This window comes from Hippoglossus stenolepis, chromosome 10 (genome assembly GCF_022539355.2).
Source record: "Hippoglossus stenolepis isolate QCI-W04-F060 chromosome 10, HSTE1.2, whole genome shotgun sequence".
Classification (NCBI taxonomy): Eukaryota; Metazoa; Chordata; class Actinopteri; order Pleuronectiformes; family Pleuronectidae; genus Hippoglossus; species Hippoglossus stenolepis.
This window is the reverse complement of record NC_061492.1, coordinates 16,419,759-16,553,995: the sequence shown is the minus strand read 5'-3', so window position 1 is coordinate 16,553,995 and position 134,237 is coordinate 16,419,759. Positions and strand designations below refer to the sequence as shown.

The 134,237-nt window shown below is 41.5% G+C and overlaps 4 protein-coding genes across 7 annotated transcripts; all 4 read right to left on the bottom strand.

The window, feature by feature from the left end:
- Nucleotides 1–46,795: 46,795 nt before the first annotated feature.
- Nucleotides 46,796–62,679, bottom strand: LOC118116706 (CD109 antigen-like). Its single transcript, XM_047341537.1, has 32 exons — nt 62,600–62,679; nt 62,331–62,482; nt 62,213–62,241; nt 61,848–62,081; nt 61,607–61,729; nt 61,481–61,520; nt 60,222–60,303; nt 60,023–60,128; nt 59,754–59,874; nt 59,555–59,664; nt 59,277–59,471; nt 58,884–58,988; nt 58,725–58,787; nt 58,029–58,199; nt 57,781–57,936; nt 56,385–56,454; nt 55,861–55,942; nt 55,642–55,759; nt 55,211–55,324; nt 54,377–54,595; nt 54,108–54,249; nt 53,006–53,182; nt 52,727–52,808; nt 51,816–52,047; nt 51,556–51,727; nt 50,904–51,094; nt 50,236–50,406; nt 50,094–50,144; nt 49,401–49,540; nt 49,150–49,306; nt 47,878–47,980; nt 46,796–47,330 (listed from the first exon to the last, which is right to left on the bottom strand). Exons 1-32 carry the CDS (start codon nt 62,677–62,679, stop codon nt 47,128–47,130), a joined length of 4,191 nt encoding a protein of 1,396 aa, XP_047197493.1. The 3' UTR covers nt 46,796–47,127.
- Nucleotides 62,680–63,690: 1,011 nt separating this feature from the next.
- On the bottom strand, nt 63,691–81,756 carry si:ch211-195o20.7 (cytospin-A). Of its 3 annotated transcripts, none has more exons than XM_047341675.1 (12): nt 81,380–81,756; nt 80,732–80,856; nt 76,737–77,354; nt 76,452–76,504; nt 68,807–69,351; nt 68,408–68,501; nt 68,243–68,309; nt 66,924–66,984; nt 66,510–66,624; nt 66,051–66,167; nt 65,911–65,970; nt 63,691–65,787 (listed from the first exon to the last, which is right to left on the bottom strand). In XM_047341675.1, the coding sequence occupies exons 2-12, from the start codon at nt 80,769–80,771 to the stop codon at nt 65,698–65,700; spliced, it is 1,860 nt and encodes a 619-aa protein (XP_047197631.1). In that variant the 5' UTR covers nt 80,772–80,856; nt 81,380–81,756; the 3' UTR covers nt 63,691–65,697. The 3 variants fall into 3 exon arrangements, with proteins under 3 accessions (XP_047197631.1, XP_035024849.2, XP_035024848.2); XM_035168958.2 differs by having other exon boundaries at nt 66,510–66,606; nt 81,380–81,755; XM_035168957.2 differs by lacking the exons at nt 80,732–80,856; nt 81,380–81,756 and adding an exon at nt 78,567–78,622.
- A 1,379-nt stretch (nt 81,757–83,135) lies between these two features.
- zgc:193593 (uncharacterized protein LOC564090 homolog) lies at nt 83,136–87,055 on the bottom strand. Its single transcript, XM_035167151.2, has 2 exons — nt 86,821–87,055; nt 83,136–85,652 (listed from the first exon to the last, which is right to left on the bottom strand). The coding sequence occupies exons 1-2, from the start codon at nt 86,869–86,871 to the stop codon at nt 85,374–85,376; spliced, it is 330 nt and encodes a 109-aa protein (XP_035023042.1). The 5' UTR covers nt 86,872–87,055; the 3' UTR covers nt 83,136–85,373.
- A 3,140-nt stretch (nt 87,056–90,195) lies between these two features.
- On the bottom strand, nt 90,196–98,748 carry LOC118116909 (glutamate-rich protein 1). 2 transcript variants are annotated; one of them, XM_035168887.1, is made up of 6 exons: nt 98,425–98,748; nt 97,261–97,401; nt 96,950–97,096; nt 93,106–93,489; nt 91,844–92,041; nt 90,196–90,454 (listed from the first exon to the last, which is right to left on the bottom strand). In XM_035168887.1, exons 1-6 carry the CDS (start codon nt 98,441–98,443, stop codon nt 90,354–90,356), a joined length of 990 nt encoding a protein of 329 aa, XP_035024778.1. In that variant the 5' UTR covers nt 98,444–98,748; the 3' UTR covers nt 90,196–90,353. The 2 variants fall into 2 exon arrangements, with proteins under 2 accessions (XP_035024778.1, XP_035024779.1); XM_035168888.1 differs by lacking the exon at nt 98,425–98,748 and adding an exon at nt 98,037–98,252.
- Nucleotides 98,749–134,237: the final 35,489 nt, after the last annotated feature.

Below are 134,237 nucleotides of genomic sequence, written 5' to 3'. Positions count from 1 at the left end.
GTGAGATCTCACACGTCTTTATTTAAGTTGGACACATTTAAGTAAAAGAAGTATCCTGGCCTGACTGGGCCAATTATAACATGGTTACATAAATGTCACTGAGACAAAATACTGTATTTCATTATACTGAGAATTTCAGTTGAATTTAATTGATGCTTTATTCTATATAGTTTCATTTACATGCTTCATTGTAAAAATATTGCTGCATGTGTATTAATATAGTGTAGGAATAAAAAAAAAAAATCCCCTCGCCATGTGGGCGGTCTGGAGTTTCCTCCTTCGAGCTCTGTTCCTCCTCAGTTGTCTGGCTGTAGTCACCATTTATCTTTTCTCTGTGTGTAAATTAGACAGATTCTGACATGCAGTACTTTAAAAGTGCTGATTCAGTAACAGCAGGTGTCAGGAGGGACTATCATGTTGTGGCAGCTGCAGAGAGCATTTAAAACAATCACATAAGTCACCTACTCATTTGTGCATCTCACAACACGGTCATAAAAGTGCCACTGAAGTTTCAAAGACACATCATCTCACATCACCTCAGTGGCTTGCAGATTATTGGATTGAGTGGAAACACATGCTGCTTTTACAGCAGGCAAAGCTTGTGATGGCTCACAAGTAAATAAAATAACAACTATTAGCATGGATGGGGATCAGAGCTCAGCTGGGGCAGTTTATGTAAACTAAAGTCAAATAAAGACGAGGAGTTGTCAGAGTTGATTTGGAGAGATCTCTTCCCTTCAAACGCTGATGCACCATAACAGCATTAATAATCGCGTGCTGATGTCATGGTGGTATCACTGCTACTGACCTATTTCTCTCTCTAAACACCAGCAGTCAGGTTTGGAACTGGGAGTGTTTTTACACCATAACTGGACACAGACTTTCCACTCAGATCTGTCAGCGGGGAATGAGTGAAAGTCTGCTTGGGCCACGTCCATCGGAGGAAGACTCCAGATTACGTGTGTAGCCAGCAGGATAATTCACAACACATGTGAATAAAAGAGGAGGAGGAAGCCGAGGGGCTGGAGAGACAGAGACCAATGCGGCTACTGTGTTTAATCCTGCTTCACAAAATCAAAATTAAACTTTACAGCAATAAGGCATCTTGGTGGAATGGCACGTGTGACACCAAGTGTCCAAAAGTAGCTGCACATCATGATAGATGTGTTCCAATTCAGGGGCCGCCTCTTTCGGAGGACAAGGTCCACGCCGCCGACGAAGGCCACTTCCTTCACGTAGACTGCAAAGGCTCAACTAAAATGAGATGGTCTTGGATTTCAGCTTGTTCCCCTTCTGTCGCCTTGCAACAAAGCTGCAGTTGGACACGTCAAGAAAGTATCATGCCCCTTGGTTTTTTATCATGTCTAGCGTTAGCTGTTCATTTGAGTTGAGGCCTAATTTGAAAGCTTTGGACATCTCGTTGCTCACCAACCCCCATTATCTCTCTGAAAACTGTTATTCCCCGAAACACAATGTATCCTGGCAAATGTTGGATGGAGAAGGATCCCCCCATTAGAGGCTTTGCTGCTCTGGGATGGAAGGACACATTTGTTTGGCGTATTTGGAAGAGCCTTCGAAATGGGAAAGCCAAGTCTTGCGGCTGTGATGCAATCAACCTTCAAATGCAGCCTCTGAAGGAGGCGGACCCTGAATTGGGACAAAGCTGACATCTTCATCATCCCCTAAGTCTTCATCACTTGTCATTTTTCTTTATTTTGAAACCTATAAAGCAGAAATCTGACACGTGCAAAGTTTCTGAGACTTCAATCCTGTTTAAATTTGCAACTCTTCTCATTATTGAATCCATAACACCTCAGTGGAAGATGCTCCATTTCAACTGTGACATCATCCTGTAGACGTCATGTCAACAACAGCTGTATCTTGTAGTGATAGTCATCGATAATAACGCAACAGTTGCACATGATTTATGGAGCTGCTCTGTGTGTTCATATAATCCTCCAGCATTAGCAGGGCTGAGGCCTGGCCGCGGTTGAAAGTCTAAATAACAGCCTCCTGGGTATCTTCTAATCTGTCAGACAGGGTGGTCACTCTGCATGCAGCTCATCCTCTGCAGAACAACGGAAGCCTCCAAGCAAACGTACAGTGTTGTGAAGGGGATTTTAGAGTAAAGTCAGTGGATCTTTTCTTCTCACTGCTCGACGAACAAAAAACAAATCCCTCACATGTTGCTGAGACTGTCAGAAGTGTTGATTCAGCCATTGCGTCTCAATTATCGTGTTTGCCAAGTTTTGAAACTTGCAACCATGATGTGAGGTAGGAGCTAAGTGATCACATCTCACTCACACAAAGTGAAGTCATTTGAAGTTTTGGGGTTTGCAGTAAACATCAGAAAGGCGCTGCCTGAATTCCTGTGGAACAAACAATATAGAAACGGATAAGTCTCCTGAAAACATATGCGAGACACATGAAAAGCAATGACTCTCAACAGACTGTCCATCAAGAAGCAAACAGACTTGCATTTACTGCATACCTATATATAATTTAACTTAGGGTATATTCTTTTCATGTGTTTCTTTATCCATGAATACAGAAAGTAGACAGTGAATGTTTCTTATATATACTGAAAAGAAGCAGGGAATGTAACCAAAATTCTTTCCATCTGTATCCAAGGTTTATGCACTCAACTGTTCTTGGATTTCAGAGTTCTCACATTTCCTGAACAGACATTATGTAGATCAGAAACACGTTAAGTTACAATACTTTTTTATACTTCAAATATTTCTTGTTCGTTGAAAAATTAAGCGATCCTGGGGGAAGTGTGTATCGGCAGGGCTTCACTACCATGACTCCATCTTCTGATCGCTACTGCACAGACCGTTGCTTCATTTATGGATAATGGGAGGAAGTATGCGTCGTACATCTCTTTATACATTCTATGGTTTTCTTGCCCCAGAAACCAAGTAACTATGATGCAAAAGACTTACTACAGGACAAAAACATAAGAGTCGTGGTAGATCTCATAATATTCTATCACTCCTATAACAAACTTCTATTTCCTTGTCTGTCTTGTCTCATTGTTGTAGAAACAAACAGAAGTGTGATGTTGGGCCCAACATGTACTGTATACTGACCATGAAATTCAGAGACAAACTGAGTTCACCACAAAACCCAATTGGACAAGCCTCTCCCTTCAACTTGAATTATTCTTGAGAAAGATGACTATAAGACACTGGATATTTGTAATGATCTTACTGTGTAACACAATGCTATTCAGAGGGTGTTGGTTCATGGAGCATATGCCACAATCAAAGTATATTAGCTGCTTATCTAGGGTGGTTTTGTGCCAGATATGACATCACGTACAATGCATAAGGTGAATATATAGTCTGGAAACAGAATACACATAAGGAAGAAATCTGGAGAGCAATCACATTAGCTACAAATGAGCTGCAGGTTTTTGGAGAGAACCTTTGCAGGTACTTGATAAAATTGGTCTGCTCTTTAACTACAAAGATGTTTATTGTCTGGGAATGGAAACTGCATGACTGTTCTATTTTTACAAAAGGAAAGGGAGAATACTGGAGGATAGGGTGCCGTAATCACAAAACACATTTTCAAATCGCCTCAACTGTGTTTGGGAATAATTTGTTGTGAATGGACTTTACTAATTCACATCCTAATTACGTTCAGAACTCTTTCCACACATCCTGCAATACTGTAGGTTCCACTATGATTCAATGCTTAGTGTGATCTCAAGCAAAACAGAAACCTCTCCACACCAAGCTATAGTTATATGTGCGGTAAAATGGGACATACAGTGTACGATCTGAGCCCAATTTTGACTTGATGTCCTCAATGCACAACTCATTTTAGAGGTGGACCAAATTGCAGCTTTGTGTTTGTGGGAAAGTGTGCAACTACAGTGTACTACCTCAAGTAGTGACCAGACACTCCAAACTGGCTATTTGACATTTGGATGAAATTCTAGCATGTAAGTAATGTTGGCCGATTGTCTTTAGCTTCTTGCACACTTAAGACATAGACACAATTTGATTCTCCAAACAGCTCCTTTGCGAAATGGCAAAACACAATGAAAGTGACACCAGAACACAGAGACACAACACATCACATGGAGAAAAAACATGTAGGCCTGGCTGGTTGTGCTGTGGTAACAACCTACCTGCCTGTTCAATGTTCCTCGTCCTATCAAGACCGAAATTTCGTCACTTTCGTCACATAGATTGACACATCTGATAAAGGCAGCGCTTGTCTCTCTTGATAGCATTGCGTGAGTAAACATACGTCATCGTTAGACCCTTACCATCACAGACGTTTTACTCTTAGAGTATGAATTGGAATCAAACTACAAACATTCCTAAAATTGCATGGTATTCCCATCTTTTCTGCAACGTAATCCATAGTGTGCACTCTATATATATACTGTACTGGACTTCGGAGCCTCAATTCACAGACATTGGTAAATATGTTTTATATTAAATACCTATTTGACTTTTGTCTTTCACAAATCTCGTCGTCTGACAGCTCTGCCTGAGTGGTCATCACTCAGATCAGACGTGTAGTGTTTATTTTTGTTTCACTGCCAACATTGTGTTCGCCATCACTTTGAAGAGCGATGTTCATCATGCTCTGGACTCTCTCTTGCACAGAAGGGGTAAGGAGCCTGCGGGTTGGAAGTGGTCAGATGTGTGATGCCTGGTGTGTAACACTGGAACATCACAGCTACTATCATATATCCATTTAAGCAGCAGCATAAACTTTTCCTTTTCGGGGGATATACCAGAACACCAAGGCGCACACACACACATGCACACACCAACTCAATGAATGTGGACAGACCGTTGGTGTTTCCTTTAAACTTGCAGAGGGCGCTGGACCAGAATCTATGCTCATGTACTCCCACTCAGTCGTGCATCCAGCCATACTGTTACCCTCCACTCTCCAAATGGATATTAATGATGATAATAGAGGAGAGTAGAATTACCCTACTTCACTTGGATGTGGTGTCCATGAAGATTACATACTCAATTTATATTTAAGAGACCGAATCAGGCGGAAAATGTTTTTCTTCATCCAGCAAGGATCTTTCCCAATGCCCGAGCATCACATCTGGGAATGTACAGTATATGAGCCTTTACCAGATATGTTTGTTTATTAGATTTTAATTTGTTACATTTTAAAGCTGCATAGGGGGAATCAAAGACATTTGGAAGCGTCTTCTGTACCCTCTCAAGGATATATTCATTACCTCATACATATAAAGATGATTACAAATGCTTTGTTTACATGTCTTAAAGGGATAGTTCACCCAAACATTTTACTTCGTTATCTACTCACCACTATGCCGATGGAGGGGAGGGTGAAGGGCTTTAGTGCACAAAACACTTATGGAGTCTCAAAATCTAAACTTTGTAGCAGACGAATCTGATACAATTGAAGTAACTGGTGACCGAGACTTCAGACGGAATAAAACAACAGAAAAAACATGACATGCCTCCATACTGTTAGTGTGGTATCATCCAAGTGTCTGCAAGCTCCTTCGGTAAAGTGGTGAGGAGATGAGTGAAGTTTCATTTTTCAGCGAACTATCCCTTTAAGAGTAGCTAGTGTTAGCATTTTTATTCCTTTACTGTCCAATTATTTTTGCAGTCAAACCACAGACTGTATATAAAGATGGACGACATGATGGCTCCCCAAAAGTAAAGCCAGAGCGTTCAGCTCCCTGGTGGCTGACTGCAGTATAGGTCAATAAAAAAAACTTATAAAGATGGTTTCTTTGATTTTAGGTAGTTCTTATCACGTCGATGTCTGTACACCTGTAGAAAGTACTTTTTTAAGGATAAGGGTTTTTGTGTATTGTTCCATAGCTTGTATTGTCTGTAGCTTCAGTCACATTTAAATGGGTAAGGCTGTTGTATCCTACTCTTACATCACATTATGTTAATCGGTTGGCGGAGGGGGGAAAGCAAGATGTTTACAAGGACAACCGTCCAGCAGCCTTTTACATAATGTAAATTTTTCTTGTTCAGTGGTTTCTGGCAATGTCACCCAAGTATATATTACTGTCTGAGCCTCTCTCCATCTCAAGCCAGCCGTGTGCTGAAACATTTTCCTCAGTTTTCTGTCCTGTGGTTTATGGGAAAGCTTGCATTTCCAGGAGATTTGTTTGAGGCCACGAACAAACATTGGAAACACCTTCGCTGGATTTCAAATTAGGCTGGAGCCTAATCAGAGGCCGGCGGGCGAATGCACACAATCAGCAGAAAGTTCCACCAACCAGGGGTAAAAAAAAAAAGGCTGAGGAGGAAGGAAAAGGATGTTTAGGCACCGCAAAGAATGCCAGATCCTATCCCAATTTTACAGACTGATCCATTAACATTTTTGGTTTTGTGGATTTTATCCGCACTAATAAAAGCACAAGATCACAAATTCTTGGCCTTTTTAAACTATTTTGTTCTTAAATCATCATACAGACCATGTAGCATATTTTGTTATTTTAACAGTTCAGACCCTCTGCCTCTCTGATAATACCAATAGCAAGTTTCCTGGTCCTTTACAGCCACTGGCACTTTTTGTTGTTTATATTCCTCAAAAATGTATTGAACATCACTTAATTTCAACCCAGATGCCACTGTAAACAAACTGGATGAAGAATGGTTTATTCAAAGGATTTGCTGCTATAGCGAGCCCTGTTTATGTGTTCTGCCAGAATGGTAGGAAAGAGTTCCTCTGAGTCGTCCAAGGTAAACAAGACCATTTAATGATCTTCCCAGGTAAGTTTTTTTTCTTTCTCTCAGCTTAAAAGCAAAGAAACGTGGAGGCTTTCCTGGCTTGAAGCCTCATCTTTTAAATGGTCTACCTGGGGGCCCGTGCTTAAAGCCCACTCATATATCTACCTGTGTATTATTCGGATTTAAGCTTGTTATAAATTTCAGGAATGACAAACAGCGTGTGTTTTTGTCATTTTATCACAGCGTTAAAAGTGAGAACACAAGAATATTGCTCACTTCACTTCTCACAGATGATATGTAACTGGTTAAGTCAGTTGATTTCTTTAAAGATTGAGATGGTAAACAATAAAGTAAAACATTTTCTTTAAGTTTTTTTTTTGTATTTGAAATTTTATTTTGGAACTGAGCTGTGTAATGAAAGTCAGACTAGGTTTTTCCCTGTAAGTGTAGAGAATAAGAATAAAACAGATAAAACAACCCTGGCTGTCACATCCGTCAGACCTTTATCAAAAATCGTCACTTTTTCAGCCTACTTGAACCGTCACATGTCTGCATGTTTTTATATATTTCATGCTTGCAGTGCCTGTTTTCGGTTTGGCATACTAGTAGATAGTAATCTTCTCCAGTACAAGAGCATAAACTAAATACGAGCTAATGGCTGCATCTTCAGGCAGCACGTTTGTTCAAACTAGCTTTGTTTAAATCTCAAGATGTAGCCGTATAACTGATTGGAATCATTAGGATATTAGTATCCAAATTTTGATTTATCCTCATCAGTGAATTTTGGTGATCACATCAGACATTATATTCACAGTCAGCTGGAGTACAACACAACTGGATGGCTTCAGCCTCAGTGCTTGGGGGACTACCAGGATTTCCAAAATGCTTGGTGCGTGAGTGTCTTTAAGAGTTTCTGCAGATGTGTGAGATATATAATCCGTCGTAGGCTTTTTGCATCATGTCACCTACCTCCTATCAAAACACCCGCTGCAACTTAGCACACATTCAGCCAGCAGTCAGAGCTGATCCTGACCAGAACGGCGTGCACCAAACTCCCTTGACCGTTTTCACACATTTTCATCCGGGCTGAGATCACTCAGTCTGCGGATGATGAAAAAGCTGTGAGCGAAAATAGCCCCCCTGCTGATTTGTCCTCACTGCTGCGAGGCTGTTGGTGAAAAGGCAGGCTCATTCTTAATCTTGTAAAACACTAGAACAATGACAATCCCTCCAATTCTACTGGGTGAGACACAGCTAGAGCACATGCAAATTCACTTAGTATAAATACAAACCATGTCAACATCTCAACTCTGTCAGTAAATTATCCATGTTTCAAAGACGTGAAGTCATCGCTTGCGATAACAAATAAAGGAGAAGAATGATGTTTTCAACAGATTTTCATGTGGACGGCTGAGAGCTGCAGATGTTCTTAATCTCTCTCCCTTTTTCCCATGTGTAGCTGTCTATTACAATTTATTTGTGTCTAAGCAACACGCGTCTGTGTCGCGGGTGTGAACAGCGAGCAGAGTTAGCCTGATGGGAAACGAAGCACCAATTTGTCAGCTTGATCCTGTTCAACCTGATTCACTGTTTTAGCAGCTAATGCTGGCGGAGAGCTATCTACATTCTTTGAGTTTCCCTGATTTAGATTGGTGAGAAGTTACGATGTTCAGCTCGCATCAGAAATAAGTGCAACAACCAAATGATAAACAGGGAGTTTGACGGCTGTTGCTCATTATCACTGAGGCCTCCGGAGCGCCTGATATCTGCTGCACCGTGGGTCTGTGCTCTATAAGTCAACATTCAGGGATGGAAGACGTTTCTATTTTATACCACAGGCAGCTTGAAGTGTTTCCAGACTTCATAAAATCCAAACTGACTTTTTAACTGAAATAAATTATCACCAAACACTGTCTTTTTTTCTGTGGAATTGAAATAGATCAAACACACATTTTATCCGAGCATTTTGTTGAGGATGAACTGCACCATACAACGTAGCAATGAGTAAGGTCCTGGAGGCTCCAACTGAACCCACACAGCAAACTTCACCTTGAAACCAAACATTTTCATCATAGTACCAGATGCCAACCAGTATTTCTACAATGCAATACAACTGTGAGCCAGGCCCTGTCCCAATTCCTCTCCCTTGGCCCTACCCCTATGAAGTGCCCTTCGCTGGGAGTGTCCCTAGAAAATCTTGCCCTAGGAATTGGGACACCACTCGCTACGTCATCAGCAGCCAACCAATATTATTACAGTGACAGACAATATCAACTAATATTATTATATTAACAACCATTATCAACCAACTGCAGGACACACAGGACAGATTGATCTATTGATAACAGTCAGTCCACGTGTTTGCATTTGTTATGTAACGTTAGTCCTGTCCAGAGAAAGTCATATTTATACAAGTAGAACCCCTACACAAATTAAACAACTGGAATATGTTAGTCAATTACACTATAACTTTAAAGGGATAGTTCACCGAAAAATTAAAATTCACTCATTATCTACTCACCCCTATGCCGATGGAGGTGTGGGTGAAGTGTTTGAGTCAATAAAACTCTTTAGGAGTTTCAGGGGAAAACAACGTTGCAGCCAAATCCAATACAATTGAAGTAACTGGAGATCAATTTCTCAAACGTCAAAAAACAACAGAAAAAAAACATGAAATGCCCCCTTACTGCTCCTGTCATCCAATTGTCCGTAAGCCCAGACATTTAAATTCGACTTGAAACTGCGTGATTTACACCATGTTTTTAGCCTAAATGTCCTCTGATATCCTCTTCTCTCTCTATATATATATATACAGAGGTGCTAAAAACTGAGTAAAAACATGATTCTAACTTGACTCTATAACTGTTATGGCCTCTATTTTCCAAAAAAGGAAAATCCTAAAAGGCTCAAGAGGGACTCAAGATTTTTTGAATGGTTCATATCACCAAACAAATCGAATTACCATAAAACAACTGACATACTATATGGGGCCTTCAGGGGCCTTCAGGGGCCCACGGAGTCCATGGCAGTTGCTCGCTAATTGCTTATATGTTAGTGATTTGAGTCGTCAATGCTTTTTAAACCAAACCAGATAATTACATGGGACTTTAAGGCTTAAAAGAATATATAAACTCTTTTCTCAATCCCTGAAAAAATAATCAAATTACTTAAAACTGTTTTTTGTAGTAAGAGTTTGTTACAGGTAATTGTACCAGCTACCAAATGGGGAAATCTATAATTAAAGTCGTTCAGGTATTTTAGGCACACTTGTAAATAAACCTGTCATAACACAGTAAAAAAGGAAAAGTGAAGTTGTTTTCAGGTCTGCTCTCCTCAGGGGGTTCGCCAGCATTTATTTTCCTTCCCGTTGAAACATGTGCTGTAAAAGAAGCTGCGTTCATCTGCAGCCTCTGCAGGAAATAAAAAGTATTGCAGACAATAGAGAATCAGATAGGGAAGTGCAGCAAAGGTGTATCCACAGAAAGGATTCCCCCCCATCAAAATGCTGACATGTGTTGATGTTTCACAACCTCTGGGAGTCCTGGCACAGACGCCACACAGAGGTCATGGACAGTCAAAACCAAGATGGAGGAATGTTATAGCAGCTGCTTGCTTTTATTGCTCAGTTATATGAATGCCATTGCATTTGCATTTTACTGTCTGGTCTTAAAGGAATGAAGTTGACAAAAATCTGATTCAAAAGTAGATAGAAGTTCACTTTGGAAGGTGCATATCAGGACACATGGAGGGATGTATGTTTGAAGTGAAAGATATAGGCCGGTGGGTGGCTGTGGCTCAGATGGTTGAGATGGTTGCCAACTAACAATAAGGTTGGTAGTTTGTTCACCTGTTCTCGACTCTACACCTTAGAGACACTGAACCCTAAATTGCATCAGTGTGAATGATTTGTGATAGAAAGTGTTGCATAAACCGGTGAATGTGACTTGTAGTCTAAAGGGCATTGATTGGTTGCTAAAACGAGAAAAACGCTCTATGAACATTTACCATTTACTTGGTTGATGCTCGTGAAACTAAACAGAGCCTCAAATTAAAGCCTAAAATGTAATTATTGGTTTCTTTGCTTTTTCTTTTCCGATCGTTATTGTGTGGAGAGCTTCCCTGGAAAACCTTCCTTCAGCTGTGCTGTATTTTTGGCATCAGTTTCAGAACAGGGGCCCCCGCGTTCTCTGCTGATTGCTGGCTGTCAATCATCTCGTAAGGTTAACGTCTTGTCATGGGGATGTGAAGCCCCCCACAATAAAGGCTGCCCTGCCTGTGAAGCTGAGATGCATGAGTACATGAGCTGGGAGTCAACCTGTTTGCTGATTACAGTGTGCAAAGTTCTCAACATGGACCCAAAAAAAGTGCACGTTTGATTACTCTCCCTCTAACATTAACATTTTCTCTTTTTAAACTTCAAATGATGAGTGTAAATTTAGAAAAGTAGTGCCTGTGCATTTTGGGGCAATTTAAAACGTCAAGTGACGGCAACATTCAAATTTAAGTATAACTGTACATTTGTATTAACTAAATGGACTAAAAACGTTGTCATAAAAGGAATAGCTCAAGATATCTGGAATAAATACACAAATTCATGCTAATAGTTAAAAATGAAGATCGCACTTGTCTGTGAGGAAAATGCTAAAGCTAGCAGCTATTTAGCTTAGCTATTTCTGGAAAGGTGCTAGCGCACCACCCAAAGAATCTGTTAAATTCATTTAAAAAGTAACTCACTTTTGTACAGACAACAATTTGTAATAAGCACATTTCCAAATAGTCAAACTATTATGGTGAGATTTAGCCTGTTAACATGCAAATACCACATATGAACAATATTTTTGGAACTGCTATTTAGCATTATACTTAGAGATCAGTCATATAATATTAACTGACATATTGGAGAAGAAAAATCATGGCATCCTATATTATTCTCAGAGGTTTTGGACACTACATTGCAATTATAGTCTCTCTGGCATCAGAACATCACTCTTTTCTGCTGCCAGTGCAGCAGAGAGCATGAAAGAAATGGCCCTTAAAGGAAAACAATTTAAAATGTATTAATTCTATCCACGTGCCATACAGTACATTCACTGCAGGCCTAATTCCATCCTAGAATAAATATGAGCAGTGCCTATATGATCCTAAATGAAATTCTGTGGGTGAGTGAGTTCATGTTGAAACTTCAGTGTATTGTTTTAATTCTAAGAATTAGAAGTCATGTGACAAATGAAGAAATTGTGGGCAATTTCTGGTATAATTTGATGTGCTGTGGCAAGAATATTATGTCATTTTATGTTTCTAGTGTTTGTGTAGCGTGTATTTCTCAGTTGTATCAGTTTTTGTATTACCCACTGTATATTTGACATTCATTAGTTGCTTAAGCAATCATAGCTCTCTCCTTTTAGGGACTTGCTCACTTTCTCTTTTAATATCGGTTCGTTACTTTAGCTGAGTAGAAAGCGATAGCATCTCTCTTTGACTCCTTGCTCTCTCTTGCTCAAGTCTTATGTTCCTCTGCCTTCTGGTTCTCATAATACATGTTTATCTGCCATTTATTAGTTCACAATAATGGACTACAGAGACAAATTCCAGTCTGTGTTTATCAACGGAATGCCAGTCAATATAATGGAGGACAGCTAGCTCAACTTTATTCGCACACAAGATAATGGTCTTGCTGAGGCCTCACTGTGTATAACACTCACAGCTGTAACTCCTCTGAACAAGAAGGCAGTGAATCAGAGGAGACTGTAGTATAATTCACAAGTTTACGTTTTAACGCAAAAATCGCAAAAGTTGGACAGGAAGTGACATTCCACCAGTCCAGAAAAATTTAGCCCAGGCTGGGAAGATAGTCTAACAGCATACAAGGCCCTCTACAAAACCTCCTATTTTCAATCAATAATAGAGAAACAATCTCACTTCCTATTTACCGATGTAGCCAGGCAAGAGCCATAGATCTTTTGAACTATTGCAGAACTATACAGGCGCCTTGGAAAAAAGTGTAATGTCTTATTTACATATAAATATAAAAAGGTTTTGTATTAATATAGCACTTTCTATGCGTCGATGGAAACTCAGAGCTCTTTGCATTACACATTCAGACACATTCACACAGTGCATCAATGTGTGCAGAACATTCTGTAAGCTATATCACTCAAACACTGCTGGCACAGCCATCAGGGGCAATTTGGGGTAAAGTATCTTGCCCAAGGACACTTCGGCATGCAGAATGGGGAATTCAAGGGATTGAACTCTCGAGGGTAGTGGACAACCTGCTCTACCCCCTCAGCCACATTGATTTATTCATTACATTATTGATGAAGATGGCCGGCCTCCCTTAGTCTAGTTCAACTAGAGGTTTCTTCCTGTTAGAAGGGACTTTTTTCTCAGTCACCAAGCGTCTGCTTGTTGTGGAAAGTGTTTGGTTTGGAGAATATTGAACATTCTCCACCTTAACATATCATACACTTAGATGAGGTATCTTGTGATTCGGCACTGCATGAAATTTATTTAATGAAACCATCCTTTATTGTGCAAGATCTGCTGAACCAAGTCCAAATCATCACTTGAAGGAATGTAGAATTACAATTGAGCGTGCAGATGTGCAGATTTCACGTTCCTCTGCAGGCATTACTGGACGACCCGAATATTTTTTCAAATTGGCCACCTATCTACATCTGCACTGCAGAAGTCAACTCTAATGTGTTGTTCCAAAGAGGATCCTGGAAATGGCAGGAACAGGAACAGACAGAAGCAGACAGATCACAATTTGGTCTCTTTACAAGGTTTTGCTCCAGCCATCGAGTGGAAAAATCTTCCAAAATGTGTTGAAACACTCAGACAAATTATGATTGCAGCTTTTAATTTTAAACAGCTTTAAATTCTGAGAAGCTGGTAACTATACTAGTCTCATATATGCATAAGACTATACGGGTTTGGTCACCTGGATCTATCCCCCAGACAGATCTGACATGAGAAGTCATATTTTAAAAAGCCGTTAGGGCCCACATTCTTTCTCTGAAATGCAAATGATTTCCTCTCGTCTGTGACAGGTTCATTACTATCCAAACGACTCTCGCATAATATTTGTCCAACACAAACCATCATAAATAACTTTAGATGGCACTGTTATGTCATCAAAACCTCCCTTATTCTCAGTACGGTCTGGAATTACTCAACTTGTTATGTAATGGCATAAAGAGAAAGGCTCCAAATTTCCAGCTGTATAAAGCTTCCAACAGCACACTTGGTACTATTCCTCCTCTCCAGGCCACACTTAGCTCTGTTTAAAATAATATCTGTTGTTCTTTGTCTTCTTATTGTTTAATACACATAACACGCTGAGTAATCTCAGATTTGAGGAACAATACAGACCTCTCTCTCTGCTTTCTTAGTTGCATTGAGGAAGAAAGCTATAAAAAGAGGCCACAAATATATATTTTTAATGGGAAAACAACTATCAAGAGTAACAAATAATTTCCTAAAATTGGGTGCTTTGTAATTTATAGCATTAACTACTTAGACTGGAATAAATTCTCTACTCTTTAGCTTAGTGCTCCAGTTAATAATTGCTGCAGCTCGACTTTGCACAATTCATTCAAATCTTACTAGATTCTGTGTTCAGCATAATGAGAGTTTCACTGAGTGTGGTAGTTTTTGGGCAACAATTGAGGTCTTTGAATCTGCAGACAATGCTGGTTTTATCTGTTCCTCGGTTCACAATAAGAAAAATGTGGAATATCACCCGCCTGTTCCTTTAGAAGAAACCAACTGTTGAGGATAATTAATAACAATAATAAAATAATAACAAGGAAGCACTTACCTCTTTGGTCAAGGACTTGTATTCAATCTAATGCACATGTAGAGAACACAGCAGTTTGCTTTGTGCATTTGCATTCGGAGAAATTCTCCTGGCATTAATTACTCTATAAATCTACATTGCGCAGTCCGTGTGGCAGCTCTGCCATGAAGATTCATGGCTGGACTCAGCGTTTGTTTTTCTATGGCATAGTTATGGATTGATTAATGGCCTGCCCACAGGCTTTAAAGGAAATGCTGCTGAATCTCAACATTAAAATTAAAACAGGACATTATTACATTACTACAAGACATGGGGTGGTTTTTTTCTCCTGTAGGATTATCACTTATTCACGATGCCATATAAAGATGTAGGCAGTTAGTGGAAATTTGATTTTGGGGTCTGGGACTTCATTTAAATACCAAGTGCTTGCATGACAGTTCTACTTCTCCCTTCTTTCAAGGTATATTAAATTCAAAGGACCTTTGTCTTGTTTACAGAAAAGGACAAAATGAACATTGTTGATATGGTGCCAATTACATCCAGATCAGTTTGGGAATAATAAAATTTGATTGATTGATTGTTATGATATTTGCAAGTGGAAAGTATTTGAAATCTCTAGGGACCGTGTTAAAATACTGATGGCATTTTTTTGCCTTTGAGGAGGTTGGAGAAGCTTAAGTTTACAACCGTTCAGTTTATTTGATAATTTTGTCATAAAAGTGTTCATGAACTCAGTATGTTTGCATGTTTCTGATTAATATTCTGTTAGTAATCAAAAGCTTGTGTCAGTGCACATTGTGTGCTATGAGGCTATTCAAATGAGCTTAACTACAGTTGAGGGATCCTGTAAATGGATGGACAGCATTTATATAGGCTCAGTGCTTTCCTAGTGTTATCGACCACCTGCAGTGAGACACTACAGTCTGTGAACGTCAGATTAGCAGTCAGCTCCTCGCTTGAGAGATTATTTTATGGTCCATAATCCCAGCAGGATTAGTGACAGGCATGTCACCGTCACTCCAACTTGCTAATTATCCTTGTGCTTTACTTAAATTACCCAGCAAACCTCATATATCAAATAATTCCTGAAATTTCATTCTTTCATTCTTAGTCACAAGCGTAGAGGACACCGAACATGTCAAGTTAGTGTTGTTAACAGTTGACGCCGGTGTCTACGTGCTTTAAACACACACATATGATCCTAGCAGTGGAATTTATATGTTACATCCGGCCTCTTCCCGCTGTACCACCCCTCACTTGAATCCTCCGGAGGATTTGTTGCTGTTGTGAAAGCGTCTGAGCAGAGAACCTCCCGCTGTGTTGTTCATGTGTGAAAGGAAACTTCTGGAGAAACTCTGCACCCAATTCTCCAGAGATCCTTGGAACGCATATCTTGAAAACTGTTGTTCTTATTGCCTGCAAACATGGCATGTGTATTTTTAAGGACCCAAAGAACAACAGTGTTAAATTTGTTGCGATTTAGACAAGCAATTTGTACAATATAAAAAAAACTTTGACTGACCAGCACTCTGTAAGTGATGTTTTCGATCACGACAACACCGCATTCAAGAAAATAGCTGTGTTAAAGACAACGTCAATGACTGACTCTCCAGTCCAGATGGTTATTAAACAGCGACAGCTGCACGGCTAAATATACGACAACTGTACAGCTGCAGCAAACAAAGTCAGTGAGACATGCAACATCGATTACTACAGCATTCACACAGTAGATTTATGAAATTAATTACACACGTACAAATACAATATTGTATTGCCAGTTATTTAATTGAGGACAAATGGTGCCACTTCACTTCAATAATGAACTTATTTCTCTTCTACCCTTCAAACCAACATTATCAAAAGTATTCACTGATGCTCAGCTCCAACAAATGTAAAAAGATTAGTTGTTTTTAAATCTGCTCACCATTTTCTCCATGAAACCGCTTTCAATTATTTAAATATAAACATGTCTCTCGCTGGTGTAATGAAGCGCAGATGAAACCGTCAATGCTTCAGATCAGAGTTTGTTTTTCTCTTTCACGATGAACAAACCTGTTTTGAATTCATAACTGAGGCTACATCCACATTTACTAATATATTTTGGTTTAAAAACTCATCACTCTTGCTTTGTTTATGCCTGCTGTCCATCCTGCTCTGGCGTATTTGAGCCCATAAAACAGAGACGTGAAAAAACCCTGCTGGCCACGTTTTATTGTCATATTTCTTTGCAAAAATGAATTCTAGGACCTCGGTTAAAGAACTGTTTAGGGTTATAATGTATGACGTTTACGCTTTTACGCTGTCATTGTAGATATCACAATACATTTTGCAATGATTGAATGCTGTGTAAAAATGCAGTCTGTGTGTTATTACACTGCTATATTTTGAGTTCTGGTATTGTTTTTTTGGCATTTGTTTTGTTGCTGTTGGGCTAGTTTTGATTTAGCCTTGGGCTGGTTTGTCACACAGACCTGGCCCTGAACCTATTTAAGAGTGAAATATAGCTTTTAGTAGCAAGGGTAGGAGTTCTACTGCCATGTACATCTTTACTCTGGGGGTTTAATGTGTATTTTAACAGAGGCTTCTACCCAGGGGTTAGATGACTGGATGTGCATTCAACTCATGTTGCACTGGTGACATCTCCTCCATCCATTGTAGACAAGAAAAGTTAAAAACAGATTAAAAGATGAGGATTCGAGGAGATTTCCAACGAACCACCAACAAGGATGAAGTGGAACCATGTTGTCCTTATTACATTCTCACGTTATCCCATCCAGTGCTGACAGTGGTTATATGCTAGCATACAATTATGGCAGCAGTAATGGAAATCACACGATGGGGTGGAGGTCTGATTGTGGAGATGGTCTTTTTAGTTATATTTCTTGTGACATGGCAACTGCTTGCTGTGTAAATTGTTCCTGTGGGGAACATGATACAAAGAACATAAAGAGTAAGGGAGGTGGTCAAAAATGTACATATTATCATACGTGTCTGCTTCCATTATCATCTCTCTTAGCCATATACTGTATTTCCAATGCAATCTCACCAGGGGCTGAAGCCACTCAATGATAACTACACCACTCTGCAGTTCACCAACCAGTGCAGTTTCAGTCTGTACAGTTTGTTTCCAGACCAGTGAAAGCTAAATCAGTCCAAGTGACAACTGATCAAACTCTGAAGAAATTGTCTGTAGGCAGACTTGAGATATCATGTCCAAGAGGTCTTAAGATGTTTTGTGAGGTCACCATGACCTGAACCACTAAAATCTGATCGGTGAGTCTAAGTGAAGATTTGTATCAAATATGAAACTATTCTCTCAAGGCGTTCTTAAAATAACACATTGATTGGGCAAAAAAGTGTTTTGTGTGGTCACAGTGACTTGATGTTGGACATTTGACCAGCAAATTCTAGTCAGTTTACTCTTGAGTCCTGCTTTTTGTATGATAAACTTAGCTGAGTCAAAATTTTTACTAAAGTGGAGATTTACACATCACTGAGTGAAGGCTAACTAAAACAAACCAAAACAAGCTAACATTAGCTTGCCAATGTGATCTATGACCCTTTTAGATTGAAAAGAAAAAATACAATCTGGTATGTTCGAAATAAATGACCTGAACCTTATTTGGTGTTTAATCATGATCTAGTTAACCAGGTAACGTTTCACAAAAGTAACACAACATATACTAACCTAACATATATACATATACTGTATATAAATTGTTGTGCTGATAATGTTTTGCTAAATGACCAAGTAACGCTAGCAAAGACAGACAGCAGATATTTCCCACTCATTTGAAACTGCACAAATTTTTATCTTTAAAGGCTCCTTCAGAGAGGAATTTTTCCTCTGGTTCTTTTTTTATTTTTAAACAATACATGAATAGAACTTCTTCCTTTGACCGAGCCTTCACTCTCTGCTGTGCTGTCAACAATTGTGAATATCTGAAGGTAAACTGGGGTGAAATAGCCGAGGTATTTGATCCAACAATTACATCGTCTTCCCACGTAGACTCTCCTCAAGTGACTCTTTTCAGTGCTAACCCAAATGACCTATTCCCACAAAAGCTCTTCAAGTGCCTCACATCTGGTCTGCACAATGGCCTGTGACCAGTGGGAGATCTGCAATGTGAGTGCAAGGAATGAAGAGAATACATTTGTGCGCTTCTGATTATGATTTCAAAGTGAATAACTGGCTGAAGGCATGATACAGATCAATAACAGGAGACAGGAAGTTCATAAGTTGCATATTTGGATTTGAGGTTGTTTTTAAAATTGCTGATTCTTTTTTTGTTGATCTGCTATCACGATCTCTTTTTCTTCATGTTGCAATGTCTCGTAGATGAAAGATTATTTAAGGAGTAGCCTATAATGTTAAACTCCCACACTATGATGAAACGCTTTGGCTTTGACTGACAGGTTTGACCACACCAGCTCCAAACATTTGGTGCATTTTATTACCAGAGCTTAGAAATCAAGCTTCACAATATCTCATAATACATTATGACACTTGTAGCTGTATTTGCCAAGTGATCGGGCATAACCCTCTCACTTTGCATTTTAGTCTTACCGCAGACGTTTGCCTGACCGTGTGCCCAGATGAGACCAATTACAATAAATACTGTTTATTGTTCTTAAGAGTGAGCACTCAAATATGTTTGACCCTTCAGCAAACAAGCGTTCATTATGTTTAATTTGCCATAAACAAGGTCTTTCCATGTCACTGTCCTTATGTAACCGCTAGTAAACACTCTATTAGGTTAGTGTGTGATAATATTAATGAAACCCACAACAATATGAAAGTGAAAATACGTTTATAAAAGGATCTGCTAGTTGTACAGACAGTAACTGAATAGTACAAGGCCTTAGAGGCACATGACCTAATTATTTACACAAAGAAAAATGCTTGTTTTCTATAGCAAGTTATAAAATATTTTACTGCACTGCAGAAATAATTCTGGAGGCCTTGAGAAACACTTGCCATTAACGTAGGAATGATCAACATAGTAGTTACTGTGACGTCTGTGGGTATACGGCCCCATGTATTCACTACATTTACTCTCCTCCTCAAGTGCACACAGAAACAAAACGTCCCATCATAGAGAGAAGAAGGAAATGAAACGTCAGTGAATCATAAATCTTAAATATTTACATCGCAGCCCAATGACTAAGTGAACATGAGGAGCACTCTGGATGATTGTTGTTTGATTAAGCCCACTGGAAGAGCTAATGGTGTTGCCAGATTGTGTATAAAAGAGATCAGCAGTTTAAAGCTTCCTGACATCAAAGCACATATATGCTGATACAAAGCAGTGTCACGTTCCCATGCATCTGGCGTGGTACCATCTATAATCTTCTAAGGAGCTGCATTGTACCATATATTCATTTATTCAGCATTCGTGCTTTTCACTAGTTTCCAATTGTAAGGGTCAGCAAAAGATGTAAACATAACTTACATATTATCACCCATGAAGGTTGATATGGCCAATAATTGCAAGATATCCAGAAGACACAGAGCAAACATTTCAATTATTTCGAGTTGTGTCATCCAACATGAATGTGCTCACTAGCTAGTCTGTAATTTTGTATGTCTGCTGTTTGGTTCAAACACAGAGAGGTGTTAAAATGATTTGAAACGCTGAGGAGAACTGCAGTCTGTTGATATGTTATCATTCCAAGTGATGTCTGTCACATTATGTTATCATAAAATCCAGTACCCACTGCAAGAAATAAATTATATTAATTCAAACAATCAAATTTAAAAGTAAAATCTGAATTTAGAGCTTGAATCCCTCATATTGCTTTAGGACATGCCCTGAAGTCTGACATTTTTCCAGACATTTTCTGGAGGGGCTGTATGTGAGAACACATGTCTGAGTCAGTTGCACAGCACATTTTCCCAACTTTTCTTGTTGATTATGTTTCTAACACGCAACAGGCACAAAAAGCCCCAAAAGAATACACAAATCAGATGTTGTTCCTGTGCCCAGTGTTAAAAAATGGCTATCTATCCGATAAAAAAAGTTGATGAATGCACTCAGCAGCTTTAGTCACATTAAACAACCTCATTAAGTTTGATTGAAGCTAATGGCTAAATTTAGACCTTGAGGTTTGCCTTGGAATTACAAAATAACCGAGAATAAAACAACTGATTGTGATTGTTAAACTTCAAGGGTTCACATGATCCTGTGAAAATGAGCTTGGCTTTCATATTGGTACTGGTACTAACCAGGAAAGAGAGCAGCTGGATCTGCCATATCCAGAGGAACGGAAAATCTCTCCTGCCAATCCAGACCTCATGCACGACCTGAATCAATTTACATACATACAAGACACAAACTGATCCGAGGGCAGTCTAAAGGAACATGTTCTTTCAATTCAACAAACAGAACATGAAGAGTTTCATTCTGTATCCGAGGCAATGCCCTCCGAGCATCTGCAACAGTCAAACAAGAAATTGCTGAGAAAGACATACATGGTGCAAACTTCAGGGTTTGTCTGCTCCGAGGATATGGGATCCACTAAAACCTCATCTACTGCCACAGCTGACAGCTGGGTGGCCACAGACCTCTTTTGGTTTGGTTACTATTGTGGATTGATGTCCCCATATAGAAGCCACTAAAGAAGAAATAGGGAGAGTGAGGGTTTCCATTTGGCCGTTATTATAGAGTTTGGTAAATAGAGGGCGTTTAAGTGGGTGCTGTTGAAACTGGCATTTGGTGTCATGAATCAACATTGAGAGGGAGTTGTGGTGACGAAATTGACTTAACAGTGAGATGCTCACATAGGAAATGGTGTGGAGATGACCACTAGAATTAAACAAAGAATATATTTTCATCAGAATTTTTACATTACAATTTACAATTTAGTTTTGGAGAAAAAGGCAAAAATGTCTCATACAAGTTCTGGACATTGTTAAATTACATTTGAACACAAGAGCCTCTTTTCTCCGCCTCATGCTTGACTTACCAAAGATTAATCAACACACACACACAGGTTTGCGCAGCTATCCTAATTAGGACGTCGCATTAACATCCATTCATTAAGGACGGCCGAAGAGATAACTTATCCCTAACCTTAACCAAACACAATCATATCTCACCTCTAACTTCAACCAGGAGCTCAGAAATGGCATATGTTGCTATATAGGCAACAGACTTTGGTTCCCATTAGGTCTCCTGGTCCAGGCAAGATCAGTGTTTATGCTGGAAAAGGTCCTAAGGGGGTACCAAAAACAAGTGCAGACACACAGACATTCTGACTCATCCCGATGAATTGACCATTGTAGCTGTGATCAATCATTAAGTAACCCACTGATTTCCCTTCATGTTCAGGCATGCTATCTTGAAACCCGATGACATGCTGGTGAGCCCTCTGGTGCAGCCCCCTACTCAAAGAGCTGGCCAATTAAGTGCCATTAGAAGGCTTTAAACTTATCACAGGACCATTTTGGAGGCTTTGTCCAAGCTTTAGTCACAATAAGCCCAAAGGTATGTCTGGAATCCGGAGTCAAGGATTCTTCTCTCCTCAGGCAGATTGAGATTGCATCCCTGTTTTGAGTTTGACAATTATATAAGAAATAAAAAAAGAAAATCAGACACGGGATTCTACAAAAGGGACCCAGGTTGCATTATTTGAGACAGAAAGAAGACAAAAAAATGTCCCTAGAAGTTTTACAAGAATGTCATTAAAACAAACTGTCCACATTTACCGAAGCTGCATAAGGAAATGCACATATTGTGTGTGTGTTCACAAGTACATGTGTTTTTGTGCTCAAGCATCTGTATGGCTTTGAAACACTGTTTGTATGCGTGTTTGTGTGAGTGTATCCCACAGCATCCAGATGCCCCAGATGTGTTTTCAGGGACACCGTGCTTCGTGTGGCCTGATATTTTGGTGCCTGCAAGGATGTAGATGAGAGAGAGACACTCATCTGTCCACCCCATCTTTAGAAAGCACAACGAGAAGAGCCCCAGGACTTCACATGCGGAAACCCACAAAGACCAGAGGATTAGGTAAACATTCGATAAAAGGCCTTAAATCCTAGAGAACAAATGATAAAAGAGTTATCCAAGGAGAGTTTTGAGGTGTACCGATGGACCAACAACAAACAAGTGTGTGGCAGCAATATGTGATCAAATGACTTTCGTTGTCGGCATATAAACAGAGCCCAAAATGCTCTGAGTGATGGTGAAAATGACTCATCCAAAAGGTGAACACAAGTCCAATCCAGAACAATAGACTTTCCAAATCTCAGAAATTAACCCGCAATCATCATTTAGGACCATTTAGTTGCTTCACAATGGATAAAAACACAATAGGTGTTTGTGTGAACTTTGTATCAGCAGGTTGCAATAACAAATGTGTCCTGAGTATTTCAAAGAATCCAATCATCTTCACCCTCAAAGCACAGTGGAAGTTTAATTAATAACATTACATCAGCAAATAAAGCTGTAAGTAGAATGATCCTCAGCAGAGATAATACCTCCACCAAGGCCCAACAATCCCCTTGAATTCAATCAAGCCGTGCTAAATTGCACACACTCAGATATCAGTTCCTGTAATTTATCAGATTTTTTTCTTTGAGATCCATGAAACTTTGGGAATGGGAAAATGGTGTAATTGTTGAAAAACGTCCATATCACAATGTTAAAGAAACTGAATAAAAAATTAAGAATCCTGGATCGACCCCCGGATCCACACCAAAATGTAAAGTGTGCTTCCCTGATCCACATCCTTCTGCTGGCTTTCACGGAATTCTGTTCAATTGTTCGTGCTTATAAACAAAAAATTGGGCAGAGATGAAAACATAACCTCCTTGTCAGAGGTAATATCATCTACTGTAGTGAAGTTTAACATTGTCCATGGTTTTCTCCCGTGTGCCGTAATATGTCATGTAAGAGGAATTTACTTGCATTTCATTGTAATTTTTACTAGATGGAATTAAAGTTGTACGAAACAGCAGTTGGTCCAGATGTCGTAAATCCTCATAATTTTATAGTGTGTAGTAAAATGCTGTCAATTTACAATCAAATTAAACCGAATGACATAACTATGTTGGGAAGACTGAATGAGTTTCTGCCGAAGTGTTTATAACCCAAAATACTTTTCTATTAACAGGAACAAATTTCTAGTTTAAAATAGCTGCTCTCATCTGTCATCTGTCTGCAGAGAAATAACTTGTGTCAGCTTTAAAAACAGAAACACAACTGTGGGCGCTCGTGCGTGATAGAGAAACACCCTGAACTACGTGATTAGAGGGGGACGAGACCAAAATGACCTCGCTGCTCAGTCAGGAATGGCTTCACTTCTTTAAATACATGGCTGGTTAGATTAACTGTACATAAATCTGTCTTTGAGAAGAGGTCTCAAGGTTTCTGTAACCATATCTTTGTGTAGAGCACTTTTCAAAACATATGTTACAAAGTGCTTTACAAAGGCAGCAAAAGAACAGACGGGTCGTAAAGCATCGGGTTTAGATGAAACAAGTAAAATATATTACTGTATAAATACAAGTGCCTTGTAAAATGCTCAGTAAAATAATTTAAAAGACAGTCATAAGGAAAGTTTAGACTCAGGTAAAATCAGGAAAGGCTCTCCGATAAAGGTGTGTATTAAGAAGGGACTTAAAAGAATTCACTGAGTCAGCTGACCTGATCTCTTCAGACAAGAGACCTCTTGCCGAGGATCTCAACGTGTGTAGTGGTGTGTATGATTCTTAAAGATCAACGATGTAGCAGGGAGCGAGGCCATGAAGGGCCTTAAAAGTGATCAGTAAAATCTTAAAATCAATTCTAAACATACAGGGAGCCAGTGTAAAGATGCTAAAACAGGAGTGATGTGATCATGTTTCTTAGTTCTGGTTAAAAGCCTGGCAGCTGAGTTCTGGACAGTCTGGAGTCAATCAATAGAATTTTGGCTCAGGCAGGTAAAAAGGCTGTTACATTAATGTAAACGTGATGAGATAAAAGCATGTAAAATGGTCCCTCTCTCTTTAAAAGTTAGCTCGGATCTAATTTTGGAAATATTTCTAAGGTGACACATTTACTAATATTTAGGATTCTAACAAAAACATTATATCATATTTAACTTTAGTTAATTATTTGTTGTCCAGCAATTTAGTACACTGTAAATAATTCCTTCCATTAGAAAGAAATGAAGTTCCCCTGCTGTCTTAAAAACCTGAATGCACTAAACTTAAGTTATTCAATAATGTCACTTAGAAAAACTATTTGAGTAAATGGAACTTCAGAAATCGTTGAGTAAACCTGAGATGAATTTGAATCAACTGTTTCTCCACTGTTTGTAAATGTTTTTTAAATTTCAATTCACTTTGTTGACTTTAACTCACATCTGTAGCTGTTGAAGCCATTTTGTACCAGTGTCAGTATAAAGACAAGAGACCAGGAAGGATGTTCACAATGATTAAACTCAAAGTGCACGGTTGTGAGGACTGAGCTCAATACTTACTTTATGTGGTCAACATTGTTTCTATTATTATGAAAAGAAACAGAAGAAGTCTCCATCCTGTCGGTGTAGCATCCCCGGCTGAATGATCGCTGTGATCAGTGTGAACACACCGTAAGAGCTAGGAGGAGAACAAAACAAATATTACTTCCCTTAATATCCTTATAAAAAGGACCTGTAAAGCCCTTTAAAGTTGTGATAATATTCAACTACAGTATTTTAGATTGTCCCTCATAAGGCTTGACTTGAACATGAATTTATACAAACATAAAATCCCTATCACTTTGATATAGCTGTTTATCTTAACAAAATAACAAACTCTTTATAAACTTAAAACTCTCACGTTATAAACTACACCATATTATCAAAAACATAACGAAAAATGATTAGTCTGAATGATACTCAGTGTCCGTATGAGCATACTTGACCCACATTTTGTAAAATTAAACACACACACACACACACACACACACACACACACACACACACACACACACACACGGTAATGAGCGACCATTTTATACCCAGGTGTAATAAAAAGCCAAGGCTAATTGGCATCTTGTTAGCTTACCCACGCTCACACAGTTGTCCTGAAACTGCCGAAGTACGTTTTAAATTCCCTCTATATTAACCACAACAACAAACGAAATATCCACAAACCTTGTGCCTTTATCCGCCAGTTGCTAAACCACCAAAAAGTATGATTTCTCATTCATTTGCAAGTCACACCTGCCATTTTATCAATGTCTTACGTTTACCGGCAGTACCTTTTCAAAATAAAACTATACTATTTATGCTTCCTTCAATACCATTTCAAGATAAAGGCATTCAATTTCTATACAACATGTTATTTAGGTCATTTACAGTCTGTTTCCTTTTTAATTTGCTAGTTTTGTTCCTTTGAAATGACAAATGAATGAGATGAGTGAACTAGCAGCAGTTTATTTATGCAACTCATTCCACTTAAGTCAAAAGACCAGGAGGAGCTGTATGTGTGAACCTAAAAATCTGAATCAGTTGAACTGGTACAGAGTTTGTGAAATGATCAATTGAGTCGATGTGTGATAAGAGCCAGTCGTTGTAATGTACAACAAATAAGGGATGAAGTTTCTCTCATTTCTCCTTCACGCCCTACAGGCACCACTCCTCTCCCAAACAAACTGAAAACCTCAGGTAAGTGAGAACATATCTAACATCAATCTCCAGTGTGTGTGAGGGCAACTCCAGACTAACATTTAGACCTGATTTCATGGACATTATCGGGAGTTGATCTGTGACACAATGGCTAATATGAGGAAGATATTCTGTCGATTCTAACTTTCTTTCTGAGCGATCATTTTGTATGTAAATGCCGCTAAAGTCACAAAACAGCCAACTTCACGATAGCAACGTAGAGCAGCAGCTTGAAAGTGACTGCGATTTCATGAACTCTTATTGGGCCAGGTTTCTGTCACTATTTCATACTGTTCCACACAGAAAAACATGTAAATGAGGGTTTTGACCATATTAAAATACTGTATATGGCAGCAGAGAGTAGGAGAAAAGCAGACAGAAAATGGGCTGATCCAGCTGTTTTAAAATATTTGACCAATTTCGCAAATAGACCATACATGTTCTAGTACAAACGTGTTTTAACCTATATTCTTGTTTTGAATTTCCCCTCTTATCCCTCCTTCAGCTTGGCTGCTGTGTTTGATTCCACAGATGCTGCAGGTTGTTGTTGTTTAAGATTTGGCTTCAAAACAGTAATTGTCCCTTCATCCATCTTTCACGTCGTCATTTGGCTTCCGATGATGACAAATATCATACGATATTAATCATAGTCCTGGAATCGAGGACTTTGGATGTACACACTGTGTAGTAGTGTTTTATACTCTAAGGTAGCAAATAAATATGAATCCAAGTACACCTCCATAAACGAACCCCCAGGGGGTCACTTATGTTTATGAGAGGTCTTGTATTTTATATTTAAAGACACGCTGATAAACCATAAGTCAAAGAGATGACGGCCACTGTTGAAAGTGCATTCTTACCAACATTGTGACACATTTTACTCCACAGTAACATTATCCCTAAAGCATAAATCATATTCCCACCACTTCTTCAAAGAGACAGCATGTGTGGAGCCTGAGGGAAGTTCCTATAGAGGTCAGAGTTCAGACAGATACTTTTAGTGTGATGAACAGATTTCACAGACTATAGCCAAAATTACAGACAGCGAGTTTCAGCGATCTGACATGTTATCTGGAGCTTTGACTCTTATCTGCTATCAGCACTCAGAATGCGTTTTTTCTTATCTCCGTGTGGGAGGAGGTGCTGTAGACGAACAGTGACACCTGCTGGTGAAAACCCCAACCCCAGTCCATCCACTACAATTAAAGGCCCACCATGTGTGCACTCTTGACCCAAACTTCACACTCATAGGCCGACATGGTAACAAATAACTTCAGGGGTCTAGAGCTCTGAGCGAACTGCAGTTCATTTAAAATGTGGAAAGACTGAGCAGGACGTGTTTTATTTTGGCCGGACGAGAGAAATTTGACCATGCAAAACAAATTTCGCTGAAATTATGACAGATGATGATGATGCTTCTTTAGTTTCAAATCAGAACACAGATTTTAAAAAAGAGTATCCGTGAAAAACCTATTTCGAATAAAAGGTCAAAATCAAAAAAAAATTGCATCTGAAGCACACATCTTTTTCTCCCTTGTGCTTTTGCCCAGTGACAAATTTCCTTCATGGACAAATGAAATTAACCAGACAGATACAAATCTGGTCGAACATAATCACATGTTTTCCAGAATTAGGTGCTACATCTGCGATCTGTCTGCAGTTTTCTTGCTCTATATATCCGTCCACACAGCGGCTGGCCTGGCCGCTCTCCTGTCTTCCCACATGACATCATCCCCTCACCGCTCTGGGTCCTGTTACCAGGTTCCCTGGTGCTCTCCTCCTCCTCCTTCCATGAGGAGCCTGTGATGTCTTTCGGTCTCTGCGCACTCAGCTGATACTGCCACCCAGTCACTTTACTTAATCAAGCGGCTACATCTCTCCCGGGGCAGCCACTTTGACCCTTGACCCCTTTAAAGTTATAAGCAAAGAATAACAAATAAAAGGCCTGCTAAGCAGTGCATTACTCACTGAGGCGCCCTGCCTCACTTCTTGGTATTAGTGTAACCTTTCTTATGGGACTCGGTTGGATGGGGCCACTGCTCTCTTGGCTGGGTTTCGTATACACATAGTGACGCCTGAAGCCCTAAAGAGGGACTGAATGTATTTGCACTTGTCCACCATGAGGTTTTAGGCACAGTTAACATAAAGAGAAAGGCCTCGCCCTGCTGCACTGACCCAAAGTGTAATGTACATACCTCCTCAGATTCCATCTCTAGCTCCTGCGCCCCCCCATCCACCCTGAGACTACACTCAACATCTGTGTGTTGAACTTACGAGATGCTCCATAAAAAGCCTCTGAGCAGTTCCTCTGTCTGGCTTGACCAAAAGCTTTGGTGCTTTTATTGACATCCTGCCTTAAGAGAGAAGAAAGAGCTCAGCAGTCACAGTCTTTGCGTGGAGGCAGGCGGGCTGCAGACAGCGGCTGGTCCCAGCTTGCAAATAATGCTCCGCAGCTGAAATGATGGGGAACACACATTCTGACTCAACGATGCTGATTGCTTTCTCGTTTGCTAAATCAGAACAAACTGCTGTGCCCCTCAGATGTGGCTTTATTGAAGACTTTGTAATGGATGAAAAAGTACAACACATTTTACTTCTGAGATCCAAGTCTCTGGAGGCTGATCGGCTTTGATCGACCATTGATATTGTGATATGTATTGATGCCACATAAAGAGAGACTAAAAACCATCAACCAAGATGTAAATGTAATCCTTCTGTGTCTATAAATAAAACCTGGAAATAACTTTTTATTGTCCAACCTGTGATTATATTTTGTCTTCATACAAATAACATAAAATGATCTGGATAAAAACAATACAACTCAATAACCCTAAAACTTTGTATGGTTACATTTGTAAAATCAGAGCTTTGTTGTCTGCACACAGTTTTATTTCTCCATCTGTTTATCCATCCATCTTCATCTCTGCGTTACTGTGCTCATGTTGTCGAATCATTAACAGATGTCACAAAGAATAAGTTCCTCGTTGTGCGACCACATGAATAAATAAAACCAGTTGATCCACAACAGAGCTCTGAAATTAAGACCTGATCACAGTGCTGTATTGGCCTTCACCACTGTCTGTGCTTCAGAGTTTGATGAGAAGATCGATTCAACTCTCATGTCTGTTAATGTGGCGCTAGTTAGCTTAGCATAGAAAAGAGGCTGGAAAGAAGGGGAAACAGTTACTCCGGCTTTTTCCAATCTATGAGCACCTTGAAAGTTAAGTAATCAAAATGCACAACACATATTTCATGGATTTAGTTTAATCCATGAAATGTCAAGGTGATTTTATGGGTGGTTTTGTATCTTGGAGTCTTGAGGTCAACATGTTGTTGGGACGTCAGGATGTCCCTGCACACAGCCAAGAAACCATCTGGTTTTCCACCCAAAAACCACAAACTAATGTTTTTTATACTTTTTTACGCACACCAGGCCCAACATTCGCCAAGCTGCACCAAATCCCACACACTAGTAGATAAAAAAGATTCCTGGATGTGCGCCCTGATCCGGATCCACACCTTAATTTAATGGCTTCTTCCTTGATACTACATCCTTCCACCAAGTCTCATGGCCTTTGGAGGCCTTATTGTTTTTGTGTTATCTTGCAAACGCAGCTAAATCAAAAAGTCACACTTTTAATGACTTCAATTCCCAGCTGGAGAATATCATTGACGACTGATGGTGGAATCAGGGCGGAGAGCTACAGGGGAGGCAGGAGAGGAAACAGGGACGAAGCAGAACACATACATACATTCTGGTATAATCAAATAAAGAAGATGAGACTGATGGCCCAGGATTTGCTATAAAAACATGAGCATCGCCATGATGTTACTGTAAAGATAAGACTTATAACAGTATTCAAGCATTTGACTTGTGAGAAATAGGGCAGTGGGTGAAACGTCTGTGGAACAAATTTCTTGGGGCATGTTTTTTAACAGTCATCATTTGCGATGACCTGCTGCTTCAGGCTTCACATAACGTACAGAAGCCATTTATGAGCTCATAATGATGGTTTTCAGCTTCATTCCAATGAGCCGGCTCTACCAGGGCTGGCCAGAGCCAAATGAGGTCATGCTTTCAGGCGCAGTAATGATTAGACCCACTTCAGACGACACCATTTCCTGCAGGAGGGTGATTATTACACATGCAATCACTGGTGTCCCACATTTAAAAACATTACTCTCACGCCACCGTTTAGTTTCGTCACCGCCGCAAAGATGGTCTCAACTGAGGGATGAAGCTACCGGAGGGGAACATTGATGAGAGGAACTCCAGGTAACTGTGGTCAAGAGCATAAACTTCCAGACCGCAGTGATGTAATGTTCAGTACATTCGTGTGTACACACCTCTGAACCTTCTCAACCAACAGCCAATAAAACAGCGCGGCCTGAGAAGCAGGCGTACTCCCAAAAATGAACGTGGGAAAACAGAGGAAGTGCTGAGTCGGCAAACTGTATTGTTTCAGAGAGAAATGTGATGACCGGAGAGACTTGCCATGCTACACCGGGGTCTGAGGGTCCGCTTTTAACGAGCGGAAAATGAAGCCTGGGAGCTGAATTTGCATGAAAGCCTTGGAAACTAATCACGGAGCTCAGTGGGCGATGAGGAAAAGACAGGATCCCTGTGTTGCCCATACAGTCGTCTGATCGAGGCTCAAATTCCAGAGATTATTCACTTTCAACACAAGATTCAACACGTGTCTCGAGGAAGAAATGATGACATGACTTCATTAGGTGTAGTTAATTCATCACTTTGGTTTGGAAATCATGCCTCGGGCAATTTTGATCATGTGCATTATTTCCTATCAGCACCTTCCATTTACAGTTAGTTTGTTCACCATGTGTTAAATTAGGTATGAGGTCACTCTTTAGGCAGATGGACTGTGTCAGGAGCCGAGACTGTTAATGGGAAAGGCCACACTGAGCTGAGCCGATGTCGTGACTTCATTTTTTTCCCTTTCAAGTAAAAGAGAATGACAGGCTGTTAAACTCATTATCACATTAGGATCATCAGCCAAGATCTGGAGATAATATGCGCGAAATACTCAAAGGGAATTCAAGCCAATAACAATCTGGATTTAATGGAACAACTTAAAAGGGTAATGGGTATTCATGTAACAATTCATTTTTATCGTTTTAATTTCTGATTGTTTATTTTATAACTGCACATGAATTTTATTGCTGCACATGTGTTAGTTTTCCAGACCAGAGGACTTTCCATTGCCATTGTCTCGCCTGTTTCATGAAGTTCTAATTAAGGAAAAACTCTTTCATAGCATTTGGAGATTGTGGTGAGACAGAGCCAGACTTGATATTTGTGGGGTCGAACGTAAGGTCAATCTAACCTAAGTTGCAGCAGAATCCTCTCCTCTTTACATACCAAGGCACCAGGATGTGAGCATGACAGACATTGAAACAGTGAGCCCCTGCTTGTTTGTGCATGGTGCATTTCTCGATGGTGCCTGGTGTCACTTACCTGTCTACATTCCTGTTGCCCAGAGGTCAGTCTCTCACTATGTCCACTTACATCTCTGGATTGCAGATTCAGGGGCTAGGTGTTCATCTTATTCTTTGTCTGACTCAACACTTTGCCTCATGCATACACTCCTGCTTGGCACGGCCATGTTTTGGCGAAATCAACTATTGCGGTCTGAAAGAAAAAATTAGATGTCACAGCCAGTCATTAATCACAACTGTCCACTAGAATGGAGCATGATGAACTGTTGTCGAAGGACAGATAGAAAAACATGCAATTTCCCAAAGTATTCGTGTGATACCATAGAGAAGTAAAACTTTAGTAGGAGTGAGGCAACTAATGATCAGCCAAGATGTTAATATCCTGCAAACACTAATCTTATCTGCTGATTTATTGTATTTATGCATAATGTGTTCTATCTAAAATGATGAACTAAGTTCTGTCATTGTGGGCAGATGGTAAACTACACACTGAATTCTTTAACTGGTCTGGAAACTAAAATGTGGAAAATAAATGGATCATTTCCAGATTGTGGGGTTTGGAAACAGCACAGCATGTCTGGAAAGTATATTTAAAAGAACACTGTGATCCTCTTCGACATGCAGCCCATGCAACATTTTATGTTGTTTTCTTATACCAGCGGTCATTTGATATATTATAATACTTCCTGTTGAGGAGAAGAGTCTGTTCAGTTGAGCGTGATACTGCCCCACCAGGTACTATTAACATGCTGTACTGTGGGCTGGTCAATGAATGGTAAAGCCAGTGATGACATTATGGTCTGGATTAAGTGAGGAATTTTAATACGGTATATGTGGCAGGAATACAAAACCATCACAATACCAACATCGGTGATGGTTGTCAATTTAATTAGACATCTACTAATGAAGCTCATGTGATCAACAGCTCAAGTTCATTTCATCAATGGATCCTGAGGTGAGGTTCCTTTTCCTGCTGCTTAAGAGCAAACTTTGGTTCTCAGTCTTGATACATAGGTATTATTACATTATTAAGAGAGTTCCTACTTTAACGGTGGTTAGCACTGATTCCCTGGTTCCAATGCTGCTTCGCCGAGTTTGCATCTTCTCCCTCAGTTGGGATTAGGTTGACTTTAAATTGACCATAGTTTAAATGTGAGTGTGAATGGTCGTTTGTCCCTGTACGTTGGCCCTGCCTGTCCAGGGTTCACCTCAAAAGGATAAGCAGTATAGATAATTGATGGATGGATTCTGTTTTAAAACCTATGTATTTGTTTGAATGGTTGATTTTACCCTTCTTTATAAATCACTGTTATGCCTGTGTTGAGTCCTTTCACATTTATTTTTTACAACCAAATAAAATATTGTTTGATCTGATATCGAAGCAGATAAAATGTAAAATGTAAACTATTAGGCAACATTTATTCTTTCAGTGTTATCCCACGATCTGTCGACCCACCTATCATTCCAGGAAGTGACTACGTGAGGACACTTGAGCTGTGTGTAGCGCCCACTCACTCTCTCTCACTCACACACACACAAACACACACACATGCACAAAGCTTGTTTCCCCTAGCTTTCTACTCTGCCGATGATGTATCATGGGGCTCGCTGCTGGTAGGAACGTCCCCGCATGCTCCCAAAGAAAAGATGTTAATTTGTCTGGAGTGAAAATAACCACATAATTTTACTCTGGAAATGTTGGAAATGCTGGAAATGCTTTGAGGCACTTTTATACCAAGACTAATATTGTCTCTGTTTTATTGGGGGAAAAAAGTTGTCAGCTTTACAATTGGCCGCCTGATGACATTGAACGTGTCATTACTGATCTGAAATGCACAGTCTTATTATCAACGTCCTGTTGAGTAGCTTTGAGTGTAATCCCAATTTTATGGTTGGAATGACTATTTCAGGTTGATGCAGCATTTGCAGCATGGCGCTGCTCTTTAAATGAAAAGAGTCAGTAAATGTAATTTGCCAGTGCATGTGGTAAGATCTGTCCTACAAATCTGAACAAAAATATTGACGTAAGATTCCAGTCAATTTATTTGAAATAAAGTAATATATGCTCAGGAAATACTGCAGCTCTTTCAGCAGCAGGTATTTCGATTTCTCCTTTAGTCTTAGCACAATAGTGACATCAGCACGGACGTGTGTCATAACTCTTCTGCAGTAGTGACAGGGAGGAAATCCTTTGACATGGTGTGCATCTGTTCTACACCTCAGACCCTGAGCTAAATGAATAAACAAGTGTGTTGCTGGGGAGCCAGGACATGCTACTGAGTCTCATGGGGCCTGAGAGTAGTTCACAGCAGTCAGATCTCAATACCCAAAAAGGAACTTTATTAGTGGTCAAAATCGTTCTTATGTTTGCAATGCACCACTTTCTGCAGGTACAAATGAAATCCATCATCCTCTAGACATTAAGACATGCAGAGAAAAACTGATCTGAGAAACATTCCTCTCGGAAACCCTTCTTCCTTGAGAACAAGTCATCCCATAGCACGAGAGCTCATAGAACAATAAACTTCCCATTTCTGTTACGCCTTTTTTACTGGACTGCAGTATCGGGGTGGGCCTCGCTCAGGTCCTCCGGGGTCGCAGGGTCTGCTGACTTTCATAGCGCTTCAGTGCTCAAGTGGCGTAACAACTTGGCCCGGAAGGACCCTCACCTGGGTGTTCCACCAAAAAAGCAAGCGTTGATGTTGAGATTGCTGCAAAGGCGGCTACAGAGCGCCCCCCAGAGAGCTCTGAAAAAATATTCTTTAGTGCTAAGTATATACTTTAGTAGGCTCATATTGGGCCGAGGGTCTCTCTGTGGGTGTGTAAACGCTTATGCATGATGTTTGAAGGTAATATGGCCAACGTTAAATGCTGATGCAGGCTTTACACAGTTATATACAGACAGTGGTGGAGAATGATAATTTGACTGGTTTATGAGATGATAAAATAACCTGATGCTCCTGAATAAAATACGAAATATATTACAGATATAACTGTTCTGGCCAGTTCTGACCGGTCTTGGCTCTTTGTTCAGAGAAGAGACCCCATCACACCAGCACACAAACATCCAACCCTGCCTCCAACTGTATCCTCTATGACCAGCACGCCCACATGTGAGCCCTGTGGCTCGCAGAGGAAAAAAAAAAACTCCAAATCAGAGAACCACAAATCACAGACGGGCTATAGTTCAGCTCCGACAATCCCGACTAGTATTCACGTGCAGGCACATGTACGCATACACACCTCTCAGACGGAGCTCTCTGGTTTATGTTCTCATCAATGCGTGGAGCTACATAGGAAAATAAAGACTAGAGAAATAGTTGAGGGGAGCGAGGCCGTCCAATTAAGCAATTACTAGCTTTGGGGGCCCAGATTTTCCATGACTTAATCTCAGCAGCTTCTTGTTGTTCACTGTGGAGGCTCCGCAGCGTCTCCTGGAAAGAGGCCGGAGACAGGGAGATGGTGGTTGCTGATACAGATGGATGTCCACCCCCCACTCCCCCGGAGTTCGGTGGTCCCGACTTCCATCATATATTAGGGGAAGTCTAGAAAATATAAAGGCTCCTACTGCGCTCAGGAGACCCGGCGGCCCCTTCACACCCGGTGCTCAATCAATCTTAAGCCTCTTCTAAATTCTCCTGCCTCACATTTTTCTCCCACACATCCTCAGGTGTACCTTTCTCTTTTTTCTGTTCCCTCCTTCAAGCTCTCTGTCACTGCAGATTGGGCTGGGCTTTTGGATTTGGGTTAGCTGGAATACAGCCTGTCTGGGCAGAGTTATGTAAGACTTGGCATGACTGGCTCCACAAGTCTTACCCGTTCTCCACACGCTGTAGCCTGCATGGCATTGAGCTTAAGCCAACTGTATTTCATCCAAAGAGGAAGATAATGTCTGCTGCCGCTCACCTTGCCGCTTGATGTTTTCTGCATATGTCGGGTCCCCCAGCGGGGGAAGGAGCGGCTGTAAAATCTATTTAGGTCAGAGCTATTACGTTTCAACCCTTGTTCCCTGTCTCAGCAGTTTAGGGGGTTCAGAGCGTCTTGACTCCATTTGTCTCCATCCAGTAGATGTTTCTGCCTTATGTATGCTACGTATTATACAGGAAACAAGGAGGACAGCCCTTCCAATGATACAACACAGTAAAGAAAATGGAAACGATTTTTCTTCGATTTTCCTTTGAATCAGAGCAGGTTTGCTCAGCATGCGTGTTCTCTTTCAGCAACACATTCCTGATATTCGTCTTGCTACACACGTTCACGCTGTCTGCTTGTCACCACTGAGAAGCCTGACTTGAGAAAGTTACTTTTAACTTCATCAAGACCTGAGGAGAAAGGAAAACTTAAAGAAAAAGTTAGACATTCCATGTTAACTTTTTCTAGCACGAAAGTTAGAGACAGTTGGACAAAAAAATGTATTATACTCTGATATCAGTATGTTATGAACCAAGCCAGAAGGTAGTTAGCTTAGCAGTTAATAAAAACAGGGAAAAGGGGGGAAACAGCTAGCCGAGTGGTGTCTAAAAATAGAAAACAAATCTCTCTACCACACTTAAATCTCACTAATGTGATAGCTTGTTTGTCTTAATCTGTATATAAACAAAATAAAAACAGACCAATTGCTCTTCAAAGCTGCAAAGTCAACGTATGTGGTGGTTATATCCCAATAAAACAAAAAAAAATATTACCCCTCCATTGGCGCTCACACGTGTGCATAGGATGCTTTAATGAAAATGTTGCTCATTCCCTTAAAATAGGGTGAACTCATCAGTTGCCGAACTGCATTGTGGTTCGGTTGGTTTGCTCTACTTGCGTTATGTCCAGTAGAATTCGAGCAAAGCTCAACTTTTCAAGAGTCAGTTCCATTAGCATTGCGTGGACAGTTAGTGTGGCATGTCAGCATAGCTTTTGTGTCCTGACCAGGAAACTATGATTGGTTGTTTTACATGTGGGGCTTTTAGTAATGAAGTCAATTTTTAAAACTACCAAAGAAAGAAATGACATCAGAGACATTACTAACATAACAAAACATTTACATGTACAGCCAAGTTTATAATACGCCACCTGACAAATCATCGCTTACGGTAACTTACGCCATGCTCCTAATACCGTCATGGACGCTTTGTGCCTACGCACTGAACTGTAATGATTTCCATTTCATTTATTCCAAGTGAAACATCTTTTATAGGTGTTCTTGTGCATGTGTTTTGTTGTACGTGCGTGTAAGAGCGCTGAATCAGTTGTATGCGCACGGGTGTGCTGGCCTAGACGTGTTTCCAGGTACACAGGCTGCTACACAAAAAAACGGCTGCTGGAGAGGATCCATGGCGGCAGATGACCGTGCGGCCTCATGTGGACCTCAGATGTTTGGAGCGAGCCCGTTGGAAAGGGAAAATTCCACAGAGTACAAACAATAACTCAACGGCGGCAGGCACTGCAGCGGCTTTACAGTGTGTGGTACGATAGGGAGTCAGCTCAGAAGTCAACAGGGGGTCAAAAACAACATGGCTGCTTTAGTTGCGTAAGTGACGAGTTACATACAGGTCACTTCAGATGTGGAAGACGAGGGCAAAGAGAGGTTACAGCCCGACTGTTAACTTGGGCTTGTCTGCGTCCTGGGAGCAGGAAGATAAATGTTCTTAGGAACAAGGCCTGCCTGTCAACACCGGGCTCTGGATGGAAAGTCTGAGAACAGAAGGGATCCGGCTTACGAGCATGCCTGTTGTCCCATTGACCATTAAAATAACATCTAAATCTACGATAAACACTCCAAATAATCATTTCATGCTCTGGAGGTGGAGACAAAGCTCCTTAAAGAAGATTTTACATTTGGAGCAAAAACCTCATGCATACAGGCTATAGTTTGCAGCTCATAACGTTCCATTGGCATCTGCTTGGTTTCCTTCCACTCACACATGTGGCCCTGACAGACATTCCTGTTCTGTCTGTCTGAGCTCAGCTTGTCTCCACACAAACACCACAAGATTGACGAAGGGGGGTTGCAGTTAAGATCAGGAGCAGATTGGGTGTGTTTCCCTGAGGTGTTTGATGTGTCAGCGGCCTCCACATGGGTGGAGTGCTTGTTCACTCATTCATACAGTACATGTACATACAGATGCTGTCTGAGGCTGGAGGAAAGAAATACAGGGGAGGTCACAAAGCAGCAGCAGCAGCACACCTTAGCAAGATGACTGATTCAGATTTGGGCACCTGGGGCTTGATACCCACATGAAACATACAAATACAAAAAATAAGTTATCCTGCAAAAATCCATAGTTATTGGATAATGCATTTTCTCATACTTTGTACATAATCAAATATTACATAGAGAAAGAGTTAATGCTGCAAAAAATAGCTTTCAATGGGAGAGGAAGGAAGATTTGAGTAAGGGGATGACGAGAATCCATGCAAGTTTCATTAATGTTGTAAAGAGGGCTGGAGGCTCACTGAAGTCCACACTGCCAAAGCTTGTCACGTAACCTATTTTCTAGAACAGTTTCCTTTTCAAGGTGTCCACGGGCTAAAAACAGCAGCGGGGCCTGACTGACAAGGTCTGAGGCCAAGGTCTAAGGTTTACGAGCTCTTGAATGTGAACAACTTGAATTGGAGCTTGAAGAGACTGTGTCAGGTAAATTCATTTTAGTCAGTTAGGTTATACACAGATTACATGTGAGGAGTTGTTTCAAGGCTGCATGCCTTTTATGGTCTGGATTTATGGCCCGCCGACAAAATATCACATGACTGAACGCCATTCCCGAGTGTAGACCTAATAACATGTGCACACACAATACCTCCATACTCATTAATGGTAATGGGGTGGTAAGATTCCCCACCTGGAAGAGTGTAGCTTGGATTATTCTAGCCTGTGTCCACCCAGGGAGCACGCCTATAACTCACAATACGTCACTCACCATATTGTAGTGGGCCTAAAGTGGCTCACAGCCCAGTAGCAAAATGGAAATTTTTTGCTTCTGAGTCTTACACCATCTGCCCTCCTGTAAAACTCCTTAAACTGTGACAGGAAATATTTAGACAACAAGATCAGCTCTGCTGAAATCACAGGACAGATGGGATTAGACAGAGTTTAGAGGCCAAGAGAGAAACTGACTAATGTTTTTCTGTGAGGATGTTCAACTAAAAGTTATGGAAACATTTTTACAGACTTTTTTCATGGACGTGATCAGAACTTTGTTCTTTAAATAAGTTCATGACGTGTTTTTTGTCATAAAGAAAATGGATTCAACCAGAAGCAGATGTTTATGATCATAGAGAGTACTCTTGTGATAACATTTTTTTTGCACTTTTATAATTAATTAGCACTTTCAATCACTGTATCACAGTTTTCAATACAAGCTCTCTACTACAAATCTGTAGTGTTTAGGCTCAAGCTGATGATGTCACTAGGGCTTGTGTTTTTTCAGACTTTGCTGTGTTTACAGGATGTCTGACCTGTATGTATGACCTCTAAGAATCATTTCCACCGCTAAAAATAAAATACGTATTAGGAGAAATCCGACTGACGCAAATGGGAATGAAATCCTGTATTAAAAACAATACTTAGCCCATGTACTTATGTATTAGGGAAAAATGTATTTAAGACATAAAAAGTTAAGTGGCCTCTTATCAGTGTTATATTTACCTCCACGAAGGAGGTAATGTTTTTAACCCTGTCCGTTTGTTGATTGTTTTTCTCTATTATCGATTTGTTAGAGCTGATTCTTTAAAATACAAGCTGCATTTGAATGTTGTAGCTGGTTTAGGTAGAACAAATTCTGAGTAGTTATTTGACTATTTTCTGATAAATTATTAACTGTAATATTGTCTTAAGTGATAGCATATGTAAAATCGTGCACCTGCACACCCACAGGCCCTCCACTTCGTGCCTCAGGTCAGTGTGGGCGTGTACACTGTGCTTGAGTGACATCTCTCTAATGATGCAGACGCACTCATCCATGTCTGAGTGAAATGGAGCGAGACGTGTTTTCATTAAAATTGACATTCAGTCTGATTGAACTTAGACCTGCACGTATTTCAACTCAGTGATATACAACAGACTACTCTGAATGCGGGGCTGCACTGTTTGATAAGACATAATTAATGAACGTCTGCCACCCAATGAGAAACAGAAGTACACATGTGATGCAGTTGCTCCATCTCAGCTGCGACCTCCAGTATTCCCAGCAGCATTCGGGTCTGCTCCTGAAGTCTTCATTATCACCGAGCTGTACGTCAGTGGAATAACAGAGTGCGAGCGTTTATTTGCACAGCTCCCTCCATTCATCAATCCCGTGATCGCTGCTACTGCATGACCCGCCTCACGTCACACCAGTTTAGCTCGGCCTCCTGACGAATCGGACGGCGCTCGGGTCCTAATCAGGCTGCAGGAACTCCCTCTGTTTCTGTGGTCTAGACGCATAATAATCCTGTGTCAGTCAGAAACGTCTATACAAACACATCTTCCAGAAGGCCGCCCCTGGCTTTCACACATCTAAACAGTCTCGCTTTGATTTCCTCTCCTCTTTCTTTTGTCCTCTGTGTGCATACAGTACAAACAGTCACGTATACACATACGGGAGCAGTGGCGTAAACCTTTTCCCACCTGCTTCTGATTACTGTAATTGACTGGCGAGGCAGGGGAAATGTGTGTCAGCTGAATCTGGGGTAGCAAAACTGACCCCCGGTGAAAAATGAGCGGAAAACTGTGAGAGCACCGCAGTGAGGAGTCATACGGTTATTAAGAGTCAGAGTTTGCCCCTTCGTGTGTGCGTGAGCATGTGTGACTGATTATGTTTGGTCTGTCTACTACTTTGAATCATTCATTCTTTGGGGGGGGTGCCAAGTGTGAGGCTAAATAAATGGAGCTCAGAGGTGATGAGTCAAGGAACCATCCTGGGCCAGACAGAATATATCAATCACACTCCAAGAGCTGCTATCATCGAGGCCCTTCAAGAATTGATGCCCTCTCACGACAATGTAAACAGCTTCATTGGCTTGTGCTGAAACCTTAGATGGGCTGGTCATTCACTCTCACGTCAGGCAATACACAGGGTGTAAGCTGTGGAAGTACCTGTGAAATCTGGGAAGTGGAGAAATGAAGAGGCGGGGAGAAAGCCACAAAGAGCTGAGTAGTACTCGATCCATGTCGGTTCATGCATGGCTATCACAGTCAATGTCAGACATTAGAGGTGGGAACCATGCATCATTTCTCTGATTGGGATCATTTTATAGTTTTTACACTTTGCATTCCTGTTCAAATACACAATTAGTATAAGGGCCATGTATTGCAGAAAAAGAAATTCAGAGATTTTGTGATTAAAGTTGTAATATTACGCAAAAAAAGTTACAAGAAAAGTCATAATGTTACAAGAAAAGAGGGAAATAAGCAGCAAGGAGAACCCATGCTCGCCGGAGTTCCACTCTATGAAACCTCATTAAATATCACAGATGTAACCAACGATAACCTCACAATCGACCACTACCAAACATTTCCTCCTCCATAAAAGAGTCATTTCTTTTAAGTCTGTGTGGTTCTTTTTACAGATTTAAACTCAGTTTCTTACGCAATCTTTTCAAAGGCTTGATACTCATGGTAATGTGGCCCCTTAAGTGACAAAATATGAAAGAATTTTATTATTTTTGAACATTTCTAAAACATAAATTAACAAGATGCTCCACATTCCTCGTTTTAACAGGGGCGACAAGCTGATCGTCTGATACTCACCCTTTGAAATGAAACTAGCCTAAAATTTGGAATTTATTCTAATAATATTAAGACTTTATCTCAAAATCTCTGAATTTTGTCCCCCTTCAACATGGCCCTGACAAATGCACTGCATTCAAGTGATACAAGTAGAAAAACTTCCCTGGTGGAGTGAATCTGTTTTTTTATGTTCCTTTACACTCACCCGATGCACCTTTTTCACACAGTTTACAGTTCATTGAATCCATTTCCTACAATTCTACAAATTTGCATTTAAAAAAATGAGAATCTTATCACCAGATCATTGACCCTGAATCTCCAAGTTGTGGGAAACATCAAGGGCAGGACTATGATACATACTATGTGATTCTGGTGCTTTGCCGTAGTGTTATGTCTCACTGAGCTTGTAGCAGCTAATACTTGTATAAATATTAGTGATGCAGACATACACACAGACAGTGATTCACACACACACACACACGCACACACACGATAGTCTGGCAGCATCTCCAACTGAGAGGTCCATGCCATAGTGATAAGATCCGGGAATGCCTCGCTCATAGAGGACGACTGATTGGAGCAGCAGCCCTGCTTTTGTTCCTCAGAGGAGTCCCCCTCTGTCTGGGATGGATTCGTTTGTCTGGGCCGGTCTGTGCAGGGTCGCCTGGGGGTTGTGTAAATACAACTGTCATTGTGGGTGGGATGGAAGCTCAAAGGGTTTTTCCATGACTCGCCCCGCTGAATGGAGCATGACTTGCCAAACAAACGCATCATCGTCCTCACCAGTCCCAGGCGCAGGGAATCGTTCAGGTTCTGCATCCCTTGGGAGTTGGAAGGTTGTTTTTTTTTCCCCTGCGACTCATCTTTGTTGTTGCTGCCACTGCTGATTTGTGTGTGGACACCTGCAGCAGTGGATTTCCATATGATCTGGTTTTGCGTTGTGATTGGTGATTCTTTCCTACTGATGTCATCTGGAGCAGGGCCACGGGGAGCAATTCACTATCTCTCTTTCAGGAATAAATGTTTTACCAAAATATAGCATCAGACTTGCCAGAAGCACTTCCTAACACCACATCATCCTACACTGAATCACTGTGGTTACGAAACGCAAACTACATACAGTCTTTACTGTGCAATATATCATTACAGTACTGTCATACATTCTTTTTATTGCTGAATATACAAATCAACAAGGCTGCTACTCTTGTACTATACAGAGCACGGACATCTAACCTTTATGCACTGTATACTGGAGAAATCATTGAGGAGTGATTTTTATTTACAATGATATCAAGTTAAATTACAAAGACAGAAAAAGAGGAGAAAAAAGAGACAACTACAACAATTTAGGGGAATACTAATAAACAATTCACAATTTACCAAAATAAAAGACAAGATTTAAAAAATTCAAAGTAAAAACATGACTTTACAACTTTAAAATGCCAAATAAAATAGAGTTATGTGAGACATTAGGCTTAGTGTAAACAAATAAGTTAGATAAAATAATTGTAACTGGTTTTAGATCAAATTTCTAAAATATCCAAAGCTTAGAAGCTACTTCACTGGAGGATGTGCTGTATTTTGTTCCTCTAAAAGAAAAGGCAGATTTTTTGCAAGTTCTGAAGAAACCAGTTGAGCGGATGTGAAAAGATACATCAGATTGTTAGAATAATGCTGTTAGATAGTCTGGTCTTTTTTAATTCAGAGCTTTATAAATAAATACCATTGAGATTGAGAATCCTGCTTCACTTGGAGAGAAACCCACCCGACATCATTGTATAGATGCAATAAGTTCCATAAGCATCACCAGTGATGAATCTCAGGGAAGAGTGATAACGCTTTTCATTTTGTAGAGGATGCACGGATATAAATCACACCACTGTAGTCCATGACGAACATAATCACTGCCTCAACAAGTTTTCTACAATACATGGGAAATATTCTGTTTCTGAGTCTTTAAATTATCGATGTGACATTGAATGTAGATTTATCGTCAATCAAGATGCTGAGATATTTGTATTCCAAAACTCTCGATCATAAATGTGCTCAAATCATCGTACCTTAAAAGGTGCTTTTTGATGAATGTGTTTGATAAAATCTACTCAGCAAGAGACACATTCCTCTCAGTTATGCAACAGCAGATCCATCTGCAGAACCTGCCGTCAATGAGAATTGCTTATTTGAAACAAAACACAGAGTCCATCTTCTCAACAGCAATACTGCATGTTTCTCCGAAGGCTCGCACCAGGAAATCATAAATAATGACCTCCTCCGCCTTGTTTACCCAATCTGCATCCCCCAGAGAGCGGCGCGTTGCCAACGCTACTGCTCTCACACACACACACACACACACACACACACACACACACACACACACACACACACACACACACACACACACTGATGGGTGTGATTATTAAAATATAAATCTCATCAGACTCAGTGAACCTGATTCATGAGAACAGACCTAATGGTCAATCTGGGCCCAATACGACCCAAAGAGCTCCAGAAACTTCTGTGAATAATCCGTCTCCATTTGGGCATGAGCTTTGTTTTGGGAGATTTTTACATTTTGTTCTTTATAATCTCCTGTTGCTTCACATCTGCATGATAAAGTGGTGAAAGACGGAGCCATTAATCTCTCTTCGCATGTGTTTTATAGAGGTTCCTTCAACTCATCTTAACGTCTTAATACCACGACTGCACTTAACCTAAGCTCTCTCTGAGTTAAGGCCACTACATTAGACAGTTGTCAGCCCTCTGTCAGAGTCGATGCATGACCTCACAACCGATGCATGCCCCTGATTTACCGAATGTTTTTGCAGCCTGACCCATAACAAGGCCCTGGTTTGTGGGGTCGTCCGTCATGACCTTAAAGCCTGTGTCATTATCCGCCGTGTATACACACACAGAGCCACAGCACAGCTAAAGAAAACCCACAAAATGACTTTTAGGCAGTAAATAATGTGACATCATATAGAATACAGATGTTCATTTTCACAAACAGTGCAAAAGTAGATCCTGCAACTCTGCTTGTATCCCCTGAGGGAAGTGTTATTTCATGTCCTACCAACATAAACATTTATTTTATTCATCAATGACAACGTTATTATTAGATCAAAAATATGTTAAGTGAACAGGCAAAAAGTATTTCCTGTTTGTGATACTATCCATTCATGGGGCCTTGAAGTCTCACTTCAGCTTTGAACCCATCACTATTAAAATAGCAAGGCTGCCATCTAGTGTTTCTGAATCTGGCACTGCAGCTTTTTAGTTTATGGTGACATCAAGTATTTAAAAATTACGAGAACAATGAAGAAATTAGCGTACAAATAAACTGCACAGCATGGAAATACTAAAACTATATTCTAGCCATCCCTTATTTTCTGAGTGTCTTTTTGCACTTTTAACTTGTAACCTTGTAAAACATATTAACGCAACTTTCTCCTGTCAGATGTTGTTGTAGTAGGCATCTGTTGCAGAAATTAAAGGCTTTTAGAACTTTTACATTTAAGTCAGATTTTAGGGAAATGTTACAATATTACAACTTTCAAAATTATTCAAATCAGATCTGATCTCAAAATTTAAACGGAGTAAACTAATTAAGAATGTGCGAATAATCAAATATACATATTATATTTCAGGCGTTTTACTTGAATGTTAATATATTCAGTTTTGATTAACAAAGTGATTCACTTTGAGGAGAGTTATGCACGTTGTGTGCGTTCATGGCCTGATAGCAAGACCTACACAAAATACCATTGTGAGGCTAAACAATAGGACCCACTGACTATATAAATGTGGTCTTTAAATAAAGACTGCCTTGTTTTTAGGAGAGCTAAATGTCATTTGGTAATTTTACAACAGGGGGCTTTACAGGGTTAAGGAAACATGCTTATATAAAGTAGAGTCTTATAGCAACGACATATGTGAACACCACGGGGACACAAGCCCGTTTGCTCACATATGGTCCAAATATTCACACCAGCATCAGAGTCTATACTAAAATTGGAAATCCAAACCAACTGTGCTGTGATTCTGCAGCCTTCTCATTGAGCTGCACTGGTGTAAATCTACTTCACTCAAGGATCCGCTTGGGTTTAAAGGAGGGATTAAGGCAATTCTCACAGGTTGTAACCATTTATCACATTCCACCCAAGCCAAACAGTAAAGGGCCGACTGTGTAGAAGTTTGCCTGAAGTATGGATTAGCTTTTTTTGTGTACTATACTTCATTCAATGTCTGTTTTTGCTTACGAACTAAAAGCTTTATTGCCCCTGAAGGAAAATTGCGTTTGCCCAATGAGCCTAGTAAAATGTAACACATAAAAACCAGACATGCCATTAAAACACTAAATATCAGCAGATTAAAAAAAAGGTCATAAGGTAAGAGTGTGTCTTTAAAAGAGGTCAAAGACCAGGTTCAGAGCATAAATCTGTCACTAGAGCCACGATGGGGCAGATGTTTGGTTTCACTATACATCTTTCTCTGGGATTTGGGGGATTCATAGCCAGTAAGATACTAAAATTGTCTCAGTGACTTAATGTGAGGTGTATATAGGGTAGAAGTCAGTAAAAATACATATAGAATCAAGAGAGTGCATATCTCAACCAAGGCCCAACAGTCCCCTTATGTAACCGCAGTTCCTGATTTGTATTTGGATCTCCACCATATTGCACACTCTCATAAAGTAATCAGTCCCCTAAACATGCTTGGTTTTTGTCATCAAGATCCATGAAATATTCTTTGAGAAATCAATGAAAATGCCATTATCTTGTCATGCTGAAGAAAATGAAAAAAAGAAAATCCTGGATCTATCCTTTAATCTAGATCTGGACCAAAATGCAATGGGGTTTTTCCCGGACCCATAACGCATCTTTCCACCAAGTTCAGTGGAAATCCGTCAAGTACTTTTTGCGTAATCTTGTTGCGTAAACTTGTTGCGTAAACTTTGTACAAACAAACTAACCAACAAACGGACAGCGGCATAAACAACCTCCTTGGTGCAGGTAATTAATTTTCATGGTACTCAGTATTTCAATATTGTTATTGTTACCTTCAAAGTAAAATCCCGCCTGTGTGAAATGACTGATTACTACAGTCAGAAAAGCAGTCACATTCAAGCGAACACGCTGTGAAATGTTTGCGTTGTAGAAAATGAAATATGCTGTGGACTGAACACAGTCGGTCAAAATCGTAGAAATCGCATTCAGAATTTATGATACGGCAGCTGGGATGATTTAAACGTGTGCATATGTCTGCAGGTCAGTCCACATTCCTCTGGCGTAGTGTTACGTGATGTGGCACAGGGGTGAGGCTTTATTTCACTCCAAATCACCTTACATTTTCTCTCCCTGTGCCGCATTCACGTCCCGAGTGTCTTACATCATGTGTAGACGTATATTAAACCCAAAAGTCAGACAGTTGCTGGAAACTGCAGGAGAGCTGTAGAATAAACACATGGATTTAATATAGAGTATAAAAATGCTTTAATATGGTTTTTTATGTTTAAAATCAAACAATATATTCACAGTACAAATGAAATATATGGGTAGGTTTCCAAATACAGTATTTCCACATTAAACTCTTTTCAAAAATAACATAAAATAAAACCCACTGTAAATAGTAGAAGGTGAGTGTGCACTAAGCAAAAGAGCAACATGCTAAGCGTCTAAACGTTACAATCATTCGTCAAGAAAACATAAATTTCATATAGAACTTATAAACTGGATCCAGTGCATATCAATGTTTACATACTGTACTAAATTTCCCTCAATTCATTACTTTAATGTTTTTTTGGTTTAAAAAAAATCCACAAACGCAGACTACAATGAAAGGAAAGCAATGACTCCAAGAAATATGCAACTCAAGCTGTAGGTGGCGCTGTTTACCGAGCGAGACAGAAGAAGGGGGGAAGAAACGGTCACTGTGATTCCAGGTCTGCACAGATCACAGTCCGAACCACAGAAGAAGCAGGATTCCATGTTGTGAAGAAAGTCAGAGTTGTACGTTCGTACTGCTTTTCTCTCTAAGACGCAGAGGAAACAATCAAAATTATACTAGAAAATAATCAGAGAGTCACACTGTGTATATCACTGTAAAATCATACTGGTGTGTATATTGAGAGAGCTTGACTTTTGCTACAGTCCAACACAAAGGCTAAGCTGATTGTAGAGTGTGTTTACATATGCTGTAGTATCTTAGTTTTGATTATATTTAAGAAATCACATTTACATGGAACATGAAAAACCTGGATATTCTTATCTCTGTTACGTAATCACAACAGTTTCCTAGTTTTTGACAATGTGACTGTGTCTTGATTTCTCACAACGACCTCCAAAGCAACAGTATCCTGGAGTCTATTGGAGCACTCCAGGTAATATATACATGCATTGTTATAAACAAGTTCTCATCTAGCTCTCTGCAACCAGTATAAGCTGTTTACATGTGCAAAAATAACCAGGATACTTGGAAACCAGATTCTGCATTTCATTTATTTTTCTTTCCAGGTCTGTGGCTTAAAGAACATTTACACATACTATGAAATTACAGCCGGAATGTGAAGTTGTACTCACGAGGTTCATAGTAGTCGTAAACCTGCACCACAGCGTCCTGCACATGGGCCACTTTGTGGTTTCTGATAACTGGAAGTCCGATGCAGACCTCTGACTTGTTGAGCTGAAATGTGCCAGAAAAGTGATGATGACAAACTAATGTCTGTACACACAATATAAACTTTCATCAGAATGTATTAATATTAATTTGGTAAGGTTTGTTTAGATGACAAGCTTTTTATGAAACACACTTCTTTAATAAGTATAATAATACATCGCATTTATATAGCGCTTTTCAAAGCTCTCAAAGACGCTTTACATATTGAAGGGTAAAATAAGGAAACAATCAACATACTCTTTAATACTAAGAAAAAGATTAGAATGAGGTATACTAAGAAATATAAACACATGGGGTCGGGGGGTTAAGCTGGGGAAGGCAAGTCTGAAGAGGTGGGTTTTGAGGGCTTTTTTTAATCATAGCAGTGTGGGGGCATTTTTAATGTGGGGTGGTAATGAGTTCCACAGAGAGAGGGCGGCGACTGGAAACGCCCTGTCACCCCAGGGTCGGTGCTTGGTCCTAGGGACCTGAAGGAGGTTGGCATCAGTAGATCTGAGGCGTCGGGTGGGGGTGTGCTGGTGGAGGAGGTCGGAGAGGTAGGGGGAGCCAGGTTGTTGAGGGTCTTGTAGGTGGTGAGTAGCATTTTATAGATTTTCCTGTATTTTACTGGGAGCCAGTGGAGGTCATGGAGGACTGGGGTGATGTGATCAGTTGAGCGGGCACTGGGAGCGGAAGGCAGAGTTCTGGATATACTGGAGTTTGTAAAGGACTTTGTTTGTGGCACCAAAGTGTAAACTGTTGCAGTAGTCGAGTCTAGATGTTACAAATGCATGAATGAGTGTTTCTGCAGCAGAAGGTGAAAGTGAGGGTCGGAGGCGGCCGATGTTACGGAGGTGGAAGATGTGCTGTTTTGGTGATATGGTTGACATGGGGCAGGAATGAGTCAAATACAGAGAAAACACCAGCCAATAGAAGTATATTCCTCGCAGTAAAGTAGGATCAAACCATGTTGGGAAATTAAAATGAATAAATACAGTTTTTGGTGGCTAGTCAAAAATGTCTTGAGGTTGGACTCACGACTCTGTATCTTTAAAATCCTTTACGGCTGTTGTACCTTTATCAGATTATCGGATTGTTCCAACAGCCGTGCTTTAGAAAAAGTATTTGTACAACTAAACTGAGCTCAAATGTTCCTGAAATTCTTATAGTATGACAAATGCCGATGAGACACTTACTGAATCCATGTACAAGCTGATCTTCTCAGGCAGTATCTCCACCTTCCTGATGAGGTCCGTCAGGGCAGCGGCTCCAGGAGACAGCCTGAACCCACTGAGCATGCCCACCTCCAGTATGACCATACCTGTCTGAGATATCACCTGACTCTCCTTTAACCTGGAGAGCACGAAAACACAAGGTCATTTAAATTCAGGGTCTGGTGTTACTGGTGTAAATTTGCATGTAAACAAATCTGTGTTGGAGTACTGACCTCATGCATATAGACAGCAGCATGTGATTGTGCTCTTTGTCCTCAGCAACGTCAACATCTAATGAGAACGCGTCTTCGTCCCAGGCAGGTCTGACGTCCTGGGACAACGCTGAGCTCCTCACGTTGTAAAAGACGTTCATCTGGAGGGATTCATGCTCATGTTTAATAACATAGTGATGAAAGTGCACAGTTAATATTACTGTACTACAGCAGTTCACACTGGTACTCCCCACAGTCACAAAACTAATATCGCTTATAGTCATGGAAAACAATTGAATCTCTGTATCTATTTACCTCTTTCTACATAAAAGTATTAAATGACAGATGGGTTATGAAGGGGATATGTGGCTGAGGTTATAACACTGAACATAGTGAAAACATTTACCTGTCACCACAGTCATCATCCACTCAGTGATATTATCTGGATTACTACATTATGTGTTCCAGATGGTAATTGCCGAGCGTCTATTATCCCCCAACATTAGTATTTAGCTGCATTGCTGTAGCATTGGGCCGGGGGAAGCTATCTGCACAGCTGCTGCGTTCAATTTATTCTGGTCATGCTCCGCTGGTGGAACTGAACTTCATGTCGAGCTGAGTAAATTGGAAGTATGGAAACAATCCTGTACTGCAGGGGGTAGTTTGGAGTTGTGGTGTGATATTTTCCTTTAACAGCAATGCTGTATACTGTACCTGAAATATGGCAAATCCTCTTCCCTCCATGTATACGTTTATGTTTAGATCCTGGTCCGCGTTAATCTAACAGGAAAGTAGAAAACCCAGGCTGACAATAGCTCGGTAACTACAGCATCATGTGAAATATAAAAAATAACACACACAGGTTTATTACCTCTTGGCTTTGATACATCCGATAAGTCGTAGAGTTGATGCTAAACAGAGAACCGAACGAAGATGCTGGAGCGGATATGTTAAGTCTGAGGTCGATGGCGTTGGCTCCGCTGAATGCTGCGTAGTAAGACAGAGCCTGGAGGCCGACCACCGTGTCCTGAGGACGCACATCGGAAACAATCAATACTATATCATGATATATGCAAGAGATAATCAATATTGTATAAATTATATATACATGCAGGATACACATATACACGTGCACATACGGACACACACATATAATGGATAATCCATATTTCTTATAATATACATGCATATTTATATATACATGCATCTACAACATATACATAATCAATATATTTTATAATATATATATATATATGTATATACAATATAGACATACACAATTATACAGCTCCTATATTTTATGATATACACACAGACACACTACATATAAGTGTATGTGCATGTGTGTGTTTGTGTGTGCCTGTCATTTAATATGCTATTTTCACAAAGCTCAATACACAAATATATTTACAACAATGTTCAATTCTCCCCACTTACCTGATAATCGTCTTTTAGACCGAACCAACCCGTCACACAGTTAAACATCATCTACCTGAGTCACAGAATGAAGGTTTCTCGTCCCACCTGTGTCGTCCCGAAGCCTCCCAGATGATTGCTCTGCCTACTCAACCACTTCAGGAGTGCAAAGCCCTCGAGGAGGCTGGCACCCTTGAAAAGAGCCAGCAGCACGTAAGAGGCCATCTCGATCTGCGCCGAGTACGGCTGCCAGTCACGAGAGTTCAGGCCAGCAGAGGACGCCCACATCATAACTCCATCTTTGGGATAAAATGTTCCTACAGATTTATCATGCTGCTCATTGGAAAAAATATCTACATCGATCTACATGGTTGTCATAACAGATTTAAGATGGAATTTATTTTTAAGATGGATCTGGATAAAAGGAAATTTAAAACGCAGGAATGTTCTAGCAACTCACCAGATGGTCACGTTATACTTCTGTAAAACTAAACCAGGCTGCTTAGGGGCAGATATCAAATGTTTTCTGGTTGGTAACATAACAAGAAAATACTTGTTATTCAAAAACAAGTATTTGGAATCCAACAAAAGGTTTTTTGTAACAAAACACAGACATGGGGTTTCACTAATGCTGCAGTTTCAGAGGATTTGATGCATCTTGTGCATCTCAAATATCAGTTTGAACCAGGACTGTTGCGAAGTTCCGATATTGATACAACATTTTATATTTTCGTTAAACAAACAGCCTTTGTTAAATTACCTGTGTAGTCGGCTCTCCCGGTGAGCTGGGACAGAGCAGTGGCAGCCGCCCGACTGTTGGCCAGAGCTAAAGCATATGTCACCAGACACAGGCTGTAGTTACTGAACACCTCACTGGACACTTTGTTCTCCAGGTACCTCGTGGCCAGGGACACGTTGGTTTTGTACATTTCCTTCACGAGGAACCAGAAGAAGAGATCATCAGTGTCTCCGCCTTTCTTCCCTCGTATACTTTACATGACACCGTCTCGACCGACATACCGCGTAGGTCTCATCCTCCAGCAGCGCAATCAGCACATAAGCGGTGAGCCCCACGGAACTGTTATCCAGTCCGCCCTGCATCTCCGTGTGGATCAACCTGCCCACCTCTCTGAACTCTCCCTGAGGCCCCTGGTGCTTCAAGAGCCAAGTAATGGCTTGAGTCAGGACACTGTTGTCTACCTGCATGTAGGGCTGAGCTTGGAGGAAGCACCGCAGCACGAAGGCTGTCAGCCTATGACGGAGAAGAAGAAGCAGCGGGAGAGACAGGGAAATTAGTTTCTGTGAACTTGATGTTTATCAACACAACAACACAATTAAGGGACTTTGGGGGCCCCATACAAAGGGGACCTGGGAGGACCAACATCAAACCAAACCGAACCAAGCCCACAGCCAGCCAATTTTTTGGCAATGGCTGAAAATCGTGTGATTGATTACCTCTGTGAAGTAGGTTGTTTTCACCCCTGTCTGTTTTTCATCAACAGGATTACTCAGAAATTACTGGATGGATTTCCATGAAACTTGGTGGAAGGATGGGAAAGAGGCCATTTTAATTTTTTAAGCCCTGACAAAGGGGTGGATCACTTTCTTTAAAATAACGAGATAAGGCGTTTTTGTTACATTTTCACCAATTTCCAACAGAATAATTAATGGATCTTGATGAAAATGAGGCACATTTAGGGAACTATCTATGAATGTGTGAAATGTGGTGAGGTTTTACTGATTTTAAGGGGAGATTTGTGCTCTACTGAGTGACATTCTAGTTTAATTCCACAAATCAAACCTTGCTGACCCCTCGGTAACAACACCTCCGAGTGTCCTATCGTACACCAGAAGCAAGGGAGCACTGCTTTCACCTCATCTACAATGAACCACCTGTCACTTGTGTAATTTCCAGGACACTAGAAACCCACCATGTGCTCCCAGAGGTGTCGCTGTCACCAAAAGCAGCGAAGGATCCATCTTCTCGTTGGAAGGACAGTTGTCGCTGATAACCTTACACCAAAAAATATAACATGATGATAAAACATGACATGTGAAGTGAAACTCAGCAACAAAGCACTGAATTTCATACAGATAATTAGCTTTATGAAGACGCTCTGTAGAGCCTAAGTAACGATTACACTTTATACAGTATGTACACAGTGTCGTTTACCATGAGTAATCCAGTAAGTCATGAAAATGCTACTCACCCTCCATCATGTAACCCAGAGCCCGTTTCCTGATCTCCTCATCATCCAGAGTTGACTTGTTCAGGTACTGGAGAACATAAACGCTCGGAGCAAAGTGGATCATGTTCTGCTCCCCACAGCCCTGAGGCAGCTGCACCAGAGAGTCCAGGTTACTGAAGGACAAGGCCAAGAGATCACCTGTGTGAAGGGAGGGAGGGAGCAATTAACTGTTGCACAACAACGTGTTCACTAACAAGTTTCAGGTGACAACTCCTCCATGTTAGTGGATGGGACATGGACCAAACTAGAAGCTCAAAGTTATTATCTCAATTTTTTGGAGAAGTTTGGTTTCAGTTATTATTTGATGCTATAAAAACAGGGTTAAAAATCATGATTGACGGCTGAGACTGACTTGCAATTGGTCAAGAATGGTGGGGCCTCAATATCGCGGCTCCACTCCACCATAATCACTATGCAAAAGAAAAAGATGGTAGCTCTTCGATCCGGGATATTTTAGCTTTGATTTTAGGTCTGAACTGAAATACAGCTGCTGCAGGAGGACTCAAGCCTCCATATGCTTTTGAGCTTCATTAAAGTACAACGAGAGGAAGTGGAGAGTCCTTATCCATAATTATATACAGCCTATGGCATGTACTGTAAAAGAACCACACTTTTGAAATGGCTTCTTGGAATCACAAGTCAGAAGAAACACAATCATAAAAACACCATCTCAAGCAGAGTCAAATACTCCATTTTGCACATTTGCTCAAAGTTTAATACTCAGAAACCACAAATTTGGCTCCAAATGAAGAAAAACCCGAAGCCTGCCTCTCTACCATGACGAACGCCCAACATCCCTCAACCTGAAAGGAGCACAGCCTGACAGCTGCTCTGAATCTGCCCACCATAACATTCCTGTTTGAGTTCCATTGTTTCCATTTCCCAACACGCAGCACCTGAATGTTTTCAGGACTTTGATGCACAAACGCCCGAGCTCCACATCCAAACACTTAGGAAAATACGAGCACATATTACCCATGCCTAATTGACCTAAAGTAAACACAACATGCACTCAGATGGAACAGCCAATGGCCCAACAGGGAAAGACAAATGATCGACGTACCAACCAGTGCCACATGGGCCTTCTGGCTGTCCGGCACCACATCTGGTGGGAAGGAGAAGGAGACGGATCTGGAGTGGTTGTGCCTCTCTGGTGCCAGCTCCAGGAACAGGGTCTGTGAGTACGACTGTTCCACTCCCTCAGGCTTCAGAAACAGGAAAGTTCACCGTTATCATGGGATTAACCATATGCCACGTAGCATGTTGTATATTATACTGCATCCATCCCCCTAAACAACATCTATAGTATCCTCGATTTCAATCGCGTTATACCTTCACATGCACTCTCCAGACCAGGCTGTCTGAGGCCTCTGCAGATACGGCATCCACAGATATTTCAATCTCACCCAGAGCTACTGGCCTGATGGGGAACCAGGCTGAAGCAGAGACATGACTCCCTAAGGTGAGTTTCTGGGCATTTACCACAGAGACATCGCCTCGATCTCCCAGGACAAACTTGAAGGCGGCACTCTGTGCAAGCAGCACGATCACCTGCAGAGAGAAACATATGGAAGCTAAGCAAAAACCTTTTAGACATCAAATCAATCAAGCAAACAAACTTTACTTCTATAGCACCTTTCAAACAATTCAAATGCAACTCAAAGTGCTTTACAAGTGAGTTAAAAACTTTCAGATTTAGAGACCAAAGCATATCAAAGCAATCGATAACAAAAAAAATAATGATAAAATATAAAAAAATAACGAAAGCTAAAATTATGAAACCCTTAATAAAAAGACAGGCTAAATAGGTGGGTTTTAATTTACAATTTAAAATATCAACATTCAGGATCCGAGGGAGCTTCGCTGTTCATAAACAACAATCATCCCTGATAAGAAGTCTGATGTACAGTAAGTCCATGTATCGCCTGATGAACTTTTATTTTAAAATCAAAACAGAAACTAACAGGTAACAAATGTCAAGATGTAAAAAAAAAACTGTTGTAATGAAACTTGACAGTCATACATGTTTATTATTGGAAGATAATTTTAGATGGTCGGTTAGGCAAGTTCTTGGACTTGTGGAGGAGTTAAATAATACTTTGTCAATCAATTATCTGTACTGCTTTTATTTCAGCCTGAATATCCCACAGATTTATTCGTTCAGACCTCCAAGTCCTGCTCTAAATGGTTGATGATGTCGACCTCGAGCACCATCTCCTCTCCCCTGATGAGGTACGACGGGACATTCAGAGACAAGGAGAAATCTTTGGACACACTCATCTGTAAACAGGAGGACACAGATACAATTGAAGGAATTTTGGCTAAAAAAGAGACCACAATTCAAATATCTATTTTTAATATTGCTATTTAAGAAAACGATATTGCGGTAATATAATAATATAACTTTTTTTTTTAAATCGCCTGGCCCTAGAAGAAACTGAAAACTAGATGCAAAAATCTCTTCCTGTATCTCCTGTTCAGCAGAGACAAAAGCACTAAGGCAACTTTGAGAAAGAAAACAAAACAATAGTTGGAAAATACCCGACAATTGAGAAATATCCCGAGGACACATTGGCACATAGTGAGTATTTAGTTACCTTTAGTGGCACAGGAGTGAAGCCCAAACCCAGATTGTCTGACATGACCAGGGCTACAGCTCCTAAAGCAGGAACACCATCTGGCACTGTGATTTTCACACTTGTCCAATTTGTATCACTGAGGGAAATGACAGGAGGAAAGAATGACATGGTGTTTATATATGAACATAAATCACTCCGTTTAATCTACCTAACCCTAAATACTGTGTCAGTACTCACCTGACAATAGTGTCTAACCAAAGCAAGGATTCAGTGGCATCCATCCAGTGGCTCCAGTACTTCTCCACCAATAGGACGTCGCCTTTTGAAACGCCACCCCACAAAAGAGAGAGAGGAGATCTGAATAAGCCCAGACTGTATTTATATCTAAGACTGGAGGTTAAATCAGCTTTTACTGAATTTGTGGAACCAACTTACTTTGCTATTTTTATTATCTATTATTTTATTACCATTATTATTAATGTACCTCTTTCTGTATTTAACCATTTGTTTTCTTGTTGTGCAGCACTTTGTACTGTAAGTGCTCAATAACTACAGTTATTTGTGATTTTGCAATTTAATTTTCACAAATTATTTATGTATTATATATCTTTTTAATATCCTCCTATTTTATATAATTTCATATCATTTGTCACATCATGAATGTGTCATCTACATTTGCTTTTTCAAGCACACTGAGTCTATGCTTGCCATATGAAATGTTCTATAAACGGTAAATAAACTTGACTTATTTATTATCCTACCATTCTGAGGTCCATCAGGCTGCTTTTGCTTGTACAGTGTGGCATTAGTCAACATCCAAATATGACATTCCTGTAACGTGAAAGACACCAAAAATACAATAAAATGTATACATTAATTATCAGCTGCAAAACAATACAACTGTAGAGATAATCTTTAGATGATGACCACCATTAACGCCTGTACTTAGACGTCCATCAGATGATGTATCGTTAGAGACTAAGAAAAGTAGGTCAAGTCTTGGCAGGTGATGTAAGGTGTAAAAGAGTGTCAGCTCAGGCCAGAGGAGATTTCGGTTTATAAACGGTTTGTTCAAGCCGATACAATTTAGAGCTTTGGAGACGAGGAAAGTTCATCTTTAAGACGAGCCACAGCGGTGAAGGCTTTGTCTCCTCCGTCCTGCATCCGTCAATACCCCCTCAGGCCACGCAGCCAACACACTAGAGTTACCAGCTCTTAGAAACGGCAGAGTCATGGCCTAACAAAGCACACAGATAGGTTACATCCAGACCAACTGGTTTAGTGGTCACACACTAAATACAGTATCTCACTGGGAAAACTGTGTCTTTACAACAGATTAAGGTGAGTGTAAGACCAGTGTATAGTAATTAACTGTGAAGCAAATCTGACCGAATCTGAACAGGTGACTTTGTGAAGGAGGTTCTCAGAAGATCAAGTTTCAGAGATTATGTATTTGTCTCTTTTGACAATGGAGCTTCTGGGTTCAAGTGACTTTAAATCACCGATCAGTGTTAAGAAGAGCAAAAAAAGAGCTTTAAAGCAACACTAGGTTGTTCTTATACCTTAAAATAACGGCTTCAAATTACTATTACAGACACCCCATTGCACACCCATTACCAGAGCCGGACTTAGCAGCTAGCTATATCTCAGTGTGGACATAATGGCAGAGCTACAAAGGAAACTAAAAGCTAAAAGAGTCAACTTTATCTTGTTTGCTATGTCTTGTGGTGTTCTGCTTGCTTGATGCTGGGCTGTGTAAGTGTAGGTTGTCGACTTGTTAGTTTATCGTCAGACCCCAGGTAAACCCATTTCAATAGGTGTAGCTGGCAAGTTAGCCAAATAGCGATAACTGCGCCAGCTACTTGCTTGCTGTGTTTTCGCTGAACTAAAACACTTATTCTTCTCTATTCTGTACTTCTTCTGCTTTACTTTTTACTCCAGTGTCACGACAAATAAAACTAACCCGCCGTTTGTGCAAAATTTCGACCTTGTCAGAGGTTCTGAGTTAGCCAGTTGTCAACAAACACAAATGTCCAGGTGCACTGGGAAGCTCAGACCCCAACCCGGATTTACGACAGCGAATTTCACATCCCACCTGTAGGGGGAGCCCGAGTATAGCCGAGAGTGAATCTTGCTAAAGCTTAAGAACTACCGTACCTGCTTCACTTTAAAGTCCAGGTCATCCTCTGGAGTGTTGTCGTCATGCATCCCCATTACCGCAATTCCAACATGGGACCTGGGTTCAACAGCAGTGACAGAGAGTGAAACCTGCTCACCTGGCCGAGCCTCGTCACTGCTCCAGTTGAGAGAGACCTGCCGAAAGAGAAACACGCAATCACAGGCATGTCCAGAAGAATTGTCCACCAATTGTCCACCAATAGCGATAGCACAATAAATGAAAGTACATGGCTGTGTTGGCTGATGGGTACGTGTGCTGCGTCACTGGTGACCTCTCCATCAGAGAGGACGCAGTAGACGGTGATGCAGGCCTCAGGTGACCAGGCCAGTGCTGGGCTCAGAGAGAAAGAGGAGGAATTCTTTGTTCCAGCCGCTAGCACCTGACCTCTGGCGCTCACCTGGAAGTACAACAATATAAGAGAAGCTTTTCACACAGAGAAATGATGAGCACAGTGATGTCGCATAATGATCTATACACCAGCATCCATTGTGGTGTGGTATTTGCAGGCTTCACTGTGATTAATGTGATGGTTGGAGCTATAAAGAGAAAATTCAACAATAATTGCATCAGGGCTTGAAGATCCATAAAGATAATTGAAATGTAAATATATAAAGGCCAATATGAAAATGTACTGATACTGATACCAGCATTTGTAAATGCCTCTGATACTGCTGAAAATGCCGGTTTGGGCATCAGAAAGTACTCTAATCTATGTGCTAATCCAATACCACGTCTTTAAAGTATATTAGTTTCACCAAGATTAAACAGCAAATTTCTTTTAGAGGATACAACTTCTTCAGCGCTCAAAAACAGCGAAGAAGAAGTGTAGCATTAGCCAGAGCTAGCTTGTCAGCAATGTTTAAATTCACCGATATCGCACTGGTACTCGGTTTCTACATTTAATACATTTGACTAAACATACCACAAAGTGAAGCGCAGTGGGTTTAAAGGTGCTCTCCACTTCTATTTGAAGAGCCGATCCAACCTGAAAGTTAAATATATTCCATGAAACATAACGTAACACAATCATCTATGTAACAGACTTTGGGCACAAAGCGACAAAACACATGTGTATGGTTACCTGTGCAGGTAAGGCATTGATTGGGGTGATCTGAATATATGAACCACTGGGAGAAACATAGTTGTTGTAGATCTTCAGAGTCTCCTCACTGGACTGGAATCTGGCCTGAACATATACACATTATATACACAAATATATGAACTGTTATATATAAATGTTATATAAATATAAACTCAAATACTAATTTTAGTCTTTGGAAAAGACACCATCTATCTTTTTAGATGTTATGCTTTTTTTTCTCCTCAGACAGAGGAAAATAAACCTCACTTATTCAAATTTGTTTCTGAACATGTGTAACGAAACTACTCATCTTACGTACAACGAAACCGCCGAACGCCACTTTTCCCTGCAGGACCAACATTCCAGGTGTTATAAATCAAAATAAATACTCACCCGAATAAAAAGCATCGCCACTTGAGCTCGTAACTCAAGCTTAACATGGACGTCCCCGTCCTCGGGCACCGGTGCCGTCAGAGTTGTGGTCTTGGTCGAGTTCAGCGCTGGCGTTCTCTGATCGACCTCAAACACAGCCAAGTGTGTTCGATCCTGCGAGCTCAGGGGCTTTCTGTCGTATCTAGTGATCCTAAGCTGTGGAATAAAGAGGTTCAGCTCTTAGGTTCATGAAAACAGCTGCTACATGAATAGAGTGATAATAATAATAATTCACTCACTTTTGTAGTGAAGTGTAAAGATGGTCTGAGGGACGATGGGATATCATGGAAGGTGAGCTGGTATTTGTTCCTCACCAGGTGGACTTCAACCGATTTGTTCACTTTAGATCCTAAGGTGATGAGATGATATCAGTCAATAGCTTGAAAACAGGGAATTAAGTATCCCATCAACTAAACGCTGTTTTTAAATCCATCTCACCTTTAGAGTTGCTGGTAACACAGACGGCAACGTGCACTCGGGTATCGCTGCTTCTTCCTGATGAAGCGTGGAGGGTTTTAACTTGATCTTTGCTGAAGAAAAACTGTGTTGACCCATAGATCTGAAAAAGAAAAAACAAAGATCAGACGTCAGCTAATGTCATTAAGTATGTAATTGCTTGAATTGTAGAAGGTGGATAAAAACACAGGAAGTGGACTGTTGGCGTATATTTACTTCATAAATGAACTACAAGGACAATAAATCCTCACCTCTTTGGTTTGAGTCAACTTGTCCTCAGAAGCTGCAGGCATCGTTTCAGGTGCCAGAGAGACAGAGACAGATAAAGTCCCCTGTACAGGTTGTCCACTGGGGTATCTAAAGAAACAAAAACCCTTCACATTATTAACGTACGTGTAAATTGCAGATGTGATATTATTGATTATTGGCAATGATCATAATTGAACCCACAGTGCTCTGACTGATCCTGAGATGTCGTCTCCAACGAGGACCCGTGACGGCGTCTTTAGCATCACTTCAAAATGAGGACGCTCTGCTACAACAAGTAACGATGCAGTAAAGTAAAGGATCAGGCAGTAATTAAAAGACGGGTTTACATATTTGTGAGTTTATCTTGAAGGAAAGATTCACCATTTTTCACGACTTAAAGGAACATTCAGGTCTATTTATGAACATTGGAATACATTTTGCTGGGTGTAACCATTGTTGCCATTTAAAGATGCCTTTAAAACATGCTTTAAAGGGATAGTTCACCCAAAAATGTAAATTCAACCATTATCTAACCACCACTATGCCGATGGAGGGGTGGGTGAAGTGATTGAGTCCACAAAACTCTTTTGGAGAAGGTGAACATGGCTCCGGAGCAGGCTAACAGAGGACATTTAGGCTAAGAACATGGTGTAAATGATGCTGTTTCGAGTCTAATTTGAATGTCGGGGCTTACGGACACTTGGATGTAACCACAGGAGCAGTATGGAGGCATTTTATGTATTTTTCTGTTACGTTTGAAGAATGGTCACCATTCACTTCAATTGTATTGGAGTTGGCTGCAACACTGTTTACCCCTGAAACTCCAAAACTGTTTTGCGGACTCAAACGCTTAACCCACCCCTCCATCAGCATAGGGGTGAGTAGATAATGAGGTGAACTATCCCTTTAAATCAAAGCAAATGGGAACAGAGTATTCTGTTGGTGCAGTGTGTCCATGCTGAGCTGCAGAGGAAGGACACCAACAAATAGAGGGCTTGGTACTTTTAAGCAGTGCTGGATCTAGGACTTTTCTAAATCGGGGTTCATAAATGGGCTTTAAATATATTTAGACAATTGTTTCTTGTTCAAGCACATTGTGTACTTTATAAACGCTTAGAAAATAAAAAATTCTTGAAATTTCATATAGTAGTAGGTGACTGCTGACAGGACAGGGGCCCTTCAGGGTCAATCAGATTTCAGCTGATGTTCCATGCCCTTGGCCCCGCCCCCTGCTTTTGAGGCTTTAACTTTGAAAACTGTACTGGAAGTGGAATCTTTAGGAAGAGGTCTCATCGGTGGGAAGAGTGGGTGGTAGGCTGGCATGTATACAATGGTCAATGACCCTCTAAATGTACAGTGCACATATGCATGTCACTGTTGTTTGAAGAAAGATAATGTGAACCAATGTATTTAAGCTTATTTTCAAAAAAAATATGGCAACAAAAACAAAGGTCTGTTACCATGATGCTCCACAGAGAACGTTTTCTCTTTAGGCACCCCCTGTAGTAAAGACAACATGAGGTTACATTTTTCAGTCTTTTAAAAATAAAATACGAAAGTAAGTCAAACAAAAAAATCAACCATACATTCACTGTTGTTATGAACGTCCACTGTCCAAGAGGAGCCGTGTGCGTTAAACTGAATTCCTGCAACACAATCCCCAGATTCCCTGTGGACTTCCACCTGTCCACGACATCCCTTCTGGGATCCTGCATGAGACAGAGGGACGTCGGTCAGACTTCCCACGGCGACACAATGCCGGGCTAAAAAAAAAAATCTATTCAGCTCCTATGGCTTTGTCCTTTCACACACATGACAGAAACCTACCTGTACAGCGATATCCACTGTGCCTTTGTACGGACGGTTATCCAACTGGACTGAAACAATCCTGACTCGGATGTTGTCACCTGGTTGGTAGCGTGATTTGTCCATTTGGATAAAGACGGAGACGTTCTTCAGGTTGAAGCTGAGGGTGGTGGTGTTGGTGAAAATGACACTGTCACCCCTGTAGCCTCTCACGGTCAGGTTAAAGAGGGAATTGTGGGATATAGAGCCAGGAATCTGGAGCGAGTGCATAAGAATCATTAGAAATCTGTGACGATAGGCTAAGAAATCTTTACTGGCATCTTGGAAAGAAATACCAGAGATTTTCTGAGAGAAGAAAGAATAAGGTAAAGAAGAAATATACTCACCGGAGGCAGTGTGAGGACCCGGGTCAGACCTTTAAAAAACAGAATGGAGCTTCAGCTCTCAGAGAAGTCAAAAATCATTTTGTCTATCAACTCTAAATTTCTGGAACTGCAGTATCACCTCCTTGGAAGTCCTCTGTTTGGGCCACTTTGGTGTCGCCATGTGCCAATTCAGCCGTCACCCTGCCAGGGAGGTCTGATAGAACCGTGACAGCCAAGGATGTCGGTGTCCCAGCATGCAACACATCTGGACCCGAGATCAGATACAACGTCCTAATAGAAGGAGGGAAGACATCGATTAGTCAGACAAGTTGGTTCAACTGAATCAATATATAAAATATGAATGTTCTTTGTTGTGTGATTGCTTTTACAACAAACTGCACCACTCACCTGGTTGAATCCTGAGTCGAAACAGGCACAGCAGAATACACAACTCCCAAACACACAACCAGGGTCCAAATCCAACCCATGATTCCGTTCCCCCTTCTCCGTTGCACGTCCTCCAACTTTCGGAACTGACGGGCCACCACGAGCTCGGCAAGTTCAACTGACCTGGACTCCTCCTCCTGTCCCCACACCGGTGTCCCTCATATGCTCACACACCCACCAGCATGCATACTCATACCATCACACTTATAATTCTTTGTCACACACAATGGAGAAGTGGAGTTGGGGAGGGGGGGTGGTGTTCACACCAGCACATACTCTTTCACTCCTTTGCCCAGAGGGGAGCATCTCATCTGTCTATTCAGAGGACGACAATTCACAGGGCACTCCAAAGTACACAGAGATGCTCTGATGTTTCCATATAGTGGAAAGAAAATACATCGAGAACGCCAGGAGGAATCCAACTGTGACATGTGACCCAAGATCCACTCAGAGTTTAATCCCTGGCACGAAAACAGATGACGACATTTGAGTCGGTGTAGTTTTACTACTTTATGGCCCTTTCATTGGAAAATAAATCCATATAATCACAACTCAGCATTGTAATTAACAGGTTTGACATTTTTATTACCTTGTGGCCAACACAGGGGTCCAGGACAACAGAGAAGAGGGCTGATGATGAAGTTATGCACTGGGGCAAAATGTGGATCAGTTGCCAAACTGCAGTTAAATAAGTCCAAACCTTCTCTTTGCAATATTACAACAATTATTGGATTTAAATTCTCTTAAACTGAAAAATTAGAGATGCCATATCATTACACTGTTTCCTATTGTGACAGAAGAATACAGGTTATGCAGAGTTTGCACTAAAAACAGCAGCACAGAAGAGATCAGCTAAAGACACAGGCTAAATTCATTATTGCCTGTATTAACCCTCCCTCACCAGCAGGAGGAAGCAGACTCAAGGACAACTAATCACTTTAAAGCCAAGATTAAAACCAGAAGAGATGATGAGAGTTCTGATCATGCTCCAGTCTTTTCATTGTTTCTGGGAAATACTTGATCAGATGTCAAAAAACACCCACACATTGTCATTAGTTTCATATTAATACTTTATTTCTTTGGTATCATGTTTCTTTTTTCACATTAGTTACATATAAACAGGTTTTACAATAGATGGTGTATTTTGGCACGTACGACTTTGGCAACACACGCGGCATTAAACGTGTCATGACAGTACCTGGTGTTTAGTTTTTCAGCTCTTGTGAAATAAGATGTTTGGCGGGATGCAGCTGTAACATGAAATGGAAACTCTGCCTGTGTGTGTGTGTATTTTTTTGCTATGTGTCACGGCTGTCATGCACATCCCTGAGCACCAATGCAGCACTGGCACACTCATGATAACACGGAGGCATGATACTTGTTTTTTTTATTTCGATCACTGCCACACAGTCCCAGTGTTTTCCTGTGAGAAAACATCGACTGCCATTCACAAAGAAAAAACTGACTGGTCTGCAGCCTTGACACTGAACGCCCACCCAAGCTTTTCACACAGGTCTGTACTGTACATCATTACATTCTTACACCAAAAAAAAAAGTGCGGACAAAGTGCATATTTACAGAGTGCTAAACAGGTCCAGGAAACAAAGAGAGAGTCACATACAAGGTTAAAAAAAAGGCAAGGTTGAACATATCTGATGAAAGTCACAATGTGATAAAGTTTCTGCCAGTGTGGAGACGTTTACAGCACCTCGTTCTGTTTACACAACCTTTCTCCAAGAGCTACTATCAAAAAAGATCAACATATCTTCTATAACGGTGGTCAATGATAAGCTTTATTTTGAAAGCTGCATTATGCAACTCTTTGCATTTTGCTTATCTCAAAACTTTTCGCTCAAATGGATAAACTGCGCACTTGGACTGTATCCGAAGTTTTCGGACTACTCACAGATGTGTGTGAAATGTCAGCTGGTTAAGGATATGAAACATACAGGCAGGTAAACAACAACAAAAAATGTATTATTGACTGTGGAGTCAATGTGACTTCCACTGCCTCGACCTGGTCAGAGACAAATACTGTAACAGGACGACGTGTCTTCACTTCCTCCAACTATCCAGGAATGAGGAGAAAATATCCCAGATGGGAATACCACCTTCTTACACATTTGGAGTCAGAGTCTGCACAATAGTGATCGGGGGATGGCACCGCAACAGTGAGGTCCCTTCAATACTCAGCTGTCAATCACGACATTTAACCTCTTTCACTATCTTAAATTGATAGAAACCATCTTTAAGAAAAGTTGTATGTGGCTTCTTTAGTTAGGTTCATGTCCCATCCCCTAACATGGAAGAGGCAAGATATTTGACCGATACTTCAGGCAGCCACCAAGTGGTGATAGAGATCTATTGGCTTCACTTTAGGGGAGCAGTCATGTTGTCCATCTTTAGTTTATGGTCAGGGAGCGTTTCCACATGACAGCAAAAAAAGCCAAAGCGAACTTCAACCCACAGGAACAAAATCGATATTAAGAAATATTTATAATTTCTTAAATATAATTTTTTAACTATTATGTTTTCAAGATTAAGCCTTTATCAGGTACCTATATACCACATATTATTTTCCCAATTTACTTATCAAATAAGTTTTTAGCAAAAGGACAAAACAAGGATTTTCCTCATGTGTTACTAACACATCTGCTTAGCTGTGAAATGTTTAGATTGTACGTAAACTCACTTATTCAGTAAATATGTGAAATCCAATGTGCTAGAATCTTCCACACCCTCATTCCTGCCTGAGCCAGCGTTTGTAAAGTCACATTAAATATGAAAGGAAACGACCCAAGTGGGAAAAGCTGACGTCAGCGTTTACGTCCTTTGGTTGCGACGGCTTTGAGTCATAGATATTGGAGTTTCTAACAAATCCTGCACTGCATGTCAAGCAAAATCCTATTTCACGTCAAAAAGTTGCAAATTGCAGCTTTAAATGAATTTTTTTTCATACAGAACTGTTTCTCCAGTTTCCTGACACGAATGATGGAGACATCGTCATAACAACATGATGGGTTTCCTTTGCCGTGTCCTGTCAGTACCTCTGTCAGCAGTCACATCTCGAAGTGACGGTACATGCTCTCCACGTAGCTCAGCACCCTCTGCCAGTCAGGACCCCCTGCTCTCAGCATCTCCTCTACTGTCTGTCAAACAAAGATTTCAAATAGCTTTATAAAAACCAACCTTTCATCTGTCACTGAAACAAGTCAGATGAGGCTTTGCCCGGGAAATGGTTTGTTGTATTTGTAAAGTACACAGAGGCGTACCAGGGTTTGTGCAATCCCAACAGTCTCTCCTGTTTTGAATGCCAGACCGAGGTTCTCCCTCTGCAAAGAAAAAGAATGAATCGATAAGTTGAACGCCATTAATCACTGGGTGGTATGCGTTTCACGGGCACAGCTCGCACCTTGTTCTCTGGAGTGAGGCTGCTGTAGGGGACGTGTGAGGGGAGGTAGGTGTGGTAGACGGCGCAGAAGGCGAGGCCGTCGGCCCAGCTGCTGCTGAAGTTGGTGATGTCAATATTCTGCAAGGAAAGATAGAAAGATTGAATGAGAGGACATAGGAGACGGAGCTTTGGTAAGTAAGCAATTACTCTTCAGGGAAAAACTTCAAACATGATTGTATTGCCTTGTATTGTATTGTCAGTATGATAGTATAGACTTTAATTCCTACACGACACTAATTTGACATATTTTCAGATATTTGTTTCTTTAGACGAAATTTTCAGATATCATTACAATAACAGGAGCAAGTGCTTGGTGCCCTTTTATTTAATCTACATAAAATATGATGGGAATTTTACATCAAATATAATCTAGTTCATCTTTAAGAAAGACTTTAGGAAAGACTTGTTGTGGATGATTACCTTGTAGCCCTGGGTTCGGCTCTGACACCAGCGGAGCAGCGAGTTTCTCTTGGAGCCTCCATGGCGACGCAGCAGCAGGTTGAAACCATCCTGGGACCTGACAACAGGACACAAACTACTGACGACCTCAGATTTATATGTTAACAATAAAATAGTGTTGCTATAAGTTTAGATTTTGTGGTGGTATTAAAAAAAAGCTCTTGTCACATGGTTGACCCGTTTATCGAAAGAGAAACTTAATTAACAGATTGATTCAAGTGGTGTTTTGGCCCCAATATTGACTTCAACAGAAAAACATGACTAATTAGTTTTACACAGGGTGTAGCAATTAGGTGTGTGTGTGTGTGTGTGTGTGTGTGTGTGTGTGTGTGTGTGTGTGTGTGTGTGTGTGTGTGTGTGTGTGTGTGTCCTCACTTGGTGGGAGGTAACTCGGTGAGGGCAGAGTTGTACTTGTTTAGAGACTCCTCACGTTTCCCTGCAAAGACGAGCAACAATACTGCATTACCTAACACCAAGTCATGGGTATGAACAAGCTGAAAGGAGAGGCGTTAGTTATACAACCCGTGACCCATCGACATGCTTACATTCATTTGTTTGCCACTTGGGGGCAGTGAAACAAGCTGTAAACAATATCACTGTATAAAGACTAATGCCAAACATGTTAAATAAAAATGCTCTTTAAATACGAGTTTATCAGAACCTTTACACTGATAATAATAATATAAGAGCTGTGAGTAATGTTGTGAACCATGAAAAAACCAAAACAATAAGCTGAAAGATGCTAAACTGTTCTGTGGAATTAAGGGACAGAAATGAGTAACAGCTTCCTGCGGTTTCTTGTGTTTTATGTGCTTCCTCTTTCAACTCACACATACTCGTCATTGTTCAAATATGTGGATTAGATCATCTTTAAAAAGGTGCACGTGAGATGTGAAATGTGTGTTTATAATCAGTCTTTCTTAACCAAAATACATTGTGCACATCCTGATTTTCTACTGATTTGTAGAGCTGATTCAAAATATTGGAATGTTTTCCTTAATGTACTTAACTAGCAGTTCTCTTCTTCACTGCCTTTGTGGACACAGTCCCTCTACGCTTCTTTGAGCTTTATCGCCATCTACGCTCATTTAGCAGAATAGCATAAAACAATCAGCAACAGTATGTGTTTAATCTCCCACATCCTCAAGCATGTGTATGTACATCCATGTGTGTCGTCCGGCGCATTGTCCCGCTCATAAAATTGTTGCTCAATAGCACCTCTAATGGCCATAATCCCCTCAATGGAGTGCCTTTAAGGTGTAACAAGTTTCTCTCCCTGAAAGAAAAAAACGGAAGTTTCTCTCCCTGAAATTAAAAAAAAAATGCCTGTGATGTGCTGGGAGGTGAAAGGCACACCATCCCCCGGCCACCCACACACAGGTATCGTAAATACACACATAAAGCATATCAATTAACTTAATAAAGCTAAGTTATCTAGGTTGTCTAGCTATGAGAAACTTCAGAACCTTCAGAAGCAGCACACAAACATTTGCACCAGAGATGTCGTATGAACAAGAGGCTTCTCACCTCCGGAGTTTCCTAGAACCTGGCTAACCTGAGCCGTTTGAACCTCCATATGATTTAGTTTCCATATGTTTAAGTGTACAGCTCAAAAAACACATTTACTTGTGCAGTATCTCTACATACAAGCAATACTGTAAAACATTGCACACAATCATTTTGTACACACACACCTATGTCAGTGCTTGACTTGCTGTCTTGCGAATCCAGATTTTTTCGGCCCCTTATTTGCCCTGAGTTCTTGAAAACAAAAGAATTAATTCAAATTAGGTAAAAATCATGACATTGACAACAAACTGTTGCACAGACATTTTCAAGCTAAACATAAAATACGGCACCATGTTTGTGGGTCCCACTGTCGTGGCGCTGTTGGACTGGGATGTTCCATTCTGCATGGTGAGGTCTGTCGAGGCAGGTAACCTGGACAGGCTTCTGTAATATGACAAAACACAGTGAAGAGAATGCACACAATAAGCTAAACCAGCTGTTTTGGGTGGTATTTTTTCCTTAGACAGCTGTTTTACTCGGCTCCAGCTGTAAATTCAACTGTTCAAACTGTCCTCACGTGGCCCAGTTCATGCCTGTGGATCGATTGCAACACATTCATATGATTAAATGAAATGATTAAGATAGGAAATAGGCTTTGGTTAGAAATGTTTTAATTATTAATTTGCTGCAGAAGTAATATTTGTTTTATAAATCCTTTAAAAAGCACAAGGTCAAATAGTTCAACGCACCTTGATCTTTCTGTGGTTATCGTCCGTCGTGTCTCTGTGGGTCGCACCTCCTCTCCCCTCCTATCCTCATTGGTCACATTCCTCAGGTAACGTTTAGCCACGCCCTTACAGTCCGTTTTCGCATCCTCGCTTACGACATTCTTAGTCAGGTCCTTCTCGCTCCGTCTCTCCATCCCTTCTCGTCCCAGCCTGTACGACGTCCTCTCCGTGCCCCTCTGGGTTCCTTCTCTGCTCTCAACAGTGACGGTTGGTTCTGCGTTGGGCCTCTCTGGGGCCGGACACGGAGCCCGGGCCTCAGTTTTACCCTGAGCCTGGTTGACAGTTGACAGTCTCTGCCTGCTCTCCTTCAGCTCCCCCCTCACGGTGACAAGTTGCGTATCAGCCTCCTTCTGCCTCTGCTGGGCAGCAGCCAGCTCCCTCTCGACATCTGTGTGCGCCGTTCGGAGAGCCGTCAGCTCTTCCTCTGCCTCTGCTCTCAGGCGGTCCGCCACTGACACCGCCACCTGGAGGTCAGCCTGGAACTGCAGCCACTCCCCACGCTCTGTCTGGAAGGTAAACAGTGGGTGTGTTCACAAGATGCTGTAAAGGAACACAAACTGATTTCTGTAGTGGTTCACACTAGAGCTGCTTTCATGACATGCACTGAACTCTGCAGATCATCCGCATTTTCTCCGGCTGTGGTGTACGTCTGAATGCTAATGTCCGAGTGAGAGCCTCAGGATTATCTGCAAACTATCCATCTGGCCCCCTAGTATACCGCGAGCAAGTAGGGTGGTTGGGGGGGCTTTTGACGAATGGCCGACACAAAAATGAAAAAAAGAAAACAAATATCATAAAAACACAGATAGAAAACGCCGACTAAGCTGTCAAGAGAGTTTGTGGTGAAAAGAGCCTACGACAGTTCATATTCGAACTGTAATGATCGACTCAAACTCAAAACAAACAATCTAGACGGACATCGAACCATCTGAAATAGTTGAAGTAGTTACTAATAATAATAATAATAATAATAATAATAACAACTAGTACTAAATAGTTTGCCTGATGATCCAACATGATCCATGATGTTTTTCTAAGAAAGTGGAGCAAGCAAAGTCATCCTGAGCGGACAATCACACCAAAGCTCCTGAGAGGCAGCGTGTGTTCTACACCTTAAACGGAAAATTTAATGAACCAAGGTGATGGTTGTTTGTCGACTTTGTACCACGCAGCTGTCATCAACGTCAACTATCTGCGGGCTCACCAGTTTACCAACAGGGGTATTCAATATTTATGAACGAATTGCGTGTCGTGTAAAATTTGTTCAAACCAGATTTTTGGAAAAAAAAGTGTCCCTATTACAAATCAATAGACATCTTTTTATATAGAAATGCACTTATGTCATGAAAACCTCCAGTTAATGTTTTCAGTGAAATGATGCTGCTTTGCTCATTTTCTCCACTTTCTCCACAAAGTGATTAAAACTGGATCTCATCGTCAAAAGCAAACATGAACTGAACCCTCACAAGACAAGCAAACAAACAAACAAACAATTAAATATCTCATATCCTCATTAGGAAACTACAAGTTGAACAGAGGTGAGTGGCAAGCCTCAGCAAGCAGAGGAATGGAACTGGCAAGTCATTTCTCATGAGGTGTAAATGAATCATGAGCCAAAAAGGTTTTGCTCATGTCATCTAAAATCAAGTAACCAAGAATGCATTTTCAATTTTTAGGGTAAATAAAAGGACCCCTAACAAGCCCGGACACAGAGAGAAAACAGGATGAAGCAGCCGAGCCAAAGATGCATTGTGAAACTTCTGTGGTTACTGTTCTCCATTAGAAATGAGCCGCACTGGTTAGATGAAGAACTGACTCTGAAGCAGATTCTGTTTCAAGATGAAAAGCGAAAAATGGGCCGTTTTCATCCCTCAAGAGTATTATTGCCTCAGACAAGCACAAACACCAACCCAGACATCTAAAGACGCACTCGGAACCAGTGAAGCCAAGAGGTAAATGATGCCAGACCATTAAAGAAAGACTTTAAGAGACCATAATCATAAAATAGATAGAAGGAATATGAAAAAGCAAAAGAGAACAGGCAATAACAGTGGTTGTAATCACAGGGCGGTGGAGGAGGTTGGGGAGGGTTGGTAATTAGATGAAGAATGGATAGAGAGACGAGGAGGAGGCCCCGTCTGAGCCAAGTTGCTGCCTCATCTGACCAGTGACTTAAGACCACAGCTGGACCAAATTACACTGGATGTGCGCGCACACACACACACACACACAGTATCATATTCCCCCCTTCCTGTCCCACATGTGCACCTCTCTTATTCTTTTACCTCACCACCGAACCACATTGTTAAGTTTTCTCACACACATTCAGGGTAAGCTGGAGCAGACTGTCCCTGGAGACATGTGTCAAATGGTTAGTCTCTGTTGTATTTCTATATTAAGTAGTAAAAACTAAAGCACCCACTAGGACATGGAGGATCCTGTTATCACCGAGTCGTCGCTATCTGAGTGTGGACACTCCAACTGGAGCATGTCTGTTTAAGGAAACAGGAAGGGGCGCTCCTCAGTTCACACTGAGATAAGGGTGTGGACTGTCAGTCTTAAGACACACACTGTGTTTCAGTCCCTCAAGACCTGACCTAGTGGCCCACTGCAAGACCAGATGTGGTTCTCACTCACACACACACACACACACACACACACACACACACACACACACACACACACACACACACACACACACACACACACACACACACACACACACACACACACACACACACACACACACACACACACACAGAGAGAGAGAGAGACAGACACAGATACACTTGCCGTCTATAGTGTGGGTGCACATCTGATTTACAGAGTTCCTGGAAAGCGTCCAGCACACTTGGGGATTGTGTGTAGTGGGTACGTGAGAGTGTGTGTGTGTGTTCGAACCATCTGTCCCTAGTTCACCTCCACACCCAGTCTTTCGAACACATACTTGGGGAAACATCGCTCTGTAATGGCTCCTCTCTCCAGCTTTCCTGCAGTGTGTGCTTTCAAAAAATGGTTGAAAACCCTCTTATGACTATTGAGAGGCTTTTCACTCCCTCTATAGCAGTCACACACATGTACAGTACAAAACGGCTAAGATTCCCACTGAATGGCCACTGAAAGATAACTTCAGAGAGCCTAGAAATTGCATAAATGCCCTCGGACATCGAAGAAGATTCCCGAGATACTGCCATTTACTGTGCAGAGCAAATTCAACACAATACACAAGGATATATGCACAAGCACTCCTATAGGGCCCATATTGTAAGTAAGTTATAGCACCTTTCGTGAGCAGAGACGTCACAAAGTGCTTTACATGGTAAAATAAGCATATGCAATGCAATATTATTAGTGTGTGTGGAAACTTTTGTAACTGTATCTCAATCCGAGTGTGTGTATCAGCTTTTCAAATGTGTACTGAGCTTGTATTGTGATTTGTACACGTGTAGACAAATCTGCAAATGCGTGCATGGATCTGCAAATATTTACACAAATCTATAAATGTAGACAATGTCCTCCAACTACGAATCATAAACTAAACTCTCCCTCTGCATGTGAGCAGCCTCCACATACACGGCATTTTTTAAGTCTGGTTCGCTGGAGCAGCCAAGCGAGGAGAAGAGGGACAACCTGGAGATCATTCCTGGAAATCTCCGGCAGCGCTCACCTGGAACTGATTCCAAAAAAGCCGCGCACTGAGATGGACCAAATCTCCACGAGGGAGCATGAATCTGACGTGCCATCCACCACTCCGCCATGAATGGGCGTGTTTTCATTTTTGTTGGTTAGGACAATTGAAGACTGGCGGTGCACATAAGCGCAGACAGATGGTGCGTTGGATAACATCCTTTGCTGCACATTGGGCAATAATGTGTCTTTGTTTTTTTTTATTTAGTTTTACCTACAGTACATCAGAAATACATCGTGACTGCTGGATAAACATGGAGCGATTGGGAAAGTGTGGATCAAGACAGATGAAGAGGCGTGGGGGGGGGGAGAGGCTGATAGAATGTGCCTGGAAGAATAATGTCTACTTGAATTACATGGAAAAGGAAGGAGGTCAGAGCTGAAGAAAAAAAAAGAAGCTTAAATGCTCAAGTTGGGGTCAGACAAAAAGACAAATGGAAGTGGAAGAATGGAGTAGGTGGGGGAGGGAGTGATGGGAAGATAGAGGGAGGAAGGGGGGAGAATGAGGAGGAGGAGTGGAGCAGTGTAGCGAAAGTTGAAGGGTAATTGTTTTGAGTTCTTGAGCTCGGAGAGGAGCGGTCAGCTCTCTAATGGAGAAAGAATGAGGGAACGAAGAGAGAGAGGCACGGCGAGGGTAGGAGGGCGGGATGGGAGGGGGGGAGGCGTCCCTGCAAAGCAAAAACCAACTGTACTCGCCAGGACTTTCAAAGCATGCGTTCTGGTTTTTTGAGAGTCTTGTGTCCAAAGTGGAGCACGCACACACATACACAACAGCACACGGTCAGCCAGTCACTTCAAGCTGCAGCGCTCCACCCGCAAACCCCCCTCCACCCCACACAGCACAAAAACAAAACAAGTTTTGTCTCCCGAACAGCCGAATGTGAACCCCCCCTCCTCCACATTCAGTCATTCAGTCAGGAGCTTCAGCTTCTATCGCTCTGCAGAGGGCCCGTGTAAACACAGTGTTGGATTGCCCGTGATTTTATACCTCTCAGCACGCCACAGTTCTCTCTGAGGTTTATCTGGCAAAGGCCCATAGCTCCAAGGTCCTCTCGGAGATGTGGGAAAGTGAAGGCGAGTGAGAGAAAAGATACACAAGGAGCAGGATATCGAGTGGAGAAACCATGGAGGACAAGTTGTGCGTCAAATTAGAAAGCTTACTAAAAATAATTCAAATTCTAATACATGGCAAAATAAAAGAACGTGAACTGCAGATGATATTCCAGCTGTTGTAATATGTGGCAGACCTGGAGGAAGCCGGGAGCCTCTGGCTTACAATACTCATAAGGGAGGGTCAGGAATTGGAAGCAACGACTAACAGGAAATTACCACAGAATATCACCATCCTCAGAAGAGCAAGTAACGCCCCAGCATTTGGACTGAAGTGTGTGTGTTTTTTTTTAAAGAATTTGTATTCTTATTGGCTTATCCAACTTTAGGCTTGGGACGTAATAACGGGAAAGTCCTAACTTTCAAGTTTCAATATTTATCTCTTGAGATGATGCACAGAGATGATTCATTCATTAACAAAACATCAGTTTCAAGCAGACAAGTTCAGATTAAACTTATTTAAAGTGCAAAATATATAAATAAAATGAAATAAGTAAATATTTGCTGGAACATATACAAAGATATAAAACACTATGATGCAAAAAAAACAACAGCTGCCCTTGAGGATATCATACATTTACTGAGTCACACTGATCCCTTATAGAAGTATTGCAGTTACGAATATATATATATATATATATATATCATATAAAGGTAGTTGAACTGTAAACATCTGAGCAGTGCGATGCAGATGTGACAAAGTAAAATACAGTCGTACAGATGGTCACACAGGTGGGTTCACAGCTCTGATGCCCCACAGTTTGCACATTGAGGATGTGACTGTTGAAAGTGTTGTGTCCAGCTCCACTGTTTTCACATCATAGCGAGGAAAGGAAAACAAGAATTAACCACCATCAACATGTGGCTGCTTGTCTTGAAGTTGCCGATGTTCCAGATGATGGTTCATTGTTTGCGAAGTGATCCTCAATCTTCCACCTGTAGGCCCATTCAGCCTCCCGCCTGATGCTTCTCTTCAGATTGGCTCAAGCAGCACGCTGAACCTGAAGAAGGTGTTCAAGTCCTTGAGGAAAGTTTTCACCTCCTCAACACAGTTCTGTGTGTAGGGGAGAACAGTTGAAGTGTTCTCCTCCAAATCCTCATCCTCTAAGAAAAATCCCAATTTGTTGTTTCAAAGCAACATGCCTCAGTCCGTATCTCAACTTCTTCTTTTTAGAGACATTTGTAATATGTCTTGATGTAGTGGAAACTTCCTTTTTAAACCTTTAACAAGGAAAGCAACAGGTGTCCTGCAGATGTTCAAGAATCAACTTCTCCCTTCACAAGGAGGCTCCATAGGCACCAATCTGTGATCAGCTTTAAGACACTTGAACAGAAGGTGATCTGAGGGATTTTCCTCTTTTGGACCCCTCAGCAGAATCACAGGACAGGAAGACCTCAATTAGCAGAGCTGGACCTCCCAGAGGGGCCGAGCGGGGCCCATTCCAGAGCTGTTTAGGTGTCATCTCCTGGAACACTACGGTGACTTATGTATAATTGGTGTGTGACTTCCTGTTTACATTGCTATAATTATCCTCTTCAATCTTTCAACTGTTTTGGTTTTTCTCATGTGTGGAAAAGTAGGAGCAGATATGAAGAAGGTGCATTCCAGGCAGAAATGCAAAGTGAACAAGATGAGCCTCATAAGTAAAAAAAAATAAGAAAACTAGTAAGACTATATAACAGCCGGTGCACTATCATTTCAAACCACGGCTGCCTGTACTTCCTGTTGTCAGCACTAAAATACACAGCTCAGCTCATCAAAAGAAAATAATATATATAAATTATTTTTTGATTTGCAGAGGAAGAAGTGTTTCCCAGAGACATGGCATCAGGGAGATAGTCTGGATCCCCTCGTTACTAACAGCAGTTTCAGGCTCAGGCGGACAGGATGGAACATTTCTGCAGCCCAGACACTGATCTATTAGCTGTGGGGAGTTTTCATGCACCATCCTGGATTGTTGTCGACATCTGCACCGGCTGTATGCTCACGTAAAGAGGCCTCTGTTAAGAGACTCTACTGTGCGCATCTTCTGTTGTTATACTGTTTCATGTAGTCACACTGTGAACCAGAGAAGCCTCACAAGCACAGTATTGTTTTCACCCCGGTCTGTCTGTGTGCGTCTCCAGACGATCAACTTTTGGAGCTGATCAGTCAAAAGTCAACTAAAATTGACAACCGAAAAAGTGACAACATGAAGAAGTCACAAAGAAGAAGTCAGAAAGTGACGTCATGCGTAGTTCAAACATGCGTTTTTGATGTATTTCTGTCTTCTATAGGGCTATAGACACAACTTAAAGCTTAAATAGATCCAAAAATAATCATGATCATATGACAATAATGATGTCATACAGTACAGTAACAAATCATTCATCATCATCATATAATGACGTCTTCATTATAAAAGGCCATTATTACAATATGGAGAAGTGAGCATTACCTGATTGTGTGTATGCAGCACACAAGCAGCGCATGTGTTGCTCCTCCAATGATTTTATTGTTTGACTTACTCCTACTTTTCAAACTGTGTGTTATGAAATGATAACACAGTAATTACCCTTCAGGGGTCGTTCAAGGTTTTCTGATTCAGTTGTCGTGCCAGTTGTCAACTTTCATACAAAAGCCATGGAATTAATTGGGGAGCAGGACTGTGGCCTAGTTACAGTTGCCAAGCCAAAACTGAATAATTACAGTTCAAGGGAGTGGTTTCACCAACTGTCACTTACTATAAGTATCATACTGAGTAGCCAGCACAAACAAGTGGTAGAAGAGAAACTGTCCAGAATGTATTTAAGATGGAGCACACCTCACCTGCAAAGTGCTCTTCAAAGTCTTCACTTCTGCCAGGAGCTGCTGCAGTATCTCTGAAGGAAGGAAACAGAAATGTCATAAGACATCACATGCATATCAAACACTAAAAATAAATGTCAAGGAAATAAACCTGCCCTTCTCAGAATGGGGAAACGGTAAGCCCACAATGAAATGAAAAGTTTAAGTGTTCAAACAATAACTCGACAGGCCTGAATATTATTTATATGTGGTATTTTAAGTGTATTTTAATTTAAATACTAGTAGTATAACATATATCTCTCTTACCATCTGTGTCCGTGGCCTGATCGTGACTGTCGGTGATACCCAGTGATGTCCGACACTCCTCCAGCAGCTTTCCCCTTTCCTCAGCCTGGCCGTCCCCAGATTCAAGACCCAGCAGCAAAGACTGACTCAGACCACTGTCCCTTTCCCTCCAGGTCAGTCCTGAGGAACTGCCCACCACAGGTGAGGCACTACACAGAGAAGAGGGGCTTTTTGTGGGGCTGAAAACCACAGTCTTCCCCTGGGAGCCCGGAGTCCGAGGCGTAGAGGTAGGAGGACCCCCGTTCCTCCCCACAGCCGCTGGCGCTTTAACCACAGCAGCTCCAGGCTTGTTGTTGTGCACCGGGCTGACTCCAGGGCCAGTGGCTGAGCTGTTTGAGCTGACCGACGAGTTAGACCTCCAATTAGGAACCGGAATGAATTTGCTGGGAGTGGTCGGCGTGGTGGTGGTGGTGGGCTGTGATTTCTTCCCAATTGGTGTGATGACTGGGACTGGAGGTGGAGGTGAAAGTGGGGCAGCGAGGGAAGAGTGAGGCGTGGTGGCGTGGAGGAGTTGGGGGACGGCAGGAAGGTCATTCTGCGGAGAAGTAGGAGGAGTGTGGAAACTCTCCCCATGGGCCCCTGAGGAAGAGAAACATTCAATTCAGACAAAATAAAAAAAGTACATGTTTAAAGACCCCCCCCCAGTCAAGACATTAAGATTTTACACTTCAAAGGTTACTACTGGATACAAACTGTCTCCTTCAATGAAACATTTTATTTTCCTTGTATATGCACTGGAGGATATTTCAGTTTTTCTTTCCTGTAGTGTGTTATACAGGTTTTTTTTTTACCTCAAAGCAGGTTGTGTTTTCATTTAGATTGTCTTTTGTTTGTTAATCAACTGGAAAGATTTCCACAAAACTTGGTGGACGGATGTGGTACAGGGCGGGAAAGACAGAATATCCGATATATCCAGATCTGAATAAATTGGCAGATCCAGGAATTTAGTTTCACTTTTTCTGCAGCGTTTCCCTCAAAATTCGTTCAATCTGCAGCGTTAGCAGGTTCGCGCGTTCGTGAACGTCGCTCTCATGTGCAACAGAATCTTTGTGACAGATACACACAACAAAAAGTGAAAGACAAGTTCTCATGTGAGAGAGAGAGAATTGCTTTGCATGCCACTTGCAGCTGAAACTTGAGATCTAGCTGCTGTCTGACTGTCGTGTGACATCACGATACCCCACACTGGCTCTACACACACCGCTGCTGGTCTGGAACGCCCCCTGACGAAGCCAGGGCTGCGTTCAGCCTGGACAAAACAGACTTGTTTATTTAAACTATAGAACCCTCTGAGGTAGATGACATGGGTGTGGAGTTTACCCAGAGTTTGCCTTTCAGACATGCACAATGCATTTTGAGGTTTGTCTGCACGGACGTGTTCACAACAGCAACAAATCATCTGTTGTTCAGGCGAGAGGTGGAGCAGCAGGGTGTAGCAGGGTGCAGCAGACAGAGACAGGAGGTGACGTATTAACTCTGCTGCGTGGATCATGTGATCATGTTTACAGCCCCCACGACAACATCGTCAGCTCTAATCACGACAAACTCTCTTGGCATCTTCGTCAGGTGTCTTCTACGTGTGTCACCGCTTTCTCACCAGGAGATATTTGTTTTTTTCATTTTTGTGTCTGTCGAGTGTTAGAAGCATCATCAACCCCCCCCCACTAGCTCACTTTGAATTCAGGGGAGGATCCTCTGCTGTGTTCACACATCGACCTCTCCTGGATTTCTACTGACTGTATTCTAGGAGGTCAGGCGGATAAAGTCTGTAGAAACTAAGAAGTGTCTCACTTTGACATTTGCGTTCACACATGCACCTCCTCCGGGGTCAATAAGGAGGATCTGCGGAGTCCAGTGCATATCTGAAAAAAAACACCCATCAAATGAGAGAAAACACCCATTACAGTCTGTTGCACACTGTATCGAGCGAACATGTCGTTCAAGCTGATCCTGCAGTGAGACGATGCAAAACCTTTATGAGATCAAACGTGCCACAGGTAAAGCGACAGCAGCATATTTCCTACAAGCACTGGAAGCGGTTGACCGATAACAATGGAGCGGGCCAGCTGACCAATCAGAGCAGCCTGGGCTTTATCGGGAGGGTGTCCTTAAAGAGACAGGAGCTAAAACCAAGTGTTTCATACGGAGGCTGAATAGAGGAGCTGCAGCAAAGGACAGTGTGAGAAAGGTGATGTGTTTTCGGACCATAAGAGCATGTAATCCTTTTCAAGTTGAATTCAAACTATGAACCTGAATATGAGCATCATGTGTCTCCTTTAAGTTTCCACATGACTCCATATCACGCTCGTCATAAGCGGAGATCCAAGTCGAGAATCCTCCTTCAGCAGATGAGTGAACAAAGCTTTCTAGTGTCACATTCATCATTCTGCACAGTGAAGCTCAGATATTCAAGTGAGAACAAGGGAAAACCTTTTCTTTAAGTGGACGGGTTCAGAGCAACTGAAAGAGACACTGACTAACCAACTAAATCATGGACAGAATGCCGGCAGAGGAAAGTCGTGCGGTCACTCATATGGCATGTTGTCCCTGAAAACACATTTCAGTGAGGTGACCGGGACAACAGGGCCCTCATTGGCCAGCGGACATCCAGACCGACCATGCCCCTGAAGACGCTTTGACAGAAACATTCCTCTTGGACTGCTCATCCTCAGTGTTGCTGCAATGCTCATTCTTCACATTTAGGTACACTCACATACTCAGAGGACAAATGTTCCATGTCCCAGCAGTGAGCTGCAGCTCACTGCTGGGACATTTTGGCTCAGCGCTCCTTTAAACTCAGAAATGATGGGAACTAGTGGATATCACGTCTCCTCCCTCTCTTTCCTCCTTTACCTTGTTTGGACAAAACTGCTCGAAAGATGAATGTACTTTTTTTTTTCTAGTGTTCTAAGAGCAGCAGCCAAACATTTGCAAAGTTACGCACCACCGACTGTGAGGTCCAATCACTAGGAAAAGAAAGACAGGGCTGTCTAATAACTTTCTCATGTCTCCCCTGATTTTTGTTTCTTCATTCCAAACCTTAATGTGCTTGTCCAACCATGGGTGGCAGATTGACTGAATGACTCTGTGTGTGTGTGTGTGTGTGTGTGTGTGTGTGTGTGTGTGTCAGAGAGCATTAGGCTTCCCATGATTAATCCGTTGCCCTTGTGCTGAGCCGGGGAATTCTGCCGATTCATCACAGCTGGCCCGGCGGGGCCTGAACGAATCACACGGGGACGCGAGGAGAATGACCACTGACTGAGCAGCACACAGGAAGCCTGCCAGGAGTCCGCCTGCCGCTCAGCATGCACACACACACACGCAAACGCATAGAGAGTCATTCCGCCTGTTTCTCCTTTTGTTGCCTCGTATTTCCTGATTGCCCCTTATCCAACCTCTCCTCTCTTTTTAAGGAATTTTCCTGTACTACGCTCACTCCTCCTGTATCTCTCTTCTTTTATCTCTCCACTATAACTACTACATGAATCAGAGCCTTGAGGTGTGCTGGCTTTATTCTCAAAGAACACACACAAACACACACAAACTGTCAGTCCTCTGTGTGTGGTGCCAAATCTTTTAGAAATTCAGTTCACAATTCTGATGAAGAGCAAAGAATATTCAAAGGACGTGATTTGACCGGAACAAGAGAGCTTGTTATTGAAATAGGATTCATAAGGGTATGTACATGTGTTTGAGGTCCAGGTATTGCCAATGTTGTGGGGACCTAAATCTGTTTACACAGTCACATTATGGGGACTTATTTACCTTATGAAGACAAAAGGTAGTAATAACTTAAATCATTTCATTTTAAGGTGGTAGGATAAGGATCAGTTTAGGTTACTTACATTGAGGGTTAGGCAAGTAGTAACAATTGTTAAGGTTTGAGTAAGTCTCCAGGAAATCAAGTCAATGGAATGTGTGTGTGTGTGTGTGTGTGTGTGTATCCATCCACGTACCTGTGGGTCCATGGCCTTCCTTGCTGGAGAAGTTGCCCATAATGCTGCAGCGATGGGGTTTGGGCCCCCGGTGCAGCCCTGCGGTGTTTGCTGCTTGTTTCCCCTCAGTCCACACCGAAATGACACTGTGGAGGTTACACACACACACACACACACACACACACACGGTTATCCAGTTGAGAAGCAATTCAGTGGCTGCAGCTCCGATTCTCCAAACATTCAGCCAGCTCCGGAAAATCATTTGAATGTTAAGAAAATCAGTGTGTTTTGCACAGTGAGGCTGAAACAGGAGACTGAGCTTACACCACATGTGCCAAACAAAGTGTTGTCATGTCAGGTTTAAATACAATCCGAAAACTCAACACGAGAAATGCGTCCAAATCAACAGAGAAGCAGCAAATTACGCGCAATCTAAACCACAAAGTAGTCCAAGTTAGCGAAACTCATTTGATACACGTTGGCATTTTTGTTAAACAAAAGAAAACGTCCAAAACGCTTCTGATAAAAGCGTCAAAAAGTTTTGACGCGCGATCAAACTTGCAATGCGCATAAAACATGTTTGGAAAAGTACTTTTGCGCAGACTACGCTAAAACCTGCGCTTTTAAAATGAAGCTGAACGTTTAAAAAAACAAACATTGGATACAAACCGCTGAAGGAAGACAAATAAAGATCCAAACGATCCGCTGTGAGTTTGGTGAACTCTTCTTCTCCACGCTTTGCTTCCTCCGGCGCAGCCGAGCGCACAGTGCTGCCTCTCCACTGGGGAGAGGGGGAGAGGGGCGAGGAGCAGCCGGAACAGACCAGTGCTGCTGCTGCTGCTTTCACTGGGAACTAAGTTTAACAAACACCCGCTGGATTCAGCCTCTAAAACAAATATATAAACACGGATCAAAGCGATGAAGTCTGGTTTTAACAGAAGGGAATGAAGAACAAAACGGATGAGCGATGGCTGCTGGGTGTGTCCACTGGAGGGCGCAGTTACGCTGCGTCAGGAGGAACCTGTTGCCTTCTCACCAAACCTCCCTCATGGAGTCTGTGAGGCTGTTGACCCTCTGACCTGCTGGTTGAATATCAACTTTGAATTATCTACATTCCATTTAAACCGACTCATTCCATCGCTGCTGCTCTGATTTTATTTAATTCTGCCGTAAACAACACAAACACAGCACGCTCCTTCCATTTCCTTCCATTAAATCTTCTTAATCCTGTTTTTGTAAACTCTGATGGTCGCCCACCCTGAGCTCTGCCAGAGGTTTGTTCCCATCTCCCATGTTCGCTCATTGTGGGAACTGTTGGATTCCTCTCTTTCATATTGTCAAGTCTCAACCTCACTGTGTAAAGTGCCTTGTTGTTATTTCACACTATTTGTGCACACATGTGAGTTCAGTTAAATCTGGTTGTTGTTCCAAACCTTTAGGTCACACACATGAACTCTGACAGTCTCTTTCTCTTCTCTCACACGCACAAACATCTGTATTAATTTAAAGAATGTACTGAATCATCTTATGACAGTCAGGCTGTTATTGATCACAGCTTATTGTGACTCGTTTGCTGGTTGTATTGAGAAATCTGTCTGGAGTCATGTTTGTTCCAACATTACTCAAAGTCTGTCGCCCACTGGCTTTTTACCTCTGCCAAGGAGGTTATGTTTTCACCCCCGTCTGTTTGTTAATTCCTCTTTTGGAGGAAGGATGCTGTTTGCATCAGGGAAGAGCCCATTACATTTCGGTGTGGATCTGGATCACGGGGGCGGATCTTGATGATAAAAATCAGGCACCTTTAAATATCTGTGTGTGTATGAAATTTGGTGCAGGTTGATTGAATGTGCATTTTATGGTTTGCGACGATGCATAACTGCCTATCCAACCTTGAGTTTATGCAAATTTACAAAGGCACATATTTGAATATTGTCTATTTTACGAAGTCAGCATCATGATAGTATCTGTCCCAGCTGTTTGGATGAAAAGATTCCAGCCCAAATCTGAGTTTGATTTTACTGCAGTGTTCAGACTCTGAAAGATCCAACTCAGACTCATGGAAACCCTGCGTCCGAGTGTTTGAATTCTGTTTTATTGAAAAATCCCAAAATGCTTTAGGTAATTAATATCATGTCGATATTAATGTAAATTGTCCTCAGCTTGTTTACTTGATGATACCTTTATTTATTTATTTATTTACATTAGTCTCCTAAATTATAAAGTAATGTTTCTCCAAATGAGGTCACAGGCATCGTGATTCCCTCTGCATAGTAAGGACATTATTCATCCTAACAACAAAAAAGATGTATCACATCAAATAACTTGGAGGTTTGTACATTTGAATCCTTAAATCTACTCATATTAAAGTGCTACAAAGTTCTCTCACCTCTTTGAGCGTAATGACAGCAAAACACACAGGTGTGACTGAAGTGCCACATGCTTTTATTTCACAAATCTCTTCCAACATGTCGTCATTAAATATCAATCATGTTGCTAACAGAACAAATCTCTCCTCTAATGGACACAGCTTCATTGAATGTAATGGATGAGCACTGATGTGTGAAGCTCGGCAAACAAAGACGAAGACTGGGCCTCCAAACGAATCCCCTGTATTTAAACAAATTTCCCCCAGGGGACAATAAAGTCTAAAGTCTTTATTTCTGACGGCTGACGGTTTGCAGGTATTCGCTCTGTCAGTGCACCGTCTCGGCTGCTCTGCACGGTGCTGAGCGAAACAGGAAGTTTGCTGCAGTGAGCAGACGCCACCTCGCTCGCTGACTGAGATCAATAGGTTTTCACAGGGGCTCCGTGCTCACTGTGCAACACTGCAGTATAGAGAGAATCCATCAAAACCAGCCAGGTGCACTACACCGCCTCCAACCCATACACACACATTGATTTCACACTCGTGGGAGAGCAATGCATGGACATGAGTACCAGCATGTGAAATACCTGGATTTTACAGCAGGTGAAGCTCATGTTGAATCTGCAAAGTGTTCAAAACCCTGATGTACCTTTTCCTTTTCCATCAGGTGTATGAACACACAATCCTGATGTTTAGAGACCCTCACGTCGCCATTATGCTGAGTGGACTATGATCATTTCGTTGGTTCTGGATTTCCGGTACCGGGGCTCTAAAAAGCTGCAACTGGTCCAATTTGGCCGACAGACAAGAGCGGCTCTTGAGCGAGGAAGAAAAAAAATTGGATTACAAGTTCTGGCCGACCTCACAGTGATGAAACACTCAACTCTCTCACCATCCTCATATTTCACAACCTTACAGAATACTGGTTAAACCTCTTCTTGTTTATAGAGAAATGAAACTCCCCCTTTATGACGTGTCACCATCATATCAGGTTCAATTGATTTCTACACTGTCCATACTCAGCATGTGGGACAGTCCATTTGAAGACAGTATGCGCTCCGCAAGGCACTGCACGCATTCTCAACCACGCTCGGTGTCTCGCCACATTTCAAATCCCTTTCAACTGCCAAACACACATGGAAACACCATCAAAAATCCACGTGTGACAGGGGGACGAATGGTGGACACCGCAGGGGGAAAGGTACAAAGTTGGGATGCACAGGAACTGCCTCCCATGGGTCCTTGTCTCTCTAATACCAGATTAGGTCCATGAGTGTGTGTATGAGTGTGTGTGCCGGGGATGATTTTCCACCTGGGTTAATTATACCCACTGAGAACACACAGGCTTATCCAGGAGGAATCACCATCCTTACCCTGCCCGTTTGCCAGCGGCAGTGTCCCAGCGAGGTCAAATTAGGTCTCATAATCCGGCACGGTGTATTTGTGCGGGTGTATTTGTTTGTTTACATGACTCAGGTCTTGATACTGAAAGTACATAAGCCTTCAGACATGTTTTGTATCCAGCAAACAGGCCCTGCCACTCTCTCTTTCACCACCCTGAACAAAGAATCTTTTCTAAAAAAAAAAAAAAAGTACTGGTGACTAATTCAGCTACAACCTGTGCCTTCCACCAGTGTCTCCTGATTGACAGCCGATGCCAGACTGTGCCAGCCGACGCCAAGGCTACTTGATGGATGGCGGTCGCTTCTCCTCAGAGGAAATCAATTGAAGTCATGGACAGGGATGGGCTGCTGAAGCACTTACACATGGCTGGCTGTCTGCCTGTGGGGACGGGTGGAGGGGTGGGGGGCACAGCGAGAGGGGTTGCCAACCATCTGTGTACAGAGGGGTGCTGCCAAGTGTCAGTCCCTTGTTACGGGGGGCCTCAAGGAGACACACAATGTCTCCGAATTAAACATTTAAGCTCATTCATTCTCCAGTCTTTGGGAAGCTCCAGCACATCACATGCTCATCCAATCATTCACACTAATTAGTGTCCACTCAGTGCATTAAAGGCTCTAATATTACGGAGTAATTCATGAAATCCAGCGGAAGTTAAGCTATTTTTACATGTGTCGCACTATTTTCAGTAACACAACATAAGCTATCGCTCCCAACTTCCTCCCGACACACAGGCTCAGTCAGAAATCCACACTAGCACATCTTCAGAGAGCACATGGGCCACATTTGTGCAACGGGCCAGCATAGCTACAATCTTAGACGTGCTACAATGCAGCAACTGAAGCTCAACCAGTGACGCCGGCCGACCTTGATCCAACCCTCCAATCACATTTTATCTTAAGGGAACTTCTGGCCAACGAAGGAGGTGGGTGGGATCTCCTGACAGGCGTTGGCCCTGCGAGTTACATCCAGAAGGGGGGTCTTGTGGGCCGCCGCGCTGGCATCGGTGTGCGTGCCAACCCACTGCAGCACGCGGGCAGAGGGCCGGTGGTAGAGGGCCAACTGCCTGGAGCTGTAGCCGCACATAGCGATCCCCACCGCCCCCAGCAGCACGGCCAAACTGGGCATGGTCCTCTCAGCTGGGGGCACTACGGCCACATTGTGAAAGGCCTGGGTCTGAAAGAGGAGGGAAAAGAGGGTGAATTCGTGATCAGAGGGATGTTTTGATTGAATATGAAAGACAAACACATCAAAGTAGCAGAGAACAAGAATGATCACAGAGTTAGGATTTGTTAATATACAAAGTATATGCATGGAAGGAGATCAATTTGCAGCACTGGGGGGGACAACATGCCTAGCAGCCCTTTTTTTCCAAACACTCGTCTGCATCAAATGAGTGAACCACAATATGCTCACCTCGGCCCCCACCCCATCCGATCCCCGCCACCAATGCCCGAGAGATTTAAAACCCATCTTCTCTCATTTACCTAAATGCAGAGTCTCTGCACGGCAAAACACAAAAGCCTCGTCTATTCCGCGTCACAGACAATTTCCTCCACCGGTCCCTGACAATTATAAAGAGCGAGGAGGAACGGATAATAGAAACTTCATAGTTTCAAATGGAGCTGTGTCACAGGCAGTTAGGAAGGCTCATTCACACAGCTCCCATTCCCACTTACAGTGCAATGGACTGTCATTGCATTTCTGCATTGTTTGTGGTGAACAGCAGGAAAAAAGTGCGTTTGATGAGCTAAAACCAATTGCATCCTATAATTACGGGAACAATAGCCTGGATGGTATGTATATAATGTGCTGGATACAGACTGAGAACTGGCTGCATAATGGTTGCATATATTTTAGTTAAGCCAACCTTCTGTATGCTCTGTCCCTATAGAAAACAAGTACGAAGCTATAAAGCCGCACACGTTCATTATGGCCGCTCTCTGACCAATCGAGTTGTTCCACTTTCTTCTACTTAACAAGGACTCCCAGAGCACCGCGCAACCTTGACTTCAAGTCCAAGACGTTTAAAGGGTTTTCTGCCCTTTTCTTTTAAAGGTCTTAAATCAAAACAAACTGCCTGCTGCAGATAAATAGCAATAAAGTGCAATCCACTGCAGGCAATGTGCATTGACTCAGCAATTTAGTTCCCTGATACACAGCAGTACGGACAACTTTAGTGTCCCTATGCATCTGAGAGCAAGACTAACAGCTTATGAAAATATGTAGTAGGTGTTTAAAACATGCTCCTTTATGACAAATTGCATTCAATTATCAAACCAGAACGTCCTTATTCTATTTAATCAATGTTAAAACTAACATCAGACTTGATCAGAATCCTCACCTGCAGCAGCCTGATGTAGCCCGGGGTCAGTCTCGGGATTCTGAAAAACATCTTGGAGCGTTCCCACTGTGGCCTTTCCCGTTGGATCAGGGGTGAGTCAAAGACCTGGTGACAGGCTCAGACTCCTCTGCCTGGACTCCCTAGAGGGGGAAGCCAACTGCTGGAGGCTCCGTCCAGGTGTATGTGTGTGGACTCTTCAACCTGCGCTCTCCTCTCTGGATGCAGGACAGACCCGTCAGTCCTTATAACGTCCTGACTTTACATAAGAGGCGGCATGTGGTGTGTCTAAGGGGATTACAGGAGCTGGCACACGGGAGGGAGCAGGCAGCTTGAATATCAAAGTGGAAGTGGAGCCATGCTGAATTTATATAACTGTACTGTATTATTATTTTAAAATCATTCAGTTAAAATAACTTTAACATTTTAAAATTAATAAAATGTCTATTTATGAATTGCACAACTGTTTTGTCTGACGTATTGTTTTACAATGCAACACCTGCATTAAACATACAAGTATTTTGTGTGATCTTTGTAATCTATGTAACATTTTCAACATTGTGATGATTTATACATAAAGTGATGACTACAAATGATTTTCATTGATATATTACTTTTAGTATTATGATAATAAATATTTTTTGTACATACTTAGAAAGCAGATTACACTGTCCACAGTCTTTACCTTCGGAGCTGATATGATTTAGGTGGTGTTTCAAGGATTTTTTCCCCCAACTTTCTTTAACATTACAAGCTAAGGTGTTTTATGAGTTTTTGAATTTGTTTATAAGTAAGACAGAGATCTTGATGAGTGTGGGCAATTCGGTGCAGCTTGATTGACTTTAAAGGGACTTTTGGGTCTTAGGGGGAGGTATGCGCTCTCTTAATACATTTTGGTTTCTGCTCCAAACATTTCCGCCTTTGATGCCTATTTCCATCTTGTTTGAGAAAGTTAGACACCACAGCAAAGTGGAATATGATGAACAAGAAGTTGATTACGAGGTAGATTCAGCACATTAGCCTCAAACAGTTTCTGACTTCAGCAGCTCCTCGAACAGCCTTCTACATTCGGCGAATCCGCCACATACTGCACATCGATTTGGATCCTTTCCAGTCGATGTAGAGAATGGCTTCTCTTGCCATGTCAGCACATTTCTCTGAGCTTTAATGTCCTGCCTGGCCTCAGGGTCCTGAGCTCAGAGCGAGGTCTTATTATCAGGTAGCTGGTAACGTTTCTTTCTTTCTTTCCATTTTCTCTGGTGAGAACAGCCAACAACGACTTTCTTAACATCTCCGGTAACAGGACCTCACTCTGCCTCCTGACTCATGCATCCATGGATAATCTCGAACCCTGGCAATAATGCTGCAAAGTCAACATGATGCCACTGAAACTTGTAATGCTGAGTGGGTTTGTCAAACAAAACCATACTAATTTTAGAGTGCTATTTTAGAGTGAGATAAAATTACTCAGATCACTAATGACGTCAGAAAATATACAACAGGCTAATGTGATTCCATTAACATCTAGCAGGTATATTTATTGATTTACATTTGTTAATTAAGAGTCAACAAACAGCAAAGCTGAGGTAGATGGGAATATAGGTAATTTGACAGATATTTGGTTATAAAACAAAGATCAGACAGTTTCAAATGTTGACCTCTGGGTGGCACTATATAAGTCAAACTTCCAGCAACGGAAACGATCCGTCAACCCAACATAGTGGAACTGCGGATTCATTCATTCTCCCCTTTAACATTGTCACATTGTCTATCACATGTCATTCGATACAATGACTTTATAAATATCACACACTGTAGCTGCTTTAAATGATAACCAAGGTTATTAGAATCCATTCTTGTGAAGCCATGCATATCTGTACCAAATGTAATGGCAATCTTACACATAGTATACAATAGTTATTGAGACATTTCCCTAAAACCTAAGATGTGAACTTTGTGGTGACCCTGTGGTTTTAAAGCCCTGTCTGGGAACCAGGAACGTTTTAAATGTTGTGCTAATCCATCCGGTAGAACTTCAGGTATTTCACTAGATGTGTGAAAAATTTCAGCTACAAGTAACAATAAAGTAAACGTCAAAGGATTACACGGTAGCCGTCTGAATTCATGCTCTGGTCATCGTCGATTTTCGTACCAAATTTCATGGCAATCGGTTTAATGATTATTGAGATATTTCAAATCAAAGTGATACTGCTGCCCAGGGAGCCAGCCTAGCATGGCTAGGACAGAGACAATGAAAATAACAATCCATGGACTTTATATTAAGCTACATAAGCGTGAGAGGTAATGTGGTCGGTACCCAGATGGTCTCCTCTGGCTAATGTTGGCAGAATGAGCCCATGAACTTCCATCAGACACAGCACCTGGTGCGTCCACCCATGAATGGAGGCCACAGACGGCTGCGATCATGCCAGTTGTTCACCACTATAGCCCTTCCCACGCACTCTTTGAGCCTGGGTGTTTCTGTGTTCGCTGTAATCTGCCTGGTGCATCCCAGGTCTTGAAAGACAACAGCTCCTCTGAACCTGGTACGTGGCCTTCAGCTCCCATACAGGTCGTCACAATGCCACCGTCCAGCCGAGATAATTCTCCGGCCTCTTCCTGAACCCAGCCCCTGGCATTGAGGGATGGTTGAACGTATTAGAATAGATTACCTGAGCTGTAGACGGGGATAGCGATGCCGAAGGTTAAGCTACAGACTCCATGGGTGGTACTGGATCCCAAGGTCCAGCAACAACATACTGCGCTGCTATATCGAGCGTAGAGTTAGATAACAGCAACGGGGGAATAAAGCAACAGGACAAGTTATTGTTCTTACTCATTCAGCCTTGTAACGACTGTCTGCTGAGTGACCATTACCATCATCACTGTTGCTTCACTGAGGTAATTAATCTAGAGCCGATATACTGTCGGTAGAACAACAAATGTGAAGAGGCACATGGAACAGCAACAAGGTCAGATATCGATCTGTGGGGTGTGAACTGGAGATAATTGAGGGGCTATTAGGTTAACTGGCTGGGTTTAAATGTCATAACATCTGCGAACAACACTGCACCTTCGTCGGAGCTGACATTTACTCCTCCGGCAATTAGAGGGTTCGAGTCTGATGTAAATACCAAATAAATGTTTGATGAACTTAAACTACAAGAAGAGCAACTCTTACAAACCCAGAGAAGACAGAAACAGCTCGGCTGATGACAACAACTTCAGGCTCTCTCGTGGTGGGCGGACGAGCTAACAAAGCAATTTCCCTGCGGGGATCAATAAAGTTTTTATGACTCTGGGAGGAATCTCAAAGCTCAGGATTAACTGGCCTCATGTTCTTTTACAATATCAGGCATGATAGCGGATTACACAAAGGAAAAACAAGCAGAAATGTTTTATTGTAAAAAATATTTTATACAGCGTCTTAAGCTTGACATTTTGCAACGCACGAAATGAGAAGAAAGTTTCAAGATGTAGCGATAGAAGTATCCTAATCCTTCAGTGGCGTCTCTGTTTCAGTGTGACTGACAGTCTCATGGGTGCGTGGTAGATAGTCCCGTCGTCTTGCCGCCCCGCATGGGAAGGATATCTGTGATCCAGTATTGGAACAGTGAAGCGACGGCAGCGTATTCTTCTAAAACACAGAGACACAGAGAGACACATTTCAGTCACAGCTCAAGACTCCTGACAACAACGATACCACGGGAACCGTCAGAGACTTCATTTGCTGTTGCACTTTGAGCTAAAGAAATCAAAATCACCTCTCAGCGTGCAGACATTCAAACTGACACCTCGGTCTCCAGCCAAAGACAGAAAATCTGAATTAAATGTAATCTGAGCAGAACATAAAAAGGACGCTGTAAAAGCCGGTGTTGTTCATGATAGGATCTCCGGGGTGCAGTGAAATCTATTTAAAGGAAATGTGCTTCAGAAGTGCTCCTGCAGTCGATTGATTGCCACTGCAAGGGTAGATAGAGCGATGAACTCACTTGAAGGACTTTTCAAAACCCGCAGGAAAGGCTCCTGCATGGAGGAGGATGTGGGATTAATTAAAATGCTGATTTAACAAAGTGGATGCTCACCAAAGTTATCGAATATTACTCCACCTCAAATATATCAGGAACTTAACCTTCGCGAACCACAAAGATTCATTCATTCACAATGAATTCTTTGACAAGTTTTGACAGTTTGCATTTTGTCGCCCTGATACAATCTGCCTGCAGAGATGCATTTTAAAACAGTGACTTGAAGCATGACTCATACAGTATGAGGTGGGTGGGGGTTTGGAAAGGCTTTCAGCTGAGAATTAGATACATGGAGAGGATACGCACAACTCTTTGGTTTACATGGCGTCATCTTGGCCACAGGGACAGGAAGAGACTAGTAACACTGTGTGACCGACAGTGAGTCTCCTTGCACATGCACACGCACGCACATGCACACACACACACACGGTGTCTGCGCATGACAGCAGCAAAGTCCCTACTGATCCTATTATACAGTCAGCTAGCCAAGCACGCAAATGAGCACATGGGCAGACACAGACACAAACACACACACCCAGGGGACACCGGAGATGTTTTGGCAAAGTGAACAAGTTCAAACACGTTAGTTAATTCATGGCGGAGGTCACCACGAGTGTGAGATGTAATATTATGAACTAAACTGGTTTAAGTGTTGCAAATCAAGGGCAGGTGCGTACAGGTCAATGCAGATGAAGGCAAGTAAGGGCAGGTATACTCATGTGAACAATACGCGTCACTGTGAGAATGAGAGGCAGGCGCTGACAGACAGAGGCAAGTATTAACCTGCAGAGACAGGTCAGTGAGGTGCCTCGGGCAGATCCTGGCAAGAGCAGGCCAGTGCAGACGCATGCGGATAAATGCTTGGAACAAACATGAAGCAGCATCTTATACAAGCAAAGCTCCCATTAGCAGCCGTATCACAGTTTCTCTTATCTCTTGCTCTTCTTGGAAAAAATACAATTTACATTTTTGATGTTTTCCCTGATACCAGCACTGACCTGCGGTCATACTCGAGGTGTTGTGTAGCTCCTGCAGCGCCTTTTCCAGTTTTGCCGTCTCTTTGTGTTGAACAGAAGTCTTGAGGCTATAGAGCTGCTTCAGGACAGAGTTTGGCTCACATCCGCTGGACATGTGGCTCAGAAGGTTGTCCACTGTGCCGGACAGGAGAAGACTCTTGTTGTCTACATGCAATTTGCCTGTAGGAGCACAGAGGAGGATGAGGGGTTAACCAACTCATAAACAAGAACTATTTCAAAGCAACACCACATTTCTCTACCTTAAAACAGCAGCTTAAAAATGTGTTTGATGGTTCACTGACTAAGGCAGAATAGTGCTGCTTTCATTTTCACTCCTCACCCTGAGCATCTGTTCTTGTTCTATGTAGCTTTAGTGAGTACAAACTCTTGTGAGAAGTTTAAAACTGACAGAGAATCGCTGCTGAAATTGCCAGAATCAGACTCCTAAAGTCTAAGAGTAATGCTGAACTGTAGATCAGATAAAATGACTTATAGGTCAAATCAAAATCTTTATCTCCAATATTTAGTGAGGAAACTTTAAAAATATGAAGAATTCTAAACAGAGTTTGGTGTATTTGTTAAAGTGGCAGCTCTTCTGGTTTAGGAAGCTGGGGAGCATGGGTAAAATCCAGAGTCAACACACAGGGCTTTGTTTTATTTCTTCACAAAAACAACATTGTGCCCCACAGAATGAATGACCACGTGTGGCTGCAGAGGGCGCTGCTGCTCAGTAAAAGCTACATAGTGTTGCTTTAAAATGAATTTGAATAGATCAATCAAAACAGTTGTTGATGATCACCGGCCGAATCTCACTGCAATTCTGATTGGATTTTGATGCTATGTTTTAACTTCTTTTCTGTTAATCCATGCACTCTCACGTATTTTCCAAATAACCACAGATGTGCTGTGGCAAAGGTGCAAAACATTCTGGTCACTGGTTTTGATTAATGTGCTTTCAGCAGCATTTAATTAAGCGTTCCTGGATTACATCTTTGCATTGCACCAGCTTTGTTCATTATAACTTCCAAAGTGGGTGAAAGTTTTAAAGGTTTTAACGGCAGGGTGTTGAAAGTTTTAAAAGTTTTAACGGCAGGGTGTTGAAAGTTTTAAAAGTTTTAACCGCAGGGTGTTAACTTTCTAAATATTAACAGTCAATGAGGAATGTTTCAGCTCTGGCTTTAACAGTGACTAGAAGATTTAGTTCAGAGGTAACATAGGTGAAACAGCCTCTGCTCAGTACTTACGATCTGACAAATAGATTTCCAGTGTTGTCCTGAGGAAGTCTGACACCTCAGCAGCTCTCCTCTCAATATCACTATCCTCCTCTTCCTCCTCCTTTCCCCCATCTTTTTGGTACGTAAACTCCAGGGCAGCAGCTCGGGGCGTCACACCCATGGAGAGCAGCTTCTCTTTGTGCCGTTTCTTCTTCAGCTTCCGCTTCTTGTTCCTGCTGATGTGCTCTCCTCCCTCAACCGCAGCCACAGTTTGCCTCTGGCCTGGAGCTGCACCATCTTGCCCAGAGTCTTGATGAGGAGCTGGTTTCCTTTTCTTCCTTTTCCTTTTTCTTTTGTGTTCTTCTTGCTCCGTATCCTGGTCTTGTTCCTCATTGCTCTCATGGACGCTCTCTTCTGTGGGCAACAAGATCCAAAGCTCTTGGTTAGAATTCAGTACACTCTTCACATGCAACTCTACTCTTGAGGGTCCGGAATCAGATCAGGAAAAATGGCAGATTCTTAGATTAACATATAAGGAAGTGATTTATCTTGGCCATAAGGGCGTTCAGGGACAGCAGGTTCCATCCAGTTAATCAATGCAACAGCTGATGCCATCAAATAGATGCTTTGTCTTTTTCACTGGTGTTTTGTTCAACTCATTATTATTATCAACACTATTCTAATATGGATTAAGAAGATATCTGCTTAATCTTGACTTAACATGGAACAAGTCAACTGGCAGTAAATAAAAGTACAGTAAAATCAGAAAACTGTAAATATGATGTTACTTGGTGCCTCTTGACAGAACAGTTGACAGAATCCTGTAGTCAATGTCTTTTTATTGATTTTTTTAATGTAATGATAATTTACTGAATCTACATTTCCCATGCTGCTTTGCAAAATTCCTTTTATTTTGAATCCAGATCTAAATCTGTTGAAAAATCAAGGAGATTGCTAAGATTATGTAACATCTTTGTATAGTGCATAAATGTACACACAAAATTACCACATTCCACTTACCCCATGGAAATCATCACTGCTGCTACTGCAGTAATGTTAGAACTTTTATCACTGCATAGGCCTATTTCTTTAGACTTAACCAGGAATGAATTTAACTGGGATGTGAGTCCATGCAGAAACAGGGCTCTTGTTAGACGAGCAGCTCCCTCTCTGCCTCGTCACACCTCCCTTCTCCTTAACAACTCTTGAGTCATTGTGGGGTCAGAGAAAGCAGCACCCCATCGAATTCTTAACCACTCAGCCATTCACTACAGTGAGCAGCAGCATCTCACTGGTTAGCAACTTGGACATAATGCAGCTGAAGAAGTGGCAGTGCATAACCACAAGAAAAACAAGGTTGAAAAAAGGAGTTTCAGCTCAGTCTAACGAGGTTTGGAGTGATGACAAGATTAAACGTCCTGTACAGCAAGAGGTGTCTCTCTGAGTGTAAATTTAGCTAAATCTGAAAGAGAACTCGCTGTCATTTTGTTCCTCTCGTGGTTCAGTCCTGCTACCATCTGCTCAGAAACAGATCCTGAACAGAGCATGAACAAATATGGAGAATTTGATGGATTTCAATGATTTGGTTCTTTAGTGGAAGATTAAAAGTTAAACAGTGTCTAACATCGATAAGTTACTCAGAATAGAAACAGAGAGAAAACTGAATTCACAGTCTCCGTATAATAAACACTAATCATGAACTTTATTCGAAACAACTTCACGCCTGCTTATTCATCTAGTATCCAATCATCCAACCACGTGGCAGCCGTGCGATGCAAAGTAGCACGGACACAGGAAAGGAGCTTCAGTTATTGTTAAAATATCAAAATGAGGATCAAATGGGACCATATCCTGTTTGAGCATTTCTGAAACTGCAGATCTCCTGGGATTTTTATGCACAACAGACTTTTAATTAAGAACGATAAAAATAAAAAACTGTTCTTGACAGTAGATGGAAGCACCTTGTTGATCAGAGCTGTCGGAACAGAATGGCCAGATTGATTGGAGCTGACAGAAAGACTACTGTAACTCAGAAAACCACCACTGTATTTACAACTGTTGTACACACAAGAGCATCTCAGAACAATCGTGTTGAACCTTGAGGTGAATGAGCTACAAAACACGTCAGGCTCCACTCTTGTCAGCCAAGTGTGATGCTGCAGAGGACACAGACTCACCAACACAGGACAGCTAAAGACTGGAAAAACACAACCAACAGAATCTGGATTTGTGTTGAGTAGATGCTAGAGTCCGAATTTGGCATCAGCAGCATGAATCCAAGGTGGTGGTGGTGTAATGGTGTGGGGAATGTTTTCTTGCCACACTTGCATACCAATCACACCATGAATGCCACAATCTGCATCCCTATATGGTCCCAATTTACTATCTTCAAGTGGCTGAAATGGTTTCATGACCACAACGTTTGCTGTTCTTCGGTGACCATGACCACAGTTCCCATATCTGAAGCCTTAAAACTTTTAGAATGTGGCAGAAGATGACCTTTGCAGCATGAATGTGCAGCTGACGCATCTGCAGAAATGATGTGATATTATTATGACAAAATGGAGGCTCAGAGGAAAGTTTTCGACACCTTGTAAAATTGATGCCACAAAGATCTGAGAGCAGAGGGAGGAACTACCCAGCATTATTATGGCGTTCCTAACAAAGTTGTCAGTGAATGAATGAGACGAAAAAATTTGAAAAATGCTTAAAAACAGGCAGTAAATATTCCTTCTCTCTTTGAATAAACAAGATGTGCTTTTCCCTGTTCAGACTGGAACATCAAGCAGGTACAATGACACAGAATCGTCTGAAAAAAGTAGTGGATCAGAGATTTATTTCTAGAAATATTCCTTGAATCAGCATGAGCCCACAACTGCACATAAAGATGGAGCTTTTACATTAGTTTTATTTCCATAGCTTACTATAAAATGTTTTGAGCAAAGACTTCACTGTAAAAACAGCATGAAAATACATCTGGCAAATCAATGCTTTAGATTTGTATTCACGCTTAACACCTTCACCATTACTACATCGCATCAACAAGTTAGTGTTGGACTGTTTCTGTGATATTATATTAATGGCTTTATTGTCAGGAAACCTTTATACAGCCCAACTCAATATAACCTTAAACTGGACTCTGGATCGCACCATCCATCAAGGCTCCCTGCCCACTAAATCAAAAAGGTGTTAAATTAAGCACTGTTCAGCTGCCGAGCACAATTACTCAAACTTCACCTCATAATTTATTCTGGACGCTGGAGTATCTGAGCCAACAAATCTCTTTTATTTCACTGAGGTAAAGCAGAGGCCTGTCAGGTGGATGAAGGACTGCGTCAAGGAAGACGATGATAAGTACAGAGAAACGTGTAATGAGCCAGGGCTTTTATTACAGCCAGAGAATTTCACTGGTTCACAAAGATAAACAGTCTTTAAATGATGCATATCAACTGCCAAGCGCGAGACTCGCTCACCGTATCGAATTGCGAGCCAACTCTGCACATCACAGGTCAAGAATATTTCATCTTGGCTTGAACACCAGCTCTCAATTCAGCCTTAAAGATGGCACCACAGAGGGCTAAGTATCTATTTGCTGGGATATATCGCGCAAACAACACATTTAATAGAGCTTTCAAAGTGGAAAAAAAAAGAAGAAATCACCCGAGCTCAAACGCCATCTGCACTGTGTTCAAATTCTCCGCAGTTCGGGAACACAATTGATTATCACTGTCGGTTTCCGCTAACTAGAGTGGCAGGATAATCAGAACGAGTGACTTCAGTACGGAGAGCCAACCTGGAGAAATCCCATTTACATCTCTCCCAGCTTTATGGTGCATGGCACAAGTCCATAAATGTAGGATTATGGTCGTCTTACCAGCTGGGTCCTTGGCACTGTTCATACTTTCTGGTTGAGAGAGTGTGACCGATTTCTCTGGATGTGTCTTGTAGTCTGCAGGAGGAGGAAGGACAGTGTACACCCGAGCCTGGGGATTGGCTGCACTCGGCGTCTGCCCTGCATCACCTGAGACACATAAAGACAGCTGTTAAAAGCTGATGTTAACAGCTGACAGGTATAGGATAATTCTATATGTATGATGTCCTGGTATGTGAATGTGTCTTTTGGGAAAAGTAAAAAAAAAAGAATGTTTTTCTAAACTTTTGTATGTTGCAAGTTTCTGATCTTACCTGCAGCAGTGTCCTCTTGAGTTGTCTTTCTTGTCACAAAGGTTTTCTTAGCTAGAGCGTCTACAATCCGTGGTGGGCTGGGTTCCTTCTCCAATTTGGGAGCTACAGGAAAAAGCCTCTGCAGGACTTTTGACCGAAATACTAAGTAAGACAGAAACAGACACAAAAAACAGACATAACATTATCATTGGCATTGCAAAGTACCTGACCTCTTGTATGAATTAGAATCTTTACCTTCATGCTCAAATCTGACAGTTTAACAATGCAAGGTGTGCAGTGAGTTTAATCTGCACAGGTTATAAACCCTGATATGAGTAGAACAAAGGATGAAGTCAAAGAAGCAACAACTTCTACCAACAAGTGAGAGAGCTGCTGTTTTATGGATTATGTACATACATGTTTTTTATTTCTGTGTCATGCCAGTACATTAGGGCCATCACTTCTTATTATGAGACACCCCTAATTCCCAAACCCATACATCATCTTCTGGTATAATACACATGAAACATAACACAAACACACAAAGGTTCAACGGGATCACATATCTATAAATTGACTTGATAAAGAGATATATTCTCTCCTCCCCCAGACTTTCAAAATACAATAAGCTAATTTATAAATTTCATACATAAACAGCTAAAAACAATCTTTGCACATCATCCATATCCACAGAATCAAATTGTGTTTATTCTACAAACGATGCAATAACACTAGTTTTCTTCAGTATTTTGACAGATACACTAAGAGTAAAACACTGCACTTTACCACCGACTCACCAAACACCCAATCATTCATCTGAATTGGAAGATTTCTGCAAACTTTTCAAACCACGTATAAGCTTTCAGAAACCAGCAAGTTTGACCGGAACTTACTGTAAAAGAGCTAAATCTAAACCAGCTAAACTAAACTAGAGCTTGTGGTTCAACGTAACCTTCTTAATCAACATCGCAGTGACTTGGTATGGACACAGGAACACGGGGAGGCAGAAATGTTAAGGCAGTCGTAGTTTGACAGTGGAACACGTGCGTTTGTTTACAACTATTACCACTTAACGCGAGACTTAGCCGCCGGTTAGCTACGTTAGCAAGCTGGCAGCAAACCCCTACGCTACAACGTGAGGTTTTTAATTTCCCTGAGGTTGTAGTTGACACTGGCGATGCTCACCTTCTTTCCTATGTGTCATGTCGCTGACAGGAAGCGAAGACGAAGCAAACGCGAGTGGTGCGGGTGGCTAGGCAGCTACAGGTAGCATGCTAGCAGGCTAACCAGCATGCTAACTTTCAAAATGAGCTCGGTACGTGCCGGAGAGGACGCGACATCCCACACGCGCACAGGAAGTCAGAGCTGTGCGACTCGTGTTAAGAAATAACTTGTTAAATTCACTTTAACTACACAAACTAAACTGCAGTAATGCTCGGACTTGTCCAGCTCTGCACCAACGACTACTCACATACAACACAGGGCTGGAAGTGAGGGGGAGAACCTCAAGGCTGGGCCAAATTCCATTCGAATTAATGGCAAAGTAATTTGGACTTGGTTATTTTGAAAATTAGTTGGCTTTAATATCATTGTTTTGTATATTTTCTGGATCAGTCAAATCCATTCTTCAATTCGGCATTCAGATCAGTGCTATTTAATGTAGTATGTAGGATATAACGTGTAATGTTGACATTGATTGACCATTGCTCAGAAGGACTAAAGGAATGATAATTTTAAATCTCTTCCGACTAATTCACTTCTGATATAATAAGTGCAGGCCGAATTAAACCCCGACAGTTCCTCCATCATGATCTGAAGTCAGTTGAGTGATCGTTACTTCCTGTCACAGTGATCAAGGCCAATTTATTTCAAGGCCAATTTAAAATGTGTGATGCATCAGGCTACAGCTCCCCCTGCGTTTGGATCCTGCAACGACAGTGTGTTAAGGGGCGTGCGCACACGGAGCCAGCGGCTGGAAGCGAGATGAGATGAGAATATTAAGCAGGCACCTCATGGCTCAGCATCAGCACCGGTCAGAGTTAGGATTTGCGCACCCTCCAAACTTGGCTTGGGACCCCAGCATGTGAACGGGCTTTTTTTGCAGGAGGAGGATCCACCTTAGCATGTCAGCCCTGAAGAAGGTAACTCCCCCCTCTCTCTTTTATTAATCCTTAAGTGCAAATTCAACTACTAAAATGTGACATGAGCAAAGATTCCAACAGTGCATTTCACCACCGAACTGGAAATGGGAAGGTGCATGCAGGAGTGGATAAAATGGGTGTGTTGAAGCAATGTGGCTGCAGGATTTTCCTAGTTCTGCATTGCAAACAGACTTTTGCATTTTCAAAATGGTCAATTAATAATGATTTAAACTATGATAAGCAGCAAAATGAGTGGTTGGTTTCCTCACTGCTGGATACCATAGGTGCAATTTTATTTATCCCAGAGGAAGAGGCTCGGATGAGGAGCATCTCAGGCAGAAAAAAAAGCCTCTTAGCACAAGGTGAACTCCTCCAAAAGGATGTAATGTCAGTGTAGATTTCCCCGGGACTCCTCCTGATGTGCACTGTCATGTAATACTTTATGTTATCATGCCCCGACTGTAGTCTATGTAGGTGGATGGGGCTTATCTGACTTTACAGAGCCTGACCTCAGTGCTGGGCAATCCTGAATGAGTGAAGCTCCTTGAAGCTCAACAAAAGAAGGCATTGGAGGAGTTGTGGTATTTGTAAGAATTAAAAAAAACAACTCCCAAGACCTGTGTTACTGTATGCATTACAGTGAAGAATAAGTAATTGAGCAGCATATGCCCTCTGATTGTTCAAGTAGTGACAGTTGCAGTCATGTAAATGGATGATTATTGCTCCTTTATTGTTGGGGATATTTGCAAAGAGAGGAATGGTTAACTGCTAGTGGTGCAAAACCCTTATCATCACTGTTTTGTACGCTGACACATTGTGTTGTTTGAAATTCAATGCAATTGCAAGCATTCATGTCTCTGCTCCAATAGATTGAGCGACAAACAAAGAAGTTGTATAGGATGCCTGTCTCAGCACCGCAGCCGCATCCAAATACACAGCACTCAGCAGCACACACTGTGAGTGACAAAGTGCTGTCTGCCAGCGCTCACATCATTAGACATCATAATCACAGAGCTGCTAAAAATAGGGGGACTATATTCATTGCAATGCTTCATATTTAGAAGCTCAATGGTGTTATCGCAGCCCACCCCTCGCAAAAGGAAGTTGCTGCTGTATTTGTACCCTACTCAATAATACAAAAAGTTCTTATTTTAGACGGCCGTGGTCGGCCAGTTGTTCTTCAGTATCGTGCAGCTGCTTTGATGAGACTTTGACGCGCACGTTAGGGATTTAAAATAGTGTGCATCATACACAGCATGCAGGCCATACATGGAAACTGCATTTTCTGCCATAGTAGAAAGCAGGTAAAGTGTCTCATGTTCATTCATTATGCAGATGACTAGAAGAGCTGTGGTAGCACAAAGCAGTCAGGGGCAAACGTAATTACTGTAGATCAATGAGAAGGGATTTGACAGTATCTTTGTGTGTGTGTGTGTGTGTGGTGTGTGTGTGTGTGTGTGTGTGTGTGTGTGTGTGTGTGTGTGTGTGTGTGTGTGTGTGTGTGTGTGTGTGTGTGTGTGTGTGTGTGTGTGTGTGTGTGCGCGAATCTGTGCGTGAACTTTTCTTAGGTGTGTGATAATAAGTATTCATAACTGTAGCCTCTCTGTCGCTAACAGACAGGGAACCCGTGGGTGGGCAGGTGGCAGGTGAGAAGTGAATGTCATCTCTAAAAGTCCTTATGAGACTGAAAAATAAATTACTTGTCACTTAGCAGCTTTAGGGGGCCCCACCTTTCACCTCGTCCACATAACCACCTCTGCTAATCAGACTGTCAGTGACGCCCAGGTGATATGAGATGGAGAAAGGGGATTTCTTTAAATAAAAAGATGAGAGCCTGATTCGAAGATTAGAAAACTATGGCATTCAATGCCTCGGACTCTACCAAGGATCCACCATCGCCTCATGAAACACATTTAAGTTGACTAGATTCCCATTTTTATTTTGATCTGCACCAAATGACACACTCTCGTGGATATCAGTCCTCTTAACATGTCTGAGATCAGAAACATATTTCAATATAAAGCAGTTCAAGTGAACAGCAACATAAGGGTTCATGATGACCATAGAGTTTAATTAACATCTTTTTGACACAGTGTCAGTAAGAGAATTTAAAAATCTCACAAAATATTAAGGACAGCACTGTATGAATTGCATTATCGTGTGTGAGTATTAATGAACTAATCAGAGACTGGATATAAAGATGGATAACCAGAAATCCAAAAATGAAGCTGGGATATTTCGGGTATGAACGCTGCCATTTTGCATCGGATCCATTTATTATTCTTTGAGAAATCAATGACAATGTTGACAAATTCCCTGTCTTGCAATGTTGAAGAGAGTGAAAAAACTATTCCTGGAACCAATAAACAAAGGACATAAAATAGATTGGAAACCGACACTATTTGTACTCAGAAGTACTTTGGAATCGAAGATAGCTTGATTCCAATGCTGATGTTACCTTCGCAAGCGAACACGCACACATACAGTACACAGTCATCAATGCGAAGCTTGTGTTGACTTCTTGTACTTGGCAGTGACATGATAAGGCTCTCATAATCTGTTTGAAGATGCATAGTGAACTTGAAACGCTGCATTTATGCGTGTGGTGATGTAGCTTTGGTCCACAGGGGGGAGGAGCAGCAGTTAATGTAGACTTGTCTGACTAAAAGTAAATGTTGAAACATTTAGCAGGCTCTTTTCTCTTTTTTATTCACCCACATACCGTGACGGATGTTTTTCGGCTTTCTCCTATTCTTCTCCTCCTTCTATCTTCTTCTCTGTAGGTCTGCAGTTTTATTCACCTTTTCTGTCTCTCTCTCCATCTTTCTCTGTCTATGTTGCTCTCTTTTTTTGTCCCTGATGAATGCCTCCCCCAACCTCAGCAATAGTTTGGCTTCAGTATATGGATGTAAAGGGAATGGACGGGATGGATGGGACTAAGGTTTATGAATCTAATAATGCATTAGAGCCAAGTTTGTGTATATACTGTACAGTGTGTGTGTGTGTGTGTGTGTGTGTGTGTGTGTGTGTGTGTGTGTGTGTGTGTGTGTGTGTGTGTGTGTGTGTGTGTGTGTGTGTGTGTGTGTGTGTGTGTGTGTCTCAGTGTGCATCAACACTACTCATTTAATCACCTTTGTGCTGCGGTGGGCACAGATCTTGCGGGCATGTGGGTGTCATTGCATTCTCCCTGTGTTACTGTGCAGTAGCTGCAACATCGCCCAACGTCAGATGTGACTCATTACAAGGTCCATTAGCAATTTATTACAGTATCTGTAACCTTTCCTCTCTATTCTAATTGAACAGTCATAAATACAGACGGTTTGATCCGAGTTTGTGATGGCATCATTTGTGATGTTTTTACCCGGCAGCAGCAGCCTCCCGGAGTTTGCACTGCAGAGAGACGTGTCCCTGTGTCTCCTGTCAGAGCTGTGTGCCATTGAAAGTCTTTGACTGGAGACAAAGTGAAATCATCTCATCATTTAAAAGGAAGTATAAAAGTATTTGTCTCCTAAGGTCGACTGTGTTAAAGGAGCAGTGTGTAGGAGTAAGTGGCATACAGCAACTAAATACCCCTCCTCTCACCCCACCCTTCTATAAAAGAATCTACAGTGGCCTTCAGGTAATGTAAAATGTTGAAAGGCCCTCTTTACAGCAAGTGTTTGGTCTGTCCTCTTTTGTCTACTGTAGAAACATGTAGATGCAACCTGTATTAGACTGTATTAGAGGTCTTCATGGGTCCACCCAAACCGTAGGACCCGAGACCCAACCTGGGACCATATGGGTTCAGACCCTCGTTGTATGTTGTCAATCGGGTCAAGGTGGGGTCTCGTTCTCTTACCGTTATGTTGGACTTTGATTTTAAATCCCGAGGGGATTTATTAGCCAAATCAGCAAGAGAGGATCAACAGAAAACTTGGATGTATTAAGGTTTTTATAGGATGAATTTTATGCATCACACACAAGGGAGAATTCTGCTAATGTTACATTAGGTTAGACACAATGTTGGGTTTTGACACCTCGTGAATTCGTGAATTAACGTTAACTTCTTAAAGCAATCAGATGTGAAATCGGTTTGTGTCTCCCGGCCAGGTTAAGGTTGAGTGTTTCTTGGTTCTTCACACTTCTGGGTCCCAGGAGATCCAAGATAGCAGATCTATAGAATCTATATCAACTGATTAGTCATCATCATGTAACAGGAAATCGTTGTGGTCGCTGAACACTCGTCTTTCCATTTATGATAAAATGGATCAATAATCTGGCTTCGGTTCACCTCCTCACGTCTACATCGTCATTTTCCCATCTCCAAAATGTGTGCACACATTCTCCTGTCAAGTTTGTTTTTATGAATCCCAACATTTGCGTGAGAAGTGGTGGAGGCATCTTTCAGACCCTGTTTTGTGCATACGCAACTGTTATAAATGAGGCCCCAGGTGTAAAAAGTGAAGCCAATGTGGAAGTTCCTGAAACCTGTAGAGGTTCTATAGAGGTGTATGAGAAAATCACTTTAGTTCTTCTGTGACTTATAACGTCAGGTAACATTTTCATACGGAGTTAATGGTCTCAATCACTAGTTTCAAGTTTTCCTCAATACACCTTGATGTTCAGTTTTATAAATTATAGTCCCAGTTAGAGTCAAATAGACACCATATGCATTGGGGCTTACTCTGAGGATGACAGCCGGTGTAAGAGATTGGATTAAGCTTTAGAAAAGGACCCAGTGCTGCAATGTGTTAAGGCTGTTGAACATAAATAGCAGTTGTCTCTCTACTAGTATCGCCTGGATGTTTCTGTTCAAGGACTGAATACTTCACACTTCTTTTATTTAGCAGTCAGAAATCAGCGGCTTTGGATACAGAGTGCTGCTGATACCATGATTATAGTGCACTAGTATGTATATGAAAATGTACGACCCTCTATACCACCCGAGCCACAGATTATAAAACTGGACTGCCCAAATCCTTGCTATGAGATTTATGGTATTGATAATGAATTTTAGAGCTAGGGCATGGTAAAAGCAAATGAATTCCCCAATTCAAGGAAACCCTGTACACCCATGAGACACCTGAGACATGTGAGGGGGGTTAAGACGAGCAGAAGATAATCAGTCTTTTCTTTTTTCTGTATTAAAATATGGTGGTTCTATAATGAGGACTAACAGAGCGAAGCTTCCTTATTATCACATTCAAGTTTCGTTGATTGTGTGTAAAGATCTCAACCAAAGAATATAGATCGCCCCCTTGTGGCTGGTTGCAGTATAGTTCATAAACCCTGCCCCCCCTCCATGTTAGTTGATGAGAAATTCAACATTCAGTTAAAAAAACACGTCAGAATATTTTTTGTCAGAGATGGTTTTTGTCATTTTAGTTGGTTTCACGGGCCGCGGCTTCATCACCAGAACACTATTGTTCAGACCCTGCCTCAAGACACTACGTGCGAGATGGCAGTGTTCGTATCCAGGATACTTTGGTTTCATTTCTGGATAATGAGAGGAAGTGGCGATACTTCGTCCATCTTTGTATACAGTCTATGATTGTTTTGTTACATATGTTTATGCAATTAATACTATAATTACCTTCACCAAGGAGGTTATGTTTTCACCCCTGTCCATTTGTTGTTTGTTTTTAGGCAAGATTACACAAAAACGTCTGAACACTTTTCCACGATACTTGGTGAAAGGATGCCGTGTGGGTCAGGGAAGAACCCAAAGTGTGGATTCAGTTTTTTTTTCTTCACTTTCTTGAACATTGGAAGTGTTTTTCAAGATTTTCACCATAGTCCCAGGGAATAATTCATGGATCTTGATTTAAAAAAACAAATTTACACAAAAGACCCATTTAGGGAACTGATATCTATGCAGATTGATTAAATATTAAAGGGATAGTTCACCCAGAAATGAAAATTCAACAATTATCTACTCACCACTATGTCGATGGATGACAACGCACGAGCAGTATGGAGGCATGTTGTGTTTTTTCTGTTGTTTTATTACGTCTGAAGCTTGGGTCACCAGTTATTTAAAGTTGTATTGGATTCCGCTCTAACACTGCTTACACCCTGGTAGATGCATGCATTCTACTGAGTGCCATAGTATTTCATATTTTGTGAAAGTTTTTGATTCTGTTACTGACGTTGCATCAAAAAAAAGATGTTAATCCAGCTCTATGGTCATTCTGAGCCCTTGAGTTTGTTACGTTGCTCATTTCAACTGCATTATATTGAAAGATGCTTCTGATATTTGGTCTCTTAGGGTGCTTTATCCATTATGGCTTTTGCTGGGGTGAGCGGCTCCAGTGCAAACCTTATCTTCTGCTCAATCTGCACAATGGACCAGATAGTGCTCGAGGCAGACAGGAGGAGCTTTGAAATATAGTGGATTGACTCCACTTCCAGATCTCCACTTCCGCTCAGATCTCCATTAGCTCACCAAGAGTTGCTCTCTAGCCCTCAGCAGCAAACGCCAAGATATCCTATTATACACTGCCACTTGTGATAATTGCCTGTACCCAGCAGTAATAGTGTTAGGAGATAGGTGCTAAGGCTCTATGTGTGTGTGGGCTTATGGGACTGCAGGTATTTTCTTTCTGAGCATCCTGAAACATCACTTGGACAAGAGCCGGTCTTGTTGTCCTACAGCCTCGGATCACGTATAGAAACATCCTATGATCCTGATGCACTGGAGCCCGAGACATTGACTACATCTACATGGACACTTATATTCCGACTGTTGACCTTATTCAGAATTAGACATTATTTCAATTTACGTGTTTACATTAGAAGCTATAAGCCATTCATTTTCACATTACATGTTACGGCGCATTGCTTGATTCCGCCAGTTTTAAAACCCCAACCTGAAATGGTTAAATGTGCAATGCTACCCTATATCATTTGGGTGTTTTCCTAATAACTTTGCAAAATCTAGAACTCTCTTTTCCGTTTTGTTTACACCCAGGGCCGGTGTTGTCATGCTCTTGGTGACTATGTCAATTCCAAAATAATTTAAAAATCCCAATAGGATGTTATATTGAGATTAAGACGTATACTTGTCTACAAAGTGTGACTAAGATTAGAATACTCCACATGTATTAATTCCATAATTGCTTATTCTGAGTGTGACCCATTCAGGTTAAGGTATCAGAAAATGCTGTTTACATGACTGTTTTATTCAGACTATTGTCTTAATCTGATTATAATATCAGAATAATGCTGTCCATGCAAACGCAGTCATTGTCACAGTCATAACTTTGATAACACCCAATTAATTAATGCTTTTGTTGTTGTAAGTTTACTTTTCTGAACATCTGCTTTTGCACAAGTTAAATTATTGAGGATGTTTGCGATCGTAACTCTCCAGTCTTATGAGGCAGACTCCATCAAACAGCCAGAAAAACAATCTCTCAGAGAAATGGACGTTCAGGGGGAGAAGTAATCAGCACTTTAACATATGAGGTTGTTTTTTCCCACAAAGCTGATACAAGGGGAAAAACATGTCTTCATTAACTCAAACAGTGTGTGACTCACCTGGTTGGTTTGATTGTTCACTTCAGCTATGAGAGTGCATTTGGTTGTTTGTCTTTTCCATGGCTGCCTCAGCAGTCTTCAGTGCTCGGGAAAAGAACCACGTGGCTCAATATCTGCTTTGTCCAAGACATGCAACTATATATAACCCCCCCAAATATCCTTGAGCCTTGTTTTTCTGATCATTCTCAGAAACAAAACACGGAAACCTGAACCTCCTGAATAATTCAATGCAGTTATGAATTTCCATGTGATATTGTCTCTGCTTTCTCATTTTTATTTGATGAGCTGATCTAAAATGGGCTAAAGTTGATGCGATAGGGGATCTGTTAAAAGGTCATGTCTTCAAAAGTGACAGGCAGGTTGGTGCAGCATCAGCAGTAATGTGGGAGTTGTACTGGGTCGTTGTGGTAAAAAAGGAGCTGAGTCTCAACCCTCACCTATGGTCACAAGCTGACTGAAGAACGAGATCGCAAATATAAGCGGCTGATATTAATATTTTCCATTGGGTCGCTGGGCTCAGCATTAGAGATAGGGTGGGGAGTTCAGACATGCAGTGGGAGCTCGGAGTAGAACTGCTGCTCCTTCATGTTATAAGGAGACATGGTTCAGCCATCTAGCCAGGATCATCCTGACAGGATGCCTCTCCATGGAGGCCTTGATTTGGAGGTTTACCGTGCACACCCAACCAGAAGAAGAGCCCGGAGTAGACCCAGTTTTCAATGGAGGGACTACATATGCCATTTGGCCTGAGAATCCCTCAAGATCAGATGTCATGAGAATTATAGATGGAACAGGGCAATAAGATGGAGAGTTGAGAATGACTGGAAAAATCTACTTTCTCTATACCTTCAGCTCTATTCAGTAGAGTGTAATTCAGCAGAGTGCAATGATATCTGCACCGAATCCTTTTTCTTTCAGCCTCAGGAATATAAAAGGACAGCAACCAGTCCTGTTGTAGGAGCGTGATGGCAAACTACTACAACATTGCCAAATGGAGCCTTTTATTAAGTCACCGACTCAATGGGGTTTGAAGAGTCATTCACAAGATTGGGTTATTGAGGTTATTTATTTGGATTCTCATTGAGGATCAATTTGATTTCCTCTGATGCATCTTCAGTGGCGGCAACAAATAAACACAAAACTGTCAGATTGAACTGCTGATTTATGTGGGTTATAATTAACTAGGTTTTGATATAATGAAGAAGATGTTTGTCAGGTATATTTGTAACAAAATCAGCCTGGCCATAACATGTGGTTTGAATGACGCTACCTATTCAAATGTGTGTACAATACGAGAAAGAAAATCTGTACAAATACCCAAAATACCACACCAGGATCTCGGCTGTTTTGTATTTCCACTCGTCCCAGTTACATGTGTCCATGGGATTGTCCTCGTGTGTCTTGTAAATCTGTCTCGATAAAACACGGTGACATAAATCCTCTCTTGTGCTCATCCCAAGATGAGCTTAAAAAGACAAACGGATGCCTGAGCGCGTTTTCCTATGTGAAATTAGGCGCTGTGCATCCGGACTCCAATCCTTTTAAAGCGTAAATGAGAGGCAAGTGACAGCTGCGTGTGTCTGAAACACTGAAGAGTGTCGCTGACAGTTCATTTTTCCACACTCCTCCAGTACGACTCCTCTGCCTGCCAGCCAGCTACCCAGCATAAATTAGAACTGTACATCATGCAGCTGTTTGAGTCATTACAAAGCAATCATTGTGTCTCTAATCTCCGCAGAGCCATCTTTTTCTTTCTTTGACTCAACTTTCTTTAACACTTCTTTTTGAATGGATGCAGGGAGATATAGATAGATTAATCTGATATGACACATGCACGCATGTTGTGATATATAATTACATAGTAAACTGTACAGCAACATGGCTCAGGCTAAGATATATAAAGTGTATAATAAGTACAATATACAATAAAATACACAGTACTAATAGTAATCATTTCTGAGTAGCATTTTCTAGAATGCAGACAATACTGTCACCTCTATGTAATTACATCATGTTAGGTGAAAGGGATCTATTGGCAGAAATTGAATATAAAGTAATCCTAGTGAAATTTGCACAAGTGTGTTTCATCTAAATTGTAAGAATTGTTTTTTTCTTTACCCTAGAACAGGCCCTTTTATATTAAAATACTTTATATTTACCTTGGGTGCGGGTCCTCCCTTACGGAAGCCGCCATGTTTTTTATACTAGCCCAGACTGGACAAACTAAACACCTTTCTAGTTTTTATGCCAACTGAAGGTTACCACAGGTTCTCTTTCATGTTTGGAAGGGGAGTGTGAGGTGAGGGGTATTCAGCTGCGACATTAAACTTCACACGCTGAACCTTTAAATGTAACGACACATTCTTTCCACAATTCCTGATAGGGATCTAAAAATATGCTATAATGACCCGGCCCCTGCTTCCCGTCTCCCCATCCTTACAGCTCCCCTGCAGTTGTGGAGCCTTTTCCATCTACTGAGCTCCATACACAAATGGACAGGATAGGTTTCTTATGTTTTTGACATCACAAACCTGGCCCTGAATCAGTTTTTTTTTTTTCAGACTGGCATTTCTTTACAGCATTGTTAAGGTGGAAATACTGAGCCATGATGCTAACTTCCACTCAGAATCTTTTATCATATAAAAGACACAAGGGGGACATGGGCATGTTCGGACGTCTACCAATCTGCCCATGTAGCCTACATGCATTTAGGCTGAAATGTTGATGTAATAGTAGTGTAAATAGTAAAGCAGTTTTGTCATCTATAAATGATTGACCATAGTCTTCAATGACTTAATCCTCATAAACGGGTGTCATCGGGCTGCAAGGAGAGATTCATTACAATTTTGGGTAAGATTAATATTTAGTTTTTTTAATTAAAGTAAAAAAGAAAAATACACTGTCCTTTACAAACTGAGTTCAGATTGAGTTTGAGGGTTGGTCATGAATTGACTGAATTCTAAGGGAAATTTACTTACACACACCACTAGCGTGGAAGAGTCTGTTATGACAGTATTATCTCTCCTCCTGATGTGCTGCTAGTAGAGTAGAAAATGGAACTGGATGACAGGAGTCGATGTGCCCGAGGTCTTCCTCCTGCATGAATGATGTAGTGGGTTGATATAGCTCAATACATGTCCCCAGAGACAAGCCATTAAGGGTTCATTGCTATTTTTTAATATATGGTATTTTCTCTCTTTTCAGGAGGTACCTTTATATATGTTCCCATGATTAAAAGGGACATTTATCTGATCAGTCTGGTTCAGTCCCAGAGTGGATGAAAAAAAAAAACACTTGGTGAGACAGAGGTCTGAGAGGTTTGAGATAACCAGCAAGTCAGCGATTTTAACACCAGAGGGAAGGAAAGGAGGTCTGGCTGTATTACAAAAGTCATTAGATTCTGTCAGGCGCCACGGTCGTGTAGCACTGACAGGGTCTGAACCATCCTCTGGCTGAACCTCTGTTACAGTTTGCGTGTTCTCCCCGGGCCTGCGTGGGTTTCCCTCTGGGTACACTGGTTCCCTCCCACAGTCTGAACACAAGTTAATTGAAGGTAGGAGTGAATATCAATCAATCAAATTTTATTTGTGAGTGTTAATTGTTGTTTGTCTCTATGTGTCAGCCCTGTGATAGGCTGGAGACATGTCCGGGGTGTACACGGCCTCTCGCCCAATGTCAGCAGGGGATTGGCTCCTGCAGTTTTGGATAGATCAGAGATTGTGTCAGATAAATGCAAGAACAAAGATACACCTGCTGAGCCTCTTCCGTATCTCCCTCTTCAATTTGGTTCCCTGGGCTTCTTTCTCTCAGAAATCCTGCATATTTGTACCTTTTTAACACTCGTAATCTGTTTTATTGTCACAGTAAAGTCTGATCATAGAGAGAATCTAAAACACACTTTATTTAATTCTGCAGAAAATGATTCTGCAATTTTTCCAAAGAACCTAAACCATTCACTTACGGAAGGAAGGTTATGACAGCGGAATATTAGTATCTAAGACATATGCCTTTGATTGTATTAACTTTTTATAGAACTCTTCACCAAATGGACTGTAATCATACATTATTGATCAGTGCCATCACCTCAGGCTTGAGAGTAGTGCAGTAACTGGCTGTTGGAGCTGCTGCTACCACTTCCTCTGATGGAGCAGAGAAGGCTTCTAAGAGCGCGTGCCCACACCACACTGACCCATTAGGTTGCCGCCCTTTCTTTCCCCATAAAGATAATATATGTAACAATTCTTCTTTAAAATATAGTCTATAGCGATTTTATATATTATACTGACATTGTCCAAAATGTTTTCTGACAATGTTCAAAACCAGAGAAATCTCAAATTTTGTTCATGGTAAAGAGACGTTTCCATTTGGCCGCCGTTTAATTGCATCATATGCACTTTACCCGTGACTTTGCGTAACTTCTGCAGTCAACCATAATGACTACGGAAAAACACTCTGCAAGCCAGTTAGCCGGTCGGCTGCTTTTTCCTTCCACCGTTTGAATTGGTCCCTCGTAATTGATCATGATTATTCATCGTTGTTTTCTCTGCATTATGTTGCCGAAGCTGAAACGTAACAGTGGTGAAGACAACTCCTATGCGCCCACACTGCTTCACAACATCATCAAACTAGGGCTTTTATTATTGTTTAGAATGAGAGACCCCTTGCGGCACAAGTTACATATTGTACAGTTAATGGGGCAATTCTTTATTTCCTGGAAACTATATCCTAATGGATTGTTAGCATGTTTTTTTCTGTTTCAAGATGAGCTCTGAATCAGAGATAAAGTTAGAAATGTGCTCTGCTGCTCAGATCTTGTGGCAGAGGGAAGGTGGGGGAGCAGCTTCTCTTAATGAATTTACACCTGTTGCTTCTCTGTACCTGTGGGTCACAGCGCGGCTCAATGCTCCACCACCTTGTTCATCTGCTCTGAGCTGTTGTGATATTAACATCTCTCTTTCTCTCTCCCCACCGTACCCCTGTGTCGCTCTCTTCTGAAGGTGTTGCCAGGCATACTGCAGAAGCATTGCTGTATCTTACCAGACAGGAACACAGGTAAGGACCAAGCAGATGTCCCCCTCACCACCGAACACATCAGTCACACAGAAGGAGGCAGTCGGTCAGCGGGAGAGATGAGTGGGTGGTGCTGCTGAGGGAATGGATGCTCAGTGGGTGGGTCATATTTGTCTGTTTACCTGTTTTTGTGTGCGTACCGTACATCATATCTCATCCTCTGCTTATATACATACCCACTTTTTTTGCACACAGTCTTTAAGATGAGATAAACTATTGATCCCGAGCCAGGGAACTTCTCTTGTTACAGCAGTCACAGTATTTGTTGCAGCAGTATTTGTGCATTATGTATAACTAGATATTGAAGCAAACAATATATGTATTTATGTATGTGTATGTATGTGTATATATATAGTTAGAAATTCACAACAGTATACAATATGCTATGGAAATAAAAAATGGTATATATGAATAGATATCATTTCACATTAGCATACAATGTGATATGAATATAAAAATGGCACAAATAGGTTAATTTTCACAATAAGAGGCATATATATTGAATAATATAATTGGTTTATGTTATATAAATAAATAAGAAGTAGCCTAATGTGCAAGTATATAATGACTTGCTATTACCTTACTATTAAGCCATAAACTGACCACTTTATCACCATGAATCTCACATTACACTTGTTCTTCTTAGCCCCTCGCACACAATGTTGTTTCTAGCAAAATGTACATGTTACTATTGGGCCTTAAATCACACGGGGCATGGGGAATAGCTGTTGGCAGTTGCTGCGAACTTGTGATGATGACAGGCTTCTTCACATTATTGCAGGTTGGAAGAAGTTGCTGATGAAATTGAAGAGCAGGGAGATATACTCAGGTACCTGCCTGCAGTCCTCACAATAATGGCTTCTCCTACCTCTCTGTGCGTTTTACACCCGGCAACTCGGCCTCTCTAACTTCTCGACTGCAACAAGACTGCATGCACACAGGCTCTCACATCCATCCCACTAACAAAACCTCCCTAACACCGCCGCTCCGACACGTCCCGGCCGTGCTGTGGTTCGGTCATTCGTCAGACTCACAGCCATTTTGTCATCTTAACAGCATCTGCCCTGTGCGGTGAACTTAGCCCTCTGTTATGCACTTTGTTCTGCAAACAGTGCAGGACTGATGTCTGCTTTGGACAGCAGTGTATCTCGGACACATGGAGAGGAAGCGAACCGCACACTCCTGTGCTGGTGTGAGACACATACTGAAGAGAACAGCAAGGGCACAGCAACCTTGGTGACAGAGAGTAACTTGTCAAGAGTTTTTAGGTGTCGCAGGTTGGAACTTGGAGTTAGAACTGATCACTGTGAAGCATCTTGCAGCGTGAAATTAATGTTTTATGGGGCATGGAGGAGAGATGATCTGCATTTAAGCAGATAAGGAATCTGACCAACCTTTAAATCAGTAGCTTTACTCTTATTCCCAGGATCAGGGTTAAGTGTAAGTTAAGTGCAAGCCTGTCTTTGGTCAAATTTTAATCCTATCCCCTCTCTCCAGAGGGTTTCTAATGCTATGGAACAGTCCTCTTGTTATGCTAAGCAAGTTCAATCAATTACAGAAAAGTGTGTTAAGAGATCTGCAAATATTAGATCAAGTTAGTTCCAGTATTTTTACAAGATTTCGCTCTCCCAGCAGGATCAGTTGCTGTGTGTTTAGTGGCCAACAATCGCTGCATGAATATGTAGGACCCAGGGGTGCACTTCTCAACCGGACTTAGAACAAGGTGTTCTGACAGAGTGGACACTTATTAAAATAACCTTATGAATATGGATGTCTGAGGCTCTGAAACTTTTCCAGGGTGATTCTAGCAGACACAGCCCTGGCATAGGGATCTATAGCTGTGTATTTAGATCATTATCTTGGTCTCTGTGTGTGCATATACATTAAGCTTAAAAAAAGTAGCTCTTTCTCTGAAAATATCTTTATTCTGTCAAAAAGACACAGTGCAGTGCACGTCTCTGGAAAACTCATCTGTGGTGCATCGGATTTTTGTCAAAATATTTCCCCCAAAGTTCACACACCACCATTCAGACACACGTTCCAGATCTCAAACACAAACACTAGCCTTTTGCTGAGTAACGTTCAGCAGCTCCCACAGCTGCCAACAACCTCGGTGCCCCCCAGTAGTTTTGGTATTTATCAAGTCTACCATGGCATCCTGTTCCCATGGCAACCTCAGCTTGTGGTGTCAGGAGATGTGTCCATGTCTAATAAGTGTTATTTGTTTCCATCTGATTGGGGCGATGGGGGGCTGTTGGGCTTGCATATGTTAAACCGATGGCATAAATGTACACGTGCATTGGATGAAGATGCTCATTAGAATGTTCAGTAGTGTTGAGTCAGGCTTGAGTCTGACGGAGCAGTGAGGTAGAGGAAGGTTGAAAGAGGTGTTTGGGAAATGATGAAGAGTCCGATTATATGAGACTTTAATGTGAAATAATGGCTGCAACAAGACAATTGTCTCCTGCTGGTGAATACGTTGAAGACGCTGCGTTGATTGTGTATGTGCGTGTCCGTGCTGTGTGCATGTGCTCTGCTCTGCTAGTCTGTCAAGTGAGGGGCGCCCTCTCCTGGCCAGTATCCCGGCACCTGCAGATCCGTCTCATCCTCAGCATCACTTCCCATTCACCCGCTCCCCTTTTTTTTACCCGCGTCTCTCATTCGAAGGGCCTGTGCTCAGAAACTGGAGAGTTAGGGCTTATCGTAATCTTCCCCTCTCTGTTATCAGTGTGTCCCTCTGCTCCTAATGCACTCCACGAGCAGAGCCCTTTGTGCTGATGAGCACTCATCATTTCTAATGCCACAACTTCACAGACTATTCCTATTTATAGATATTAATTAGTGTGTGAATATTTCACCATTTTGTTGCCATTTTTCACATCCATGCTGAATTTCCGGCCTCTTATTATAATACGTCCCCGACTCAGAGTCTCTCTCTCCTGCTCTAATATTTAGAAAAAAAAGAAATTTCCTCTCATTCAATGATACTGAGTCCTGGTTCACATTCACATTTTGACTGTTGCATTGTGAGAATTTTTTTTTATTATCCATTACGATATTTGGACATTTAGCTTTTTGTCATGCCCTTGCATCGCCATTGATTCTGTCTCCCCTGAGTCTCACCTCTGTTTCACTTACACACACAGTGACACACACGCACCCACACACACACACACACACTATTGCTATTACCCATTACCTCAGTTTACATTTCCCATGTGTTCTCTGTGTGCAGGTAAGTGTTTACCTGCAGTTATTGTTTGTCTTGCATTATTCACTATTACTGGAGAGTGTCTATGAAACCAGTAAACATTCATGTCGCCTGCATGATTTATAAATGTATCAAGCAATGTCTCCAACTGCAGTTCACAAGGTTAGCTTACATTTTTTATGGAATAGCAAATATCAAAAGTATTTTTTATCATGAAAGTTAAAAAATCCACTTAACTATACGGAGCAAGAGTTGTTGCAAAGCTTATGGAGATATTTCTTAAAAATAGTTTGGATTTTAAATTTGAGCCCTACAGATTTATAAGTTAGCAGATTAAATCAGCTCCTTTCACGGACATATTGGTATCGGTATGTTTGCTGATATGTGCTGATATGAACACTCTGTATATTTGGTTCTATTTCTGTTTTCTTTTTATTCATAGTTATTTAGTTTATGGTTAACTGTAAAATATCAAGCCTCAATTAAATTTCCTTGTCATAAAGGATTGATAACAATGTTTTAGAAATCATATGTAGCCTATATCGATAGATAAATCAGAATCATTTTTTTTATGCAAACAGCAACATTGTAAGCCTCAATCTTACCTTTTTTATATTGAAATGTTTGTCCTAGTGACATTTACACAATGAGAACTTCATAATAAATAATACATCTTCATAAATGTCAACAAAGACAGGAAGAACCAAGCAAGTTTGCCTGAATGTTCAATTTCAGTCAATCAAATGTAGCTTGCCAACTCGAGCGCTAAGGAAGTTGTTGGGTTACACTTACAAAAATTAACTTTAATAACCCATTTCACTCTCGCTGTGTTTTTTTGTGTCGAGGTAAAGTGGATGGGTTTGTCTGAGGACACGTTTCCATGGAAACAAGTTGGCCAGGAGGACTCTGGGAATATAGAAGGGACATTAGATAGACACAGATGAAAATCATAACAAAATATTTGGGGAATTAAACTTTAAAGTCCTCACAAGAACCTCAAAAGATATCAAACCAGAGAAGTTCTTAACTTCTAAAGAGCATCTTCAATTCTCCTTGTGTCCCCAGTCGGGAAAGTTTCTGTTGTGTCCTCATCCAGACGCAGTTAAAGTCCTGAACTAAATCAGTCCAATGGCTCTTCTCTTTAATTTTGTCTCTGTCCAGGGTCGCAGCACGTCCATCTCAATGCTTCACGTCCTGCTGTGAATCTCAGTGACACAGGAGCCAAGCAGAAGCTGCTCTATTAGCCTGTGTAATTACTAGGCGGGCTGTTGCATTCCCTCTGAGTGTGTCCAGCCTGCTTTTGTGAATGTGCATTGTACACAGACACACACACACACACACACACACACACACACACACACACACACACACACACACACACACTAAAGTCAGTCAGTGCACACATGCACAATGTGTCCTCCAGCACACTTGATATCAATCTGTTGCAAAGGGAGACAACCAGGGAGAGCCTGTCTCTTTCTGATAGCAGGGTTACTCAAAAACTACCAAACTGATTTATTGTCTTATAGGTTGCAAAAGTTAATTCATAACTACGGTATATGATGTCATTTTCTGACTTCATAGTGAAGTAACAATGACATCATGCTTGCCACATGATCAGACATTACTTTTAGATTTAAATAAGCTTTATGTCATGTCCATAGTAGGATGCAGAAATACCTGAGAAATGCATTTTGGATTTATGCATGACATTATTGTCACATTATATATCGTCTTTGTCTCTTTAGCCCAATTATTTGTGGAGATGTCATGGAAAATAAATGTGTTTTTCTGACCATATGTTTGTTGAACTTGACCCCAACCTTTGACTGATCAGCACCAAAAGTAAATCATCTGGAGATACCCTCCCCTACCAAGTAATAATCTCACCAAGTTTGGTAAAAATGTGCATTAAGTTATAAAAAAGACACACACACACACACACACACACACACACACACACACACACACACACACACACACACAGAAGGGTGTAAAACAATAGCCTTCTGTACAATGCTTCCTCTGCTATGCCTGCACCAGGGTAAAGATGAGAGAATGAGTGAGAGCTGTAAAGCGTGTGTGTGTGTGTGTGTGTGTGTGTGTGTGTGTGTGTGTGTGTGTGTGTGTGTGTGTGTGTGTGTGTGTGTGTGTGTGTGTGTTGTGTGTGTGTGTGTGTGTGTGTGTGTGTGTGTGTGTGTGTGTGTACTGGCAGCCCTCAGGAGCTCTCCTCATGTCTTCTAAACTCTGGACTGCTGTAGCTGATAATGAGTACTGCACTATCTCTCCTCCTCAGCCTCCTTTACTTTCTGCTGCATCCTCGACTCTCGCCTCCCTCCTCTCTCCTGCTCTCTCCTCGTCTACTCTCCCTTCAGCTCTCCCACTGAAAAGCTACAAGAGTGGGTAGCTTTGAAACATGTCCTCTTCCTCCAGGCCCCTGTCTGTGTGAAACCCGACTGCCGTGGCACCAGATTGATTGTAAACAAATATGACACCGAAGCATAATAGAGTAGAGGGAAACTCGAACATGTGTCATGCGAAATCAGAGATCTGTAAAATAGGACGTGCTGGTCAAGGTGCAGCTAAGCTGAATATGAATGATACAGAGCCTATGGACATTTTCAAATGATGAAGTTAAGTTGAGATGAGCTGTGAGACATGGTGGGTTGTCCGTATGCCAGGAGGCTGGTCATCTGGATTTAAGCGGAGTTGAAAGGGACCTTAGGGCATAGTCAGGTCTATAAAGATGGACGTCATGACGGCTCCCCAAAAGTGAATCCAAAGCGTCTTGATCGCCACCTGGTAGCTGGCTGCAATATAGGTCATAAATCCTGCCTCCTAACTAAATAGTCAAAGTACACATTAAATACATTTTTCTGAAATTCTTGCTATTTCTTAACATACTGATGTTTGCAAATTTTTCTGGTAAGTTTGGTTTGAATTCGTTATCTGATGGGTTGAAACTCACAATTGCTCGAGCACATGTCTCGACGGGACTTCACTACCACAGCTTCATCCCCCTATTTGCTATACTGCGCAGACTCTGGTTCCAACCGTACAAAATGTATTTTCCAATATATTTTATTTTCATTCAAGTGGAGAATGTCATTCTTCTTTATATAGTCTATGAGCATGTCGTGGGGTGACCTGTCAGAGGGCTCAGGAGGTTTATGGTGCCACAGTTTGATGCACAGTGTGGGACCATAACATACTTTCCTCTACCAAGGAGGTTGTGTTTCAATTGCCGGTTGTTTGTTGTTTGACTCTCAGGATTCCACCTAAACTACTGAACCAATTTTCTTAAAACGTAATGGAAGGGTGGAGTAAAGGCCAAGGAAGAATCCATTACATTTTGGAGTGGATTCAATTGAGGGGATGGATCCAGGAACTTTTTTCCCCCCAGTTTCTTTAACATACTGAAATTTGGCACTTTTCTTAATTCTCAAGAAATAATGCAGAGATCGTTATGAAAAAGAAAAACAAAGAGTGCTAATATCTATGAGCAGGTGACATTTGATGCAGATCTGGAAAACCGTGTGTGTCTGATTTGAATAGATGTCTATGTTATGTGGTGATAAAGTGGCCAATCAGCTTTGGCCGAGGTGTGGGCTCTCTAAGTGCCCTTAGTTGAGCGATGATTCTATACGACACGACTTGTAAGACATTTCACCAAATTGATGAATTTGAATGTAAGTGAAAATCTCTTTGCTAATCCTAGCGCCTTCCAAATGTGTTGCACACACCTATTCTACCTGCCTAGTGACGTGTCTGAGTGCGTCTCTCTGTAGAGACTCATGTCCTTGAACTGCACAGTGTCTGACGGGAGAACAGCAGGTCTCTGTGGATGTTCTGTCTCAGCTTGTCCCTGACAGAATGAGCGAGCGGGGAGTAAGCTTTGATTTAACGCTGAGTCACTCTGCGTTGCAAGCTGCTCATTAATAGATGAATGATGGTGGCTGAAGCGGGAGAAATGGGAGGTGGTCGCGTTTTTTGTTACTGTCGTGACAGACCTTTAATTCGCTTTAATCTTTTCTGCTTGCATCCTGTCCTTCCTTCATCAGCAGTCACAGGCACACATACACGCACTTCTTGATGGCGCACCCATCATCAGACAACAGCCCATTATACAGAGTATGTCTCCATAACGGCAGACGTACATGGTCCATTTCACGCTGACGCTGAAGAGCTATAAACTCCATTCTGATGCTCTGAGCTATAGCGTCAATCCTGCACTAATAGTGATCACTCTGTAGGAGCGAGCTGGAATGAGCAGCTCCCTTCCATATGCGCTGAAACAGAAGTGCTGTAAAAGTGAAGAGAAATGGAATCACGAAAGGAAATAACAAGTGAGATACAGATACATGGGAAAGAAAACTGCTGGTGTTAAAGGTACATGAAACATTTTTAAATCCTCATATAAGACTAAAGTGATTGCTCTGCAAATCTAGTAAATTTAGTATTCTTTTATTATTATTACCTCCATCAAAAGACATTGGTTTGCGTTTGTTAATTGGTTTATTAATTAGCAGGATTACATCAAATCTACTGAATAAATGTCCATCCTTAGTGGAGGGATGGGGCTTGTGATTGGGAAGAACCCGTTTTTTTCACTTTCTTTAACAATGTTTTATGACAAATAAATCATTTAGATTATCAGACCACTACCTTTTTTTCATATATATATATCTACACAAGAAGATTGTTCGACCCTGGGGGAGGTATGTGCTCCAATGAGGGCAATTCTACATGTATGGTAGAAATAAACAAAAAGATATTTTGTTGGATTTATGTTTTTACTGTCGATATTTCATACTGGAAAGTATTGATGTACAAGCAACTTCACTATTTCATTCAGCAGATGTCAACAACTGTTTTTAATGTTAAGAATTAACTTTCTATCTCAGCTAATCATCTATTGAGGGAGATTGTGTGATCCAATTGAAAGCTATTGAGCAGTTACTAAATGGACCTCATGGTGAGACTGCATTATCATTAGAGTTTGGCTTGGACTGCAATTTTCTGTCAGAACCCGTCCGATCCCGAGAGAAAACTAACTGAGCCCGACCTGAACAAGTCAGGGATTTTGTTTTTGGAGTCCGAACCCGACCCTAGCCCAATATATTCCCCAATTACAGCCACGTGCAGTGTAAACAATCAAACCAACGTTACCAAACCTGCCCTGAACCTGCCCCTTCTTCAAAATTGATGTCAGAATACATGTCCGGTATCCACTTTCTTAATTGTCATGTATTGTTTCCAAAGACAAGAATGAAAGTTCCATTTCAATATAACCTGGAATGGCAGCTTGCAGGTTAACCCATTTCGTGAAAACCCTAAAAACCACTTTAGGAACTGCAAATAGAATGTTATGACTTTTTGCCTTTGCTTCTTCGAGAGGTTTCTCTTTGAATTTGACTGATTTTCATCAGACAACATAATGAGTGGCACACAATCCACTAAATACTGGTCTTGTTTGGTTTTGGCCCTTATTTTCTCAATTAATGCTACAGTGGTTCACATTGCAACTTGTATGCTGACTTTAATGAATGTGGGGGACTATGTATGTACTGTAAATTGAAGTGAAGGAAAAATGCCCTCTGCATTTTTTCCCTGAGGAAATTGAGGGGGGAAGCTGCAGCCCACTGCCTGCATGTTAATACCAGATCCCTCCATGGAATAGCTTGATAAAATTGAGGTTGTAAGGTGACAGTGGAGGGTGATTGTAGCAAGCTCATCTGAAATCTGAAGAGCAGTTGACCAGCTAGATAGTCCAAACAAAGTGGGCCAGTATTTGTGAATGAGTGTGTGTGTGTGTGTGTGTGTGTGTGTGTGTGTGTGTGTGTGTGTGTGTGTGTGTGTGTGTGTGTGTGTGTGTGTGTGTGTGTGTGTGTGTGTGTGAGGGTGACAGTGAGAAATAGCGAGCTGTCTGCGACGCTAAGGTCTCAAGTGTGGAAACTCAGCTCAGACTTCCTTTCAAAGTTTGTACGTTTATAGCAGAGACTTTGTGTAAAGACGGAAGACGTGTCTCCACTTCCTCCAGTCATGAAGCCAAAATATCTCGGAAACAAACAATGCCATCTAAAGCATTTGGGAGCCAGAGTCTGTGTAGTTATGGCCGCGCCATGGTTGCGAGGTCCCGCTGATACATGTGCTCAACCAATTCTGAGTCAGTCTCACCTGTCAATCGTGGTGTTTTTATAGCACCAAACAAGTAATTAAAAAAACAATGGCACTCAGTAGAGCGTATACCTCCGCCAAGGTCCACCAGCTCCCTCTAATTTCAAGCTGCACCAAATCTCATACACTCATATTGGTTCGCTAAATACGCCCAATTGTTTTCATCTAGATCCATTAATTACTCCCTCGGAAATCGGTGAAAATTTCCCCCCCAAAAAAAGAAATTATCTTGCAATGGTGAAGACGGTGATAAAAAAGAATAACTGGATTCACCCCCTGATGTGGATCCACAGCACAATTTTCCCTGACGCACACAGCATCCTTCCAGTTTCACAGTAATCCACACAATAGTTTTTGTATAATCTGGTTTATGAACAAACAGACAAACCAACAAACGGACAGGAGTGAAAACATAACCTCCTGGGCAGAGTTAAAGACAGAAACCAGTCTGTATGAATCCATATGTTTGTCCATGTGCGACACACAACATGCAGCAGCTCTTGTCCAGAATACATTGCCTCTTTTTATTTTTTTCAGTTACACTCCTCAGTCCGAATATCACGCGTTGTGTTTCACCCTCATTACAATTCTCTCCACAATTGCCCATAGCTGTGCAGGAGTGACTTTCTATTGATTTTCCATAGGTTGGCATTTTGGCATTTGGAAACACTGACCGCATATTTAAACTGAAGTGCTGGCTCTCCCTCATCTGTCAGCTGCAAGGATGAAGTTTCCACTGGAGAGTGAATCCCACTTTTGCCCCCCCTCACTTTTACAGTTTCAGAACAAAATGATCAAAAATGTTTGGTTGTTGTTCGTTGGTGAGGCCCTGGGTCTTGCCTCTCAGGCTACTGTCTACCTTTTACCCTTGTCTTCTAAGGGGAGGTTGTGGGGTAGAATGTAGCCTATAGACAATCTGCAGGGATGAAAGTCCCTTGCCTTTTTGTTTACAAAAAGATACAGATAATTAGTCTAAAAAATACAATAGAACTAATCCATAGTCAAAAATAATGATGTAAAAGATGTGTGGAAATAAAACATTATTTATTGAGTTAGGGTTAAAGTTCATTGTGCTGGAAGTGGAAGTAATTGTTCGTATAATGATAATTTTCTCAAAAGTAAATCCATTGAATAAAGTGCATTATGCAGCAATTTAATGCAGCTCTTTTTGGCTATAATTAGGCAAGATAACTAATCAGAATCTATTCTTTTCTAGATCACATACAGTTGTGAATGTAATTTTCAGTATATATTATCGAAAATTACACTCATATCTTTTTTTAAAAGAACCCCTGACTTGCACACACCTCAATCCAATCCTATGCCCTTGGTTAGATGGAATTTTTCCTGCTATGAAAAACAGTAGCAGGAAAGACATACTAATATCTATAATAATACATTTGCTTGATCATTTGCAATCAAAGCATCAGGCTGAAGCAGAAAGAAGAAAACCTGTCTACCTCTAAATCAGACATATTCTGTTTGAGATGGAGATAATAATAGATAGATAGTATTTACGGTATAATCGCCACAGTGACAAGAAGCCTTTGAACCTCTTCTTTGCGGATTAATCTCGAACATTCACCTGTTGAGATGGAGAATTTACACCGATCCATGTATTTTTGCCGTGAAATTAAATTACAAAATAAGTTTTAAAACACATAACTAATGGTTCTAGAATTCCCTCTTTCAAAACAGACCACTGACATATATACCAGTTAGCCACAGCATTAAAACCAGTTCCATGTTGGGGCTGATCAGTGTCACGAATCAGGTCTGGCTCCAGGATTATTGCATTTTTTGGTGTTTTAGTATAAAAATAATTTAACCATGCAATAACCTTGAAAAGCTTAATAAAAGTGACAAAAGGCGACTGTTTAGAAATCAAAAAACAGCCTTTATGTGAGAAGTAGCACTAAAGTGTCAATTTTTTTAATTCATGAATGATTCACAGTCTAACTTGAGGTTGGCAGGTTGCAGCTCTCTATAACTGAGGGGCCTTAAGACCCCTCGTCGTGCTGGGTCCGTTACAAACTAAACTAAAGCATCACTGTTCGTCCCCTCTTTCCTCCGGTGCTCCAGTCGTCCATAGTTGTTGTTACCTGGTGTTACGAACATGCGTCTCCCTCTGCGGCAATTACACGACAAGTGACACCATTCATTTCAGCCTTCATTATTAGTGACTATGTTGAATAGATTGTTCCCGTCTGGCAGCCTGGAGCTCCAGACGGGGAGAGTCTAACCGAGCTCCAGCTGTTTGTCTGAACATGCTGCAGGCAAACACTTTGTATGTCCCTTTCTCTTTTTATGTACAGCACTTTCTTATCTGTCACGTCCCTTCACATTCATCATTGTGTGGTTGTCTTTGCTGGGACACACACACACACACACACACACATTTAAATGGTCATTGCTGCATAAAAATAGGAGAATGTAGAGCTTGCGGAGGCCAATCTCAATGCAAACATTTGTCTTAGTGTTTGCACTGTCAGACGTTCAGGTACTCAGAGGGAGCCGATAACTCACACTATCACGTCTCCCTGAAGAAAACATTTTCTCCGCCTGACAGCCGGCATAGTCATCTTTGTAGCACTTAGCACAGTTCAAATTTAGTTCTTTCTTTTATTTTCTATTTGTGCTAATGCTGTGACGGATAACAGTGGCCGTGCCTGCTGGTAACAGAATCGGTTTGTTTTCACAGGAAGTGACATTATCTGTGGAGCGGCCGTAGCCGTCGGGCCCCATGCAGCAGCCGGCTGTCTGGAGAGGCTAGCTGTGATTTGATTAACCGGGATCACAGCCAAACCAAGTGCAAGACAGGAAGTCAAATACTAACAAAATGCTTTGTTTTGACCAGGATTCTCTGGTGTGCAATGGAGGACAAAGACATGAAAAACCCAGGGCTGCAACTGACAATTATTTTGTTGTTATATCTATCTGCAATTATTTTCACGAGTTAAATCAATAGGTTGTTTTTATAAGATATCCATAGAAATTCCCCAGAGCCCGGGTGACATCTCCAAGTAACCAACAGTCCAATAAACTTAAAGATTTAGCTTAATTTCTAATAACATAAACAGAACAAAAACAGCAATCTTGACAAAGGAGAAACTGGAACAACCAATATCTTTGTTTTTGATTGAAATATAAATTCACAAGCTAAATGAAGTATAGTTGAATACTTGTTTTCATTGACTTATTGATTAATATTAATAGTATCTGGTCTAGAACAATTCAGTGTAAACATGCAGTAGGTAGTGGGTACATCAGGTAAAGTGCTGTAGTTTTGTCATGTAAGTTGCAAGCCTTCAGTGGTAATGGTAATATTAGTAAATAAATACAAGTTGGTACATGTAAATGATCTAACCACTTCAAGCTAACCCAAGAGTTGTTTACTTATCAACGGCATTTTACTAATCTGTAGATCATTAGTATATAATTTATTGACCATTCATCTTGCCATTCATTAACTTAAACATTATTTACTAGAAAGTGGTAAATTAAACAAAATATTAAAAATAAATGAAATAAATAGGCAATAAACCACAAATGATGCAATGATGCAAATGCTTCATCGGAAAATGTTTAGCAAGGAGGCTACAAATGATGCAAGTACCTTCAACAGACATGTGATTTGCTCTAAAATGTGACTTTTGGAGAAGAAGTTTTCTTTATTCACGTCGCCTGCCTCTGCACTCAGCCAAGCCTGCAAGTTAAACTCAAGGACATCTCCTTTCAGAGATTTCCACTGCTATTTAGAATTGATCAGAGGCTTTGCTGGCGAACACACTTGATACGTCAGTGTGTGTCCAGCTGTTTTAACCAGTTTCGTGCGGCCTCTTTGCAGAGACAAGGTGACTGTTTGTGGATGTGTTTAATATTGGATGTGTGTTTGGTATCACTGTTTTAACGGAGTGTTTATCAGGGTCAATCCAGCAGCAGAGCGATGCTGCAGCATTTCTCACCAATGCATAATTCTCGTCAGAAAGCACCACAATACTTTTTTGTGGAGTTTGTCTGTCTTGGACCTTTCACAATGATCTGAACCATGTTTTATTGTTCATAAGTAGGTTCACGGGGACGGTCACTAATAAAAAACCTGCGTGGACAGATACTTTAACAGCCTCTCCTTTTCAATGACAGAGAAGTGACACATCAGCTGCAGCTCTCTTTCAAGTGATGACTCACTCGGTTTTTATTGTAGCGTTTATTTTGATGTGTCATCAGTAGCTCCTCTTTGTTGGGGGCATCATCGTTTCTGGAGTGACCTGGCTCTTTCTTTTATTTCACAATGCTTTTTGTGAAATTTTTTTTTGGTGAAATCTTCTGAAAATGTCTTTATCAAGGTTGCGTGTTTGAATGGTGTGTGTGTGTGTGTGTGTGTGTGTGCGTGTGTGTGTGTGTGTGTGTGTGTGTGTGTGTGTGTGTGTGTGCGTGTGTGTGTGTGTGTAGACTTTTCCTTTTCCAGTATAAACACTGACTTTGACAGGACTAGTAGTACTCATGGGGACCAAAGCTCTGTCCTAATAAGGTCCTGGTTAAGGTTTTGGTTTGGATGTCCACAATCAATGGAAGTCAATGCAGTAACCTAACAAGGATAAGCTTGGGAAAGTGAAAGTCAATGTTTACAAATATCTAAACAAAAATAACACAAGATATCCTTTTTTTAGATTTTAAGTTGATCAGAAAACATGACATCATGAAGAAGTGGTAAGTCAGAAAATGACGCCAAGCATAGTTAAATAAATGCATTTTTTCATTTTGTGTGTGTTTGACATGTTTTTCCTCCCGTAGGATTTGTATTAGAAGAATACTTTCTCGTTTCTTTCATGTGCCACATTGATTAGGTAATTGACGATTTGTCTCAGCTCTGGAGCCAAGCAATGTAGGGAATAACAGGCCGCTCTCACCCTCTGCGCTGCCTGTCTGCCTGATGCCCCCCCCCAGCAAGAGTCAGACCTCCAACTGGGCAGATGATCAAAGACGACCAATGTCAACCTCATTCCACAGCTCATCAGGATACTTCACTGCCCGGGGTTAAAGTTAAATGTGTGTTTGAGTGTGTTAAAGGGACAGTGACAAGGAAGAGGAGCAGAAGGAGAGACAGAGGGAAGTGTAGTATTAAAAAAGCCCAAATACTAAGAATAAAATCTCATGTTAAGCCTTGATTTAATCATTAAACCCAGTCATGAAAAAAAGCTGAATTCCTGAGTCAGATCTTTTTGCGGCGCTGTCTCCAAAGCTTGGGCATGCTTACTTAGTCGTGGAAACGTTTCAAAGATCTTTGGTTTTATGACAAGCACCAGCATTTTCTTGTTAGGATAAGTAGTCTTGACATTTCCCATTAGCAGCGATGTTCTCTAATCTCTTGAACACAGGAGATTAAAGATCTGAATCCAACATGGAGAGGTAGACTGAAACAAAAATATCGCGAAGCCAATTAAATATGAATAATGAGACTATTATGAAGCAGTGAGACAAAAGCCGTTTTCAGACACGTGCTGCGGAGGATCTCCGGAGATTCGGGTCCGGACTTTCTTCGCAGTTTGCCTTTCACACATGCACAACGAAGACGTGTTCACAACAAATGCCCCGCTATATTCAGGTGGTGGTGCAGCAGGCAGAGGCAGGATGTAATGTCCCATTTCCGCTGCGGAGGTCACGTGATTTTGTTTACAGCATCAACACCGGCATAAGCTTGTTTCAACACAGACTCTGACGTCTCTGTTGAGGCCCACAGTCCTCTATGTGTATGGCACCAGTTTTTCTTCCAGAGATACAGTATATGTTTTGTTTTGTTTGCGAATCCAGCGGGTGATCCCCTGCTGTGTTCTCACATCGACTTCTGCAGAAAGGGGGCCAGGTGGAGAATGTCTGTAGAAACTCCGGAGGGTCTCGCGCAGACATTTGCAGTCACACATGCACCTCCTCTTAAAACTGCGGAGGATCTCTGAGTACATGTCTGAAAGCAGCTGGAACGAGATTTAAGTACAATGAACATATATATACTTTATGTGTTTTTCTTATATAATCTTGGATCCAGAAGACAAAAGTCGACATTATGAATCGACAGTGTAAATGTCAAGATCATGATTTAGCACCTTGTTATATAGTCCTGTGGAGGAAAAGACACAAATAACAGAAGACTCTCTGCTGCAAGCTTTCGGTGGTTCAGAGGCCACACTGAACTTAATCAAATTGCATTAGATAGTAGAGTAGCTGGCTTGATTAGTTTTTTATGCACTGGGAGAGATTATTTGGAGAATATTACAGAGCAGCGGATTCAGTTCCTTTACCACTGTGATGTGACAGATGTTTGAATGGGCTTCCATCCCCTCAGTCCAAACCTATATGAGACGCAGTGTGAGGGAGCCCGGCTGGGACGAGTGGATGACAGAGTGAAAACATGCACTTTAGAGTGCTTTAATTATCATGGTGTCTCAGGAAATTAAAACAGACATGCAGTGTAAGGAGCAGGAACATTTGTCTGTTTCTCATACCAGAGTCACATATTCTACATAACACAAGACAAGAATAATAGCAGGTAGTGCAGGAGAAGGAAAGAGAAAGTTATTACTACTGACAGTGAACTCATCAGTCTGCAGCTTCCCTGTAAGACCCCTGTGTTTCTTAATCAAATAACTCTAAGCACGCCATCCATGTGAAACCAAGTTATATGAGCCTGTCAGTCTTACTAAACTTCTCTGTACTGTACAACATCTACAGTTCATTGACAATAACATTGACTGACTCAACATTTGTGTTGCTTCTGGCTCAAAGACATCCTAACAGGAACAGCTTAAATGATAGAAAGCCCAATTTAATGTGAATGGAAACATTGAGGGCTGCTGTTCGCTGCCTTGGCAACAAATTTATTCTGGGAAGTGAAAGTACATCCATTTGGTTCAGCTCTTTGTAGTTCCAAAACTGATTGAATTAGAGCCTGTTGAGTGATTTGATTACCAAAACTGTGGTACGTGAGTAATGTTAACATCGGAGCCGTTCCCTCAGATTTATTGAGAGCACATTTGATTGCACAGCTTGTCTGTGCAATCAAATGTGCTCTAAAACTCTTTTCAGAAGCCACCAAATTCAAAGCTGCCATCCAGGTGAGAGCAAGAAAGCTGTAACAACAATATTATGTGGCAGTTACAACTGTCAGAAACAAATTGTCAGAGTCAACCATCGCTAACATGTGAACTTCAGACAACTTCAGATATGACCAAAAACAATAAAACAGGAACAAGACATTTTCCATCAGCATCTTTAATTTTCAATCTCCTGGAAAAAGGCCCAGAATTAAAGTTAACACAAGGTAAAAATAAATTAAACTCGATAGTCCATTCTAATAATAGAGGTAATTACTCGCATAAATGTAGGCAACATGCCATGACTACCATTGTCACTACTATATTTAATCATTATTTATTACTGATTGTTGTTGATCTGCATAGTTGTGAACAGCTTCCATTAAAGTTAACGTTACCAATGTAAATGTTGTATGCAAGGAAAGCTGTTTGCCACATTGGTAAGTTAGTTAAAAAATATACAGTTATCATTGACCTTAACTGCTTTGTAAAACTGATTCCTAAATCTCATTTCTTTGAGGTAAATTGGAAGACATAGGGATGTCACATTCAATAAACTTTCGGTGAGATGCTTTGCCAAGTTGGACATTGTTCACAGACAGGTTTTGGGATGTTTGTGGGCTTGTCCTGAATGGCTGAGTGAAATAATGTGTGATTTATCCACCCTGACAGTTATACAGCCAGAGGGGACCACTCTTAAAGGGATAGCTCACCCAGAAATGAAAATTCACTCATTATCTACTCACCACTATCCCGATGGAGAGGTGGGTAAAGTTTCAGGGGTAAACCGAGATGCAGCTAAATCCAATACAATTGAAGTAACTGGGGACCACTTGAGTATCGTGAAATGAGATGCCGTCACTTTGTGCCCCTTGGGTGAGAGCATAGAGGAGAGAGAGCATAGGGAGAGAGAGCATAGAGGAGAGAGAACATAGGCTAAAAACATGGTGTAAATGACGCCGTTTCGGGTCGAACATGAATGTCGGGGCCTACGGACACTTGGATGACACCACAGGAGCAGTATGGAGGCATTTAATATTTTTCTTCTGTTGTTTTTTACGTTTGAAGAAATGGTCACCAGTTACTTCAATTGAATTGGATTTGTCTGCAACTCTGTTTACCCCTGAAACTCCAAAAGTTTTTTGTGGACTCAAACACTTCACCCACCTCTCCGTCGGCATAGTGGTGAATAAATAATGAGTGAATTTTCATTTTTCTGTGAACTATCTCTTGACGTGTTTGTCTATTTTATGCAGATGTGGTCCAGAGACTGGACTTTCCTCTCATCAATTATCTAAACGATAATTATATTGACCACAAGAGGTTTTGTGCATTCGTTCATGATTTTCAGGGGATGAATTGTAATAACGTGACCTTTCACAAGGTCAAAATGTTATTTGTCGATATACGTTGTTGAATTATATCTAAATACCTGCGGGAATAATTACATTCCCATCAGTCCAGCTTGTGTTTTGTGTTTAGTGCCAATTAGCAAATATTAGAATGCTAACATGCTAAACTGAGATGGTTGTCATGGCAAACATTATGTTTTCCGAACATTAATGTGCTAGCATTGCTACTGTGAACATGATAGCAAAGAGAGCATTTCAGCATTTACCTTGCTAACTGGAAACTAGTGTATCAATCAAACAGAGCCATGTTAGCACTTAGGTCTAAGCAAAATGCTAACATTTCGACTTTTGTTTATAGGCTTATTTAAATGCAATTTGTCCTAAAGTTAAATAACTTAGTTTTTTCTGTATGATAATGGTTTGCTCAGATAAAATCTGGTGCTTCATGATGAGTTGAGAGGAACTCCATGCTTTCTCGAGTCTCTTCACACTATGATGATGAATGCATTATGTTTAAATGTAAAACCACCCTGTTACAAATACAGCAGGACCTGACGCAGAAGCAAATATTGGTTTTCCTGGCCGAGCGTGGGGTAGAGCTTGTGAAAGCAACATTTCTCCTAAAGCAATAAAGGCCAGACAGTCATGAAGACAGATGGAGGTTATCTCAGCTATCTAGCATGTCCAACGGCGCAGGCCCAAATAAGGCCCTGCTGGGAGCGCCACAGGGGGATAGACACACGGGGCTCTCATTAAGACGGCAGTAATGGTGCTTCACCATCACACACCTGCCTCAGCGAAACGCGCTGTGGCTTTGAGAGGGAGTCATAGTCCATTAGTGGTGATTCACAGCTTTTGTTTGCATGCTGCTCTGCATCATAGCTAATCAGTGTAGTACACTCAGTGGCTACACACGCTGCCATATGTCTAAGATTATCGACAGATGAGGTTTATGCATCAGTGTGCCACTTTGTACCCAAGCAGTGGGTTGCCGTCTTGAGGAAGCGTCTGCATAAAGAATGCTAATAACACCTCCCTGTTAATGGTAGCAGGTAAACGGCTCATGCATCATGCTGTATATGGAAAGGAGATTGTGTTTAGCGTTGACGGGGAGTGCGTCCACTCGAGAGGAGTGATGGCTCTCTGTTTCAACTGCAACAGACGACCTGGCATACGGTTGTCATCATTGTCAAAAGCTAAGGTGTGACGGATGGAAGTGATTGAGAGTTGAGGTATAAATATAAACAACCACGGACTGCGTGAGCCATCGCTTAACATTCACAGCAGCTCAATCTGTCATTCAATTATCACCTAGTGTCGAAATAGCCTCATAATTAGGTTTTGACTTTTGTTTTTCATTGGACACGCTTTCCTTTTGTGCAGTCCCTGCATTCCCCTGTTCTCATGAAGCATCAACATCTATTTAATTTTCTGCACCACCAGCTCCTATATTATTATGCCATTACAAGTTCGGCTCCAGCCTCCTTTTAATTGGAAGGCATCATTTTTATCGCCGCCTCTATTTCCAGCCTGCATCACACAGATTATGTAATTCCACAGCCTGCCACATCCTCTGCTCTGAGATGGTTTGAACCTGCTGTTATTAAGTGACTTCGCAGCCTCGCCTCACTTTAAGCAGGCGTCAGAGCAGTTAATAATTCATGCCGCTGTATAGCTTGTGTCTTTCCTTCAAGTACAGTGTGTGGGGCCGGTGCTGTCTGATGCCACCGTCAACATCGTCAGCTTTGATTGTGCTTCAAAGTATTTGGGACGGTAGTGGAACGAGTATCAGTATGTTAAATATTGAACGGCTTGTCTGGAGATGTTGCCCAAATCCGTTTCTTGTAATGTGTGAAATTCTGTTCTGGTGTTTTACAATCCACATGAAAAAATGGAGGAGATGCAGTGCGAGTGATGTGGACCCCCGTCACCACATAATTAAAAAATGAAAAAAATGACCCACAATGCCTCTGGGGTGAGTGTCATAAGCGGGAGTGCCTGCTTGTGTAATCCTCATCTACATTTTTGGAGTTCTCTGCAAAGATTTATGTATTACAGTATTTTTTGTGCTGTGAGCTTTATTCCTCTGTGTTGTCTGATTAGAGATGAATTTCTGAGTGACACCATGAGATGGTGCTATGTGCCTAAATTGGGATATTTACTAGAGAGAGACACATCATGTTTAAACACAGGTTACACCTGAAATAACTGATCTGTAACTCATGTTCAGTAACGCTGACTAATGCCCTCAGCTCTTTGCTATGATTTTTGCTCTGTGTACATCTGATGAAGCTGTAGATGCTTTACCTGCATGTGGGAAAAATCTTGAAGGGCTGGAACTGCAGTTAAAAAAAAAAGAAGAAGAAACTACTCCTTTATCCAATTCTTTCCTCCTCAGCCCTGTTCTAAGATTCACTCACACTGCTTAGCATTCACCTGTCGTGCACTGTGAGTCAGCTTATCTTTCCTCTGCACGACTGAGAGGGGTGAATCTGTAGCTGCAGCAACTCGCAGGCCTTTGCAGGAGATTTACATCACTTTCTCGCCGCGCGGAACACTGGGGAGGGAAACGGCACCGGGTGTACGGGCTAGCGGAGCGGACCGCGGACCCGTGTAGCATTCAATCTGTGTACCATCACAACGCATCAGCCTGCTACTTCAGCCCATGCCACCAGGCACGCACGCCGACGACTGTCTGGAGAGGGTTTTAGCAGTCTGCCTAAAGACTGCAAAGTCAACCCCAGTGGAGTAGGAGGCTGAATTTAAACAGGCTTCAGGAATGATTATAATCAGGCAGGAGCTGTGACAGGTCGGCGGCATTTTACTTTTGCACCAGTTTTTAGGGTCATAATCTTTCTCTCAGATGCCCTGAAGACTCATGTGCGATACTTACTCTAATGATCAGCGTTCCTACAGGATATTCACTGCCCCTTATTTATTATTCATTGTATTTTGACCACACATTAGAAATTTCAATATTGGCGTACCCGGGCTACTTGCAAAATTGTGGCTATTAATCATGGTGGGGACACCCTTTATTACTGTCAAGCGGTGCAAAGAAGTGACCCTAGTCAGCATATATTGAAGAAATTCCATCTAAAAGCTTTAATTATTAATAAACCGTTTTACTCCTATGTAGCTCGGGATTTCCTCGAGTGAGAAGAACAGAGGACGGAGAGTGTCGGAGCTCCGGATAAATAGAGGACAAAGTAACACCTCGTAGCATCCATGTGTCTGCATCCTTCACGGACGTCTTTGCACAGACTTACCTGGGAGCACAAAGAATACATTTTGTTTTCTCACTGATAAGACAAAACACGGATCTTCTCGGATTTAATCCCGCAGGCTCTTCCCGCAATCAGCTTTGTTGTGTGCCCCCCTCCTCCGGTGAGGGAATTTGGAAGAATTGCTGAGGTGTGGCGTGCTATTCTAGAAGGAATAGTTTGCAGACACACGCTCGCACATCATCTCCGGCCAGTTTCCGTTATGGAACAAACCTCCGTGGAGGGGGAACATGAGGATACTAGAGACGACGGTAGCTGCCATTCATCCAGGCTGGCTGCCGGCCCAGAGAGAGAGGGTACCAGGCATGAAAAGTGCTGGCTTGGCTCTGTGTGGGAGAGAAAAGAAGAACAAGTATCTGGCCAGTTATTGTATATAGATATTGTGTATGGGAGAAATGATAAAAAAACACACCTCTAACAGCGTGATACACCTCGGTAAATGTGCCAGGGCCAAAATCCTATCACTGCCTTTTCCCAGGAACTCCTCTCCTCTTCATCTTGTCTTCCACTTCCTTTTCCCTCAGTCCCTTCTATTTCCTCCTTACCCGAATGATTTACACATATACCGCCACTCAACTATCCCATTTTTCCCATTTAGAGAGTTCTGCTGGGTTCTGATACAAACACTAAAAAGGCCCCTGGTGCGGAGACATCTGAAGTGGATCCCAGATTTTGTCACACTCCCTGACAGTGCTTTCAGAATCTATCTGTAACACATGGCGTAGGTCCACATGTGCAAGCCTCTGCCTTTTGTCCCTCTAAACTTTCCTTTTTAAACTTTCCTTTCTCATTTTATGCCAACTTCTTTCCTCATGGGGGAGCTGTGATCTCTTATTCCGAGCCCTGTCGGAATAAAATATTACTACACTGGTGTCTTAGAGCTGCTATATTTGGCACCTCACACCATGACACACTGGAGCACACACTCACATATTACATTTGACCCGGGGAGGGAAATCTTAATTGCAGGAGCGTGATCTTTTGACCGCCTCTCTTTGTTTTTTTTGACAGTGCCAGCAGTGTGGGGCAGATAGAGTGGCCCGGTTATCACACGCGGCTAAAATATGAAATTGAAGGATTATAGTAAGTCCGGGCAGAGTGGCTGTCCTCTCCACTGCTGTGTTATGGATTTCAGCATCCCTCTGACTCAAAGCAGG

Excerpts from the sequence above, each read along its gene's own strand:
- LOC118116706 (XM_047341537.1), bottom strand. The coding sequence starts at position 62,679 with ATGGGTTGGATTTGGACCCTGGTTGTGTGTTTGGGAGTTGTGTATTCT. Across the intron at positions 52,048-52,726 it reads GACACCTCTGGGAGCACATG|GCTGACAGCCTTCGTGCTGC; the intron begins GTGGGTTTCTAG and ends TCTCCGTCATAG. Across the intron at positions 51,728-51,815 it reads TGGAGGATGAGACCTACGCG|GAAATGTACAAAACCAACGT; the intron begins GTATGTCGGTCG and ends TTCCTCGTGAAG.
- si:ch211-195o20.7 (XM_047341675.1), bottom strand. The coding sequence starts at position 80,771 with ATGGGCAACTTCTCCAGCAAGGAAGGCCATGGACCCACAG. Across the intron at positions 68,310-68,407 it reads CAGTGGGACCCACAAACATG|AACTCAGGGCAAATAAGGGG; the intron begins GTGCCGTATTTT and ends TTTGTTTTCAAG. Across the intron at positions 66,625-66,923 it reads ACCGAGTTACCTCCCACCAA|TTTGTGTCCTGTTGTCAGGT; the intron begins GTGAGGACACAC and ends GGTCGTCAGTAG.
- zgc:193593 (XM_035167151.2), bottom strand. The coding sequence starts at position 86,871 with ATGTTTTTCAGAATCCCGAGACTGACCCCGGGCTACATCAGGCTGCTG. Across the intron at positions 85,653-86,820 it reads GCTACATCAGGCTGCTGCAG|ACCCAGGCCTTTCACAATGT; the intron begins GTGAGGATTCTG and ends CTCCTCTTTCAG.
- LOC118116909 (XM_035168887.1), bottom strand. Across the intron at positions 93,490-96,949 it reads CAGTGCCAAGGACCCAGCTG|AAGAGAGCGTCCATGAGAGC; the intron begins GTAAGACGACCA and ends TGTTGCCCACAG. Across the intron at positions 92,042-93,105 it reads GGAAATCTATTTGTCAGATC|GCAAATTGCATGTAGACAAC; the intron begins GTAAGTACTGAG and ends GTGCTCCTACAG.